Consider the following 138841-nt stretch of genomic DNA (forward strand, 5'->3'; position numbering starts at 1 on the left):
CCAGGGGGCCGGGAAATGCGGGAGAGTGCGGGAGCGTGGGGCTGGGAGCGACTGGGGTCTGAATATTTGGGAATGGGGCTGGCGGGCGACCTGAGAGCGCGTCTGGGCATTTGGCAAGAGCCCTGGTGGGTTTAGAGGGCGCCGAGGGCTGGAAATTTGGGACCTGGGGGTGCAGAGCCAGGAGACTGGGTGTTCGCAGTTGAGAGCTGGGGATCAGGACGGGTGTGTGGATATTTGGGGCTGGTTCAGTATGGGGGCTGGATTTGGGGTGCTGGGAGGTCTGTATTTGGAACTCGAGTTCAAGGCTGAGGGTCTTTAAATTGGGGTCTGGATAGTGGTGTGAGGTGTGAAAGGGGCTATGGGAAGGACATTTGGGCCAATTTTGGGGTCTGCACAACTTGGGGTACAGAGCGCAGGGCCAACCCTGACTTTCCAGGCGTGTCGTTCGGGGTCAGGCGGACACTGTGCCTGGCTGCCTGCTCCTCACTGTGTCTGTCCCTCCAGCGGCTGTGTCCACCCACCCGGCCCAGGATCTGTCCCTCTCGCTCTGTATCTCGCCTCGTGCAGCATCTCTATCTCTTTGGGCCCAACTCTTAGGCTGTCTCTCAGAATCGCCTTGCCTGTCTCCCTCTGCGCCTGTCTCAGCGTCTCTCTGTCTCTCCGTCTCTCTGTCTCTCACTATCTCTCGGTCTCTGTCTCCCCCAGCATCTCTGTCTCTGTCTCCCCCTCGCTGGTTTCCGCTCAGATTAAGCCGGGGACCTAATTCCAGGCCCAGGATCGAATTTTCTGGCAACAAAGGGAAATAGCGAATCGATCGGTCGCTCCGGAGATTAAGAGACAAGCGGCGCGCGGATCTATCACGGCTAAACGCCCCCTCCCCCGCCCGTCCCCCGCCCCGCCGGCCGCGGAGGCCCGACGCGCTCCGAATGGCCAAGCAGCCTCAGGAGCTCGGCCGCCGGGCCGCCGACAGCCGGGCCTGGCCGAGCCCAGAACTGCCCTAACTGTGTGCCCGGCTGAGGATGCGGCCGCCCGCGGGATGCGAGAGCGGGTGTGACCCGGGGGAGACCGGAGAGGGGAGTGGGTGAAACCCAGGCAGCAGACCACCCGAAGGCTCATGCTGAACACACCTGTGGCCTCAGGTAACACCTCTTACAGTGTCCACTCCTGTCACATCAGGGTTCCTCCTTCAGTCCCCACATCCGGACCTGCAGGTAACATTTCTCTCCTTACACCTGCCCCCTGCTGGTAGCACCTGTCCTCTGCACCTGTTCCCCTCATCGCCTCAGTGGATACCACCTATTTCCTCTCACCTGCCCCCTCCAGGTAACACTTGTGGCCTTTACACCTGCTCCAAAGACACCTATGATCTCTCAGACCTGAGCATGGGCTCCTCTTACCTGCCTGCCAGGTAATACCTATTCTCCCAAAGCTGCCCTTTCCACCTGAAGGCCGCGTCTGTATCATTTCATAGCACGTTGCCCCCTTCCTACCTGCGCCTACACCTCCCACCTGTCCCCCAAACTGTACGCACATACTTGTTTCTCACACATTCATGTTTCTTCACACCTGCCTCCCCTCAAGCAGGAGCTGTTTGCCATATATTCACACACTCACACACACACACACACCTTCCTTTGCACATAGTATTCACACGTGCATCCTCCCTCCGGCATGTTCTCCAGTAGCAGTTGTCCTCTCCCCGTTCCTGGCTCTCACCGGACCGCTCCCTGGCAATGCCAATGTGTCTGCCCTCTCACCTGTCCTTCCAGAAGCACTTCCCACACACGTGTCACCAAGAACACACCTGCTTCACACCACCCTCTCTGCCTGTGCCTCGCTCCCTCACACTCCCATTGTTTTACACAAACACACACACTTCCAGAGGATTCCTGGCCCTGTCTTTACCACTTGTCTTTTCAGGTGACTCATCCCAGGTAACACCTGCACCAATCCGGTGTCTCTCTCCTGCCGTGGTCTCTCACAGCCCTTGTCCTCTGAAAATCACCCCTGTCCACCTGCACACTGGCCGCTCGCCTTGTGTCTGACTCCTCACTGTTTCTGTCTCGCTGTCTTTCACAGCACAACACCACTTCCCACACACACAGTTTGGGGCAGGAAATCTGCCCTTGGGCACAGGTATCGGCCTCACCTGTATACCTGTTTCCCCATCTCTGCCCCTCAGGTGCTGCCTGCCTACTTCTTTCCCCACGTACCTCATAGCTCATGTTGCTCACTTCCTCTCTCCTGCTGCACAAGGTCACACCAGTGTCTCCACACACCTGCCTCTTCCTCACCTGTCTCCCTCAGGCACCATCACCTGCTCGGGTACCACGCTCACTCGTTTCCTCAGCAGATGGGTACTGAGCAGTCCACACTGCCCTCCATAACCTCTCCGCTTTGCATGTCTTCACCTGGTCTCTGCCCGAACCCTGGCCTCCCGTCCTGTCCCCACAGAGAACAGCTGCTCCTGGTCACACTTCTGCCCCACAGACAGGCACCTGACTCCCGACACCGGGTCCCCCTCTGTCCTCCTCCCCCACATCCGTGTAACCCTTGTCCCTTCATAGCTTTTTCAAACCTTGTGTACCCATAAGCACCTTGTCTCAGCTATGCTGACCTTCACTACCTGCTCGTGCAACCTGCCACTCCCACACCGTAGGAGACCAACCTCCGGATCCCTCACACCTGTCTCCAGCCTGCTCCCCTCTGCAAACTCGTGTCTCTTTTCACAGAGCGTGTCCCCAGCCATCTTCTCCTCAAGGAGCACCTTTTCAGGGAGCATAAGCGACACCTGCAGCATTTGTTCCACCTGCTACCCCTGTTCCCAGCCGCCCACACACCTGCCCGCTGCATCGTGCAGAATCCCCTGTGTCCGAGGTTCTCAGACCTCAGCGTGTCAGAAACACGGAGGGCTTGTTGCAGCACAGAGGCGGGCCTCCCCGGAGGTTCTGGTGCAGCTGGTGGGTGCAGCCCGAGACCCTGCATTCCTAACACCCTCCCTGCCGCCGCCGCCGCCGCCGCCGCCGCCGCGTGGCCCACTCCTAGAGGAGCACCTGCTCACGGCACCCTGCCAGCTGCCACTCTTCTCAGTTCTTCACATCCACTGTCTCATTTCCTCCTCACAGGACCCTTACGAGGTGGTGCTTACTCTTCTCCCCATTTTACAGAGAAGGAAACTGAGCCCAGAGCAATGGGGTCATTTCTTTGACGTCTCAGAAACTGGTAGATAGTGGAGATTTGAGTCAAACTGAGGCCATCTGACTTCAGTCATCCAGGTGTTCTTGCCTCCCACACCTGCCTAGCTGCTGACCCTCCTCTGAAGACTCTGTCCACCTAGTCACGGGGGCCACGCTTGCGTCTCCATCGCCTGCCAGCTCTCCAACACCTCAGCCTGACACTCTCCCTCCCTCCTGCCCTGGGACACGCCTCGCCTCCCTGCTGTCACACCTGCCGCTGTCCCACACTGACTCCAGGAAGCTTGTCATCCGAATTCTCACTCCCGCCTGCTCCCCGCCCCGGCCTCATGGGGCCAACACAGCCACCTGCCACCACGCACCTGTCTCCCAGACACACCCTGGTCTCCGGAACTAGCCACCTCTTTACCCGCTCGTGCTTCCCATGTGTCCATCTGCCTTTATCCCCTTCCTCTGTCTCCCTCTGCCCATCTCTGGATCTGAGTCTCGTTTTCTGTGTCTCTGGCTCTCTTCCTCCCTCCCAGTCTCCCTGTCTCGTCGCTGTCTGTCTCTTTTTCGCTGTCTCTGTATCTCTTCCTATCTCTTTATAGCCCTCTGACTCTCCTCCCGGCACTCTCTGTCTGTCTCCTTCCTCTTCTCTGTCCCTTGCTGTCTTCTCTGACGTTGCAAATATCGGGGGACTTGAAGCTGTACTGAGCCCTATTTGAGTCCAGGCGTCAACATTCACCCCTATGAAACTTTGGCCAAGTTACTTGCCCTGTCTGAGCCTCAGTTTCCACATCTGTGAAATGGGCATCATGACAGTTGCTACCTCCCAGGTCGTGGTGAGGATGAGGTGCTGAGGGCAGTGAGAGGACCCAGGCTAGATAGGGGTTGGTCTCCCTTCTGTGGGTCCCTCTCTGTTCCTGTCTCTTTCCAAGGGCTGTAGCCCCCACCCTGGCTGTCAGTGGGAGTGTGTGGTGGGGGGGGGAATGGAGAGAGAGGTGGGCAGAGGCATCCCGGCCGCCGAGGCCTGGGCATGGGACCAGTGTGGGGCTGGGGACAGGGATCGATCCACTCGGCGGCAGTGCGCGGGCCAGGATTGCATCTTGTCACAATAATTTATTGCTCTCATCCCGTCTGATCGATGGCGCTGAATTAGCACCGTGCGATGCCCCTGGAGCCCCAAGCCTCCCCAAGCCCCCTGGACCTGGCCCTTCTCTGGCCCCGTGGGATCCCCACAGCCAAGGCACCCAGTTCCAGCCGGCCCAGACCCACACCTGGGCCTGGTGGGTGCTCGGCCCTGCCCTCGGTCTGCTGTTTCCCTGTCCCCCTGTCTCTTCCCCTTCTCACTGCCCCACTTTTTACCCCTCATGTTTGCCTTCCTGGGCCCTTGACCCCATGGATCTGTTCCTCGTTTTCTCTCAGTCACCCACTCCTCCCTCATTTTCAAGCCCATGTCTTCATCCATTTAATTCCCTGTTCCTCGCTGCTTCTGTGTCCGTCTCCCATCTGCCTGTCCCCCTGGTTCTCTGCTCCATTCCTATCTGCCCGGCCCTGTCTCTCTGCTCCCTTGTCCCAAGTCTTGCTGCCCCACCTCCATTTCTGTCCCCTGTTCCCTGGCTTTCTGGCTCCTCTGACTCACCATCCCTCTCTTTCTGTTTCCCGGCCTTGCTCCATTTCGTCTGAATTCCATTTAAACAATTTTCCTGAGCACATACTTGGCACCAAGCCCCGTGAGCAGGACACACAGCGCCGTCCCTTGGCCATCCCAGCCCGTGCTCAGCCGCTGTCTCCGGTGGACGGCGGAAGGCGTGGGCTCAGAAGGTCCAGCCGGGGCAGCCTGGTGGGCCTGGGGCTGGGGATGAGGAGGGGAGAGAGGTGGGATTGAGGGAGAACTTGTGTTGGGAAGAGGTGAGGGTTCAGGATGAGGCAGGTTTGGGTGTGGGAATGGGACCATGTGGAGGTGAGGAGGGGGGAGGGGGCTTGGAGTTGGGGTGGTAGCCCTGAGCTGACAGCCCCCCAGGACTGCTGAAGGGCCCTGAACCCACCCTGAGATCAGCCCGCCTGCCCTCTCAGGCCTTCCCCACCCTCCCGCCTGCCCCCTGCAGCTGCGGCTCTGCCTCATCCACTCCTTTGCCTCGCCCTAATCCCTCAATTTTCCGCATCTCTGCCCCCTCCTCTTCTTCCCCCCTGACCCCGGGTCTCTCCAGCAGCTCTCTCCCCGTCACCTCCGGCGCTTTAATTCACTTTGTCAAGCCTCTCTGACTCAACGCCTCTTCCAGGGGCCCCTGACTTGGGTCTCCCGCCTCTGTCTCTGCCTCTATCTCTGTCTCTGCCCCTCTGTCCCTCTCCCTCCATCGCTCTCTCTCCCTCTCTGTGTCTCTCTCCCTCTCTGTGTCTCTCTCCCTCCCTGGGTGTCTCTCTCCCTCTCTGTGTCTCTCTCCCTCCCTGGGTGTCTCTCTCCCTCTCTGTGTCTCTCTCCCTCTCTGTGTCTCTCTCCCTCTCTGTGTCTCTCTCCCTCCCTGGGTGTCTCTCTCTCTCTCTCTGTGTCTCTGGCCCTCCCTGGGTGTCTCTCTCCCTCTCTGTGTCTCTGGCCCTCCCTGGGTGTCTCTCTCTCTGTGTGTCTCTGGCCCTCCCTGGGTGTCTCTCTCTCTCTGTGTCTCTGGCCCTCCCTGGGTGTCTCTCTCCCTCTCTGTGTCTCTGGCCCTCCCTGGGTGTCTCTCCCTCCCTGGGTGTCTCTCCCTCCCTGGGTGTCTCTCCCTCTCTGTGTCTCTGGCCCTCCCTGGGTGTCTCTCTCTCTCTCTGTGTCTCTGGCCCTCCCTGGGTGTCTCTCTCCCTCTGTGTCTCTGGCCCTCCCTGGGTGTCTCTCTCTCTCTCTGTGTCTCTGGCCCTCCCTGGGTGTCTCTCTCCCTCTCTGTGTCTCTGGCCCTCCCTGGGTGTCTCTCTCTCTCTGTGTCTCTGGCCCTCCCTGGGTGTCTCTCTCTCTCTGTGTCTCTGGCCCTCCCTGGGTGTCTCTCTCCCTCTCTGTGTCTCTGGCCCTCCCTGGGTGTCTCTCCCTCCCTGGGTGTCTCTCCCTCCCTGGGTGTCTCTCCCTCTCTGTGTCTCTGGCCCTCCCTGGGTGTCTCTCTCTCTCTGTGTCTCTGGCCCTCCCTGGGTGTCTCTCTCTCTCTCTGTGTCTCTGGCCCTCCCTGGGTGTCTCTCTCTCTCTGTGTCTCTGGCCCTCCCTGGGTGTCTCTCTCTCTCTGTGTCTCTGGCCCTCCCTGGGTGTCTCTCTCTCTCTGTGTCTCTGGCTCTCCCTGGGTGTCTCTCTCCCTCTCTGTGTCTCTGGCCCTCCCTGGGTGTCTCTCTCTCTCTGTGTCTCTGGCCCTCCCTGGGTGTCTCTCTCTCTCTGTGTCTCTGGCCCTCCCTGGGTGTCTCTCCCTCTCTGTGTCTCTGGCCCTCCCTGGGTGTCTCTCTCTCTCTGTGTCTCTGGCCCTCCCTGGGTGTCTCTCTCTCTCTGTGTCTCTGGCCCTCCCTGGGTGTCTCTCCTGTCTTCCCCTTGCTCCCGGCACGTCCTCCCTCTCTGGACCTCTGGAGGGCGGGGCAGGGCTCCCCATGCAGAGGTTGGAGGAGCAGCCTGGGTCCGCATAGCAGCTTCCTTCGCTCGCCCCCCTCTCGTCTCTCCCAGCCTCCTCTCCCAGCGCTGTTTGGTAGGCGGGGTGCGTGGCACTGCGGCTCCCACCTCCCTGGGGACGCTCTCTCACCACCCCCACTGACACCGCTCTGCGTGCTGGCCACAGCCCCAGGGACATCCGTGCAGAGCCTGGGACTCAGGGAGGAGACCCACCGCCCAGACAGATGCCTGCTAGAGGGAGAGGCTGGGAGTGGGTGGGCATGAGGTCCCCATATCTGCCCTGGTTTGGTGCCTCCTAACCACCCTAAACCCGTGCCACAGACTCGCCCTCTGGCTGGGAGCCTGTGCCTCGCCATCTGTCTCACTGTCCCTCAGTCTGTCCTGCACGACGCAGCCTTGGCAGAGGTTCCCGTGTACGTGCGTGTGTGTTGTGTGTGTAAGCTATGGCGACTGTCTCTGTGTGTGTCTGTGATGTGTGACGCTACATATGCGTGTGGGTGGGTCTCGGCTGTCTCTTCGTGTGACTGTGACTTGTGGAGACGTGTGTGTTCCTGGGTGATCTGGGTGACTGGCCTGTGTGCCTCGTAAAGCCATGCGTGTCGTGTTTGTGAGCGCGTGTGTGACAGTGTGAGTGTCTGGTGTGACGTTCCCCAGTCAGGTGGCCAGGCCGGGCAGCCCACGGCCTGAGGGCCAGGAGTCGGGCTTTGTCGGGGAGCCAAGGAAGGCCTGAGTGCTGCCGCCCCAATGGGACCCCAGGAGCCCGGCTGGGGTGGGTGTGAGGAACCCAGTGGGGAACTGCCCTGGGAAAAGGCCACAAAAATCCCCCCAAATCTGTGACCCGAGACTGGCGTGTGAGCTCGTGTGGCAGTGTGTTTGTGACAAGGCGTTGCTGTTGTGTCTCTGAGCCTGCGGGCATGTGTCTGAGTCTCGGATCAGACGTGCACGTGTGCGTGTGCGTGTGTGTAGTCATTTTGGGGAGCGGAATGTCACGGGCTGGGGAAGGAGGGCCAGCTCCTGAGACCCGAGTGAATGATGCTGTGTGACCAGCCAAAGACTGGAGGCCGTGCGTGTGGTTGTGTATGTGTGTGTGTGGCTGTTGGCGGGTGCACGTGTGTGCTCCGTGTGTGAGCTGATGCCTGTGATGTGTGGGGCTGAGTTTCTGTGCTAACGTGTGTGGTGCCTCTGTGTGTGTTCTGTGTGCCTGGGTGCGGATGAGCCAGCTATCAAATGAACCAGCCTGTTGTGGGGAGCGGGGGGAGACAGGGTGTGGCCTGGAGAGAAGTAGTGAGAGGTGTGTGTGTGTGTGTGTGTGTGTGTGTGTGTGCGTGTGTACGCGTGCGCCTATCCCAGGCACCCTCCCCCAGGGTTGGGCCAGAGCATTTGGTTGATGTGAGCAGGAGTAGGAGTGGGGGTGCCTTCAGGGGGTGTGGTTGTGTAAGTCCTGGCAGGAAAGCCCCCGTCACCTTCCTGACCCTGTCCTCCCCTGTGATGGTCTGCGTTTGTGTACCCACGGACATGGCCGTAATCTATACGGACTGGTGTGCGTGTGAGCGTGCACACGTACGGAGTGTGACAGCAGGCAGCCAGGCCGCACGTGGTGTGGGAAGTGTGCCCACTGGTGGGTGTCTGGAGAGAGTGTGTGCAGCGGGCTCCACTGTGTGTCTCTACTGTGTGCACGGCATGTCCTGCAGGGTGTCTGGCGTAGGGAGGGGTGTGCCCCCCAGGTGGGTACAGGCCGCGTGTCAGGCTGTATGTGTGTGTGTCCAGGCGTAATGTGTGTGCCTGTTGGTGTGTGTGTACGTGTGGGGGCGGCGGAGGGAGAAGGGTCTTGGGCCGCATCTCTCTCCTCTTTAGACAGAGCCCTGGAGAAGATATGAAATTTAAAAAAAAAATCAATTTTCATTCCACTTGTGCAGATTGTGTTAAGGGGAGCTGGGGGCTGGGTGAGGGATGAAGGGGCTGGGGAGGGGGTGAGGCCCGAGGCGGCTCCCGAGGCGGCCGGAGCAGCTTAGAGAAATCAAAACAACTGGTTAAACCCCAGCCCGGGGCCCCAGTGATGGGAGGCGTAGAGAGACACGGAGAGACAGAGAAGGACAGAGAGAGACGGAGACGCCCAGAGACAGAGACAAGGAACAGAGACACTGGGAACAGGCATCCATCTGGAGAAGCGGCAGCCAGAGCGATGGAGCCGCAGGACCATCGGTGAGAGACGCCGATACCTTGTGGGGTCTGAGGGGCCAAGAGACCTGTCTCTGGAGAGACAGCACCAGAAGCAGGCCTGAGACAGGGCACAGCTCACATGCGTGGGCACACATGCGGAGATGTGCACACCTCACACACACACGCACACAGAGACTACACACCTTACATGCCTGCGTGTGCACGCAGAGGCTGCACACCTTACATGCCTGTGTGTGCACGCAGAGGCTGCACACCTTACATGCCTGTGTGTGCATGCAGAGACTGCACACCTTACATGCCTGTGCACGCACAGAGACCACAAACCTTACATGCCTGTGCGTGTGCACAGAGCCTGCACAGCTTACATGTATGTGTGCACATGCAGAGACTGCACACATGTGTGCACACACAGAGACATGCTGGAGAATGGTGGGATAGATGGATGGACAGGCAGACAGCTGGGCAAATGGCAGCAGGAGCAACGGGATCCCAGGTGGGGTTCCTTCTGAGTGTCCACCCCATCCCAATGCAGCCCCTCACCCAGACAGCCAGTGGGGGTGAGTGCCACTGTGCAGACAGTCCGTGTGTGTGGTGTGTGCATGTGCATCTCGTCTTCATGTGATGCAGCACATGCGCATGCAGGGTCTCTAGTGCTTGCCTGTGTGACTGTGTGCTTGCCTGTCACTGTGTGACTGGCTGTGCTGGTGCGTGCCCGGGGCCTGGGTATGTCTGTTTCCGTGTGGCGTTGTGTCACTTAGGTCTGTGTGTTTGCATTGCTTGTGGACCTTGGTGTGCAGTTATGTCTGTCAGTGTGTGTCTGTCTGTGACTTGGGATTGTGTGTCTTTGTTTCTGTGTGAATGTCTGTGATCATGATGTGTGACTATTTTGACAATCATGTCTGTGAGTTGTGTTTGACATAAGGCACGTGTGCCTGAGTTGCTGTGTGGGTCTAAGTGATGCGTGTTGGTTGTAACAGTCTTTGTGCATATGATTTTGTTGACTCGTGCATCACACATCTGAGTGGTGTGTTGTGTGACATTGTGGTGTGTGCTGCTTTGCTGACCTGTGTCTGAGTGGTGTGTTGTGTGACGTTGTGGTGTGTGCTGCTTTACTGACCTGTGTCTGTGTGTTGTGTTGTGTTGTGTTGTGTGACGTTGTGTGACATTGTGGTGTGTGCTGCTTTACTGACCTGTGTCTGTGTGTTGTGTTGTGTGACATTGTGGTGTGTGCTGCTTTGCTGACCCGTGTCTGTGTGTTGTGTTGTGTTGTGTGACATTGTGGTGTGTGCTGCTTTGCTGACCCGTGTCTGTGTTGTGCTGTGTGACGTTGTGGTGTGTGTGCCTGGGTTGGTGTGTGGGTCTGTGATCTGCTTGGCAGGGAGAGGAGGAAGGCAGCTGTAGCCTGCCCAGCCCCTCTCTAACTGCTGTGTGCACATGCACACGCACACGCACACGCACACGCACACACACATTCGGTGCCGTGGCTGCGGGCGGTGGAGATGGGGGTGGGGGGTGGAGGAAGCAAAATAAAATTAAAAATTAAAGCTTGCCCGGAGTCCCCATCCGCACAGCGGCCATGGGGAGCTGCAGGGGGAGCAGCTCCCCCTCCACAGCCACCCTGGCTGGGGCTGTCTGTCTGTCTGTCCGTGTAGCTGTCCTACTGGACCCCTGCCCGGCCCCACAGCCCTGGCCCAAAGGCCCCACTCTCTCCATCGGTCGGTCGATCAGTGATCAATGGGGCCAGGAGGGCGCCAGGGGCAGGGCGAGATCAAAGGGGCCCCAAGAGATGGACACGGGGACGGAAACAGAGACACGGAGACAGACAGAGCCGTGGAGACAGACAGAGACAGGAGATGGGATGGGGATGGAGAGATGTGGAGACCAGAGACATGAAGGCAAAGCGACGTGGAGACACAGCTGGGGGGGAGGCATGATCCAGGGACCGAGGCACGGGGATCCGGAGACTCAGGACTGCAAACCCGGACAGTTCGGCAAAAACGAAGGGAAGGGGGCAGGATGGGAGGAGGCAGGGACCGGTCCGGTGGGCGACAGGGCAGAGGCGGGAGACAGAGACCAGAGAAGTGGCAGGCAGAGACCACGAGATGGCAGAGACATGTGAGAGAGACAGCGGCGGGGGGTGGGGGGGAGCGTGGGAGCAGGGCCTGGAGCGCCGATCCCACGGCTCCTCGTTATAACGTGTCCGGAGGAGGCGGCGGGGAGTTGAAAGCATCGGGAAGAGAAATCAAAACCAACACGGAAATGAGAGGGGCCAATGGGGGGGGGGGATAGGGCGGGGGAAGGAGGGAGGGGACCCGGAGAGGCAGAGAGAGCTGGGGATGTGGGAGAGGTGGACAGGGAGAGGTGCGGAGTCGGGGTGATGGAGAGAGATGGGGAGACAAATGGGAGGGAAATGAAGAGAGAAACAGACAGGGACAGGGTGGGGGCAGAGACAGCGAGATCGGAGAGTTAGAGGTAGAGAGAAGGAGGAAAAGAGGTGGTGTAGAGAGAGGGAGCGAGAGAGACGGAGAGATGGAAGAACTGGGGAGATAGGGAGAGAGACGGAGGGGTTGGGGACGGGCGTGGAAGACAGAAATAGGGCAAAGGATTGAGTGGAGGCAGAGAGACCAAGAGAGATGGGGAGAAACAGTGACAGGGAGAGAGACACCACAGGTTGAGGAGAGACGAGGAAAGAGAGAAGAGAGAGAGAATTGGGAGGAGACAGAAGGAAAGAGACCGAGTGAGGAGAGAGATAAAGAGGGAGACGAAAGAGGAAGTTGGGCAGAGGGAGACCCTGAGGGGCAGATGAGGTGGGGTGGGGGCTGGCCCAGAGGGGCCTGAGCAGGAGGGGATGTGTGGGAGGGGCCTCAGTAGACTGGCCATGGGTTGGGGTGAGGGTGTGAGAGTGACTGGACAAGTCTGGGGGGAGTGAGCTATCTGACAAGTCCTGTCTGATGTCCACGGGGGAGGTGGGCTTAGGGGGGGCAGGGTGCCTGTGGGTTTCTGAGGGACATGTAAGATCTTTGGGGAGCAGTGGGGTGTTTTAAGAGGATTGGTGTATTTAAGGGTATGCGGGCTGTCTAAGGGGGGTGCCTGGGTGGTGGGGTGTCTGAGGGGTGGGGCTGCCAGAAGGGGAAGGTCTGAGAGAGGGGCAAGGAGGGGTGGGGTGCCTTAGGGAGAGGAGGTATCTGAGGAGGGGTGTCTGCGGGAGGGGTCTGAGCGGGAGGACCCGTCTGAGTGGAGGCAGAGCTAACGGGAAGGAGTGCCTGAGGGGGAGGCAGATCTAAGGAGGAAGAGGCGCCTGGGAAGCAGGTCCAGGTGGGGGTGAGCCGCAGGTTGCAGGAGGGTGTCTGGGGGGCACATGCAGGCGCTGGGTTGCTCTGTGTGGGTGGGCGGGGGGCAGGGCTGGCCTGTCCGCTCCCAGCCCGTGGGGCAGCACCCGCCCTGGCCAGCTCCGGGCAGACTGAGGAGAGGGGTGGGGGTCAGCGGGGGGCGGGGTGGGGGTGAGGTTCAAAGAGAGAGAGACCTGGGGCAGCCACAGAGAGACAGAGGGAGAGGCCAGGCGCGATTCGGGACGCAGGGACGGCGGCAGAGACTGTGCGGGGCGGCGGGCGGGCTGGTGCGAGCGGCGCGTGTGAGCAAGTGAATGGTGAGGAGCCAGGAGGGAGGCTGGGAGCACCCCGTGCTGAGTGCTCCGGGCAGAGAAGGGAGGCGGCCGGGAGGGAAGGATCTCGGCACAGGGTCAGGGAAAGGGACCGGACGAGGGGCAGAGAGGTGCCAGGTGGGGGGGAAAGGCGGCTGGCAGGTCTCTCGCTGACCCGTCTGTCTCTCCGCCCGCCCTGTGCTGTCCCGCGTGTCTGTCCCGGCCTCTCTGCAGGGCTGGCTCCACCATGGACTGTAGCTGCGTCTCCGACCTGCTCTTCGCCCCGCCTGCCCTGCCGGCTCTCTGGACCCCTGGTAACTGGCCTGGCCCCTCCCCCCGCCCCAGCCCTCAGGCCTTCCCAGCGGCCCCTCCCGGTATCGCCCTCTGCTCCCGCTCCCTCCCGGGTCTCTGTCAGTCTCCTGAATCCAATTCCTTAATGACAAACTTGGCTAAAAACTTCACAGCCAGATGTCCCTGCCACCTGCCTGTGGGGTGTGAGGGTCTTTGGGAGGGTGGGTGAGGTGTTGAGGTCCGAGAGGCACAGGGATTGAGGGTCCTGAGGTCCCAGGGTTTGCTGAGCACAGCTCAGCCTTCTGTCACCAGGGACCTGCGGGCAGGGAGAAGCGGGGGACTGCCTCAGGGTGAACCCCTCCGCCTGGCCCTTACCGGCCTGTGGCATGGCCTGTGGCATTCCTAATGGGGTCCCCGTGTGAGGGTGGGAGGCCCTGGGCCTCGGTGTTGGGTCCCTTTCTTGCACAGACACTGATGGAGTGAGGGGGGGCGGGACCAGAGGCCCATAGGCCAGGGGCTGTGGACAAGGGACAGACAGGATCATCCAGACAGGGGCTTGGAGACCGGCCCAGCCGCCGGAGCCCTGGGAGGACGGCTGCTCAGAAGGCTGCTCAGGATGGGGACGTGGACAGTAAGACCGACTTGGGTGTGATTTGAGTCCAAGTCACACGCCCCACAGATGAGCAGTGTGCGCGCGCACGCGTGTGTGTGTGTGTGTGTGTGTGTGTGTGTGTTTGTGCAGACCGAGACCTGTGCCTGGTTATTTGGGGCTGTGGAGTGTCACACTTGAGTGTTTCTGGAAGAAGGGCCACTGGGATTGTGTGTGTGTGTGTATGTGTGTGTGTGTGTGTGAGAGAGAGAGAGCTGGTGTGCCTCCTTGTGCTGCACAGCTGAGGCTGCCTGGGTGGCTCCGGGCGGGGCGTGTCGCATTTCTGTGGCACGTCTAGTGTGTCTACATTTTAGGATTGGGGTGGGTGTCTGCCAGCTTGCCGAGTGCACCTGCCTCAGTGAGTGAAGCCCCTTCGCCTGGTCCTTACCGGCCAGTGGCATGGCCTTGGCATTCCTAATGGGGGTCCCGGTGCTGAGGGTGGGCGGCCCCAGGCCTCGCCTCAGTGCTGGGGCTGTGTGTGTGTGTGTTGGTGGGGGGTGGTTCTTGCATCTGTGCCACTGAGTGTGACTGAGTGTTGGAGGCTGTCTGTCAGTCTGTGTCCTGTGCTGAAGTGCTGGGTCCTCTCTCTGGGTGTGTGTGTGTGTGTGTGTGTGTGTGTGTGTCCTGTGCTGAAGTGCTGGGTCCTCTGTGTGTGTGTGTGTGCGTGTGTGCGTGTGTGTGTCCTGTGCTGAAGTGCTGGGTCCTCTCTCTGGGTGTGTGTGTGTGTGCGTGTGTGTGTCCTGTTCTGAAGTGCTGGGTCCTCTGTGTGTGTGTGTGTGTGTGTGCGTGTGTGTGTCCTGTGCTGAAGTGCTGGGTCCTCTCTCTGGGTGTGTGTGTGTGTGTGTGTGTGTGTGTGTGTGTCCTGTGCTGAAGTGCTGGGTCCTCTCTCTGGGTGTGTGTGTGTGCACGCGCGTGCCTGTGTGTCAGCAGGCACCACACATTTGAGGACATGCATTTGAGGACAGGTGTGTTTCTGGGTTGTGTTGTGTGTGGCCAGTTGCGTTGTCACCTTTGGGTTGTGCGTGTGTCTGTGATAGTCGCGTCCCCACTAGGATACGTTCTGGGTGTGGAATGGGCCAGACGCCCTGTGTTGATGGAGCCCTTGGTCTGAGGTGGGAAAAACCCCACATGGAGTTGAGAGAAAACTCTCCCTTTGGGGAGGAAACTGCCTGGGCTTCCGGTCCCGGCCTCAGGGAGGGCCGTGGTGCCCGGTGCACACACCAGGCCGCCTGGACCGGCCTTGCTCCTCCTCGCCTCCCGCCCCTGAGACCCTAATGAGCCAGAGAGGGAAGGACGGCCCCGGGACCACACAGCAGTGGACACAGGCTGGTTTCCCAGCTCGGCGTCGCCTCCCTCACCCCATTCCTTCTTGCACGGCTCTCAGCTCTCTATAGGCCAATTCTGCCTGTCTTTTGTGTGTTTTTTCCTGCCTTGTTTTAATGCCAGGGCCTGGGGTCTCTGAGGAAGGGAAAGTGGATAGAGAATGTGGCCCAGGAATGAGTATAGCATCTGGGGCTTCCTGGATGGTGAGGCTGAGGGGTGAGCAAGCACATTCCATTTTCCCCCAGCGTCTGGGCTATTTGGACAACGGGGTGCAGGATGCCATTGGAGTGTGGAAAGCAGAGTGAGCTGTGGGTGCTGAGTGTGGGTGCCTGGGGGGGGGGGCTGTTGTCATGGTGTCACCCTGTGTGTGCCTGTCAGGTTGACACGTCTGTCTTGATGCTGCCTCACTGTCTCCCCCACCCTCTGTTGTGTTTGGATCTTTGGGGTCCTGTGTTTGTCGCCTGGTTGTGTTGCAGTTCTGAGGAGACGTGTAATTGTGTGTTGGGATGAGTGTGCAGTGCTGGGTGTCTGGTGTGGCACACTGTGCTGGTGTGCTGTGCCCAGGAGTGTGCCAGGCGGGTGCATCTGTGTCCCACGGTGCAGCTGGTGCCCTCGAGGGGGAGTGGACGTTTGTGTGACAGGGGCACAGTGTGGGTATCTGCAGACACACTGCTCTCCGACCGGCAGCATGGATGCAGGGAGGGAACCCAGTGGCGAGAAAGGCATAAATACATGACATAGAGATGTGTGCGCAGGCCCAGCCTGGATGTGCCAGGGTGGGGTGGGCCGCGAGGGGAGCTTTGGGGAGAGATGGAACAGGGACTGCACAGGGAGGCGGGAGCCGGCAGGCAAGGGGCTGAGAAAGCAGACCAGAGACCTTGGGAGCAGGCCAGGGGGAGAGGGTTAATGCCTTCCCTGCAGGCTGGCCCTGCCCACAGCCAAGGACAGGAAACTGGGCCTCCTACCCTCCACCCCAGGACGCTGAACCTGGGAGAGTTGTGCCAAGACAGAGACCTGATGCTGAGTTCTCGCCCATTATTGGGAGTTTGGGGACTCGAGAGCCAGTGGGGCATGGAGAGTAGGAATTCAGTCCCTAAAGATGCCTGAGGCTGGGCAGCTGCTCATCTGGGGAGGGTGGGGTGCCTCCTGGGGTCTAAGCAGGGCCACTCCTCCTGCTGTCCCCAGGGTTTGCCTTCCCGGATTGGGCCTACAAGCCGGAGTCGTCGCCTGGCTCAAGGCAGATCCAGCTGTGGCACTTCATCCTGGAGCTGCTGCAGAAGGAGGAGTACCAGGGTGTCATCGCCTGGCAGGGGGACTACGGGGAATTTGTCATCAAGGACCCCGACGAGGTGGCCCGGCTCTGGGGCATCCGCAAGTGCAAGCCCCACATGAACTACGACAAGCTGAGCCGGGCTCTGCGGTGAGGGCTGCGGCCTCTCCCCTCCTCCCCTCGTGGTCCCTCTGGGCCCTCCTGGGAGCTTCTCCTGGACTCCCAGGCAGAACCCCTGATCGCGGCCAGGGCTCTCCTCGGGTCTAGTGCGTCCCCGAGTGGAAGGCAGGCGAGGAGGAAGGGCCCACACTCTGGGCTCTGAGCCACACAGGCAGGACCCCGGCCCTGCCTCAGCCCGCCTTGCTCTGGGACCGTGGTCAGGGGGCTTGTTTCCCCAGCTGTGCTCTGTGGCTGGCAGAGCATGGGCCCGGGACCCTCCCTCCACCCCTTCTCCCTCTCCCCACAGCTACTACTACAACAAGCGGATTCTCCACAAGACCAAAGGCAAGAGGTTCACCTACAAGTTCAACTTCAGCAAAGTTGTGCTGGTCAATTACCCGCTGCTGGACGTGGCGGCAGCCACCACAGGCTCCCCGCTCTTGCTGAGCCCTGGTCCCTTTGCGGGGGGCCCGGGGCCAGATGCTCCTCCCCTCACCCCCGAGGTGAGTTGGGATGCGGGGGTCTCAGAACTGGAGCATTTGGTGTCCCCCAAGCCATGGAGCCCCTGGGGAGGCCTGGCCAGTCTGAGCAGCACCGCCTCCCTCACCGCCCCCTCCAGACCCTGCAGACCCTGTTCTCTGCCCCACGCCTGGGAGAGCCGGGGGCCCGGGCTCCCCTGTTCACCCCCGAGACGGACAAACTGCGTCTGGACAGCCCTTTCCCATTCCTGGGCTCTGGTAAGGGCCTGGGTCCCAGGGGTGCTGGGAGGGGGATGCTGCAGCTTTAGGGAAGAGGATGGGCAAAGAGAGGGAGGAGACAGGATGCAGGAAGGAGGCGGGGCGGCAAGGCTGGTGTGTGTGTGTGTGTGTGTGTGTGTGTGTGTGTGTGTGTTTAAAAGCTGGAGAGGGATTTGCGGGGAGGGAAACTGGAAAGGGGGCTGGGCTGGGAGAAGGGCTCTCAGGGGCATTGAAGGACTGGGAAGCCTCATGAGGGTGGGGGGACAGGTGTGGGGGGGACAGTGCAGGGGCCACAGTAGGTGGGTGGCACCCTTTGCTCAAGCCCAGGCAGGCAGCCCTGACTGGAGTAATGGCCCGGCCCGATGCACCCCGTGTCCCCAGGTGCCACCGGCTATTCCAAGCCCCCTGGTCTGCTGGGCCCTTACAGCCGAGCCTTCCCGGAGTACCCCTGGAACTTCAACCCGTACCTCGCCGGCCCCTTCCCCAAGCTGCCCGCTTCTCTCTACCCGCCCCACTTCTACCCCAGCCCCCTGGCCAGCTCACTGGGCCATCTGCCCTCGGCAGGGGCAGGGGGAGGCCCCACAGCTGGACCCCTCCTGGCTGCCGCAGGGGAGGGCCTGGGCCCCGAGCGCCCCTCCGGCCTGGCAGCGGCCCCCCGCCTGGCACTGCCGGGGGCCGGGGGTCCAGAGACCACGCTGGGAGGGAAGGAGGACAGCGACTCGGAGCTGGAGATCACGGACGTCAGCGGCTGCAGCTCTGACAGTGAGGGTGACGAAGGCCTCCCCGTGCCCCCCAAGCCCAAGGCGGGCAAAGGAGGGCTTGGCAGCTGAGCCAGCGTGGGGGATGGGTTCTGCTGGGGAAGGGACCAGGGCCACTGCCTGTGCAGCCTCTCCGTGTCTGGTTTGCCCTCGATGTCCTGCCAGAGGCCAGGGACCAGCCCCCAGCCCCGTCCAGGGCAGGACACGTGGCTGCCCAGTCTTCCTCCCCAGCCCCAGGTTGGGGTCTCACCTCCCCCTCCAGAGAGGCGAGGGAACATGACGACCTCCAGCCTTCTTCCCAGGCTCCCGTTCGAGGGGGTCCCTACCTGGCCCCACTCCCAAAGTGCAATACGGCGCCCAGCCTCCCCGCCTGCCCCTCCCCCCGTGCTGTGACCTGTGTGTTTGTGTGGCTGTGTGTCCCCTGTGCCAGCCCATCCTGACACCCTCTCTACACAGGCCCCCTGGGGACAGGGTGCTCAGAGCAATAATCCCGCCCCCAGCCCCCGCCCAGGAGGGCTTCCCTCCCCACCAGCTCCCCATGACCCCAACAGCCACCTCCAGAGTTTACTACAAAAATAAAAGAACAGAAAGGAGTGTGGATGTGGGTGCCCAGCACTGTGGGTGACCATGGGGGTTGGGGGTGGGAGCTGCGGGGGGAGGGGGAGGTGCCTGGGGGAAAACTGGTAACACACAGAATGAATGAACAAGGGGAGAAAGGCAACGCGGTGGGTCTGACCCAGGCAGGGGATGCCAGTCAGGGAGAGCTCCAGACACCACGCCAGGGCCCACCTCACCACACAGAGCTCTCCTTAGATAATATATATTAAAAATAAACCTCCAATTCAGGATATAAAAACAGAGCAAAGGCACTTAGGGATGGGAGATGGGGGGGTGGCCCCCCAGGCAATACTGGGATGGCCCGGGGAATGGTGATCACTGTGGTGCCCGGGGAATGAAGCCCTGAGTCCCCCAAGCAGAAGGCCCAGGCCAGCGGGAGGGTGGAGGCGGCAGTGGTCCCAGCTGGACCCCCTCAGACTTGGCCCGAAAGCCTGCGCCCTGTCCGTGGGCCCTCGGGGTGCATATGCTGCGGCAGCTGTGCAGTAGTGGGTGGTGGTCCTCCCATCTCTCCATCTTGCAGAAGGCCTGGGGGACGTAGGAGAAGAGCAGGAAGGAGAGAGGAGGGGAGAGGAGGAGAGACAGAGAGAGACAGGTGGGCTGGGGAGATTCAGAAAGAGGAAGACAGGGAGAGGAGCGGATGTGGAGGGGCCCCTGGTACCCCTTCTCTGGGCACTCAGCCCCCTAGCTTCCCACTCACCTGCCTGGGGCAGGGAGCCTCAGGTGCAGCCAGACGGAGGGACAGTGTTCTCTCCCAGCTGAGACAAGGTGAGTCGCAGGCGACAAAACTCCTCCTCCACCTCCTGGTTGGGGAGTCATCCATGAGAGGGGCCCTCACCGAGTCAGCCCCACCCCGCACCCCCTCCCACCTGCCCGCCACCACCTCCAGCTGTTTAATGGTCTCCTCCAGGCCAAGTAGCTCCTCTCGGATGTCCTGGGTCTGTGTGGGGCTCAGGGGGCCGCCCCCTGGGACCCCACCCCCTTCAGGGGGAGGCCCTGCCCCGCTGTCTTCCTCTGAGGGGAGCAGGAGCTGCTTCAGGGACAGCACTGGCCAGGGACAAGGGGTCAGAGTCAGAGGCTGGGCTGGGGTTGAGATGGGGGATTTGGAGGGGAGCAGGGAAGAGGCAAAGGAGGGGAGCAAACCAGGGGCCTGCGGGTGGGAGGGAGGGTGGGCGCCAGCCAGGCTGAGCTTGGGGTTAGCTGAGCCTGCAGATGGAGCTGAGATGCAAGAGGGAGTGCATAGGCGAGGCCGAGGCAAGGGCTGGGACCGGGTGGGAGGGCACCCAGGATGGAGGTGGGTCCAGGGAGACTGCACTGAAGGGACAGAAGCTGCAGAGGGGCCTGGGGCGTGCATGTGGCTGGCTGGCGCAGCTTGTGGCGGCTGAGCACGGGGCAGGTTGGGGAGCACCAGTTGGGCCGGCGCAGCCCTGCGAGGAGAGGGCACTACCTTTCTGCAGGGCTTTGGCAGCGAGCTGGCCCTCGGGGCCAGGCCTGCAGAAGGGCTGGAGCGCGCTGAGGGTTCTCTCGATCCGGCCTGGGTCGGGAGCACGATGGGTGGTCAGATTCTGCCTGGCTTCCTGTGGACACCCCCACCCGCACTGGAGGCCCCTCCAGGCTCACCATCCGTAGGAGGCATCTCTTGGCTGCCACCATTGCCGTTCTCAGAGCTGCTGAGCAGGGGTTCACGGGTGCTGGGGGAGGAAGTGCTGGGTGACCCCACACCCTTGACCTCAGGGAGGCAGGGGTAGGGAGGGAGACCGAGACAGAGGTCAAGGCTGGGAGGCCTGGGTGGGAGAAGGTGGGCCATGGTGGGCAGCACACACACACACACACATGCACACAGGCATGCACATGGACCAAGGCTAGCGTTCAAGTTCTGGGGACACACAAGAAGCCAGGCCAGCCCCCCAGCCCTCCAGTTCCCCCCTGCCCTGCTCACCTGCTTGGACTGGGCCGGGGTTTGGGGCGGGAGGCAGGGGCAGGGACCTTCAGGGATCCGGCGGTCTCAGTGATAAGGGCACACCAGCTGGGGAGACAGGCCAGCACCTGGGCAGTCAGAGCCCCCAGACCTTCTGCCAGGGCCTCCCACCCTCACCCTGTTCCCCAGGGACTCAGAGACCGGGCCCCTCCTCTTCCACCTGTTTGTGGAACTCAACCCCCCTTACTTCTTCCGCTCTGACACGGTCTGCGCCACCAGCTCATAGATCTGGGCCTCTTGGTCCCAGGTGAAAATGACGTAGAAGGCTTTGTGATCTGTGAGGGGAAAGAGGCGGCTCAGGGCCAGGCAGCCCTCACAGAGGACCCCCGGTGCCCTCCTCCCAGCCTTCCCGCTCATGATCCCACATCGACCCAGGCAGCCCCTCTCCACCACCCTGGCCCCGGGGCAGCATCTTGGCAACATGTTGGCAAATCCCTTGTCACCGGGCTCCCACTCTTGCACCCCTACAGCCCCCAAGCGCCATCAGGTGTCTTCAAAATGGCAGGCAGAGCTGGCCAGCCCTGTGCAAACCTGGGGCAGTGTCCCAGCTCACGTGGTAAAACCCACAACATGGCAGGGCCCTGCCCAGTTCTGGGCCTCCCTCCCACAGCTGGTCTTGAGCCTGCCACGCCTCCCACTGCTCAACCTCTGCTGTGGCCTCTCCTTCGCCAGAATGCGAGATCCCCGGCTCTGTGGAGGGTTCCCTGCCCACTCCCTAGGCAGCCATGCCTTGCGCCTGGGCCAGGCCTCACCGGTGGCCACCTCCCGGGTCATGGCGGAGGTGAGCCGCAGCACCGGCCGCAGCATGGTCTTGCCGTCGGGTGTGGGGGTCAGCGTCCGGCTGTGTGACTTGAGCAGCAGCCGCTCGTCCTGGCGCTGGAGCAGCAGCAGCAGGTCGTCCAGCAGCAGCACGTGGACCTCTGCAGGGGCACGGCCCTGCTTAGCACCCCGGCCTGAGCGCGCCCCCCCCCAGGCCCGGCTCGCCGCCCGGGGGCTCACCCACAGCCTTGTCCTTTGTCACCCGCCATGTCAGTGGGCCCTCGTGCACCAGCTTCTTCTTGGTGATGTCCAGGTTCTGGAGGCGGGAAGGAGTGATGGTCAGTGCAGGACAGGGCGAGGCAGGGTGGGTGGAGATGACCATGGGGCTGGGTATCAGTCAGGGGTCAGGACGGTGCTGGGGGGAGGGGGAGGGGTCAGCGTGGACGGGCCTCTCTGGGTCCCTGGGACCATTGGAGAAGGCCTGGGCAGCAGTGCCAGGGCCGAGGGAGAGGGGGCGAGGGCAGGCAGGGTCACCTTGAACTCGCTCAGCATGGGGTCGCTGCTCTGCCGCAGGTGGGACAAGTCCAGGCGCCTCTGATAGTCCTTGAGCCGCTGGAGCAGGAGCAGTGTCATAAGTACAAGCCAAGGGCTGGGGCCATCCCACCGTGTCCCCAGGGAGACAAGCCCAGGGTGAGGCCTGACCTCCAGGAACCCTAAAAGGGAGGAGCTGAGGGTGACTCAGCAGAAGTGGCCCCGCGATGGACAGAGCCAGGCTCACCAGCAGGTCCTCCATGTCCCGCACGGCCTGGTTGACGTGGTGCAGAATCTCTCGGCAGCACTCGGCCGCCAGCTCCACCTTCTCCCGTTCCGCAGGCTCCTCTGTGGGCGAGGGAGGGACCAGCCCTGGTGAGCTCCAAGCCTGGACACCTCTGGTCCCTGGCCAGGGTGGGCGACGGGACAGCGGGCCCAGCCGGTGGGCGGGGCCGTACCTGTGTTCTGCGCGATGCTTTGCAGGAGCAGCGGGTACTTGGTCAGCCGCTGCATCTCCGTGGGGATCATGTCCTTCAGCTGCAGGCGACGGCACCGCGGGCGGCTCTCGGCCTCCTAAGGGGACAGCAGCGCTGAGGTGGCCCACGCTTGGGCCTAGCCTCTGGGTCAGCGCACCAGCCCCTCCTCCCTGGACCATGACCCCCCCCCACCCCCCCGCCCCCGTCTCCGCCCGCACAGCCTGCCTCACCTGCACGAAGGCACAGAAACGAGGCTCCTTGCGCTGCTTGGCTTTAAGCTGCTCTAAGGCAAACGACTGGCGGCTGCAGAAGCGGGAGGAGATTTTCTGGAACCAGGAGCCCTCGGCACCATCGAACTATAGCGAGATTCAGGCCAGGGGGTGTCTCAGGTGGGACATGGAAGCCCAGACAGAAGGACAGAATTGGGGGCCCAGGCCCTTGGCTTCCAGGCCCCTGGCTGCGGGGGGGTGGGGGGCAGGCGGAGCTGGGCTGGGCGCTCTCACCCGGGCCAGCAGCACATCTCCAATCTCCTCAATGAGGTAGCCGCTCTCCTGCCTCCGCTTCATCAGGTGATCGAGGAACAGAGCTGTGGGGGGACGGTCAGGATAGGGGGTGCTGTCAGGACCCCCCAAGATTATATATAGAGCTGGCAGGGGTGGGGCTGCAGGTGTGTCTGCCTGACCCCTGGAGCCAGTGGGCTGTCCCCCTGGAATTTGAGCTCCGGGGGTTGGGGCGGGGTTGATCCCAGTGCTAGACTTGGGGGTCCAGGAGAGTGGGCTAGATGCCCAAGTCTAGGCGCCAAGGCCTCAGAGGAGGAGCCGGTGGTGGGGTGGGCAGAAGGGCGGTGGCCCTGCACTCACAATGCACCTCGATGAGCTCGTCCAGGCTGGGGAAGATGTTCTGTAGCTCCTCCAGGGGGAAGAAGCCCCCGTCGGCCATGGGCTGGTAGAAGAGGTCGTGCAGCACCCGCAGCATACGCACGTGGGCCGCCTCCGTCACCAGCAGCTCTGTGGGCACAGGAAGGAAGTGTGGTTGGGAGGGTGCCAGCTATGGGGGCAGTCGCAGAGGCAGGCTGGGGGGATGAGGAGAACGGGACGGGATGGGGACAACCCTCTCTGGGTTGAAGTCATCTGCCCCTGAGATCGCCACTGAGGATGCGCCGGCCGCTGCCTCTCCTTTCTGGCAGTGGCAGCCAGCCAGGGCGACCGACATGCCCCAGTCTGCCTGGCACCACAGGCTTCCCAGGACACGGGGTGTTGCTGCCCAAACGGGGAAAGTCCCGGGCAAACCAGGACGGCTCGGTCGCCCCATGGCCAGCACGCTGGCAGCTGTGCTCCGTGCCCAACCGTCCAGCAAGGGAATCAGCCTCGGTCTCAGGGACCACGACTCCCTCTGCACTCAGGGTGCAGCTCAGATGCAGGGCCCACGGTGCGTGCTGAGCGCCAGGCCCCAAAACCCCTCGCTGTGTGTCTGTGCCTCTTTTTCTGGTGAGAACCTGCTATGCTTCGGATGTGGCAGCCACTAGCCCCATACCGTATTAAATAAAACGAAATGAAACACAAACTTCAGTCCTCAGGTGTACTCGCCAGAGTTCAAGTGCTCAACAGCCATTGCGTGGCTGCTGGTGACCCTGGTGAGGGTGCTGCACAGGCACCGATCGGCATTTCCATCATTCCAGAAAGTTCTGAGAGCACTGCTTATGTTTCGAGCATGTACTTAGGAGGATCTGTGACCTAAAAAGCATTCACCTACGGCTTTAAAAATCCCGAATGAGGACCTTCTCCAAGTAAACTTCCAAACAAGCTTCCAAAAGCATCTCTTTTTGCCAAATGCCCTTTATACACACAATTCAAAACCACAGAAAAGAACAAGACAAAAATGAGACTCCCTCACTCTGCCCAGAATCAGCACGACCGATACCTTCCCAGCCTCCCCATGGACCTCCAGGGGCCGAGACCGCGTACCCGCGGCAGCTGCACTCGCCGCTCTCCCTCTGCCCCACGTGTGCTAGACACTCCACGTGAATGTCTCATCCCGACAGCCCTTGAGACAGGAGCTATCAGTGCCCACGTCTCACCAACAAGGAAGCAAAGGCTACGCCACAAATGCAACTGTACACACATCTCCTGCTCCCAGCACAGCACGGTCTGCACTCCTACCGTCTTCGGAAACGTCTCCCTGCCGGCAGCACCCCTGCGCGGAGCGGCCCTTCTACAGTTTACGTGGGAAACGGCCCGGCCCGGCCTCCCACGCTGCCTGCCGAGACCACGGCAGACAGACAGCTCCCTGCCCCGTCTCCTCTGCAGAGCGGGACCGTCCGCGGGCACACGGCTGGAGGAGGGCACTCACCGCTAATGACCTCCTGCCGCTTCACCTGGCCCTTGGGCAGGCTGTGCAGGGTGCCGGGGGGTACGAGCTCCCGCCAGCCGGGGGGTTCTTCTGGTTCCAGCTCCAGTCCTGACCGTCCCGGCTCCCCCTCATCTCCGGGCTCAGGGCTGTGGGACAGAGGCCTGGTCAAGGCTCGGCTTAGGGCGGCCCAGAGAGGAGACGTGACTCCTAGTGTCCACCCCCCCCCCCGCCTCCCCCCACTTGTCTTCAGCATCTGTGCCCCCAGGTGGCCCATGCTGCAGAGCAGCCCAGATTTCTAGAAAGAACCGTCCTACCCTCTCCTGGAACCACTGCAGGCCTTCAGTGACCTCAGCATCGACATCCAGTTCTCTGTGACTGTCACTGACCCCCCCCCTGCCCCCCATCCTCCCCGACTCTCCAGGCTGACTCAGTGGTAGGGGCGGGGTGTTGGAGTGACGTACGTGGCTCGTCGGGCAGGGCCAAGCACAGCCGTGGCAGAGCTGGGGTCCATGTCCACGTCGCTCCGGGAGCGGCCCCCACCCCGGCCCTTAGCCCCGAGGCTGCCCCGGGAAGGCCGGCGGCGGTCACTCACCCGCAGGCTCTCCGAGCGCCCCAGACGCCCCGATAGCCTGGACCCCGAGGCCAAGGATAGAGTCAGGCAGAGGCCAGGACAAGGACAGAGACGAAGACAGACCAGGACAGGGACAGGGAGAGACCAGGACAGGGACAGACGGGGAGAGACCAGGACAGGGACAGACGGGGAGAGACCAGGACAGGGACAGGGAGAGACCAGGACAGGGACAGACGGGGAGACCAGGACGGGGACGGGGAGAGACCAGGACGGGGACGGGGAGAGACCAGGACAGGGACAGACGGGGAGAGACCAGGACAGGGACAGGGAGAGACCAGGATGGGGACAGACAGGGAGAGACCAGGACAGGGACAGGGAGAGACCAGGACAGGGACAGGGAGAGACCAGGACAGGGACAGGGAGAGACCAGGACAGGGACAGACGGGGAGAGACCAGGACAGGGACAGACAGGGAGAGACCAGGACAGGGACAGGGAGAGACCAGGACAGGGACAGACGGGGAGAGACCAGGACAGGGACAGACGGGGAGAGACCAGGACAGGGACAGGGAGAGACCAGGATGGGGACAGGGAGAGACCAGGACGGGGACAGGGAGAGACCAGGACGGGGACAGGGAGAGACCAGGACGGGGACGGGGAGAGACCAGGACAGGGACAGGGAGAGACCAGGACAGGGACGGGGAGAGACCAGGACGGGGACGGGGAGAGACCAGGACAGGGACAGGGAGAGACCAGGACAGGGACAGACGGGGAGAGAACAGGACAGGGACAGGGAGAGACCAGGACGGGGACAGGGAGAGACCAGGACGGGGACAGGGAGAGACCAGGACGGGGACAGGGAGAGACCAGGACGGGGACAGGGAGAGACCAGGACGGGGACAGACGGGGAGAGACCAGGACAGGGACAGGGAGAGACCAGGACAGGGACAGACGGGGAGAGAACAGGACAGGGACAGACAGGGAGAGACCAGGATGGGGACAGGGAGAGACCAGGACAGGGACAGGGAGAGACCAGGACAGGGACAGACGGTGAGAGAACAGGACAGGGACAGGGAGAGACCAGGATGGGGACAGGGAGAGACCAGGATGGGGACAGGGAGAGACCAGGACGGGGACAGGGAGAGACCAGGACGGGGACAGACGGGGAGAGACCAGGACAGGGACAGGGAGAGACCAGGACAGGGACAGGGAGAGACCAGGACAGGGACAGGGAGAGACCAGGATGGGGACCAGGACAGAGATCAAACATGCAACAGAAGAGAGGAGTCAGAAGGAGTAGTGGCATGTAGGGGTGCTCAGTGGGGGGTGGTCAGGAAGGATACGGAAACTTGGTGGGGAAGGGAGGGGAACCCAGTGTGGAACTCAGGACTGACCCCTCCCTTCCCTGAGGTGGGGGTGGGGGCAGAGCCAGGAGTTGGGGGTGGGAGAAGGGGGATTTTAATACTTAGCTCTTTGGCTGGGAGGGTGATGTCCCCACCCACCCCTCTTAGGGGTGAAGGGGAGTGGGTCGCCCATGGGGAGAGGGGAGGGGCTGGGGGATATGGGGGAGGGGCTAGCCCTGCCCCATGACCCAAGCACCCACCTCTTCCACTTTCTGGGGAGAGAGGGGCACAGGGTCAGGGGTGGACCCGGATGGAACCCAACTCACCTCCCCCATCCACCAAAGGGTCCCCAAAGCGGCTGCACAAGGACAGGCAGGGGGCAGAGCCTGCCCCCCCAACTGTGAGGGGGACAGGGCCCCCAGGCATGGAGCACAGAGGACTGGGGGGCTGAGGGAAGGGGCACCAGAAAGCAGGAGCAAGGCTGCAGGGCTGAGGCTTAAACGAGCAGAGGGAGGGATGAAAGTGAAGGGGTGAGGGGAGAGGGGCCAGTTGAGGGGTGAAGGGCATGGGAAGAAGGAGGAAAAGAGTGGGAGGAGCAGAGGCAAATGAAAGGAAAGAGGAAGGAGGAAGGAGGAATAATTATAAAAAAGAAGAAGAGGGAAAAAAGGAAAAAGGAATGAAAGATGACGAAAGGGGGAAGAAGGAAAGAGGGAAGACAGAAGGGAGAGCAGGGCAGAGTGGAGGTGGCTTGGGGACAGCAGGTGCAAATGGCAGCAAGACCCCCACCCCACCCTCCCAGGCCCGATTCCTGCGCGCAGCACCCTGCCTGGGTACCTCTCTGTATCAGGACCCTCCTCGGTGCTCTCCAGGGGCGCTGGGGGCTCCAGGCTGGCGGGGCCCTGCGGGGGCGGGTCCCCCAGCTCCGGGGAGGCCTCACCTGCCGGGGGAGAGCAGGGCTGGCTGGGAGGCCCTTTGACAGCGACTCCACTCTGGGGGTCTGTTTCTTCCGCCGTGGAATGAGGGGTGGAGACCACCCCCTACTGCCCCATCTAGTGCCTGGCAGACACCAAGTGGCTGCTCTGTACACTCATGGGGGACGGACAGACGGAAAGGCCTCTGAGAACACAGCTGGGCCCACAGAACTGGTGGGGAGACTGGATGCTCTGCTCGAAGCCTCCACATCCACCTGTTCTCCTGACCCCCAGCACGGACTTTCGGGAAGAGGACACATACACCCCATTTAGAGACGAGGAGCTGAGGCTCAGAGAGGGGGTGACTGCCAAGGTACAGCAAAGGTAAGCCTCAGAGCTGGGCTTTGAACCGGGGCCCGGCCAGGGGCTGAGCGCCACACAAGGACTGTGAGAAATGAAATTCACGGGGCTGGCGGCTCACCGTCTAAGGGGGCTGACTGGCAATGTACTCAGAGAGGGTTCTGGGAAATGAACCCACGGGGGTGATGGGAAATGCAGTCCAAGGATGTAGGAAACATCACCAGGACAGAGGCCAGGGCCTGGGAGGAAAGCCGAGGAAGGAGGGTGGCTGCGCGAACAGCACTGGTGACTGGGAGCAGGACGGGACATGCGGGGAGAACTGAGGGGGGTTTGCCATGGGGACCAGGAGACTCACCTGGTTCCCGGTCAGGACTGTCCCCGGACACAGGCTGCAGTGAAACTCCAGGGGAGTCCTGCCCAGGGACCCCAACATTCCGGTCCCGGGAGGGCACCCCCAGGCCTCCCTTCCGTTCTGTGAGGCCTGGCTTCTCAGCTGGGGAGACATTAGGGGAGAAGGGGGGAGATGAGATCCAGTAACTAATCCACAGCGGCCGGGGCATCGAGATGCTGTGCTCCAGCCGTTCCGCTCCACCCGGAGGCCCTCCTCCTCCTGCAGACCCAGGAGCCCAGCCCCCGGCCCCCTCCACCCTGAGACCCATCTTCCCCTCTTAGGTTCCCAAAATGGATGCTCTGGCTTCAGGAACATTACCATCAGCCTCCGTTTTGAGGTGTCGAAAATCTGGGGCTGAAAAGAGAGATGGGACCAATGGGACCTTAAGATAGGGGGAGGCGGTGTGCTGGGTGTGGTGGGGGAGGCAGTGTGTTGGGGGGAGGCAGTGTGTTGGGGGGAGGCAGTGTGTTGGGGGGAGGCAGTGTGTTGGGGGGAGGCGGTGTGCTGGGTGTGGTGGGGGAGGCAGTGTGTTGGGGGGAGGCGGTGTGGTGGGTGTGGTGGGGGAGGCAGTGTGTTGGGGGGAGGCGGTGTGGTGGGTGTGGTGGGGGAGGCAGTGTGTTGGAGGGAGGCGGTGTACTGGGTGTGGTGGGGGAGGCAGTGTATTGGGGGGAGGCGGTGTACTGGGTGTGGTGGGGGAGGCAGTGTGTTGGGTGTGGTGGGGGAGGCAGTGTGTTGAGGGGAGGCAGTGTGTTGGGTGTGGTGGGGGAGGCAGTGTGTTGGGGGGAGATGGTGTGGTGGGGGAGGCAGTGTGTTGGGGGGAGATGGTGTGGTGGGGGAGGCAGTGTGTTGGGGGGAGATGGTGTGGTGGGGGAGGCAGTGTGTTGGGGGGAGATGGTGTGGTGGGGGAGGCAGTGTGTTGGGGGGAGATGGTGTGGTGGGGGAGGCAGTGTGTTGGGGGGAGATGGTGTGGTGGGGGAGGCAGTGTGTTGGGGGGAGATGGTGTGGTGGGGGAGGCAGTGTGTTAGGGGGAGATGGTGTGGTGGGGGAGGCAGTGTGTTGGGGGGAGATGGTGTGGTGGGGGAGGCAGTGTGTTGGGGGGAGATGGTGTGGTGGGGGAGGCAGTGTGTTGGGGGGAGATGGTGTGGTGGGGGAGGCAGTGTGTTGGGGGGAGATGGTGTGGTGGGGGAGGCAGTGTGTTGGGGGGAGATGGTGTGGTGGGTGTGGTGGGGGAGGCAGTGTGTTGGGGGGAGATGGTGTGGTGGGTGTGGTGGGGGAGGCAGTGTGTTGGGGGAGGCAGTGTGTTGGGGGGAGATGGTGTGGTGGGTGTGGTGGGGGAGGCAGTGTGTTGGGGGAGGCAGTGTGTTGGGGGGAGGCAGTGTGTTGGGGGGAGATGGTGTGGTGGGTGTGGTGGGGGAGGCAGTGTGTTGGGGGGAGATGGTGTGGTGGGGGAGGCAGTGTGTTGGGAGAGGCGGTGTGGGGAAGTCAGGGCGGGCAGGCCGGGCACCTCACCCTGGGGCTCTCCCCGGTTCCATCGGGCAGCGTCTAGGAAGCTGCTCAGTCCTTTCTTGGTCTTGGTGGGCTCATCTGAGCGCCGGTTTTCCTTCACCTGGGAGAGGTGGGGGAGGGCAGGGGGCTGGTATCTCTGAGCCACTCACATAGAGGAGCTGGGCAGGGGCAGAGTCATGAGGCTCCCACGGGCTCTCTGGGGAGGAGAGGTCCAGGTTTGAGCGCTCAGGGAAGCACCTTTTTCCGGAAGAAATTCCTCCCCGTCTTCTTGTCTCCGCTCTTGGTCCGCACCCCGAGGTGGCGCATGTACAGGCTGATGGCGTTGACCACAGCGGCACTGTGGGGAGGGGACAGTAAGGACCCACATGCTGACCTGCACACTGCGCCCCCACAGCCTGACCCTCCGAGTTCGCTTCCCACCCCAACCCCACACCACTTCCTGCTGCACATCTCAGGAAGGAGCGAGGGCTCCAGGGACAGGACCAGAGATGTGGCCGAACCCGGACCCCACGCCCCAGCCTCCTCCCTGGGGCCCAGGAGACTAAAACGCCTGTCTTGCTGTCCTCTGCCTCCATCACCTCTTTTCTTCATCGGTAGAGATGGTATGTCTGTGAGGAAAGAAAAGAGAGACGAGTTTGCTAAGCCTGGGGTCCCTGTCCACCCAGCACAAATGTCCAGTGGCTGTCCCTCTGAAGCTGGGACAGGACAGTGGAGCGGCAGAGAGGGCGCTGCCGAAGCAACGGGGAAGGAGAGAGATGATCTCATCTGGGTGCAGCCAAGGACAGGAGTGACAAGGACGAGACCCAAGTGCCAGGCCTGAGTAGAGGCCTTGGACAGGCCTGGAAACTGGGAGACCCCACCGCTAGGAAGAGAAGATGGAAAACCAGATGAACTAAAATGCCAGGGCCGTGGGACCCAGAAGTCAAGGGAAGATGCTAGGAAATGACTGTGGGGCTGCAGAGGGAGCCCTGAAATGGATGGGGCAGCTGGCGAGGGGCTGGCCCACTCACTGCATCTCCTCCAAGTGGGCCAGCAGCCGCTCCGCCACCAGCCGCTCCCGGGCCTCGAAGCTGGCGCGATCCCGCCCCACCCAGGCCTCCAGCTGGGTCAGCTCCTGCTCCCAGGGCGTCATGCCCATGAGCCGCTTGGATCGGAAGTCCTCCAGCTGCCGGCTGATGGCTGCCTGCTGGCTCTGCACCACCTCCTGCACGAACTGCCGCTGGCTGTCCTCGGAGATGAGGTCAGGCCGCGTGCGGTCTGCAGGGATAGGGGTGAGGCTGGGGGCCGTTTCCCGGGCCCTGGTTCCCCACCCACCCTCGGACTCCAGCAGGCATGCTTCCTTGGGCTGCTGCTTCAGGAGGAAGAACGGAACCTCCACTGACCGAGAGCACGGTGTGTGGCCTCCCGCCCTGGGCCTCCCGCGAGGCCTGGCCCTGCTAGACCACCTCCCCCCGACCCCCATCCCAAAGTCCCCTCTCCTCTCCTTACCAAGTTCGAAGGCGACAGCGGAAGGGACAGACACCCGCAGAACCTGCTCAGGGGAGAGGATGGAGTGAAGGGGAGGGCTGGGCAGCGATGGGATGGCAGCCTAGGTGCCCCGAGGAATGGTGGTCTGAGGAGGAGCGGCGGGAGGAGGGCCAGGCTGGCACAAGGGCTCCCTGCCCAGGCTGTCCTTCCCGCCGCCCTCAGCAGGACAGGGGTGGGCGGCAGAGGGGACGGGCCCCTGGAGGTGTCTCACCGCGGTCTTCTCCAGGAAGCTGTGGTAGAAGTCCAGGAAGGCCTTCTTGGCCTCCTTAGGTCCCAGAGAGCCCAGCAGGTCCGCGTGCAGGCAGCAGAGCTGGGGAGACAGAGGTGACCTGTCCTCCCTCCTGGCCACCCGAACCGCAGCTCCGCTTGGAAAACCGCGGGGCTCACGTCCTCTCAAAGTGTGCTCCCTGATCTCCACAGCCCCACCCAGGCCAGGCCTGCTTCTCTCAAAGGCCTCCCTGAGCACCTGGTAATTTCTCTCCTGTGGAATGGCTCTCTGTGGCTCTGCCTGCCTGCTGCTGCCACGACCACCCGACTCCTTCTAAACCCTTTGTAAACACAAACCTGTTGGCTCATAGGGACGTCGTTATCCCATCTCACAGATGAGAGAGCTGAGCTCAAGTTTACTGACGCTCACACAGCCAGCAAGTGGCAAAGCTGGGGCTGGAACCCAGGCAGCCCGCCTCCCTAGACTCCATTGCCTAGAGATGCTGTGAGCGACTTGAGGGTTAGTGTGGCGGGGGCGGGGGTGTAGGTGCTGATTCATCTGGGTCTCAGGCAGGCCCCGCTGAGGGGGGCTCACTTATTCATTCACAAAGCACCTCCTGGGACCGCCCTGGGCTGGGAGACGCTGGCAATGCAGTGGGGACTCCAACCTGTCCTGACTCCTGGGGGGCTCTCGTCTCAGTGTGCTACGGACTCAGCCCACTCGGGGTGGGACTCCATAAACACTTTCAACAAATATATCACCCCCACCCCAACCCAAGGCAAAAACTCCATGAAAGGCCACTGGGAAGCAGGCCGGGACCACAACGATCCCTCCGCTGCTCCTCCAGCCGGCAAAGTGAGGGAACGGCATGAGGTCAAGACTCAAAATGCCGAGGCCTCTGGGTCACCTCAGCCAAGCCCTGGCCCTCAGGCCGCGGGTTCTACTCTGTGGAAGGACATGGCTGAGTCCCCGGCGCTCAGTTCTAGACACCCCAGGCTCAGGAGGCCGGAACCTCCACGCACCCGGCGAGGTCTGCACTTTTCTGGAGAGAAGGCAACTTCCTAATCTCCTCTCCTGGAGGGACCTGCTGGGCATTTCCAGTCCAGCCCAGTGCCCTGGGCTAACCCTGCTCTCGGCCCGTGCGGGGCTGCACTGGGTCCTCCTGGGAGGGGCCGCTGTCCACAGAGCTTCTTCCTTCCTACATCACCCGCGGGGCCCTCTGGACTCCCAGGTGCCTTGCACAGCATGGCCCAGAACCTGCATCTTGCTGGTGTTTCTGACACAGGTTTCTGGATCGCCAGAAACTCCATGAAAGGCCACTGGGAAGCAGCCCGGGACCACAACGATCCCTTCTGCCTCGAGGGCTGCTTGTGGTGGTTGCTTGTTTCTGAATCAAGGCTGGTGCACCACCTGAATCTGAGGAGGCTGATGGATGCGCCAGCCCGCAATGACTTGACTGGTGGCACCTCCACGGCCACGGAGAGAAGGGTTCAATTTCTGGAGTCCATGGGGAAGTCCGCAGGGATGGGTGACACGGCCACAGGCACAGGAGGGGATGGCACGGCTTCTCCCCGGCTCCGGGATTCTGTTGCTCTCTCATGGCCCTGCTGTGTGTGCTCTCCCAGCCTGCACTCCAAGCTCACTGAGATTCCTACGGGAACCTGCAATCTTGTCCGGACCACACGGGGGTCCCTCGGGCTCCCTAGTTCTAGATCTGCTTTCTGGATCTATTTTCTAGACCCTCCTGGCGCATCTTCACCGGCCTAACCCACTGACCACTCTGGCCTGGCCCGGCCCCACCCTGCCTGTGCCCACCCAGCCCCATCCTCACCAGGGGTCCTGGCTCGAACTGCAGGGCCACGTGCTGCAGGAGGGCCATCAGGTGGGCTGGACGCCGCTTCACCTGCTCCAGGCTCTGGAACTGGCTGTTTTGCTCCTCTGGGTTCTGAGGGTGGGAATGGGGGTGAGACTGTGGGGAGAAGGGGGGCCTTGGGCTTGACCCTGCCCCTTCCCTGGCACTTCCTGATGGATCCAAGCTGGGAGGAGGTGTCTATGCTGCAGAGGTGGCAGCAAGGCAGGTGAGAGATGAAGACATAAATTACAAGAGATGGGAAGGGGATCTCTGCTGTAATTGGGGAGCAGCGATAAAAATCGGGGTTAAAGTAAAAAAGGTGGGATCAAGAATGGGATGGGGAGACGAGGAAGGAGGCACCACGAAGACCAGAGAGAAGGGCTTTGAGAGGCTGCAGCGGGACAGCATCTGAGGACAGAGAACTGGACCTGGGGTGGGAGGGGACACTGAGGATGGGACTTGAGGGGCGGGGGCCCCAGGGACAGAGCTTTCCCGCTCCAACTCCTCACCGCCTCCAGTTCGTTCTCAAAATCCTCGTCCTCGGCCCCAATGATGCTGACGGGCACCAGGCCAGGCCGGGGGGGCCCTGGGGCCTGTGGAAGAGAAGGGTTGGCTTCAGCCCACAGTGCTCCCCACTCACAGCCCCCCAACCTCCTCACCCCTTGGCTCTCTCCACTCACCGCCCCTCGGACCACGACGCTGTCTGCCTCCATGGGCTCTGCAGGGCTGGGGGAAGAGGAGGAGCCGTGGTTAGGCGATGGGAGGAGGTGGCACAGGAGGTTACTCACAGATTCCTGGCCCAGGTGTGAAGGTGAGTAAACAGCCTTTCCCCATCTGGGCCTCCACAGCTCAATGGGGCCTCTGTGTGGCGACAAAGAGCCCTTCAGAGGCCAGCCAGGGCGGGGAGCCCAAGGACAGGGAGACTTGTTGGGGGAGCAGTTGGAGTCCCAGGAACCTGGGTCCATGAGAGCTGTGGCCGTGAGAGCCTGCTAATTTGGGGTCCCTGATGCAGGAGGGGGCTGGAGCTCAGACTCTGGGATCTGAGGGAGGAGGAGCTGGGGGCCTGGACTCCTGGGTCTGAGGAGGAGGAGCTGGGGGCTGGGCCCCGGGGAGGCAGGGCGTGCAGACCAGCAGGGTTGGGAAGGTTAAAGGGAGGTAGGAGGTATATAAATGGGGTGTGTGGGGGCTCTCTTCTGATCTGTGACAGGCTTGGGGCAGGATGTTGCCTCTGAACCCACCAGCCCCACTTCCTGTGACAGGAAGTCACAAGGGCAAATCCCCCAACCCCCAACTCTCTCCGCATAAGAAAACAAACTCTGAACCCTTCTCCCTCAAGGACCAAGAGTCCCCCAACCCAGGAGTTCTTTCCCTCGAGGATCTGACATATTTCTGGCTTTCAGTCCCAGAAAAACAAGGAACAGTCCTCAGACAGCTCATCCCCAAGGTGTGTCTGTCTCCCTTGCCTGTGTCCGTCTGTCTTGCTGGCTCTCCTTTCTCCAGACAGCACTCCCTGGCTATATCTCCCTTGAATCTACCTCATCTGTGCCTCTCTTCCTCATTTTCTCTCTCCCTTCCTTCAGACCTGTCTCATCTTCCCCACTGTCTCTGCCTTCTCTTCCTCCTCCCGACCCCATCCTGCATCTGTTGCTCCCTGCTTTTCCCTTCATCTGTCCCTGCCTCTGTCTTCCCACATTGGGTTCTGTAGCCCCTGTCCCTGCACTTCTGAGTCAATGTCTCATATCTCATATCCCATGCCACCTCCCTTAGCGTCTCCACTTCTCCCTGTGTCTTCCCACCGATATCCTCTGTGTCCTTAATTAATCTGACTAATGTCACAAGAGCCCATGTCAGGCGGGAAGAGCTGTGGAAACAAGAATGGGGTGGACCAGTTGGGGGGGGGGGCGACTTCTCCCCACAGTCCAGAGCTATTTATAACCCTAGTTGCCTGAGATCCACCCTTCCCCCTCTTCCATAGGCCTCCCTAACCCTCAGTCAATGGCAGCTGTGATTTTGATTATGATCATTAAACAATGATGCTTCCCGGAGTGTCCAAACGCCATCCCATGGGGTTCCCCCGAGCAGCATCATTTTTATTCTTTTCCATAAAGGGTATGTGTCCAACGTCCAAATTTGAGTAATTTAAGATTTGAGCATTGTTAAATGTTCACATAAATAAAATTGCAAACCAAGGCAGAAAAATAATAGTAATTATTTATCATGAGAGCTAAACTTACACAGCACTTACAGGGTGCCGGGCACTGCTCCGAGGGCTTCTCACACAGAGCTCAACCCTCATGGCCACAAGCAGCCCATGCTATCGTGACTCGCACCAGAGAGGGAAAACCCTCCCTGGGCTGCCAGCTCAGACTTCTGGGCTGGAAAACATGACCATGCACATGGAGAGTCCATGCTCGTCCCGCTTAGGAGTGGACAGGTTCAACAGAAGCAGGGAGATTCCAGAAGAGCACAGGTTATCTGAGCGAATGCCAGGCAGGCCCCCAAGTCATGCACTTGGCGTGGATTATCTCCTTGAAATAATGACTAAGGCTTAATGTGCACGAAGTGCCATTAAGTGGCAGCACTACTGCTTTATAGGTATTAACCGACTTAATCCTCTCGGCGACCCCATGAGATCATTATCATCACCCCCATTTCACAGAGGAGGAAACTTAGACACAGCTCGTAAGGCGCAGAACAGGACTCAGGCCCAGGCAGTCCGGCTTCAGAGTTTATAAGTTAACTACCAGAATGTGCTGCTTCAGAGCACGGGGAACCCCAACCTTAGGAAACTAAAATCTGAACCGAAGCCGAGACACACCAGGTCTCTCTCTCTATGGTCTGGGAAAGTCAGGGATATGTGGGCACTGTGGCCTGGCCGGAATGCAGGCTGGACTCCGCTGTGCCACAGAGGGTTGGGGCTGAGGGAGGATGGGGGAGCGGGGTTGGCTGCTTAGGGGGCAGGGGGGATGAGGGGCTGCCACAAAGGCTGAAGCTGAAAAATGGACCTGTAGGCAACTGACAAGGCCTGAGGTCCAGCAGAGGGGGTGCTTTGTGCATGGGGCTGGCGAGGGTCGGGGCAGGTCTAGGGGTGGAGATCCCAGAGCAAAGCTGGCACACGCGGGGGCCAGCATGGGCACCTGGGTTCTCTGCAGGGCTCAGTCTATAAGATACTGAATGGATGGTCCTGGTCTCTAAGAACCTCTGGGAGACTTGTAGAACCTAAAATAGAGTAGTGATTCCCTAAGGGGCCCTGATTCCATCGGACACATGGTGGGTCACACGATCATGAAACCATGGAGAAAGCAGCCAGTCTATGGGATCGCTGGAGACTTTAAAGGGGACCAGAATTCTAGGGGCCTGTGGTGGATCTACAGGGCCCTGGAATCTAGGGGATGCTACTGACCCCCTAGTTGGGGACTCCACGTCTGTAAGGAGCCGGGTCTCCACGGGGGGCTAGCAGAAACCTGGGGTGTCTGTAGAACCTTGTATCTACATGGAACGTGGCGGATCTACACGAGCCCCAAAAGCTATATGGGACGTGGCGGGTCTACATGGGCCCCAAATCCTACAGGGAACGTGGCGGGGTGCACTTCCAGGGATGCTGGGGCGGACTGCGGAGTCACGGTCTGACGCCCGCGGGGGCCGCGTCCCTCACCTGCTCCGGGTCGGAGAAGCCACCGCTGCTGCCAGGACCGAAGCCTCCGCGCGCCGGCTCCCGGTTCCCCCCCACCCCCCTTTCAAGCCGCTCTAGCCGCCTCCGAGGCCACCTTTGATTCTAACTCCACTCCTCCCGCCAGCCGCTCTAGCCCGGCTCCTGACAGGTGACTCTATTCCTCCTGCTGGACGCTCTAGCTCCGCACTGCGCCACGCTGGCCAGATGGGGCCGCTCTGGCCTGCCTCGGAGGGCTGGCGTTTCCGCATCTCGACTGCTCCCGTCACTCCCCTGGGCCCCGCCTCCTCTCCGGCGGGAGGTGAGGAGGGCTCCAGCCCGACAGCCAGGGCTCAAGCTGAGATCTCAGAGTCACCTCGCCCGTGGGTTCCCAGACGGGGCTCCCCATCCTGTCTTGCCTCCCTAACTCGGAGATCAGTTGAATTCCCGACGCTTGTACATGCAGTCTCCCCGCACCCCGACCCCCACCCGGCACACTTTCCGCTGGTCTGGAAAGCAAAAACCCTGGGTTCGAGCGTACCTTATCCCCCCCCACCCCCCCCGACACGCAGAGTAACCTGGAATAAGCAATCGCTTCTTTCCGAGCCTCAGTCTTCCCATCTATACAATGGGCGGAGTCCGCCAGCTCTGTCCCCCCACAACCCAGCTCCCAGGGTGTACTTAGTGGCCCAGAAGAAGAGATTTCCAAAAACGCTTTCAAACAGCTCTCGGCAACTTTCAGCTTCGCAGCGGCCTACGACGTGGGGTTAACCGTCGTGTTTTTTCTCCCGGGTCCGAAAGCAAGCGGGTTAGCAGGCGGCGCTCGGCGGAAAGCACCTGCGAGTTCAAAGCCCAGCGCCACCGCTTCACGTGTGTGCCCGGGGCGAGGCGGCTCTGCTCCCGGGCCTCAGTTTCCCCACCCGCACCGTGGGCGTGACCTCCATCCTCCGCTGGGCAGTTGGAGGCCTTGGCCCCGCCTCGCACGCCTCGCCCTCACCTATTGCACCTGACAGGTGTTCGTCCTCCTCTTTTTGTCCCTTTGACAGGTGGGGAAACTGAGGCCCGGGGAAGGCGGCCGCCGGCTCAGCGGCGCCGAGGCGGCCCCTCCCCTGCCGGCCGCGCCCCGGCCCCTCCCTCCTCCTCCCACTTCCCCAGCCGCCGGGAGGGGCGGGCGGGGCCGCGTGCCGGGTACCTGCTGTCCGCGCGGGGAGGTGACCGGCGGGCGCCCGGGGTCGGGCTCGGCGATCCCGGCCCTGCGTCCCGGCTCCCGCTTCCTGGCTGTGGCGGGGCAGGAAGTTGGGGCGTTTTTCCGGAGGCCCCCGCCCCGCCACCCCTCCCCGCTTCCTGCCCGCGCCCCGCTCCCGCCCGGCACCTCCGCTTCCTTCCCCTTCTCGCCGCCCGCCCGGCCCCGAGGGCCCCGCCCGCCCCGCCTCGTCCTGCGGGTCCGGCCGTGGGTCTGCGGGGTGCGGCCTCCACCTCTGCCGGTGTCCGCCGTCCCCTCCCGGCGGGCCGCGTCCGCCTCCGGCTGGCAGCTCCCCTTTCCGTCCGCCTCTCCGTGTTTCTGTCCGTGTCCCTCCCTGTCTGTCCGTGTCCCTGTCTGTCTGTCTGTCTCTGTCCCCTGTTCTCCGTCCCCTCCGTCTCTGTCTCTTTCTCCCTCGGCGCCTCTTTCCCGTCGGGGTCTCTGCAGAGCCATCCGACTCCCGCCCCCACCTGTTGCTTTCCTCTCTATGCCCGATTGTCCGCGGACCTTCCCTCCATCGCTTTCTGCGGCCTCTGACCCTCTCCCCTCTGATCCCCTGTGCTTTGTCTGTCCTTCACTTGCCCGTCCCTGTCACTCCGTGTCTGGGTCTCTCTCCCTCTGTCTCAGAAACTGCATATCTGTGCCTCTGTCATTGCCCCTCCGTCGCTCCCCTTCCCCGAGTTAGGGCCACAGACTCTCCATGCCCTGCCCCAGCCCCCTCCCAGGTAACAGGCATGGCCATAGGAGAATTCCTTGCCAGCCCCCTGTGATTCTGAGACTTAAATACGCATAAACACACGTGGTCACCTCCATTCCCTCCTGTCCCCCCCACCTGCTCAGGGAAGACATGGCGGGGTGGAGCCCTCTGCAAGACACTTCTGTTTCTTTCCGGGGGCAGCCAGGATTGGCCTCTGCTCTCAGGTAGCAGAGGCGGGTGAGGGAGTGTAACGGGGTGTGAGGGGGGAGGGTGGGGCAGAATCCTGGGTCTGAGGGAGGAGGGGACTGGAGACCTGGGTGGCGGGTCCCAGGGGACAAGGGTGGGCGGTCCCCACGAGATCCATGACTCCTGCCAAGGTCTGCAGTTGGGAAGCATTTATTATAACTAAGTGGCCATGACAGAGCAGGGAGGGGGGAGGTGACGCCGAGGCTGCCACAATCAGTCCCCGAGAGGCAGTGATTAAGGGCTCATTACCAGCGGGGTCAGTGAGTGGGTGGGAGCTTGGAAAAGGCAGCAGGGAGAGGAAGGAGGAAGCGCGGACACTCCCAAGGGGGAGGTTGAGGCAGGACCCTCCCGGGAATGATTGTGAAAAGGGCTGGTTCCAGGGAGCAGGGGAGACACTGCAGCTGGGAGCATAGCAGACGGGGACTGGTCACGGCTTCTCCAGCTGGACGTCTCCGATGTGGAGGCTGCCCACGTCCTGGTAGGTGCCCTGGAGGCCCCGGGAGATGTCCTCGTACATGGAGCAGTCATCAAGGTTCAGGCCCTGGGGTGCACACGTGGTGGTGGGCCTCAGTGTCCTGATGCCTGGGCCCCTACCCCAGAGGACCCCCAGGAGGCCCCCAACGCACCTGCTCCGAACCTGTCCCCACCCTCCACTCACCTCATAAAGGTTTTCATCTTCGTAGTCATCCCGGGTGTCCACCCCGAACTTCATGTTCTGCCATCGTTTCTGTGGGGGGGTGGGCGTCTCAGTGGGTAGGGGGTATGTTTCCAGGCCCTTCTAGATGTCAGAAGGGCTTTCCCAGAGCCAGTAAGGGACCTTGCTCAAAGCCACACACAGTATTGGTAAGTGGCACGGCTCTCTGGGCCCAAGCCAGTGTTCTTTTGGCTGTCTCCACTGCCCAATTGTTCTCCATGAATCACAACATCAGTAGTAAATAGCTATGGTTGTCCTGTGGCCTAAAGAAACTGCAGGTCACAGCGGCTGGGAGGATCCCCAGCCCCCATCTTCCCTGGCCTTGGCTACATCTGGATGGCTACAGCACTCCTGTGTTGGGGAGAGTAAAGCACCCTGAAGGGGTGAGGGGTGGGGGTGGGGGTGGAGTGAGAATATCCCTAGAGAAGGGCAATGATGACAGCCGTGGGGAGACTGAGCAAGGGCAGCGCCCCAGCACCGTGTAAAATCCTGTCATTGTATTCATTTGTTTACCACCCATGCGCCCCTGTGTGTGTTTGTGGGGGGGCTGTCATTCTCCCAAGTTTTGGGCGGGGACCCTCAGACTCCAAGGGCCTGGTCCCAGGCGGCTCACCCTGAACAGCAGCAGTGTCCCGGGCACCACAGCGCAGAATAGCAGGATGATCCCCTCCGCTGTGATGATGTTGTTCTTGGTGCCCTCCCCCATGTCCAGGAAGGGTCTGGGGGCCGGCTCTGTGTGGAAGGGGGTGCTGCTCAGAGCCCTGGCTCCTGGCCCTGTTCCCGGCCCTGCCCCTAGCAAGGCCCCACTGAAGCCCCCACTCTGCAGGTGAGAAATGGGTACGTGTGTGGGAGCCGGGAGCAAGGATGCCCGTGATGCAGGCACTGGCTCCCTCCCCCCTTCCCAGACAGGAGGCCTAGAGTCCCTGGCACTCACCACGCACACGGAGGTAGGTGCCACAGGAGCGCCATTCCGTCTTGTTTTCCAGAGCATGGCACCTGTATAGGCCTCCGTGGCTCTTGTTCACCGATGAGATGATCAGCTCACCATTGCTCTGGCCCCAGTCATGGAACTGAGGGGGCCACGTGAAGTTGCTTTGGAGGATTCGCCACCAGGTGACGTTAGGGCGGCTGCCATTATGCAGGCACGGGAGGCGGGCCTCCTCCCCCAGGATCACCGTCACCGATGGCGGGCCCCTATCTACCCACAGGGTCTGGCCCCCTGGGCCTGCAAAGAGGCAGGTGGCTCAGGGACTGTGGATGGGATCACAGGCCCCAGCCCCAGCCTCTGCAGCTGCAGCACTCCTGGGTGTGTGTGGGGGGAGTATGAGGACCCTCCTGGGGGAGGAGAGGGAGGTGTGGGGCACAGAGGACACACGGTGTTGGGCAGGGAGTGAGGGGGCACCTAGGGAAGGAGAGAAAGGTACCCCTGAGAAGAGAGAGGACATACCTTGGGCGGGGGTGGGGTGGGGGGGGTGGTTTGAGGACGTCCTGGGGGAGGAGAGTAAGACACCTGGATGGTGACACAGCCCCGGGTGCCCGCTCTCCAGTGCCACCTCTTGCATTTGGATACTTAGTTCCCTGGTAGCAGAGGGCCCCTGCCCAGGCAGCGACTTCCAGAATCAGTTTGGGCATCACCTCCTCCTGAAGGCTTTCCTGGTCTACATTCCCGGCCCCAGCCCAGCCCCACACTTGACACTATCTTTCATTTTCAAAAAACCCTTAGAAGAAGGTTCTCTCCTTATGCCATTTTTCAGGTGGGACAGCAGAGCCCAGGGCAGCAGGAGTGGGGAGGAGGGGCGCTAGGGGAGGGCCAACACCAGGCCTCCTGGGCCTCTTCCTGCCGGTGTTGGGTCTGCCTTGTCTGGTGTCTCTGAGCCCGCCCCTTATTCTCTGTAACGTGCACGTGTCAACCTGGGGGTCAGAGGCTGAGTTTAGTCCTTGGGCGGGGGGTTAGGGGAGCATCTCGGCAGTGTGGGTGGTTAGAGGGAGCTGGTGGCCCAAACGCGCTTGTGTCCCCCCAGCCCCAGCTATCAGAGCCAGTTCATGTGGCTGCTCCGCCTCCTCTGGGGAGGGAAGGAGGGAGTTGAGGAAGAGACAAGAAGGAAGAAGTGGGGCAGAGGCAGCAACTTCAAGGTCAGGGGTTCCATTCCTGGCTCCCAGTGTAACCTCGCGTGACCAGCTGCCTCTCTGAGCTCCTGGGTCAAACAGGTGGTCAGAGCCCTGACAGCTGGCGTCGCTGAGGGAGGATGGTATCATGAGGCACCCCACCCCCAGCACGGAGAAGGGGCTCCCTGTGCAGGGGGTGACTGGGATTCCAGGCAGAGAAAGGGAAAGCTTTTTCTTCACTCTGAAGCTGAGTGCACCCCAAGGTCCCCTCCTGCCCCCAGCTCTGAAGCTCAGTCAAGGGCAACCCTAGTTCCTCATTTTGACCTGAGGACAGGGTAGGGAAGGCACTGTGGCTCCTGCCTCCCTCCATGAGGCGGCAGATGCCCCTTTAACATCACTGAGCCCCCTCCAGCCTCCCCGAGGCCTGTTTGGAACAGTCAAGCCCACAGACAGATGCAGTTTCTACAGAGGCCTTTCCAGTTCCCCTCCTGCTGTCTCCTCGCTGCCTGTGCCCTCTCTCCAGCCTCCGCAGTCCCTCCTCCTCTCCCAAGTACCCGCCTGTTAGCCACATACCCAGGCCAGCAGCAGAGATCAAGAGGAAGAAGATGATGCCAGGCGGCGGGACTTGCAGGACTCCGGGACCCCCAGGCATCTTCTCCCAGTGGGTTGGTCCGTCTGGCTTGCAGCAGTCCTGGGGTACCAGATCCCACCTCCGCAGGCCCCAAACCCCACCCCACTTCCTGCCCAGCCCTCCCGGAGATGGGCTTCACTGGCCCCACTGCTGGGCAGCTCCTGCCAGTGTGCTTCAGCTGTGAGCTGAGAGGAACTGCTCCCTGCACCTGTGGTGGCCACAAGTCCCCTGAGGGGCGGTTGCTTGGGTGGGGGAAAGAGGCTAGTTCCAGGTTTGGCTCCTCATTGGGTGCCTGCTGTGTGCAGGCAGTCAGGGCAGCGACTCTGAGACTCTGAGCTTTCTTAGTCGCAGTCCCTACTGGCCTTGGGCAAAACCTGTGCCCAGCCTGAAACTCTGTGTGCTCCCTTCCTCGGGCTGGAAATGAGGATTTAAAGGCAAGGCGTTGTGCATGCACAGCACTGAACACAGCACCTGTCACACAGTAGGTGCTCAGTAGTGTTGGTTGCTGTTAATGTTCATGAGGAATAAATGACGCAAGCCAGCGGCTCTATGAAGGGAAGTGGTGACTCCCCTTTCCAAACCTTTTGTGGTTGTTGTTACTCCTCACCCGAGGGTATTTTTTTCATTGATTTTTAGAGGGTGGAAGAGAGGGAAAGACAGAGAAATATCGATGTGAGAGAAACACACTGATTGGTTGCCTCCTGCACACGCCCAACCCAGGGAGGAACCTGCCACCAAGGTACGTGCCCTTGACCAGAATTGAATCCAGTACCCTTTGGTTTGCAGGTCTACACTCTATCCACTTAGCCAACCCAGCTAGGGCTCCATTGATTTCTTTAGAGAGAATGAAAGAGAGGGATGGAGAGAAAGAGGCATGTGAGAGACACATTGATTAGTTGCTTCCCAAACTTGCCCGGACTGGGGCAGGGGATCAAACCAACAACCCAGTTACGTGACTGGGAATTGAACCTGTGACCCTTTGATGTAAGGGCCAATGCTTTAACCACTGAGCCACACCAGCCAGGGTAAGCCTTGGCATTTTTAATCCAAGAGACTAGGATAACTCTCTGTTGTGACATGAGATGTCCCTGGTACCCAAGGAATTAATAGCAATGATGGGCTCTTTCTTGGCATTCTTGCACTCAGCCTCCCAAGCATCAAGCCCCTCCTTTTACAGAGCAGGAGACTGAGGCCCTGAGAGGGAATGCTGTCACTGTCACTTGTCTGGTGTTGTACAGTCTGGTGGTGGAGCGGGTTCTTTTAAGCATCATTTTAGGCCACATGGGAGGAAAATGAGGTCTGAGGGGGAGCGGGTGGGGAATGATATGAAATTGTTGAGATGTTTCTGAGCAGTTAGGGGACCATCACACACACACACACACACACACACACACACGGGGGCACAGGAAAAACTTTTATTGCAGGGAGATTTTTGGTAGCAAAAACTGGGAAACAAACCAAATGATAAGCCCATGCGTGGAGAATGGATGCATACATTGTGGTGCCGTCAGCCGATAGAGTAGTGCACCGCAGGAGAAAGGCAGGACCTCACGTCCTCACGTGTCAACAGGGCTGCATCGGAGAAAAAAAATGAAAATGAGAAGTTATAGTAGCATGATATGGTTGACTTGTTTCCAAAAGGCAAAACAATGCTGTGTGCTGTTAGGGACATGTGCGTCTGTAGTCAAGGTGCAGACAGACAGGTGCAGGGGAGTGACACCAAGTTCCTGAGAAGGTATCTCTGGCGGAAGCCAGGGGGTCGTGACTGGGAAGGTTACACAGAGGGCTTTGTCTGTCTAGATTTTATGTCTTTTTTTGTTTTATTTCTTAAATTAGGTGGTGGGCCTATGAGTCTTTGTTACACTATCATATACACTGTTTTGCTTGCTTGAAGTATTTCTTTTTTTTTTTTAATATATTTTATTGATTTTTTACAGAGAGGAAGGGAGAGAGATAGTTAGAAACATTGATGAGAGAGAAACATCGATCAGCTGCCTCCTGCACACCCCCTACTGGGGATGTGCCCGCAACCCAGGCACATGCCCTTGACCGGAATCGAACCGGGGACCCTTCAGTCCGCAGGCCGATGCTCTATCCACTGAGCCAAACCGGTTTCGGCTTGCTTGAAGTATTTCATAAATATTTTTAAAAAGCAACTGTTATGCTCACAGAAGAGCATGGCCTTCAGGAGCCACCATGCCTACGTTTGAATCTCCGCTCTGCCAGCTGGCTGGTTGCCTGAGCCTCAGTTTCGTCAGTAATCTGGGCACAATCCCCCCAGCTTGTGAGGCTGTGAAAATATCGGTGTGTTTAGCACAGTTCCTAGGACAAGTTCCTCTTCTCTGGCCGGGAGGCTCTCTCCCCTTTCCTCCAGCGACCCAGGTGTTCTGTCGGGACACTGGTGTATATAGCAGGTCATTAGCCCCTCTTGCTTTAGTTCCTTCTCATGATCCCCCTCCTAAGGAAGAAGCCTGGAATCAGAGGCTGCAGCCCTAGAAATTCACCTCCTGCCTCATCCATCAGTGGCTGAGCCGGTTTCCAGGCCCTCGTCTGCCCCCTAGCGGCGGAGAGGCGCAGCTGCGGGATTGCTGGCCCTCTTAGGCCTGTCTGGGCATCTGCGCCTTCCATCACCCAGCACCTGTGCATGGGAACCAGATCCTTGGCATTTCGTTCTCATGACAACTCTGGGAAATGTCTTCAATATCAGTCGACAAAAGACGTGATTGGGGCCAGAATGAGGAGTGACGTCGGGCCTCATGTCCCTCACTTCCGAGGGACAGTGCGCTTAGTAGATAGAGCCTGGGGCTGGAGCCTTTACCTGGGTTCAGATACTGGCTTTGCCACTCCCCAACTATGGAGTATCAGACAAATCACCCCACCTGTGACTTACTTTCCCCTTTTTCAAACTGCAGGTGCTTTTTGGCATTTACTTCACAGGGTTGCAGCGTTAATGATACACATTTGCAAAGTGCCTTCTGAATAAAGGCTGTTTATTCAGAAGTTTCCAGCACTGACAACTGAGCTGGGATTGACAATGTAGGATTCTGATTTGGTATTCTTTGAATATCTTGGTCTTAAACAGGGTAACACCGGGTTGATATTCTGCCTGCCAGATGTGCTGCTCTGAGCCACAGCACCATCTACATGTGGTACCTCTGGAATCCCTCAGGAGCAAGCAGTGCTACAGGTGAGGACTGGAAGGTTCAGAGCCGGAGTTGCACAGAATTAGGGGCAGAGTTGCCATCCGATCCCAAGTTGTTTGAAATTCAGGCTTGGCACTGGAAAGAAGTGGGTGTGATCCTAAGTTACTTGGACTGGGGCCTTGTGCAAGCCAGCTCAGCTTTAGTTCTCCCCAACCAGGCAGGGCTGGTCACATGGGGATGGTAATGGGCCCTTTTCCAGGCTTGCCCATCCCTATGGCTCCATGTGTGCCCACTGGGCACCCTTTGATTCTACCACCCACACTAGGGGCCCAATCACAGGCAGAGCTCCTTGGCACCAAGAGCCCATCACCATGCAGGACCACTGAAGCTATGCCAGGTGACAGCACTCTGCCTCTGTGCAGGCACCAGCTGGCCTCAGCATCCATTACAAGTCTAGGGCAGGCACATCTAAGTCAGTTTCAGAGTAGGGCTATAGCCACAATGCAAAAGTGAAGGCTCAGGCAGGACTACCCTGCCCATGCAGGCCAGGAAAGCAAGTGCATACCAGGCACACAGCTCAACCAGAGCTGTAAGAGCCACAGGGCGTCAGGGTTCTGTTCCTGTCCACTTCCTTCCAAGGAAACATCTCAGTACAACCCCCCTGCCCCTCCCATGTTCCAGCAGGAGAGTGCCACTTCAGCAACCCAGACTCCAGCTGGGGCCACTGCTCGAACAGCATCTTCTTTCAGTTTCTCATTTTCTGAGAATTGCAAAGGCAGGATATGAGGGAGGTCCAAGGGTTTCTAGGTCCTGCCCCGCCCAACCCAGGCATCTTGCCCCTCGGGGACAGAACTGGGAAGGCTGAGCTTTAGGCTTTGGCAGCCACAGCCACCCAGGGACTCCTGGCTCCTTCTTCCTCATGCCCCCAAATGGAAGAGCAAACAATCAAGAGATCAAGACCAAGCTTATAAATGAGGCAATTTATTAACCCAGCACTTGTTCTAATGCTTCTTGTTGGCAGCTGCCACCTGTGGGAAAGATGGAAGAGTAAGTTAAGATCAGTCACGGGGTCCACGTTCCGGCACTTTGTAAGTTACCCACAGCCCAGACACCATGCATCCTGTTTTGTGGTCTCACATGTATTCTTGTCTAATCATCACAACCCCAGGTACCTCCCCATTTTACAGAAGCGTCAACAGGCACTCAAGAGTGCTGGAGTGGGATTCCAATACTGCAAATGCCATCATACACACTGATGCCTGTGCCAGGCCCTGTGTTCACCTCTCCTCAGGCCACCCAACTCTCAGAGGGTAACACCTTCCATTCCTTTCTGACACTTGACGTTAAGTGACTAAACACTCCAAGGCTCCTAGTAGGCCTGAGTCAATGATACAGAAAGGAAACCAATATGGGTTTATGCCAGGCCCTGGGGGGCTCCCACTGCTTGTAGATCACGGAATCCTAACCACCCCAAGGTAGGCAGGAGCAGACTGCTCCACAGATAGGGAGACTGGCTGCAGCCGAGGAACTGCAGGGTGTCCAGCCAGTCATCAGGATGGAGACCCGAATTCTGAGCCAGCCCGCCGCCCTCTCAGCAACCACCCCATCTCGAGCCCAGTCAGCATGAAGAGTAAGGAGACGTTGATGCCAGAATCTGTGCAAGGCTGATGCCCTGCAGGAAAAGCAGCCCAACTGCACCATGGGGTTGGGTTCCCTTTACCTCAGCGCCAGCAAGCCGTCATTCAGAAATGCCCACCCCCAGAGAAGGCCTCCTCTGAACCCCCACCAGCCTGGACTGTGCCCTTCAGGGAAATTCTGATTTGACAACCCCCAGGCCTGGGGGAACGCCCAGGCAGTGACAGAGGGACCCAACCCTAGCCCTCACCCAGGCCTCACCTGCCCTGCGATCCTGTCCAGATCTCTCTGTCCCTGAGGTGTCAATTTGCGGCCCCTGGGGAGAGAAGGGTCATGAATCCCTCCCAGGGTAGTGCAGGCTCTCAACCCCCCCTTTCGGATGTGAGTCAGGCTTCCCCAAAAGGCACCTGGCTATATGACCATATGCTGCCAGCCAACTCCCACCGAGGACCCCAGTGGGCTGCATTCTAAAGAGCTTGGGGCAGGAGTGGGAGCCCCCCTGGGAGCTGACAGGGTGTCGTTTGTGCAAGCATTAGATCAAAAGCCCCGAAAAATCAATTGGGCAAAGTTAACGAGCAGGCTAATGAAAGCGGACAGTCGCTAAATTACCTTCCTGGAGCCCAGGGTAGTCAGTTAGAGAGGTGGGAGTGAGGCCCTTAGCCATTTGCTTTTCTACAGAATCCCCTGCCCACCAGAGGGTCAGGTACAGACAGTGCAGAGACCTAGCTCCTCTCTGCGTGTGGGCAGTGGGGAGCTAACTTTATTATAGGTGGCTTGACCCCAAGGCTCCTCATCACCCCCCTTTCCCACCCATCCTGATCCTTTGCTTACCCATCCTGATCCTTTTCCACCATTTTCAGCCCCTCCAGGGCTTGGAGGACTCTGCGGGCCACGCTCTTAGAGCCTCTGCTAAAGTGGCTGGGCATGACACCATTTCTTTGTCGTCCTCCATAGATCTTGGTCATGGAGCCAACCCCAGCGCCTCCCCGCAGGTACAGGTGCCGCGCTGTGGAAGCTGGGTGGAGTGAGAGGGAAACTTAAGGGCTCTTCTCAGGCAGAGAATACTCTTCCCCACAGCTGAGGGAAAGGCCTTGCCACACAGTCTGTGTGTGGCAGCCAACTCACCATTTTACAGCCAGGGCAACTGTGCACACACTAAACCCGGTGCCCCCCTCTCCCACCATGGCCAAGCCATGCTGCACTCTGGGCCCAGCCTAGGAGACAGGGACAGCCAGGCAGTGGAGGGACTGCCAAAGCCACACTGCCAAGGCTAGACCTGAAGACTGTAGATAGAGCCTTGCAAATGTTTAAGCCACAACTGTCCACTTCCATATGCCTGAGGGGCAGGAGAGTGAAGAAGGGACCTACTGCCACTTGAGTGCAGCTCTCTGAGCCCTCAGCCCGAGAGCTTGGGGTGGGGGAAAGGGGGTCAGCACTCAGATCCATGCAGTGGATGTTCCCAAACTGGCACGTATAGCACCCTCTCCGTGGACTCGGGGATTCTCTCCCTAGATGGTCTTGGTTAAGTCCCTGGCCAGCCTCCTTGGAAACGCTCACTCCTATTCATGCGGAGCACTCAGTCGTCTGCCAGCCCTGTGCACCTGCTTTCACGTTCTCCTCCCATGAGATACTAAGATGCCTAAGGAGCTGGCCTAATGTTGTGGCCCTAGCATGTCACCTACCCTCATCCAAAAACCAGGAGTAACCATCCCTCAGACGAGGGTTACTGCGAGGACTCCATGCAAATGTGTCCAGTGCTGTCGTTGTCTGCAGAGAGCAAACAGGCTCCAAAGGGTACTCACTGGCTCCATGCCACAGCTCTGGAGGGACAGCTGCTCCAGACGGTTTTGGTTTCCTACCTCAGGGGGCCATTGAGGTTGAAGGGCATTGCAGCTGAGGTGCACAACATGCCCAGACTTCAGTCATCAGATGGCCCTGCCTGGCTGGGAGCTGAAGGGCAGTGACGCCAGGCCACCCTAGACCCTGGAGACGTACTGCTAAGAAGCAGGTGCCGGGCCAGGTCCATGACCCTCCAGTGTTATGAACTAGGGGTGGGTGAGACGGATCTGTGGGGTGGGTTCCGCCTCCCCCTCCAGCTGCCGCTCCCAGAGCACTCTTCCACACAACTTGTTCCCAGCCCTCCACTTGCCTCAAACAGCCATGGGCTTCTGGGGGTCAAGAGCACAGCCTCTCTGTGGTCTGTCTCTGGCCTCTGCTCACTTAAGAACCACTCTCTCCTTGGTCCTTCCTACCCCAACCTTCCCCTCACCCTACCCCTCCACTACTGCCCTGACTCTTCCAGGCATTAAGCCACCCGGCCCCTGTGGATTAAGAGACTCACTTGGTATACATCAATACAATCTTTCTACTGTGAGTGACATCACTGGAAAACTCCACCCTTATTGCCAGTGCAAATGCCTAACAACCACCACCATCCGTCCGGCGCCTGTCCCTGGGCAGAGACCTGCTTTCTCACCCAGGCTGGGGAGAGGACGTCTCAGGAAGGGGGCAAGGTGAACATTCCTAAGACGCCCAGAGGCAGCACACCTGAAAGGAGATGCCCAAACTTGGCCTTGCCTAGCCAGGACTGGCGCTGACTAGTCCCAGCCTGGGGTCCATATGGAGAGGGTGGCCCAGCTGAGCTGTCCAGTAGACAGTGTTTGAATTTCAACACTGCTCATCAGTCTGCCTACTTTCCAGGTTTGTGCGGTGGTACTGAAGGAGATGGCTTACTTCAATCTTGAGTAGTGACTGGCAGAGAATAAGCCCCCATAAAGCCTATTAGTTTCTTTATGGAGGGTGGTGGTTTACATTTCCTTAACACTGTGTAAAATTATCTGGCCTGCTGTCAGATGTTACAAGGCCCTCACCATCACCCCAGTTTGCAATAATTCTCATGACTTAATAGGAAGATTAACTTCACAAATTGGAAGCTTTAACAGTTGAAATACTGAGTTCTACAAAATATGGATTTTTTTTCACTCTTGAGCCCTTGTGGCCTCAACCCCAACCACACAAACCCAGGTGTTGTCACAAATGGCTTCTCCTTTAGTCCCCTCCAATGGTCTTCCACTCCTCTCCTGATCCTTGGGAAACCTTGTCACTACTGCCAGCTGTGAAGGAGGGACCAGGCAGGGCCCCCTACACACGGAGCCCAGTCAAAGTAGAGCAGGTAAGTGTCCTGCTAGGCCACTAGGTAGGACACACGCTGCACTGAGCACATGGCAGATCAAAGGAAGCCTTCCCAGATGCATTTTGTCCTTGACCCTTCTTTGCTAAATTTCTAAAGGGGGCGGGGAATGACTTCCCTGACCTTGATCCACCCCTTGAATTTTTCCTGCAATGTCTCCAAGGCCCCGTTCTGGGATAGGACAGACCAACCTCCAACTTATAATACAAAATGCACTCAGGCCTTAACTGGTTTGGCTCAGTGGATAGAGTGTCGGCCTGCAGACTGAAGGGTCCCAGGTTCGACTCCGGTCAAGGGCAAGTACCTTGGTTGCTGGGACATCCTCAGTAGGGGGTATGTAGGAGGCAGCTCATTGATGTTTCTCTCTCATTGATGCTTCTCTCTATCCCTCTCCCTTCCTCTCTCTCTCTATATAAAAAAAAAAAAATCAACAAAATATATTTTTTTAAAAAAATGCACTCAGGTGTCCCACCTTAGCAGCTGCTCACTGCCAGATGTCTTGTTCAGGGCCACACTGCACCACCCTCTTCACGGGTGGTCTTTCCTCGACACCATTCCTCCTCTTACAGCAGGTCTCCACTCTCCTGACGCAGGCTCTTTCTAGCCCTAACTCACCCTCACCCCCCACCACTGCCTGGGGACTCCTTCCTCTTATAGCTCTGCCCTTCTTCTAGACCACCCTCAGGAGGGCCCTGCCCACTCCACACTGGCTCCTACACACCTCCAGAACTTATACCCCCCCCCCCCACCCCCGCCACAAGACTGAGAGGCAAAATAGGCCAAGCCCCCATGATCCAGAAGAGAATAGCACAGACCCTGCTGTGCCCCCTGGTAAACGAGCATCTCCAGTGACTTCCAATAAGTGGTGGTCAGAGAATAAGCTGACCACCAAACAAGGCGGGAGCACTCTAGACCAGTGATGGTGAACCTATGAACTCATTTTTTTGGTTAATTTTTCTTTGTTAAATGGCGTTTAAATATATAAAATAAATATCAAAAATATAAATCTTTGTTTTACTACGGTTGCAAATATCAAAAAATTTCTATATGTGACACAGCACCAGAGTTAAGTTAGGGTTTTTCAAAATGCTGACACGCCGAGCTCAAAAGGTTTGCCATCAATGCTCTAAACTCTAGAAGAGAGGTTGGCAGACTTTGTAAAGGGTCAAACAGCAAGTATCTTAGGCTCGTAGGCTGTCACAACTGCAACTCTGCCTCTGCTGTGGATGAACAGATGGGCTTGGTTTATATCCCCAAGAAATATGGACGCAACAACCCTTCGTCTAGAGCAGGGGTGGGCAAACTTTTTGACTCGAGGGCCACAATGGGTTCTTAAACTGGACCGGAGGGCCGGAACAAAAGCATGGATGGAGTGTTTGTGTGAACTAATATAAATTCAAAGTAAACATCATTACATAAAAGGGTACCGTCTTTTTTTTCAATAGTTTTATTCATTTCAAACGGGCCGTATCCAGCGGGCCGTTGCCCACGGCTGGTCTAGAACCATCACCCTATGCCAATAGGGCAGCTGGGAAAGGAAGGTAAAAGAGAGCTTGGGAAATCCTAAGGAAGGGGGACCAGGAGGGAAGGCAGAGGACACACCCCAGTGGGTGGAAGGGGCATGTTGGGCAGAAACTGGCCACAGCAAAATGAAAATTACACAAGGCCTTGACCCAATTTTCCATTAGTCTCTTCCACCTAAAAAATAAAGTATGAAATCCTGCCAAGGAAAAGATGAAGCTCCCCTGCCCCATGACAGGGTGGGGAAAACTGGCATCACAAGCTGGCAGACCCTCAACATGTTACTTAACCTCCCCGACGTTAAACTGAAAGCACCAGTCCTGCTTGGGAAATTTTTGATAGGTGCAGATTAAAATGGGAAAGCTATGATTCTTTGTCCTAATCTTAGATCCAAAGCTGTCCTGACTCTTGGGGCACTGGCAAAGAACATTCAGGACCAGGTAGCTTTACTTCCCAAGATGGACGTGCTTTTGTCCAGGCCCTATCACTGTTGTTTGCCCAACAAAGTCAAGTCAGCTTCTCTTCACCAACACTTCCCACCTCACAAAGTTGACCTTTTAGCCCTCAGGGGTCAAAGGTTATGGCCGAGTCATACTGGCACGTGTGTCCAGGCTCGGGCCTGAAATACAGTGACATCTGATGCATGAGCAATCCACAAAATACATGCAAGGCTATTCTGAAGTTTTATTAATTTCAAAACTCTGCTTTCCACCAATTTCCCATATGGAGGCAAGCTTTGGCCTGGATGGAGCTCCCACTTCAGAGGAGGAAGGTTGGGGTGATAGTTTGGAGAAACTTGGAATGTCAAGAACAGGTGAGAACTAGCACTGTGAAGTCAGGGGTTACACTTGCAATCCGTCCAAGTTGCAAGTGACTGTAAGATTAATGAGAGGGGGCTGGCAAATGATCACGGGGTGACCATAAGGTTTTCTTCTGAGCATTTGGGACTCAAGATTTAGGGCAAAGAGCGACCTGGCTAGATAGCCAACCACTTAGGAATAACTTGCTAGAGACAGGGAGGCACTAGTGTGATGACCTGAGCATTAAAAAGAAAACAGCTGACTTTTCTTCAACAATTACTCTCCAAGAGGCAAGCATATTTTAAAGCAGTTTGTTATTAGGCTAATTTGATCCAACAATAATTGGCACTGACACATTATTAACCCCATTTTAGAGATAGAAAACCAAAACACACTGGCAGATGGAGGTCACAAATTAAATGTAGAGGAGGATTTTAACTCGGGGAGTCTGGACCCCATGGACATAAGGATAATAATGCCTGCCTCTCAAACAAACCACCTCTAAGCAAAATATGAGCATCCATTTGTCCCTGGGTTTCCCTGGAGGATCAGAGGAAGATAAAAGGTCCTCACACACACCCCTTACAAAGGAAGAAACAGAGCCAGGGTAGGAAGTTATTGAACACACAAAGCATGCAATGACAGAGTCAGTCTCTTGCAATCTGGAGGGAGAGGGAGGCAAATAAGAGCTCACAGAGGGGACAGAAGGATCTGTGCCAGGGGTCACCCGTCTCCCCACTACCCAGCTAGATGCCCCAGTTCCTACCAGCTCGTGTGTAGAACCAATTCTCATCGTAGGGAGCAAGCTCTTTATGCTTGGCCAGCTTGACAGTGTCCACCCATTCAGGGACTTTCAGCTTCCCGGACCTGGGATCAAGACAGCAAGAAAGGTACAATCCACCGGTCTCCACACCCCCTCATCCCCCCTCCTCCACAGGACTGTGCGTTAACGGGAGCTGGACGTGTCCGAGCATAAGCAAGCTGAAACTCAAACACAACCCAGGCCTCAGGTGGAAAGGGGGACTCCACGCTGAGGCCCTCCAACAACTCTGCCCCCTACCAGAAGAGGGCGCTGCGGACCGAGGGGCCAGCAAAGACCACGGCCGCCAGCCACCGCGAACCCGTCCCCACACTCACTTTTTGAGGAAGGCTGCCAGAGCTCTGACGAACTCCTGCTGGTTCACGTCTTTTACAGTAACTCCGGGCATCTGCGGGAAGGACCAGGCATGTGAACACGAGCTGGTGGGGACCAGCCACAGGGCTGGGGCCGAACCTGCACCGCCGCCCTCCCCGGATTTCCCAAGGCCCTACTTCAAGTCCGGGCGCTAACGGCCCCGGCGGCTGGCGGTCCTAGAGTTCACCGGCGCCCACGACCACAGCCCGACCGCATTTGTGCAGACGCTGTATGACCCTAGTCCCTGGCTCTGGGGTCCCGCACTCCCGGCTGCCCCCGGGCCCAGTCTCGCTTCCCGGACCACGCCGAGCCAGCATGTCCGGGCCTGCCGCTCGCACGTGGCTGCGGCTTCGGGGGGCGGGGCGGCGCCGCGCGGTCACCCCGGGCTCCGAGACACACGCTTGGGGCTGGGGAATCGGGTCCCGACGCTCCGTGCCCAGCCCGAGTCAGAGAGCCCGCCTTACCGTGCGGCCTCCGCGCTGCCAGCCAGGGGAAAGGGAGCAACGGGGTTTCCCGGACGCACAAATCGGGCGTCAGGTCTCGCGAGGGTTCCGAGAGCTCGCGAGAACGGGGTTAGACAAGGCAGCTCCGCCTATCTCAGGGCGATGGGGCTTCGCTTCCGCCGAGGTGGGCGGGTGTGTAGTGAAGAGGCGGGAAGGCAAAAGAGAAGGCTATGGGGACGGATGGGGAGGCTTGTTTCTCCCCCATTCCTCCTCCCGGAGTGTAAGAGAGAGAGGAGAGCGTTTCCGTCTGGAACATTGATCAAAACATAAGCGGAGGACACTGATGGCGGAAGTTATGAAGTTCGGTGGGCAGGAAAAGACCTAGCCACTTCTTGCGTTTCCGAAGGGACGACCCCCTCCCCCTTCAAAGTGGAAGTGGCTTTACTGGTCGGAAGTCGGGGTAGTAAGGGCGGATGTGATGGGGAACCCAGAGGAAGTGCTAAGCAGAAATCTGTCCACCAGCCCTCCTGGAGGCGGAAGCCCCACCCTTCTTAGGGCGGAAGTTGCTTCACCAGAGCCCGGGCGGAGCGAGTGGGAGTGAGGCAGTGGCGGCAGGGAAGAGATGAGGGCAGGGACGAGGAGGCGGAGGCGGGACCTTGGGAGAAATTACTTCAGCTCTGCCTCCTAGCGTCTGAATCGGCTCGCTCAGCCATTGGCCTTACTTGCCTATTTATATTTACCTACTGACCTGTGCAACTGTAGGCTGTCCATTGGCTCGGACTTCAGTCTCTCCTTTAAAAAAAAAAGGGCGGGGGGGGGGGAATTTACATGGAAATACCGAGATCCCGATTATTTGCCTCTTTTAAGTGACTGCTTCTGTACATGGTGCATCTCTTATGAATGCTAGCAACATTTTGTGTGTATGTGTGTGCCTCCCCTGTGCCAGGCACAGGTAAACATTATGTAGTATTAGTACATGTACACTTGTTCAGAAGTGCAAAATCAAAGGTGCCAGCGGGTTTTGGGTCTGGTGAGGGTCCGCTTTCTGGTTTATAGACAATCTTTTTGTGCATTCTTATAGCAGAAAGTGGGAAAGGAAGCTCTCTGGGCCTTTCTTATGAGGGGACTAACCCTATTTGAGGACTCCACCCTCATGACCTAATCACCTCCTAAAGGTACCACCTCCAAATACCATTACATTGCGGATTAGGTTCCAACATATTAATTTTTGGGGGGCACACAAACATTCAGTTTATTTATAAACTTTATAACAGTTTATAATATGTATTTAAATCAGGGGCTTTATATTCATGTAGCATGTTGTCAAATCCTATTTTGCATTGTTTCTAAAATTTGAGAATAGTTTTAGTATCTTAGATTCTCCCCACTCCTGAATCAACACTTGTGTTTCCATGTGTAACTGTAAATGTATTCATGTAATGGGTAATTTTTGTTTTTCTTCATTTTTTTACATGCTGACTTTATTTTTAATTTAAATCTTTATTGTCAAGAGTATTACAGATGTCCCTCCTCTTTCCCCCCATTGTTCCCCTCTACTGGTTCCTGCCCCACTCCAGGCTTTCACCACCCTATTGTCTGTATCCATAGTTAATGCATATCCTTCCTATATAATAAAACCCTAATATGCAAATTGACTGAAGGGTGGAATGACTGGTTGCTATGATGTGCACTGACCACCAGGGGACAGATACTCAGTGCAGAAGCTGCCCCCTGGTGGTCAGTGTGCTCCCCCTGTGGGAGGACAGCTCAGCCAGAAGCCAGGCTCATGGCTGGCAAGTGCAGCAGTGGTGGTGGGAGCCGCTCCTGCCTTCGCTGCAGTTGGGTGGTAAGGAGTGAGAGGTCCCGGACTGCAAGAACCCTGGACTGCAAGAGAGATGTCTGATTGCTGGCTTAGGCCCGATCCCCAAGGGATTGTCAGTCTGTTCCATGTTTCCATGCCTTCAATTCTACTTTTTATTTTTTATTATTATTTTTATTTATTTTTAAAAAATATATTTTATTGATTTTTTACAGAGAGGAAGGGAGAGAGATAGAAAGTTAGAAACATCGATGAGAGAGAAGCATCGATCAGCTGCCTCCTGCACACCCCCCACTGGGGATGTGCCCACAACCAAGGCACATGCCCTTGACCGGAACTGAACCCGGAACCTTCTAGTCCGCAGGCCAACGCTCCATCCAGAGAGCCAAACCAGCTAGGGCTTCAATTCTACTTTTTAGATTCAATTGTTGTTTGCTATATATTTATTGCTATTTTGTTCATATTTTTACCTTTCTTGTTCTTCTTCCTCTTCTTAAAGAATACCCTTCAACATTTCATGTAATACTGGTGGTGATGAACTCCTTTAGCTTACTCTTGTCTGTGAAGCTCATCTGACCTTCAATTCTAAATGATAGCTTTGTTGGGTAGAGTAATCTTGGTTGTAGGTCCTTACTATTTGTCACTTTGAAGATTTCTTGCCACTCCCTTCTGGCCTGCAAAGTTTCTGTTGAGAAATTAGCTGACAGTTGTATGGGCACTCCCTTGTAGGTAACTGCTTTTCTCTGCAGCTTTTCTTTTGCTGCTTTTAAGATACTCTCATTGTCTTTCACCTTTGGCATTTAAATTATGATGTGTCTTGGTGTGGGCCTCTTTGGTTCCTTTGTATGGGACTCTTTGTATTTCCTGGACTTGTAAGGTAAGTCTATTTCTTTCACCAGGTAGGGGAAGTTTTCTGTTATTATTTTTTTTCAAAACCACCTGGCAGGAGGTTTTAAATATCTTGCTCTGTCTCTTTTCCTTCTGGCATTCCCATAATGTGAATGTTGGTACGTTTGAAGTTGTCCAGAGGCTCCTTACACTGTCTTCATATTTTTGGACTATTTTTTATTTTTGCTCTTCTGATTGAGTTCTTTTTGCTTCCTCATATTTCATTTCATTGATTTGATTCTCAGAATTCTCTACTCTACTGTTGAATCCCTAGAAATTATTCTTCATTTCAGTTAGTGTACTGGTATGCTTAATTTCTGAATGGTCCTTTTTTATGTCTTTGAAATTCTCACTAAGATTCTTGTCTTGCTAAGTCCCTTGAAGCTCTCATTAAGGACCTTGAGCAACTTATTAAGCATTGTTTTGAACTCTGTATCCATTTTGCTTCCATTTTTTTCCATTTGTAACATGTTTCATTGTCTCCTCATTTTGATTGCTTCCCTGTGCTTGTTTCTGTGTATTAGGTAGATCTGTTATGTCTGCTGGACTTAGTAGAGTGGCCTTGTGTAGTAGGTGTTCTGTAGGGCCCAGTAGCTCAGCCTCCCCAGTCACTCTAGGAGCACCTTTGTGTGGGCTGTGTGCACAGTCTTGTATTTTTGTTGTAATTTTTTGTGTGGTACTGTGTGCTGTTTGTGCTTTTTGGTCTCATAGTTTTGTCTTCTTTTTCTCTAAAAGGCACTGCAAATTGTATAAATGTCAGACCTCACAAAACTACTCACACTGCTCCACTAGGCATTTCTCACAATGCATTGCATTTGCTTACATATACTCTTCCTCTAGAGGCATGTCTCGTTCTCCTTGCATCCCTAAAACTTAACAGGGCCTGGTAAGCCCCCAGTAAGTGTGCACTGAATTGACTCAAATAAGAATAGGAATAAAGTCTTGTTACTGGTATTTTTCTGATTCTCTATAACCCGTAGCTTATTGACTAAAATATTTAACTTCTGTCTTTCCCAAGCTTGACACTCAATGAAAACCCCCCTTTCTCTCCAAAAGCCTGAAAGAGTGGTGTGTACAGATTTCTTTCTGAATCAGCAGGAAGAGGAAAAGGAGAAGATGAATCGCATGCAGTTTGCAGTGGGGTCTCATGGTGAGGAGTCCAAATGACCACCATGACTCAGCTGTACACTTGGGGTCAGCCATGGTTCCCTCCTCCCCTTTCTCTCTCCTATCCATCCAATCCACTGTAAGTCCCACACAAAAAGTTCTAAACTTTTGGTGCTCTGAATTCTTTGGTGTCTCACAAAACCTACTGCTCCTTCTGAGAATTAGAAAAATGCATAAGGTAAAATATATAGGATTTCAAATGAAATCAATTATATTGAAATACATTCATCAAAAGTATTTGAATTGTGCTAATAGTAGTCTATGGGATTCTTTAGCACATTATTATTTAAGATCAAGCAAAGGCCTCATGACGACTGTCATCTCAAAGCCATCGTGAGTAAAAACAGTATTTTAAGAGATCTGCAACAACTGTACAGAATATGGAAACAGCTGTGCATTCCATTGGTGACAAGGCCCAAGTACTGTTGTGCCATTGTGGTTTGTTGCCTACATTCAAGATAGGAGGAAATACTAGGTTTTTGGTCAGAGGATAGCAAATATCGAGACATAATTCCAAGTTCATGGACCCCCTCCCCCCGAATTCTATACCCAGACCCCTTGAAGGGTGGTGTGTGGAATCCAGGTTCCTGTTCTAAAATATTAATTGAACCAGAAAACCTCCTTTGGGTTTCATCACATTTGTAATGGAATCTAACTCCTTGTTGTGGCCCTGCATGAGCCAGCCCCCTGCTTGCCTCTCCTTCCTCACCTCCCTTGACTTCCTCTCTCCTTAACTCTAATCCAGCCACACCAGTCTCCTTCCTGTTGCTGAACCCAGAAAGAAGTCCCCGTCTCAGGGCCTTTGCACATGCTGCTGTTTTGTACCTTCCTTTCCTTCTTGATCTGCACATGACTGGCCCCTCCTCGTCACTCAAGTCTTTATCAAATGCCTCCTCCTCAGGGAGGTCTCCCCTGGCCACCAATCTGGTAAGGAGTCTTCCTTTCCTTTGATCTCATTGATAATCCATTCATTGTTTAATAACATGCTATTTAGCCTCCATGTGTTTGAATGTTTTGGGGTGTTTTTACTGTAGTTGCTTTCTAATTTCATTCCACTGTGATCTGAGAGGATGCTTGATACGATTTCAATCTTCTTGAACTTGTAGAGACTTATTTTGCATCCTAATATGTGGTCTATCATTGTGAATGATCCATGTGCATTTGAGAAGAATGTATATTCTGCAGCTTTTGAGTGAAATATTCTATAAATATCAATTAAATCCATCTGATCCAGTGTGTCCTTTAGAGTCACTGTTTCCTTGTTAATTTTTTGTCTTGAAGATCTAACCAGTGATGTCAGCGGGGTGTTAAAGTCCCCTACTATGACTGTGTTGTTGTCGATCTCTCAAAGTCCTCTAGAAGTTTTTAAAAAAAATATTTTTATTGATATCAGAGAAGAAGGGAGAGGGAGAGAATCATTGATTGGCTGACTCCTGCATGCTCCTCCTGGAATTGAACCTGGGACCCTTGAGTCCACAGGCCGATGCTCTTTTTTTTTTTTTTTTAATATATATTTAGGTGCTCCTATATTGGGTACATATATATTTATCGGGGTTATATCCTTTTGTTGGATCGATCCCTTTAGTATTATGTAGTGACCTTTGTTGTCTCTTGTGATGACCTTCATTTTGAAGTCTATTTTGTCAGATATGAATATTGCTACTCCAGCTTTTTTTTCTTTTCCATTTGCATGGAAATTTTTTTTCCCATTCCTTCATTCTCATTCTGTGTGAGTCTTTTGTTCTGAGGTGGGTCTCTTGTAGACAGCATATAGTTGGGTCATGGTTTTGTATCCATTCAGCTACCCTATGCCTTTTGATTAGAGCATTTAATTTATTTACATTTGTTATTATTGATAGGTACTTAATTATTGTCATTTTAATTCTGTATGGCTAGGTTTCCCTTTCTATTTCTTCTTCTCATTACAGCAGTCCCTTTAGTATTTCTTGTAATGCTGGCTTGGTGGTGATATACTTCTTTAGTGTTTTGTTTGTTTGTTTGTTTGTTTGTTTTTGTTTTTGGTCTAGGAAGCTCTTTATTTGACTGTCTATTTTGAATGATATCATTGCCGGATATAGTAATCTTGGTTTCATATCCTTGCTTTTCATAACTTTGAGTACTTCATGCCATTCCCTTTTGACTTGTAGAATTTCTGATGAGAAATCAGGTGTCAGCCTTATGGGAGCTCCTTTGTAGGTAACAGTTTTCTCTTGCTGCCTTTAAGATTCTCTCTTTGTCTTTAATTTTTGGCATTTTAAGTATGATGTGTCTGGGTGTGGGCCAGTTTGGGTTCTTGCTTGGGACTCTCTGTGCCTCCTGAACTTTTTTCTTTACCAGGTTAGGGAATTTTTCTGCTTTTATTTCTGAAAACATGTTTTCTATTCCTTTCTCCCTTTCTGCTTCTTCTGGCACACCTACTATTCGAATTTTGTTACATTTCATGTTGTCCCACAGGCTCCCTTAAGCCGTCCACCTGTTTTTTAATTGTTTTTTTTTTTTTTGGTTTTATGGTTTCTTGATTTTTTTTCAACCCTGTCTTCTAATTCACTGAGTCAATCCTCAGCTTCCCCTTATCTGCTGTGTATTCTTTCCAATGTGTTCTTTATTTGTGCTGTCATTCTTTATTTCTGTTTTCATAGTTATATCTTTACTCATGCTGCTGAGCATCTTTACCATAATTATTCTGAACTCTATATCAGATAAATTTCTTATCTCCATTTCATTTATCTCTTCTTCTGGAGAATTCTCTTGTTCTTTCATTTGGGGTTGTTTGTCTTCTCATTTTGACTGCCTGTTTGGGTTTGTGACTATGTATTAGGTAGATCTGCTACACCTCTCAATCTCTAGTGCAGGACAGTGTCAAATGCTATTTCTGACTAATTAGATCAGGCAAAGACTCAAAGCCTCCAGAGACTAGCTCTGCCTACAGACTGATAGGATTCCATCTTGAATAGGCCTCAAACAATCACTCACAGGTATGGTGAGAGTTTTTTCAACCAGGTGGGGCAATTGCTTCTAACTGGAGGTCATTATTCTCAGTCTCTTAATGGGCCTCAGAAACTCCACACCTTGAGGCAAGGTGTTTTCCAATAGGGTGGGCCAACTGTCTTTCCCCCTAGGCCAGTGGTTGGCAAACTGCGGCTCGGCAAACCACGGCTCGCGAGCTGCAGGCGGCTCTTTGGCCCCTTGAGTGTGGCTCTTCCACAAAATACCGACTTCTGTGCATGAGCCATGAGGTTTCAATCGCACTGTACATGTGTGCCCGCATGTGGTATTTTGTGGAAGAGCCAAACTCAAGGGGCCAAAGAGCCGCATGTGGCTTACAAGCCGCGGTTTGCTGACCACATCCCTAGGCAAAGCTGCCTGTATAGCAAATGTCTGCATGAGAAAGGTGACCCCCATAGCGTGAGGGAATGACTCAGCACAGGAAACCAGGGTCTCTGCCTTCTGAGTTCTAACCCCAGAGCCACCAATCCTGGCTTCTGCTCACACAGCTTCAGTCCACTGTGCCCTCCCTCTGCCAGAGCACAAGGTGAGTAGCTCCACAGGGAATTTTGTGCATTAGCCCTTTAAGATATGCCTGTATTACCAGTTGTCTCTCCCTGGCAGACAGCAACCCTGCTGCTTTTCATAGCTAGATGTTATGTGGGTACCCTTCTCAGTTCTGGTTCCCTTCTGAGAGGCACAGCTTGGGGATTAGACCCCAGAGTTCTCAGTGCCAATCCTCCACAGCTAAGATATCTCTCTGGAACTTCAGTTTTTGTCTGTGGGAGCCTGGCCAACCCTTTTGTGTCTCCGTTCCTCCTACCAGTCTCTATGTGGTCTCCACTTTCTGTCCTTGGTTATTAGAGTTCTCTCCAGCTAGTCTTCTGTTGATTATTCAGGAAGTTTTTCTGTATTTTAGTTGTAATTCCAGTTTTGTCCTAGGAGCGTATCTGTGCAGCATCCACTTACTCTGCCACCATTTTTTTTTAAAATCTTCCTTTCCCTCAGTCACTCTCTAGTCCATTACATTCTTTTATTTCCTTCATAGCAACTGTCAGCCTCCTGTCTGTCTCCCCAACTAGAGAGGGTGCCAGCTCCATGAGAGCACAGACTTGTCTGCCTTGTTCCTCATTGTATTCCCAGGTAGAAAGGTGCCTGGACATGGAGGATGTTCATAAAGTTTGTTGACTAAAGGAATTAAAGAAGGAGAAAGAGATGATTCCGAGTGAATAGTGAGCTGATTCAGGACTGGGTTGGCCAGCAGGTGGCCCCATTTCTCTACAATTTAGAGAGAGTGTGAGCTCTGAAGGCACTTGGGGGCACAATGTAGGTTTATCAGTTAGAACAAATGTACCCCTCTGGTGTGGATTGTTGTTAACTAAGGAGGCTGTGCATGTGTGGGGCATGGGAATATGGGAAATCTCTGTATCTTATTTTTGCTGTGAAACTAAAACTGCTTTAAAAAAACTATTGCACAGCCCTAGCTGGTTTGGCTCAGTGGATAGAGCGCCGGCCTATAGACTGAAGGGTCCTGGGTTTGATTCTGGTCAAGGGTACATGCCTGGGTAGTGGGCTTGATCCCCAGTGGGGGGAGTGCAGGAGGCAGCCAATTAATGATTCTCTGTTATCATTGATGTTTCTATCTTTTTCTTCCTCTCCCTTCCTCTCTGAAATCAATAAAAAATATCAAAAAACATCCCAAACTATTGCACAGCTGTGTGGTTCAGTGGTTGAGCATTGACCTATGAACCAGGAAGTCATGGTTCTATTCCTGGAGAGGGCACATGCCCTGGCTATGGGCTTGATTCCCAGTAGGGGACATGCAGGAGGCAGCCCATCAATGATTCTCTCTCATCATTGATGTGTCTGTCTCTCTCTCCCTCTTCCTTCTTCTCTGAAATCAATAAAAATATATTTTCAAAAAAGAAATAAACTGTTTAAAAAATCATTTGTGGGCAGGAAGCTGTTCATGCTATGATAAGGGGGAGAGGTGGCATCAGAGTGCATTAACTTTGTAGGAAAAAACCCAATTCCTAGGAATCAGAATGTGTTTATTTAAGTAATTTATTCTGATCCCCTGGAGAGAAACTGAACGCAGGTCCTGTCCAATGCGAGCACCTATTCTTGGGTAAGAAGACATAGTTGGACAAAGATAGGCACAGTTCAAGGTGATCAGGCCTGTGAAGAAGGGACAAAGTGCTCCTAAGGAATGTGGAGAACTCTGTCTAAGGGGCATATCAGAGACATTATTTTAAGTTAGAAGGAAAGGATGAATAAGCTTTTGGGAAGAGCTCAGGATCTCATGGGGGTCTATGCAGGGCATGTGTGTATGCAGCAAACATATGCTGGAGACTGCAGACCCAGTTACACATGGACCAGGCAACCGGCAGCTCAGTAGAAACTGGATGGAGATGGGTGGTATGATGTCAGTTCTGCACTGGACAAGGAGTGTGGTCAGGACTGGATCAGGTTCATGTAGGGCTGAAGTCAGAGAAGCATGGATTTCCACAGGGCAGAATATGAAATGAGCTTCTGAAGTAAAACTTGGGTAGTTATGGGGGAGAAGTCTTGTTTGGAGAGAGAGGAGCAGGGATGGTGCTACTTTGGGATCTCATTGGTTATTTCTGCAGAATGTCAGGATGGTACATGAAGGAAGCTTAGAAGAGATATGCCCTATTGGACCGAAACACCTTTCCTTGCCCTGCAATGGGAAATGGAAAAGGGGTGGCATGTGAAACAGTCAGTGCTCACAGTCCATTGGCTGTAGTATCTGAGGGCTAGTCAGAGGCCAGAGGCCCACTGGGTCTCTACAACTGCAGGTGAAAGTTTCTGCACCCAAAGAGGCAGGGACATATAGGAACATGAGCAATTCTTAAATATGCCCCCTTTCCCAAAGCTGACTTCTGCAGAACCTACTCACCCTCCCTCAGCACCAATGGGAAGCCCTAACGATTTGATAGACACATAGGCCTAGCCAGTGGTGTGAAAAGCCCTGCCAGGCCTGGCAGTAAGGGGAGGTGAGCTGCAGAGAAGGCCCTGCCCCTTGCTCCTCCCCTCATTCCCCAGTCTCCATCACTTTCTCTTTTTGCTCCTTTCTGTTATCCTTTAACCCCAAATTATACTTTCTTTTACTTTTCTCAGCTGTAGGACCTTGGTGTATTGGGGACCTTAGGTCCCCTGAGTAGCAGGGTCTTATCCATGTTGCATGTTGTAATGCTTCCCTCCTCTGTGATGATGTGGGCTTGGTCACTGGGAAAGCATGGCACAGCAAGGCTTAGGCAGGTCTATTAAGGGGCAATCATAGACCTAAGTTATAGCAAGAGGAGGGAAGTAAGATGTGAAGCTAACTTTCATACTTTGATTATCTCGCACTGAGAAATGTTGCAGATTTGTTACTCTGTAATCTGTTGAATAGTCCACCTTCTCAAAGCCCCTCCACCTTCCCAAAGCCCCAAACAAGAAAGAACAAATTGTAATTGGATGCCATTGACATCAATAATTTTGAATAAAAAGAGTGGGGTAGGTAACATCAGAAAAATGAATCAGTGATCAGGCACATCCACTGCCCTTTCTACAGGTGGGCATGGGGATGGAGGTCTCTAGGTCTTCATATATTTGGAACAGTTCAAGGAGGACTCGACAGCAGAGGACTAAGAAAAAAATGCAAGGAAGATCTTAATATTACTTAAAGATATATTGAGTAGAAAAATAAAATACTTTTTGAAAAACCCTTGAGACTCATGTCTGTCTCCTGGAGTCCTGAATCTTTCATTCTATGTTTAATAAAAATTATCTACTAATTGATTTGGGCCTGACAAGGAGAAGGAAACTTCCCCCAATATTTGCCTAGACATTTTCCCTAAAAAACTTGGGTAAGAGACTTTTATCTAAGCTTGTTCCTTTATTTGTAAAATGAATGTAATCATGCATAGTTTACCAAGTTGCTGTGAAGATATATGGGAATCACATATAGTGGGTACTCAGTAAATGGTAATAATTGTCTCTACCCTTTTAGGGGTCCTTCGAAACTTAGACACATGAACTTTCCTAGTTCAGGCAACACCCTTGATTATGACTAATTTGATTCTTCCTGTGCTGCTTGGCCTGTTTCCCCATTTGAAAAATGTTAGAATAGCGTTAAATTGGCATTCTACTGGGCAAAGCTGGCCTGAATATATGTTTTGTTTGGCCTACAGAGGATTTAGGGAAGAAAACTGAACCAACATTTGAAAATTAGGACGTTTTACATAGAAATCTAGTTTTCCAGATTCTCTTGAAAAAAATCAGATGATATGGCAAAACTGAGCCTACATTTCCTCTTGCCTGGCAATAATCTATTAGGGCCAAAAGGAGGCTTCCCTGTAAGGTAGGGCACATTTTCTAGGGCTCACCTGGCCTTCTTTACTCATTTATATGACCTGCTTGGCCCTATAGTTCACTTCAGTTTGTGACCCTCTGCACAGCTGAACACTGTCTATGCCTGGCACAGAGAAGGCACTTAATTATTGAACAGTGAATCTCCCACTGTCCCCATTTAGCACTCCTCCTTATCTGGCCATAAGAAATACATGTTTGCATTTATCTGTGTAGTTCCTGAATAATCGATTTTCACTTTGAGAATTAAAATGAACAAGTCCTTTCTGTCAGTCAGGATAGACTAGGTTTGGCTTTGGTAACAAACAATACTCAAATCTCAGTGGCTTAAAACAACAAAGCTTTATTTCTTCCTTACTCACACAAACCTAGACACAAAATGAAAATACTCTTCTGTTTTTGCATGCATGGAGACAGACATAAATGCACAGGTATGTACAGAATCACATGTCAAATAAATATCCTGGAACATGAATTCATGCAAAAACCTATTCTGAAGCTTAAATTGCACAGTTTTATCTTTGTTGGGATATTAAAAAAGTCCCAAGACCCAAGGGGGTAAGAGCATATCCACCATTGGCTAAGGAAATGCCCATGCTGAAAAAGGAACCAAAAGATAACAAAGCACCTGAAGGCTTAGAAAAAAGCTGAAGCTCCTACTGCACAAATACCTCAATAAAATACCAAATATGCAGCATTTGCAGGCTGTTGCACCTGCCCCAGAGAGGCTCCCACTTCTGGGCTTCTAGCTTAGGAGGGAGATGGAACCCAGATGCCCAATATGCAGAGCCACGGAGGGGGCTGGACTGGTTCGAAGAGAAGGGCCAACAGGCTGGAATCCTCTTCCTCCAGCAGGAGCTATAGGCAGGAAGAAAGGGGGCAGGACCAGGTTACATCCATTCCCCTCCCCTTCCCAACCCCTTCTTAATTTTTTTTTAAATTAATTTTAGAGAGGCAGGGAGAGGCAGAGAGAGATAGAAACATCAATGATGACAGAGAATCATTAATTGGCTGCCTCCTGAACACCCCACACTGGGGATCGAGCCTGCAACCTGGGCATGTGTCCTGACTGGGAATTGAACCCTGACCTCTTGGTTCATAGTTGATGCTCAACCACTGAGCCATGCTGGCTGGGCAGCAACCCCTTCTTTTTACCCCATCCAACCCAGGGCTCATCTTTATTCACCTGGATTATAGCAAACACTTTCTCCTCAATGATTTTCCCACCTCCAGTCTTCTGTCTTCTAATTCCTCCATCACATTCACTATAATTGTTTTTCTAAAGCTCAGGTTCTCTGATATGTCCCTGTCTAGCCCAGAAACATTTCTGGCTCCCCTTCATGCACAGCTGCTGGGCTAGACTCCTAAGACTGGCATGCCAGTCCTCCATGATCAGAAAAGCCTGTCCAGCCTCATCTCCTCTTGTTTTATCAGTTCTTCCAGGACGGTTTCCTCATCAGCACACCGTGCCCAACCCACTATTTTGGACAGGAGGATTCTCAGTCTTCCCTCTGTCCCTATAGGTTTCTCATTCCTCAAGATTCCTGTGGTTCTCTCCAGGTTTGTCACTGAGCTTTGTGAAGTATCCAGTTTTCCCAAGTAGAATGGAAACTTCTCAAATGCAGTCATCAGATCCCCTTCCAGGCCAGACCCTTGTTACCTCTTCAGCCCCTCTCCAACCGTCAACAGGTAACTTGTGTAGAGAGAGCCTTGGCTTAGAGCCAGGAGACCGGACTCTGCCACCGTCTTGCTTTATGACCATAAGCAAGTCCTTGCCTCCCCCAGGGCCTCACTTTCCTTGTCATCAGGGCACTGGACATTTGCTTTTGAGCACAAAACTGATAAAAGTGATCCACTCAGTAACTCTCAACTGCAATCCCTGGGGGCTAGGTTGAGAAGCTTGGGGCCTGGCCTGAGGACATTCAAACTGCTGACCTCCTGATGTCCTTGGTTAGTTCCTGCTTACTCCAGTACCCCCACCTCACAACCATCCCTACCCCATCCTCTGCTTTCAGGAAACAGGTTACCTGGTTGGAGCAGGGAGATCCAGGCAGAGTTAGTGGGGACAGAAGGGGTCAGGCAGGGAGCCTGGGATGAATCTTTCAGCCCCACAAGAGCTTCAGCTGCCTCCCTCTGCAGCTGCCGCTCTGCGGAGGCAGAGGTCCAGGCCAGGCGAGAGGCTCTGGGGGCCTGCAAGGGAAAGGGAGAGAAACAGAGTGGGAACCCCCACTTCTGCCTACCCTTCAAGTGCTCCCTCAGCCCCCAATTATTTAACTACCCCCTCCCCTTCCCTTTCCCAGGTCAACTTCCTCCCAGGGTCCTGGATCCCATTTCTTTCCCAGGACCTGTGGTTGAAGCAGAAGAGGGTCTGGGGTACCACGGGGCTGAAGTATCAAAGTTGAGCATCTAGAAATAAGGAGAGAAGATGCCAGGAATATTAAACACATGGATAGACATGTACACATGGGAAGAGGGGCAGGATTTTTCTATACAGCCATGAACCACATAACAATGTTTAAGTGAATGATAAACCACATATACATTGTTGGTCCCATAAGATTATAATGGAGCAGAAAAATTCCTATTGCCTCTTGCTATGTAGCCATTGCAACATCATAGTGCAGTGCATTACTCACATGTTTGTGGTGGTGCTGGTGTAAACAAACCTACTATGCTGCCAGTCATGCAAAAGTCTACAATTATGTACAGTACATAATACTTGATGATAATAAACCACTGTGCTAATGCTTTATGTATTCACTATACTATACTTAAAAAAAATTTAATCCTCACCCAAGGAGTAAGAACATTTTTTCCCTTGATTTATTTATTTATTTTTAGAGAGAGTGGAAGGGAGAGTGTAGGTGAAGGAGAGAAAGAGAAACATCAGTGTGAGAGAGACACATCGATTGGTTGCCTCTTGCACATGCTGACTGGGGGCATGAATCTGCAACCCAGTATGTGCCTTTGACTGGGAATCAAACCTGTGACCCTCCAGTGCCAGGCCAAACTCTAACCACTGAGAAATGCTGGACAGACTATACTATACTTTTAAAAAATATGTTTTTATTGATTTTTAGAGAGAAAGGAAGGGAGAGGGATACAGAGATAGAAACACTGATGAGAAACATCATCGATCAGCTGCTTCCTGCATACCCCATACTGGGGATGGAGCCTGTAACCCCAGCATGTGCCCTGACTTGGAATTGAACCAGCAACCTCTTGGTACCAGGGTCAATGCTCAACCACTGAGCCACACTGGCTGGGCTATACTATACTTTTTAGTGTTATCTTTCTATTCATAAACCAAAGCTTGTTGTAAAAACAGTTACAATAGCAACCTCATACATCTCGTGTTTATCCCATCATTTTCTCTTGGTTTTGATTTAATCTCATTTTGTTTAATAAATGTAGTGCAGTTTAAGTGTGAAATGTTTATAAAATCTACAGTAGCCGAAACCGGTTTGGCTCAGTGGATAGAGCGTCGGCCTGCGGACTGAAAGGTCCCAGGTTCGATTCTGGTCAAGGGCATGTACCTGGGTTGCGGGCACATCCCCGGTGGGGGATGTGCAGGAGGCGGCTGGTCGATGTTTCTCTCTCATCGATGTTTCTGACTCTCTATCTCTCTCTCTTCCTCTCTGTAAAAAATCAATAAAATATATTTAAAAAAAAAAAATCTACAGTAAATACAGTCATGTCCTAGGCCAGTGATGGCGAACCTATGACACACGTGTCAGAGGTGACATGCAAACTCATTTTTTTGGTTGATTTTTCTTTGTTAAATGGCATTTAAATATATAAAATATCAAAAATATAAATCTTTGTTTTACCATGGTTGCAAATATCAAACAATTTCTTTATGTGACATGGCACCAGAGTTAAGTTAGGGTTTTTCAAAATGCTGACACGCTAAGCTCAAAAGGTTCGCCATCACTGTCCTAGGCCTTCACATTCACTCACCACTCACTGACTGACTCACCCAGAGCAACGTCCAGTCCTGTAAGCTCTACTCATGGTAAGTGTCCTATACAGTTTTTATCAGTAAATTAGAGACACTATTACTTCTCAGGTTGCCATGAGAATTAGCAATAATAATATCTAATACTATAGATTTTATAAACACTTCACACTTAGGCTGCACTATACTTACTAAACAAAATGAGATTACATGGTAAGTGTCCTATACACTTTTTTAGCCTTTATAACATATTTTTACTTTTCTATGTTTACATATATAAATATTTACCATCGTGTTACAATTGCCTACACCAAGCATGTCAAACTCGAGGTTGGCGGGCCACGAGTTTCACATGCTTGGCCTACACGAGTCAGGACATACAGGTTTGTAGCCTAGGATCAATGGTCTATAACACATAGCTTAGGTGTGTACCATCAGGTTTGTGTAAGTGTGCTCTATGATGTTCACACAACAAGGAAATGGCTCAGAATGTATCCCTGTTGTTAAGTGGCTTGTGACTGTATTCAAATCTGGGAATCTGAGTGACTGCTGGGTCATTAGGCTTTGTGGCCTTGGACAAGTCCCTTCCCCTGTGATAGCGTGCTTTGTTTTCTGTAAAATGACAATCCCTGCCAGCTACTTTCTCCAGGGCTACTGTGAGGATTATAGGAAATTATCGGTGTCAATTTTGTAAACACTGATAAAATGGGATAACGGTTCCTGCCCTACCAGAGTCTGATTTTCCTCCTGTCTCCCTCATCCCCATGGAACTCGAGAAGCGGCCTGGCCCACCTTTAGGAAGCTTTCTCTAAAGGCCCCTGGCCTCTCTCCTGGCCTCTGAGGCTCTCATCATCATCCTCTTGCCCCCATTTCAGCAGGTAATTTGACATCATTTTATCTGTTTAAGCCGATTTAATAGCTACTATTTGTTCAAGGCCAGGGCCTGTGCTAGGTGTATTAGATATTATTATTACTAATTCTCATGACAACCTGAGAAGTAATAGTGTTTCTAATTTGCTGATAAAAAATAGGCTCAAAATAGGTAAGAACACTTGTACCAAGGTTCACAGGCACGCAATAAACACATTATCTTCTCTCCCTACTCACGTGTGGGGCAGGGCAGAGGGCCCTTGGGGTTCTCCAGGAAGAGGAGCAGTCAGTATTGGGTGAGATCCTGGGCAGTTTGGGTGGGGCCCGTGAGTGGGCAGCCGGAAGGAGGTGTCAGGGTCAAAGCCTAATGAGGGGAAGAGAATGCAGAGTGTATAGGGGTCAGAGGTCATGACTTCTGCCCTCCCTCTTCCTAGTCTGCATCCTCTTCCTCTTCTCTTTCTGATACAGTGGCACACTGGCATTCAAACATGTATTAAATTCATCTTACCAGGGAAGGGATGCAGAGGGACAACAGGCTTTTGGCACAGCAAGCGGCACACGACTGGGGGTGGCATGGAAAGGCCCGGAGGCAGCCAATGTCCAGGGGTCCAAGCACTCGGAGTCCAGGGAAAAGGCAAGGGTTCTGGGGGATGGCTAAGCAGCAGAGGCCCCTGGGAATTCTCCTGCAAGGGCAGAATACACAGGGAGTCAGGCGCAAGGCTGGGAAAGAAATGGGTATATTCTAGGATGAGGGTAGGATCCCAAAACTTCAGAGCTTGGAGGGCCGTGAAATCCCACCCCCTCATTTTACCCATGGAGAGAAGAGATTTGCCCAGGATGATATAGCAAGTCAGGGTTGACCTAGAACCCAGGTGACAAGGACAGAGAGAAAGGGGTCTGGGCAGGGCTCGGCTCTCCTTACCTTCCCAGGGGCGGTCAGTGCCAGTGGGACTGTCCCATGGAGGGTCTGAGGCTGGGGCGCTATGTTCTCCTTTCCGGCTGTGGGGGGCCAGGGAGAGCTTTGGTGAATCCTTTCTCCCGACCCCATCCCACTCCAGCTGAAAACTGACGAAAACCGAGTTCTCCTCTTTGCATGGGCCCCTTTCTACCCACGGATCTCAACGCAGCCTCCCAACACGTGATCACATTGTAAAGGCGGGGAGGCTAAGGCCCAGAGAAGAGAAACACCTTGTCCGAGGTCACACAACAATTCAGTGGAGCCTGGGACTCCTTTCCCTACTCATGCTTTCTCCACCCAAATCCCGGTCCCATCTTGAGCCAGAGACTCACGGGGGAGCCCTGGTCGCATGGCCGCCTTCTTGACGTGGCCGTGAGCTTTAGGAGAAGCCGCCCCTCTCATCAGCTCCTGAGCCAGGTGCCTCTTCAGCTGTGCCTCCTGCTGCCTACGCAAGGCCACCTGGGCAGCCATGACCCTTCGGCGCTCCCTAAAAGGAGGCTTGTGAGTGAAAGATCGGCCACCCTTGAGATGGAACGCATCCTCCTCCCTTCCCTGGACCCGCTACTCACAAGATGAGGACACATTTGTGACACTCGCAAGCCTGGAAGAGGCAGAGGCGCTTGTGGCCCTTGAGGTGAGCAGTGACACCGTGGTTGCGGCAGCGGGCACAGGTTGGAGAGCGACTGACCGCTCTCTTAGGCACGAGCTCGGTGCCCTGGGGGACTCCGGTCTCATCCCCTGTGGCAGAGTCGGAGCGGTGGGCAGCGAGCATCTCATTAGGTTCCATGGACCTGGAGGCCGGAGTGGAGGGAGGGTCAGGCGGGCCCTGTGAGCCGCCTCCTGACCGGCTCTCCTGCTCCTGGGAGGCCGCATGGGGGAGGGGATTCTCCCTCCTGCCCTCTGGGCTCAGCTTTCACCCTCCCTTCTCCCTTCTTCACCCCACGCCCCTCCTCAGGCAGCCACCTTCCTCCCAAGAACGCCTCCCCTCTTTCCCTACTTACGTATTCCTTCTTTTCTTTTTACATGTGTTTTTATTGATTTTTTTTTTACAGAGAGAGGAGTGGAGAGGGATATAGAAATAGAAACACTGATGAGAGAGGAACAACATCCATAGGCTGCCCCCTGCGCGCCCCCTACCGGGGATGGGGGGGGAGCCATCCATGGGCTGCCTCCTGCGCGGCCCCTACCGGGGATGAGCGGGGGGTGGGGGTGGGGGGGGGGGGGGAGCCATCCATGGGCTGCCTCCTGCGCACCCCCTACCGGGGATGGGGGGGTGAGCCATCCATGGGCTGCCTCCTGCGCGCCCCCTACCGGGGATGAGGGGGGGGTGAGCCATCCATGGGCTGCCTCCTGCGCGCCCCCTACCGGGGATGGGGGGGGAGCCATCCATGGGCTGCCTCCTGCGCGCCCCCTACCGGGGATGAGCGGGGGGGGGGGGGGGGGGGGGGAGCCATCCATGGGCTGCCTCCTGCGCACCCCCTACCGGGGACGAAGCCTGCAGCCCGGGGAACCTGCCCCCACCGGGAATCGAGCTGGTGACCTCTTGGTCCCTGGGCCCATGCTCAGCCGCTGAGCCACAAAGGCCGGGCTCTTATGTATGCTTCCAACCCAAGCATTATTCTCTGCGGCTCACCCGTACCTTCCCACGCACGAATCCCGGTTTTAGGCGTGCTCACGCACTCTCCTGCCCCCTGCAAGGAATCCTCCCTTCCCTTTCCACCACCACCCTGTTCCAACAGGTTTTCTGGCTTTCTCTTGAACAATGATCCCCCCTCCCTCCTGCATTTACCCAATTCTTACAAATAGTTTATGCTCCCCTTTCCGCTCATGCATGCCCTGCAATTCACCTTCCCCTTTGCCACCCTTTTGGTTAGTTCACTCTCTTGCACTCACAGGAATTCCATTATTCTCAGGGAGTTCTTGCCCCACTTGCAATAATTATTTTCATTCTCTCAGGAATGCACTTTGAGCCCCTTCCACGTGCCGGGCGGAATACCACTGTTGCCCCCAACACAGTCTCCGAACTCTGATGCAAATCTGCGCATCGCCATGCCCCACACTTTCCGTGCCATTACTCACACTCAGCAATCGGGGGGGCCCATCCCAACTCCCGCAGTGCACCCCCTCATGCCGCTGTTACTCAAAACCCCCCTTTCAGCGACTGTCCCTCCAAAAGCTGTACTGTGGCCGGTCCCAGGGTCCCGGGGAGGGGGCGGGGCGGCGGAGGCCCCCAGGGTGGGGGAGGGGAGGCGAGGTGAGGAGCGCGAGGGGGAAGCCAGGGGTGGGCGAGGGGATGCGGGGGGCGGGGAGAGGGGGTGTCCAGCACAAGAAAGAGGGAGGTGGAACAGGGAGGGGCGGGGTCGTGTTCGCGTCCTCAGCCCACAGTTACCACAGTCTCGAGCTGGGTCAGACTCGGGAGGCGGCGAAGGGACGAGGTGAGGGAGTGACCTAAGGAACGGCTGCGCTCGCGCCTGTTTCCCCGCCCCTCCTCAGAAGGACCAATGAGCTTCAAGTTCCGCTTCTTGCCGAGGCAAGTGACCAATGAGCTTCAAGATCCTTCACGCATGGCCTCTCCTTCACCTGCCCCTGCACTTCCCGTGGCCTCGCAGGCCAGCCAATAGCGCTTCGAGTTGAGACTCGCGCCCGTTCCCTTCTCCCTGTGTCTTGCCTTTCCAGATGGTTCTTATGCTGTGGGGGGCGGTGGCCCGTGGGGCGTAGAATTCGACTTCCAGGACACGGCTGGCCCTCGCCCCCCCGCCCCGCCCCCCCCCCCCCCCCCCAGCCAGCGCGGAACCGCCCCGCGGGCAAGCGTTGACAGGTCCGTTTGCGCAGGCGCGGCCTTGTCATCGGCCTGTTACTGCGTCGCCGCCCGCGCTCGTGGCCTCAACGCTCCGGGTGGCTCCCCTTCGCTGCGTGGACGCGCGTGTTTCCTCTCGCTTTTCTCCAGGCGCCCCCACTCCCGATCTGATCTACCCTGCGATTTGTTTCCTTCCCCAGCCTCCTCTCGACGGCGCCCCTTTCCTGCGCCTCTTCTTGTCCGTGTTGGTGCTGACTTTCCGGACCCCGTTTTCCGTTCTCGGGAGCCTCTCTGCGGGCCCATAACTCGTTTTCGGGTCTTCTCATGCCTCCTTCCCTGACAGCTCGGCCCCCTGCCGCACTCGCTTCACTCCCCTAGCCGCCGCCTCTGCCGAACTGCTGCCTTTTGGCCCTGTCCCTGCTTTGGATGCATCTGCCCCCCGGATTTCCCTCGCTGCTCCTCCCCGGCCTCGTTGCCTTCTCTGTGGGTCCCTATTAGACCCATCTCACGCTTCCCCTTCCAACCCTTTGCGTGCTGTCCACTCTCCTCTGCGGCTCTGTCTGGGCCCCCGGGCTCTGTCCAGACCCTAGTCCCTGTGCCCACTCCCCTTCCCTGCGGCTCTGGCTGTGCCCTCTGCTGGTCCTCCGGCTCCCTGCAAGGTGATCGGCCCTCAATCTCCCTCTCGTAGGGGAAGCATTTCCTCCAGCCACCACTGAAACCCCTTTTCCTTGAGGATTTCATTCCGTCCCCCCGCCCCCCCCCCCCGCCCCCCCCCCGGTTTTGCCAGCGCTTTTGCTCAGGTGGTTGGCTCCGGACCTTCTGCACCCGAGGCTGGTGTGTGCGGTCTCCTCTGATCGCTTCAGCCTCTTTGTGTGATCCCTGGTCAGCCTTGAGTTCTCATCCCCGTGTCCCTGTTCTGTTGGTCATAGTCCTCTTATTCGCCAAGATTTCTGGGATCAGAGCCTGTGCGTCAGACATTCTGGACAGAAGAGTGCTGCAGTCGGTGACCTCTAGCTGGACTGCTGTGCAGGGGAGCGAGACTGGACAAAGCGGGAAAGGTGGTCTGGGGCCAACCCAGGGGCCGTGGGGTGGGGGTGGGTGAATGGGAGACTTGAAAGCCAGCGGAAGAGGTTGACCTTGATTCTCTTTTAAAAAAAATATATTTGTTTCAGAGAGAAAGGAAGAGGGAGAGAGAGATAGAAACATCAGTGATGTGAGAGAATCATTGATCGGCTGCCTCCTGCACGCCCCCCACTGGGGATCCAGCCCGCAACCTGGGCATGTGCCCTTGGCTGCAATCGAACCTGGGACCCTTCAGTCCGCAGGCCAACGCTCTACCCACAGCCAAATCAGCTAGGGCATGACCTTGGTTCTTTAGGTAAAAGAGGGCGGCGGGGGGCGGGGGGTGGGCGGGGAGAGGAACCACTTATGGAGAGCTTAGCACTTGCCTGGCACTTTATGTTAATAAGATGCATTATAATCCACTTTATAAACGTGTTAAAAAAAATTGCACACTTGAGATACATTATAATGCACTTTGTAAATGTGTTCAACAAGTTGCACAGCTAAACGGAGGGTAAAGATTCCAACCTTGGTCTCTGGACTATGTACAACCTACACTGTTTTAGTTATTTTCTGTAATCCCCGTTCCCTAGCCCTTCCTTCAGCACTCATTTCCGCTGGCTGATGCATGTCTTGTGGTTTGTGTGTGTGCTTGCAAGAGGTGTAGCATTTTGCTTGCACGAGGTTTTGATATATGCAAGGGATGATTGTATTCGTTACTATTTAAAATAATTTGTACTGTGTTTTTATGAGCCGTCCATGTACACGTTATGTGCACATCTAATTTGTTTCTTCTAACTGGGTGACAGTCCATGGTGTGCATCCTCTGTGCTGAGTGTTCATGAGGTCTCTGGGAAGGATGCCCACCTTGCCTTCAACTTCCTGCCACCACAATAATGCTGCAGCCTCAGACTTGTTCCCTTGTAGGTGAAGGCGGACATCTCTCTTATGTGTTCCTAGGATACCACCAGAAACGGGTATTTGTAAACCTGATTTAACTAATTATTGCCAGAGTCCTCCCCGCAATGGTGCTTTGGGCCTTCTCGGTTCCTCAGGGTCCAGAAGAGTTCAAGTTGAGCTCAGGTGTCTCTTCACATGTTTGCTAGTCTTTTGCTTTGCTCCCTTGAGAATTGCCTCTTTATGTGCTTGGGCCATTTTTTGACTGGGGTTGCTCTATTTTTCTTGTCAATTTGCTGGAGTTCCTTAGTCATTCTCATTGGTTTAAGACATTGCATTAACTCCTCTATGCCAATTCTGGCATTCCATATTATTTTAGAAATTTATCTACTTCGTCTGGGTTTTTTCCACTTATAAATGTAGAGTTATTAAAATTTTATTATTTTAAAAACATCGGATGCCTGCCACTTCCTATTTTTCATTTTATTTGCATCTTCTCTTTTTCTCTTAATTGGATTTGCTAGTGAATTATCTTACTTTGTCAAGGAATGAATGTTAGGTTTTTTGTATTGATTTGTTGTTGATTTCTATTTTGTTGATTTCTACTATCTTCATTTCTATCCTTTGTGGGGGATGCTTTGTTGCTTTTTATATAACTTCTTGAGTTAAATCATGAACTTAGAAAACCTCATCCGAGGATATGTTTTTATTGATTTTTGAGAGGCAGGGAGAGAGAGAGAGAGAGAGAGAGAGAGAGAGAGAGAGAGAGGAAAGAAAAACACTGATCAGTTGCTCCCCAACCGGGAATTGAATCACAACCTTTTGGTGTACGGGATGATGCTCCAACCAACGGAACCTGGCCAGGGCCATAAGCATATTTTTAATGCTTCTTGTTTCTTGATAAATGTATTTAAAGTATAAATTTACTTCTAAATGTTGCTTTAGATTTGTCCCAAATTTTGATGAGTAGTTAAAAAAAACCCAAAAACGTTTGATTTTGAAATTATTGTTAGCTCACAGGAACTTGCAAAAATAGTATATAGAGTTCCTTAAACCCTTTCTCCCTCTTCCCCATAGGGATATCTTATATAACTGTAGTTTATAGGAAGGAAATTGACAATGGTACAATACTCTTAACTAGACTATGGGCCTTAATTCAGTTTTCACCAGATTTTACATGCACTCGTGTATGTGTGTAGTATGTTCAATATTATTCATTTCTAAATACTTTTATTTATTTTTATTTTTAAAAATATATTTTATTGATTTTTTACAGAGAGGAAGGGAGAGGGATAGAGAGTTAGAAACATCAATGAGAGAGAAACATCGATCAGCTGCCTCCTGCACACCCCCCACTGGGCATGTGCCCACAACCAAGGTACATGCCCTTGACCAGAATCAAACCTGCAGGCCGAAGCCCTATCCACTGAGTCAAACCAGTCAGGGCATTTCTAAATAATTTTAAATTTCTTTTGGGAACCAAGGATTATTTAGCAACATGTCAATTAATTTCCACACATGCATTTGTTGTTGTGACCTCATTGTCCCTGAAGAATAGTGATATTTGAATAAGCCAGTATCTTCTTCTCAACACCCTGTGTAATGGGGAGGACCTAACCAGGGGAATGAGAAGCTAATGTGGTAGGTCCAGGTTAAGTTGGAGGGGAGACGATGGAAATGAGAAGACCTGTGTCCCTGAAGGTTTCAGGGAGCCTCTGTCATACAAAATAATAATCAATTTTCTGCCCTAGAAACAGTGACTCAGAGGCAGGTGGACAGAGAATCCAGGGTCTGATAAGAAGGAAGCTTGAGACCTAGATTGAAATTGGTTCCAGACTGACCACTGGCGTCCAGGACCTTGACATAGGACCATGGGACTTCAGCATTTGAGACCCGTGCAGCTGCTCTGCCTCGTAGGGGCCATCTCCACTCTGCCTTGTATGTCCTCTAGTACTGGATGCTTTGGGACCCCCAGAGGGAGGGGACTGGATATCTGTGTTCCCCAGGGGACAGGATCTGTGTAGGCTGAGCTCTCGGTTGGCAGTTCAGGGGCGGTGTAGGTGTTGTGAGGGACAGATAACTGGAAGATCATTCTCTGTTTAGGGGTTGGGGCTCTTTTGTGCTATGAAGCAAAGTCCTCACTCTTCAGAGCTGTTAGTTTCCAGAACTGGAAATGGTTACTGATGAGGAGCATGGTGTGTAAGCTGAGTGAGGGCTGCGAGGAGACGCTGGTGCTCATCAAGACAGGTGAAAGAAGAAGCTTTTATTTTTTTGGTGGTTCTTCTGGCTTCTAGCTTTATTCCCAGCACCCAGGGACTCTAGACTGAAGTTCCAGATATTTACCACATTATATCTTTGGGAATAACCTCAAGACCCTGGCAGGAGAGGGCAGGACCCAGCTGGTTATGGTGTGGGCTGGATAAGAGGTGGGCAGATCCCAGGAGGAGCGGGGCAATCTGGGAACAAAGAAAAGGATGAGACACAAGGAGAGAGGATCAGAGGGACTTCTGTGGGGAGGGAAGTGAAAAGAAACAGATGGTGACCCCAACATCTGAGTCCTGTGAAGCTGCTGTGAGTGGACACTGAAGGAGAGGCAAAGTTGTTCATGGGGCAGAGCGAGTGGGAAGAACAGTGTGGAGGGGAGGGTGGGAGGGTTGGACTCTGGGTGTGGCCAACAACACTAATCAGAGCTCTCTGATCTCTGCTCCTCAGGGAACAGAAGGGGAGTTGTGGGTTTTAAAGGCTGCAGCCCATCCTCATCTTACCCCCAGCAAGTCTCCTACCTCGTTTCACCGCCTGGATTGTCCATTGCCTCCTATAGCCGCGTTTGCCGGACATATCTCTGCAATAATCTCACTAACTTGGATCCTTTTGTGAAACTCAAGGACACTCCTAGGCCTACAACATTTTCTTCCCTTAGTTGCCCAACCTGTGTCGGGGAGCACTCTAAGGATTGCCTCCCAAATTTTGTTACCACCGCTTCTTGCCCTCACAATGCACCTGTGTGTTACAGTTCCACCATAAAATTTCAGGCAGGTGAGAAGAGAGAAACTTTATCAAATGCCTGCTCTATACCACGTGCTGTCTGGTACCTTCCTATCTAAGGTCTGGAAATGGGGTTAGGGTTACGGGCACCAGGCACGTGAAATCCAAGGAGGAAGGTGTCTGGTGCCCAAGTTTGGTGGGAGAGCAGGAGGGGCAGGGCACCTGAGTCTTGTAAGTGTCCCTGACTCTTCCCTCTCTTCCTTGCAGGACTTCTCAATACCACCTTCCTCCTCATGGGCTGTGCTCGTGAATATCGCAAACTTTTAGCGGATTTTCGCTATATTGGGACCATCAGAGTGACTGAGGCCCTCAACGTCTTACAGAAGGCCCAGGTTGCTGGTGCAGAGCCTTCCAGTCGGGGTCCTGCTTGGGGCATCCTCTCAGGCCTCCTGCTCGCCTTTAGGGACTGACTATTTAGCTGGACCAGACAAACACCCAGACCCTTTCACAAAACCAATAAAGTCATAGAGTTGCCTTTTTACTTTGTCCTGTGGTCCAGGAGGGTTACGGAGGTGTGGAAGGTGTGAGGAGGGCCAAACATGACCAGGGAGGTGGAGAGGGGGGCAGGCAGTGGGCAGTGCTCATGGTGAAGTGAGCAGGAGCAGGGGGTGGAGGGCGGAGGATCAGTGGCAAAGTGACAGTGTCATGCTCAGCAACTGGGAGGAACCCAAATACTCTTTTTTTCCTCCCACTTCCTGCGGGGACTTGAGTGCTAGCCTGGGTTCAGCTACTGACTGAGAAACCCTGGCCAAACCTCTCTGCTTTCCTGGGCCTCAGTTTCCTCCCCTTTAAAGTAAAGCACCTTATGAATTAGAGCTGAGTCTCATCAGGGTGTTTTAAGAACATAATCCCTTATTGTCTACTTGGTATGTGTCCCTTTCAGTGCTAGTATTAGGATCTCATTTAAATCCTCACAAGACCCTAGGGCAGTGATGGCGAACCTATGACACGCGTGTCAGAGGTGACAAGCGAACTAATTTTTTTGGTTGATTTTTCTTTGTTAAATGGCATTTAAATATATAAAATAAATATAAAAAATATGTCTTTGTTTTACTATGGTTGCAAATATCAAAAAAATTCTATATGTGACACGGCACCACAGTTAAGTTAGGGTTTTGCAAAATGCTGACACGCCGAGCTCAAAAGGTTCGCCATCACTGCCCTAGGGAGATAGCTTTTATCCCTATTTTGCAAGGAAGAAACATTCTTGGAGGTTACATTATTTGACCAGAATTGAATCCCTCTTGCCTCCTCTACAGATCTCTTTTCCTGCTGAGCTGCTTTCGTCTGCACAGTAGTAGTTTTTTTGTTTGTTTTTTTTTACATGAGTCTAGAAATTTTATTCTTTCTTTATTTTTTTATTTTTTATTTTTATTTATTTATTTATTTATTTATTGCTTAAAGTATTACAAAGGGTATTACATATGTGTCCATTTTATCCCCCCGCCCTAGACAGTCCCCTAGGCTCCCCTACCCCCCAGTGTCTTATGTCCATTGGTTATGCTTATATGCATGCATACAAGTCCTTTAGTTGATCTCTTACCCCCCTACCTCCTGTCCCCCAACCCTCCCCGGCCTTCCCGCTGCAGTTTGACAATCTGTTTGAGGCAGCTCTGCCTCTGTATCTATTATTGTTCAAAAGTTTATAATGGTCTCTATTATCCATGAATGAGTGAGATCATGTGGTATTTTTCCTTCATTGACTGGCTTATTTCACTTAGCATAATGCTCTCCAGTTCCATCCATGACGTTGCAAATGGTAAGAGTTCCTTCCTTTTTAGAGCAGCATAGTATTCCATCGTGTAGATGTACCACAGTTTCCTAATCCATTCATCTACTAATGGGCACTTAGGCTGTTTCCAGATCTTAGCTATGGTGAACTGTGCTGCTATGAACATAGGGGTGCATATATCCTTTCTGATTGGTGTTTCTGGTTTCTTGGGATATATTCCTAGGAGTGGGATCACAGGGTCAAATGGGAGTTCCATTTTCAGTTTTTTAAGGAAACTCCATACTGTCTTCCATAGTGGCTGCACCAGTCTGCATTCCCACCAGCAGTGCACAAGTGTTCCTTTTTCTCCACATCCTCTCCAGCACTTGTCGTTTGTTGATTTGTTGATGATAGCCATTCTGACAGGTGTGAGATGGTACCTCATTGTTGTTTTGATTTGCATCTCTCGAATGATTAGTGACTTTGAGCATGTTTTCATATGTCTCTTGGCTTTCTGAATGTCCTCTTTTGAAAGGTGTCTATTTAGGTCCTTTGCCCATTTTTTGATTGGATTGTTTATCTTCCTTTTGTTAAGTTGTATGAGTTCCCTATAAATTTTGGAGATTAGGCCCTTATTCGATATGACATTGGCAAATATGTTTTCCCACATAGTGGGTTTTCTCATTGTTTTGTTGATGGTTTCTTTTGCTGTGCAGAAGCTTTTTATTTTGATGTAGTCCCATTTGTTCATTTTTTCTTTAGTTTCAAGTGCCCTAGGAGCTGTATCAGTGAAGAAATTGCTTCGGCATATGTCTGAGATTTTGTTGCCTTTGGATTCTTCTAGAATTTTTATGGTTTCCTGTCGTACATTTAAGTCCTTTATCCATTTTGAGTTTATTTTTGTGTATGGTGTAAGTTGGTGGTCTAGTTTCATTTTCTTGCATATATCTGTCCAATTTTCCCAACACCATTTATTGAAGAGACTATCTTGGCTCCATTGTATGTTCTTGCCTCCTTTGTCAAATATTAATTGAGCATATTGGTTCGGGCCGATTTCTGGGCTCTCTATTCTATTCCATTGATCTATATGCCTATTTTTGTGCCAGTACCAGGCAGTTTTGAGAACAGTGGCTTTGTAATACAACTTGATATCTGGTATTGAGATCCCACCTACTTTGTTCTTTTTCAGGATTGCTGCAGCTATTCGGGGTCTTTTTTTATTCCAGATGAATTTTTGGAGAGTTCGTTCTAGATCTCTGAAGTATGCCGTTGGTATTTTAATGGGAAGTGCGTTCAATTTATAGATTGCTTTGGGTAGTATGGACATTTTAATGATGTTGATTCTACCAATCCATGAACACGGTATGTTCTTCCATCTGTTTATGTCTTCCTCTATATCTTTTTTCAACGTCCTGTAGTTTTCTGAGTAGAGGTCTTTTACCTCTTTAGTTAAGTTTATTCCTAGGTAGCTTAATTTTTTTGGTGCAATGGTAAACGGGATTGTTTTTATAATCTCTCTTTCTGAAAGTTCACTATTGGTGTATAGAAATTCCTCAGATTTCTTGGGGTTAATTTTGTATCCTGCTACATTGCCAAATTCATGTATTAAGTCTAGTAGCTTTTTGATGGAGTCTCTAGGTTTTTGTATGTATAATATCATGTCGTCTGCAAATAAGGACAGTTTTACTTCCTCTTTTCCAATTTGGATGCCTTTTATTTCTTCTTCTTGCTGAATTGCAATGGCTAACACTTCCAGTACTATGTTGAACAGGAGTGGTGAGAGGGGGCATCCCTGTCTTGTTCCTGTTCTTAGGGGAAATGGTGTTAGTTTTTGTCCATTGAGTATGATGTTGGCTGTGGGCCTGTCATATATGGCTTTTATTATGTTGAGGTATGATCCTTCTACTCCCACCTTGCTGAGAGCTTTTATCAAAAATGGGTGTTGAATTTTGTCAAATGCTTTTTCTGCATCAATTGATATGACCATGTGGTTTTTTTCTTTCAATTTGTTTATGTGATGTATCACGTTTATTGATTTGCGGATATTGTACCATCCTTGCATCCCTGGGATAAATCCTACTTGGTCATGGTGTATGATCTTTCTGATGTACTGCTGGATCCGATTTGCTAAGATTTTGTTGAGGATTTTGGCATCTATGTTCATGAGGGATATTGGCCTGTAATTCTCTTTCATTGTGTTGTCTTTACCTGGTTTTGGTATTAGGGTGATGCTGGCTTCATAGAATGAGCTTGGAAGTGTTCCTTCCTCTTGAATTTTTGTAGTAGTCTGAGGAGGATAGGTTTTAGTTCTTCCTTGAATGTTTGGTAAAACTCCCCTGTGAAGCCATCTGGTCCTGGGCTTTTGTTTGCTGGAAGCTTTTTGATGACTGCTTCAATTTCTTCCATAGTTATTGGCCTGTTGAGATTTTTAGATTCTTCCTGATTGAGTTTTGGAATGTTGTATTTTTCTAGGAATTTGTCCATTTCCTCCAGGTTGCCTAGTTTGTTGGAGTAGAGCTGTCCATAGTATTTTTTAACAATCATTTGTATTTCTGTGGGGTCTGTTGTTATTTCGCCTCTATCGTTTCTGATTTTGTTTATTTGGGTCCTCTCTCTTTGCTTCTTGGTGAGTCTGGCTAGAGGTTTGTCAATCTTGTTTATCATTTCAAAGAACCAGCTCTTGGTTTCATTGATTTTCTGTATTGTTTTTTTGGTCTCTATGTCATTTATTTCTGCTCTAATCTTTATTATCTGTTCCTTCTGCTCACTCTGGGGTTTTCTTGTTGCTCTCTTTCTAATTCTTTGAGTTGTAGAGTTAGATGATTTACTACCATTTTTTCTTATTTTTTGAGATAGGCCTGTAGAGCTATAAACTTCCCTCTCAGGACTGCTTTCATTGTGTCCCGTAGGTTTTGGATTTGTTGTGTTTTCATTGTCATTAGTTTCCAGGATGTTTTGAATTTCTTCTTTGATTTCATTGGTAACCCAATCAATATTTAATAGCATGCTATTCAGCTTCCAGGTGTTTGAGTATTTTGGGTTGTTTTTATTGTAGTTTATTTCTAATATTATGCCATCATGGTCTGCAAAGATGCTTTTTATGATTTCAATCTTCTTGAATTTGGGGATACTTTGCTTGTGACCCAATATATGGTCTATTTTTGAATATGTCTTATGAGCATTTGAGTAGAATGTATATTCCCTGGCTTTGGGGTGGAGTGTTCTGAAGATGTCTATTAAGTCCATCTGATCTAGTGAGTCATTTAGGATTGCTGTATCTTTGCTGATTGTTTGTCTAGAGGGCTTATCCAGTGCTGTCAGTGGTGTATTAAAGTCCCCTACTATGATTGTATTGTTGTCGATCTCTCCTTTGATATCTTCCAGGAGTTTTTTTTATGAATTTGGGTGCTCCTGCATTGGGTGCATATATGTTTACCAGAGTTATATCTTCTTGTTGTATTGATCCCTTTAGTATTATGAAGTGGCCTTCCTTATCTCTTGTTATGGCCTTCACTTTGAGGTCTATTTTGTCCGATATAAGTATTGCTACCCCAGCTTTCTTTTCCTTTCCATTTGCCTGAAAGATATTTTTCCATCCCTTCACTTTCAGTCTGTGTGAGTCCCTTCTAATGAGGTGGGTCTCTTGTAGACAGCAAATATATGGGTCATGTTTTTTTATCCATTCAGCCACTCGATGTCTTTTGCTTGGAGCATTTAGTCCGTTTACGTTTAAAGTTATTATTGAAAGGTACTTGTTTGTAGCCATTTCTTTTTTTGTGTGGCTGTTTTCTTTCTGAGCTTTTTATTTCTTATTTTTATACCAGTCCCTTTAGCATTCCTTGCATTGCTGGCTTGGTGGTGATAAACTCCCTTAGCCTTTTTTTGTCTGTGAAGCTTCTTATTTCCCCTTCAAGTTTGAGTGATAGCCTTGCTGGATAGAGTATTCTTGGATTCAGTCCTTTTTTTTTGCATCACTTTGTAAATTTCTGTCCATTCTTTTCTGGCCTGATGTGTTTCTGTTGAGAAATCATTTGACAATCTAATGGGAGATCCCTTGTATGTAACTTTCCGTCTCTCTCTTGCAGCCTGTAAGATTCTCTCTTTGTCCTGTACATTTGCCATGGTAATTATGATGTGTCTTGGTGTGGGTATTTTCGGGTTCACCTTGTTTGGGACTCTCTGGGCTTGTGTGACTTTTTTCTTCCCCACCTCAGGGAAGTTTTCTGATATTATTTCTTCTAATAGGTTTTCTAATCCCTGTTCATCCTTCTGTTGTTCTGGTACCCCTATTATTCGTATGTTGTTTCATTTCATGTTGTCCCAAAGCTCCCTTAGGCTCTCCTCCTGTCTTTTAATTTTTTTCTCCAATTGCAGTACATTTTGGGTGTGCTTTGCTTCCTTGTCTTCTAATTCACTAATTCGGTCCTCCGCTTCTCCTAGTCTACTGTTGATACTTTCAATGGAGTTTTTCATTGCAGCTATATCACTCTTCATTTCTTCTTGGGTCTTACTTAAGTTGTTGATTTTTTCATCTGTTTCTTCTAGCTTCTTCCATATGTTATCGATTTTTTCATCTGTTTCTTCTTGCTTCTTGCAGAGGTTGTCAATTTTTTCCTCCATCCGGTTTATGCTGCTCTTCAGTTGGCAGCAGCTCCTCTGGTAGGTGCTGTTCACAGCTGTGGTGGCTCTTCTGGCTGGTGGGGCGAGGTTTCACGTACAGCTGCTGTTCCTCAGCAGAGGGTGTGGTGCTCAGGAGGTTGCTGTTGCTTGGATCTGCTGTGTTGATTTAAAGGCACAAAATACAACACAACAAGGCACCACGTACCAGGCACTATACACAAATATATTCACGATATTAATAACCCCAAATAAAGGTGACCACCCGAATTAAGAGAATTAGGGGATAAGGAAGAAGGAAGGGAAAAAGATAAAAGAGAGAAAAGAAAAGAAATGTAGGGACCAAAAAAAGGAGTGCAAAAATGATATTGGGAAAAAGGAGGGGGGAAAATAAAAGCGAGAAAAGAAAAGAAAAGAAAAAAAATAGAGCGAAAATAGAGAATGAAGTGGAAGAGGGGAAGAGACTTTTTATATGAGGAGAATACTCCTATAGAACAGCCCCTAATCCCAACAAATTCCAGCAACAGCTCCCTGGAGATGAATGCAAACTAGAAACAACCAATAATATAATGATGAAAATAGAATGGAGAACACTAATCCCAAAATAAAATAAAGAGAAAATAAAATGGCACTTTAAAAAATGGTAAAATGGTAGCAGTAATAATACTGGTTAAAAATAAGAAGGTAGTAATTAAAAGGGTAAAATCAGGTGATGGAAAAAGAAGAAAAAAAAGGAAAAAAAAGAAGAAAAAGGAAAAGAAAAAAAATGGTTTCTTAGTTAAAAGGTGAAAAAAGAAAAAAAAATTGCAGTAGTGAAGGTCCTTCGGTTCTTCTATTCTTCAGTGTGGCTCGCCTTAGAGCTGCCAGGTATTTAGGAGAGTGTTGAGTTTCCCTGCGATATACTGTTCCTCTGTGTTGTAAACCACAGTCCTTATTTTAAAGCAGGCCGCATTTGTTTCCCAGACTGCCTTATTTTGTGTTTAGCAAAGAGTCAGTTTGTGGGTCAGCCTCTGGGTGGCAGTGTTCTGGGGTTGGCCTCTGAGGCTATAGGACCTCTCTGTCCAGTGGAAGTTCACTGCCCAGAGCTGGCTGCGTAATAGTTAGTTACGGGTGCTGTGTTGTTGCTGGGATTGAAAATCCCTCTATAGGCCAGACCCTGTTAACTCCCAGGGACTGATCAGGTTATTTTAATCCTTGATCTCATACAGGGTGGAATCTGGGTGTGGCTGTGCTCCTTGCCTGGGGGCTGGGGGGAGGAGTCTCACTCTCTGGAGAGAATGGCTGCCCCAGTCCTGGGCTCAGGGGTGTCTCAGCACTCAATTCGCTGCCACCTCTCCCGGCCCCCCTTCTCTCCTCAGTCTCTCCCCAGATTCCACTCCTCCGCACACTCTCCCTCTCTTCAGCACAGGTGAGTGGCTGTATCCGTAATGTCCCATGAACAGGATTCAGTTAAAACAAACAAACAAACGCTGGCCGCGGAAACGGGGAAGGCTTGGTTTCTGTAAGCTTCTTCTCTTACCGGGACTGCATGGTCTGGTCAGCTCTTCAGGCTGCCCCCTTTAGGCTCAGTCCTCTGTGGTCACAGAACCCAGCTCTCGATTCCCCCCTCGGCGCCAGGAATTCCGCAGTTCTCCTTTCCCCCGTCAGGGGCTGTGCCTGTCCCAAGGGACACGGTTGTCTGCCACGCGGTCTCCCTCCGACTCTCTGGGCTCAGAGGTCTGGTAAACTTTCCTGCCCAAATCCCTGGTTTTTTTACCTTTCCAGGGGAGTTCTGCTCTTCCCGGCTGCAAACCGTCTCACCAGCTGAGCAATTTCGCCAATTCGGTGTGGGTGTTATTAGTTTCAGCTGCTCACTCCATTTGCTCTGGGACACGACCTGGGACGCGTCTGCCTATATTGCCGCCATCTTCCAAGAACCGGATTTTTATATACTTTGATGACATATATAGAATATGCTTGAATAACAAACGTTGTTTAGATTTGCTTGCTTTTGATCCATGTAAAAATGACATAATAGATGTAGTGTTCTGGAACTTGCTGTTAAAAAACTCATCATCATATTTCTAATATTCACCCATCTTTCAGTGCATGGTTTTGTTCTTCCATTTTCCCTGATGTAGAACCTCCGGTGGCGTTGAATCACAACACAAGTCTTGTCCATTGTGCACGTGTTCTCCCCCCTCCCCCAGTTTTTCTGATACTTATGGCCATTGCTGCTATGACTATTCTTGTACATGTACCCCTGTGGTTGTGTGAGAGTTTCTCCTGGGTACACACGCAGGAGTGGAATTGCTGGGCTGGAAGGTTTGTTCACCTCTGTGAGACAATGCTTGTGGGTAACCTGGACTTGGTCCTGTGGACTATGTGATCAGTGCCTGTAGTGATGCCCACAACACCCTCATCCCCCAAGTGAAGGTGACAGAGGCCATTCTACACTCCCCACGGCCCTCTCCACCTCCCCCTTATCAGTAACGCTCACTGTTCACGATGAAAAGGAAGCAGACGCAACTCATAGCTCCAAGATCAGAGCTCACAAGCCCTAGCTGGTTGTCCTCAGCACCACAGACAGTGTCTGGGGGATGCTCCTCCGTCTGCCACAGCAGGGCTGACACAATGAGAAGGGACTGCTGGAAAGGCCACTCGTTTCCCTTCTACGTGAGAAAGACACAGCCAGGCAGATGTTGTTATAGGGATGACCCGATTCTGCTCTAATTCATAAATCGTGAACCCATTGCTTGTGTCTGGAGGTTAGTTATGGTTATCAAACCGGCCACGTGGGCGCAAGAAGGAGGCAGGAGAGGCAGAGCTGGAGAAGGAGATGGGATGATGGGAGCAGAGCAGGGAGACCAAGAAGCTGAGCTGTAGGCCTTGAAGATGGAGGAGGGGCCACAGCCATGGGATGCAGGTGCCTCTAACAGCTGGAAAAGGCAAGGACACCAGAAAGAACCCACAGAAGGAACTGCCATGTTCAAGCCTGGATTTGTGTTGTCTGACTCTGCTAAGTTTGTGGTAATTGGCCGCAGCAGCCGTAGGAGACCAACGAGAGGCGTCACCTTGTCTAATCCAACCTTGTGTGATTGGGATAAGGAGTGACCTGGGCTAAATCATGATGTGAAAGTTTGTTACTATCTCTCATCTCATGAGAGACAACGTGGAACATCCTCCTGAACTGTGGCTCTGGGCCTCAGTGTTGGACCAGCTTTGTTTGTGTGACCGATTGAATGTACATGGAAATGGCGCCCAGCCCGGGCCCTCAGGGAAGCACTGAGAACTGCTGGCCCAGGTGGGGAGAGGGGGCTGCCCGTGAGGCATGCGTGGGGGAGATCCGTGGGCCAGGTGGACGAGGAGACACTTTGTCTGGTTGCCATGGAAGCGTGGGTGAAAGACCTGGACGCTCATTGTGGGAAAGAGGCCTGTTTCAATGAGATCCGTGTCAATAGGAAAGTGGAAACAGATGGGAAGTGGGGGCTGCAGGTCAAGGATGGCGCCAAGGAGGGCCTTGCTCAGGGCAGCAATCTGGGGTCCTCCCCACCTCGGTTACCCTGACAGCCTTTCTCTGTGTCCTCAGGATGTAAAGATGTCCTGAGGGCCAGCCTTTGGGTCAAAGCATGCTGGAAGCTGGTCCATCCTTGCTGCTTGACACAGTCGCTGCAGGGAGGAAACATCTGCACAGCATGTTTCAAGGCACCTGGCGTGTTGTGCCCAGATTTCATGATTCCCAAGAACCCACAGGGAGCCAGCGAGTCCGATGCAAAAGCAAAGAGTCATTCATTTCAAACCCAGGTTTGGCTCCCCTGCCACACTCACCGATGCAACGGTAAGCTCCAGTGGCCGAGAGAGAGAGAACTCTGTGCGGAGAGAGGTTTTATAGGGGGTTGGGGTAAGGGGAGGAGAAAGGACTGTGGGCCCTGCCAATTGGCCAGGCACGAGTTACACAGGATGTGGTCATAGGGATGGAGTGCACTTCCCTTGACTATCTTCCAGGAAGAAGCTTGCTGAGCACATGGCCAAGTTAAGATGAAGGGCATAGCCCTTACCCTGGGGCAAGGTGGAGGGCATAGCTCTTACCCTGGGGTAAGGTGGAGGGCGTAGCCCTTACCCTGGGGCAAGGTGGAGGGCGTAGTCCTCGCCCTTTCAGCGTATATGGCATACTGTTCTTAACATGTTTGCTCCCCTTCTTAGCACTATGTGTTCTAACCAGGGCCACCTCCCCGAGAAAGGTTGTTTCCCCAGGTGGAGATGTTTCCCTGGAGTTAGGGATTAATGGGACTACGGAAGGGAATAAATCAGTAAAAGCTCCTAGTGTTACAGAAATACCGTGTACTACTTAAGAAGAACTTAGACTAAGACTGTTGGCAATAAATTTGGGACTTGCTAGGCCCACAACCCCAGGGGTCTACCCACCAGAGAAAGTACCAAAGCCTATGAAAACCTGCCGATGCAGGGCAGTCCCAAGGAAGACCACCAGCAAGGCTAAAAGGACATAACCTTTACTTGGGCCACAGAATAGAATAATCTCCTTCAGTTACTTCCTTGTAGCTTAACAGTAGAGCAGTAGAGTAGTGACCTTGGAATGGAGATAACAAACTAGCCCCAATCTTTGGAATAGAATGGATAGGATTAAAATCAACAGAGCTAGATAGAGATAAGATTTTTATCAAAGGTCAGATAAGAAACTATAAACATAAAACAAGGAACTATAGAAGGTCAAGAGAGGACCCAAAACATACCTTGATATAGAGGCATGCTTATAGAATCGAGTAGTATAAAACACAGCTGTAACAGGACAATAAAGAGAACCTGGCTATGCTGATCATCTGAAGGCTGTCTCCGTGTCCTTCATTCTTCGTCAACTCTGTCCTCACCTTTGGGAACCCCTGGACTGCTGGGGCTGGACTCCCGGACAGAGCCCAGCACCCGGGATCCTGGATTTGGGGACAGGCAAATTAATTTGTGGAGGACACCAGGGCCTGGGTGAGGAAGGACAGGCACAGGACACTAGAGACTCAAGGGGCCCCACCCAGGATATGTGCCCTACCCTTGGGTGCAGGCAATGACCCCAAAGAACAATCCTTGTTCATCTTTGTGAGGACACAGGATGGCCCCAATTCTGTGCTCCTGAGACACAGGGCCCATGTGCAGAGGAGCAAACGCTGGGAGGTGTCCATGGCCTGTCCCTGGGCCGTGTGAGGACAGCCGAGTGCTTTCCTGGCCGGGCTGCAGCCCCTCTCATCTCTGACTTTCCTTTAACCTGTCCCCCCATCTCCCACCCACACCCCTCGTTCTCCCAGGAAACAGAGACAGGCGCTGGGGTAGCTTAGATAGAAGTTTTCCTTGTGTGACCCCAGAGAGAAAGGACCCAGAGGTTCAGGTGAATTTCTGCTAAAAGAAGTTCCCATGGGTAGGAAAAGAGCAAAGGAGGGGAAGGTCCTCTATATTCAGATCACTCAGGTGGTTCAGGGTGGCGCACAGGCCCGGTCACTTTCTGGAAGATGGGAGCCTTTGTCCTGGTCCAACAGGACTCAGGGTGGCCTGTCAGGGTCTCCAGTGATCAGGAGGATCCCTGACCTCAGGCCCAGGTCCCAAATATCCTCAAGGCTCAGAGCTGGTTCTCTAAAATATTTTTTCCTCTGGTTCTATTTTACTCATCAGTTTATGTTGTTCATTATATTCCACAAAAGAGTGAGATCATGTGATATTTATCTTTCTCCAACTGGCTTATTTCACTTAGCCTGATGCTCTGAGCTGGTTCTCTGGCACAGGCCTCATCCGTTCCTGACCCCCACAGGGTCTGGTGTTTCAGGTCTTGGAGGAACTAAGAAGCTACTTCTGCTCTGGGGATGATCCGGCAGTATACCTCTGTGTTTGGCTTTAGTAATTCCTGTGAAAAAAAGATCAGATCTCTGAGCCATGCAGCCTCCTCCGAACAAGTGCTGTGTTTCTCAGGCGCCATCGGGGCTGACTGTGTTGGGGTGTCTGTCCCCGGGCACCTTCCTCCTCCCACCCTCTGTTGTCACTTTTCACTTCCTTTCCTGAGGCTGGAAGCACAGCCAGGGCTGGGATGGGGGCAGCTCCTGGGGCCCCTGGGACCTGCAGGACAGAATGTTCATAACCCAAACTCACCTCGTAGATGGGGCCTGTTGTCTTGGGGTCGGGTAGGGGGCCCTGTGCAGGGGGGAGACAGGGCATCAGAGGACAGGGAGGGAGGGTTTTCTCTGCAGGACTGACAGCTCTGCCTCTTGAGCAGCTGTCTTCACTCCTATAGACCAGCAACCAATTTCAGCCCAAATTGTACCCCCTCACCCTTGTTAGCCTGGGACCCTAACTGGTGTTCCTGGTGCCCATTCTACTCCATGCTGGACTCCAGGATTCTCTTCAGGACCAGCGAGGAACCCAGGGAAGACTCAGGATGGGGAAGGGCTGGTCCACCCCTGATTGGGCCCCCTCTAGGCCACTCAGGGCTCCCCTTGTGCTGGATGTTCTGGGGAAGGGGTCTGTGCTGTGTTGCGAGGTTGGATGGTGCCCCTGCCCTGAGCCTGGGCCGCTGAGGCCCTGGGTGAGGGAACAGGGAGGGGATGGACTTACCGGGAAGGCAGAGGTTCCAGAGGGACCCTGGCCTGGGAGCAGAGACAGGAGGAGTTAGCACCCAATGGGGAGGAAGCTTTGGTCTGTCCACCCTGGAGGAGGTGGTTCTTTAGCTCCCAAGAGCCAGGGGTGAAAGGTCATCACCCAGGGCAAGATCCTCTGGCCATTTCAGGGTCCAGTGAGAGAGAGGTGGTGACACATGACACTGTCTACAGGTCAGGTTGACTGGCGATTAGGGGTCCCCTGTGCAGAGTGGTGATGAGAATCCCCCTTGAAGCCCAGGGAAGGGTCAGAGGCTGAGGGACAAGGGCAGGAGTGGACACTGTGGGGCAGGCCCGGGGGCTCCAGGCTGAACAGACACTCACCAGGGGTGGCTGCTGGAGGTGGGTGCTCTCGGAGGCCATGCGGGTCACTGGCCCTGGGAAAGGTCAGACTTACTTGTGAGGGTGCAGGGGAGCCTTGGTGTCACAACAGGGGGCCAGGAGGGTCTCCTTTCCCAGCAGAGGGTGGAGGCCGCTTTCCACTCTTTAGGGGGGACGGGCCCAGGAGATGGGAACTGAGGCAAGGCCTTAAGGATTCACGGCTGACCTGGGCCCAAGGGAAGGACCCATAGGCAGATGGGGGTCTGGGAGGAGTTACCAGGGAAGGGACTGAGGACCCAGGACAGGAATCCACCACGAGGGTCTGACTTAGTGGAAAGTTCAAGGCTGCAGGACTTATAGCCAGCCTCATGTAGCATCAGGATGAGTGTGGTGCCTGCTGTGGCCAGAACCGCCCCTCAGGCCTACAGAGCTACACTGTGACAGTGGCCTTTCCTGTCTCCATCCACCTGAACTAGAGGCAAAAACCACACCACAGGCTCTGCTCTCCTCCAGTCTCACAGATCAGGATTGTAGTTACCAAATTGACCTTGTGGGGGTATTTGACCCAACCCTGTCTGTCCAGGCTCTTCCACCCTCAGCTGTGTGGCCTTGGCCAGGATGACTTTCAGACCCTGAGGCAGCCCATCCCCTCATCTGGGAGGGTGGACTTAGATAAAAAACAGGAGGTGCCTTACTGAGCACTTACTACCTACTGGCACCACTGCAGGTTTGTGGAGAAAACCAGGACAATCCTGAGAGAACAGTTGCTTAATTGTGCCTCATTTATAGGCGAGAAAGCTGTTGAGGAAACCACCCTGGTCAGCAGCTGGTGAGGGAGGAGCTGGATGGAGGGAGTTAGGGGCCTCCATGGGGCAGCTGGAGGCCACAGGGAGCCGGCCCAGAACCCTCTGAGCAAGGGGTCTTTGTCTTCCTGGCCTGGGCTCCACTGGGTGTTAGCCTGGGTCAGGGGACAGGATTAGGGTGAGGGTGAAGGAAATGCCATGGTACCTCCTAGTCCTCCTGAGGTACAGGAAATAGCCCAGGGAGGCCCCCAGAGCCACCACGACGAGGACCCCAATCACGCTGCCAACGATGGTGCCCACAGAGTAGCCCGTGTAGTTTTGTTCTGCTGAAAGGAGAAGGGAAAGGGGGAGGGGTGAAGGCCCAAGTCCACTCAGGGGAAACCAGGAGGGGCCTTGCAGGGGGAGGCCTGGTGAGGGAGGAAGGAACTGCCACCTGGTCTGTGAGGTTTGGGAGTGTCAGTCCTCCTGACAACCCACTTCTGGTGGTTGCATCATTCTCTTTTTGGCACATTTGAAACCTTCCATTTGCTCTAATTTTGCACGTACTGTCACACCCACCATTCCCATGTCCTGGTAATTCTTCTCTTAACTCCTCTTTCCCTCACATATTCTGTCTCTTACCCCTGTTTCTTCTTTTCCATCACTAATGACAGTCTTAGCAGGCACCTTACCTGCCAACTCAGTGTTGATGAGTAATAAGAATGTGCTGAGTGTTTTAAATGGTCCAGCAGGGTGGGAAACCCTCTATCTTCCTGTCATCTGATTCTTCCACCCCCATGAGGGACAGGGGTGTCACCCCCATTGAGCACACACAGAATCAGGGATGGGAGGTGCTTAATAAATGGCTAGAGGTCACAGAACTGGTGAGTGATAAACAACATTTTCAACACGTTCTGCTGGACTTTACAGCTACTGACATCAGCGTTTATAAAAATAACAATAATAATAGGTACATTGACTGAGTCCTGACTGATCATGACCCTGTCTGAGGGTTTTATTCTCATTAACCTCACAAGAAATGTCCTAACAATGGTGTTTAGGTTCAGCTGTTTTTTTTTTTTAATTTTATTTCTTTTTTTTTTTTAAAATTAAATCTTTATTGTTCAGATTATTACATTTGTTCCTCTTTTTTCCCCCCATAACTCCCCTCCTCCCAGTTCCCGCCCCACCCTCCGCCCTCACTCCCCACCCACTGTCCTCATCCATAGGTGCACGATTTTTGTCCAGTCTCTTCCCGAATCTCCCACACCCATTTCCCCCCCAAGAATAGTCAGTCCATTCCCTTTCTATGTCCCTGATTCTATTATAATCACCAGTTCATCGGATTATTTATTCACTTGATTCTTAGATTCACTTGTTGATAGATGCATATTTGTTGTTCATAATTTGTATCTTTACCTTTTTCTTCCTCTTCCTCTTCTTAAAGGATACCTTTCAGCATTTCATATAATCCTGGTTTGGTGGTGATGAACTCCTTTAGCTTTTCCTTATCTGTGAAGCTCTTTATCTGACCTTCAATTCTGAATGATAGCTTTGCTGGATAAAGTAATCTTGGTTGTAGGTTCTTGGTATTCATCACTTTGAATATTTCTTGCCACTCCCTTCTGGCCTGCAAAGTTTCTGTTGAGAAATCAGCTGACAGTCGTATGGGTATACCCTTGTAGGTAACTGAGTTTCTTTCTCTTCCTGTTTTTAAGATTCTCTCTTTGTCTTTTGCTCTTGGCATTTTAATTATGATGTGTCTTGGTGTGGTCCTCTTTGGATTCCTTTTGTTTGGGGTTCTCCGCGCTTCTTGGACCTGTAAGTCCATTTCTTTCACCAGGTGAGGGAAGTTTTCTGTCATTATTTCTTCAAATAGGTTTTCAATATCTTGCTCTCTCTCATCTTCTGGCACCCCTATAATTCTGATGTTGGTACGCCTGAAGCTGTCCCAGAGGCTCCTTACACTATCCTCGCATTTTTGGATTCTTTTTTCATTTTGCTTTTCCGGTTGGGTGTTTTTTGCTTCCTCGCATTTCAAACCATTGACTTGATTCTTGCGCTCCTCTGTTCTGCTGTCGGGAGTCTGTATAATATTCTTTATTTCAGTCAGTGTATGCTTAATTTCTAGTTGGTTCCCCAATATAACATCGAGGGTCTCATTAGTTTTCTTGTAGATCTCATTAAGTTTATCGGCGGCTTCTAAACAGTTCTTGAGAGACCTTAAAAGTGTGGTTCTGAACTCTAGATCTTCCATTGACAATTTTGTCCTGTTTCTTTGTCTCCGCATTTTGTTATGCTTCCTTGGTGCACCCCCTAGTGGTCTTTGTTCGTGGTCTTATAGTTAAATCTTGATTGTTGTAGCTAATTCCAGGGAGGGTTTGACCTCCAGGCCAAGTGGCTATGAGAATCAGCTGTGTCAGCAGTGAGAGAACTTCTGTCCTCTAGGGAGGTGCTAATCTGGCGTTTGCCTGAGGCTATCCGGCAAATGCCTCTGTGCAGGGCTTGGGTGGGGCGGGTCGCACAGGATCAACAGGGTGGGCCGGAGAGAGCAGTTATGGCGGCTCTCAGTCCTGTCCCCAGGGGCTCTGCCTCTCTGAGTCCCAGCACCCGCTGCAAAGCTCAGAGAGAAAGCTGCACTCGCTCTGACCGAAGCCAGGCAGTCCCGCTTCTCCCGTTTGAGTCTGGGTCCCTAAAGACTTGCCTGTATCTGGAGCTCAGAGTCTGCGACTCCCTCCCGTTTGAAAACGCCAACCGCGCGCTCTGCACCTCAGAATTTGACTTCAGCACTGCGCCTCCTCTGAGTGTCCGTATGCATTTCTCTTTCCTCCTAGTTGTAGGACTTCCACTCAGCCAGCGTTCCAGTGGTTCTGGGTGATGTCCCTTCCGTCTTTTAGTTTCACTTTTGAAGTGGTTGTTCAAAGCAGCAAACTCCGGCGTTAACCTATGCCGCCATCTTGGTTCCTCCTTTTCGGTTCAGCTGTTTTATTCCAGTTTAGAGATGAGGAAACTGAGGCTCAGGTAGGTGAGAGCCTTCCCCGTGGTCAGACAGCTTAGACTCATAGAACCGAGACAATGCTGATTAGTCTAATTCTGGGGTTCGTACCCATGTGCTCTATAGGCTCTGAAGGAGGCTCCCACCTCCTCAAGGCTCCATCTCATCCCCCTGCCTGTGAAATATACAAAGGCAAGTGGGAGAGGTTGAACGTCACTTATGTTGCACATCCAGCCTGAGGGACTCACTTATGCTGGATCTGATGAGTTTGAAGACCTCACACTGATAACCCCCAGCGTCCTCCCTCCTGACCGGGTCTATGGTGAGGATGCTGTTGTCCCAGGACAGCTTCATCCTGTCCTTGTGAGGTAGAATCTGGTTCTTGAAGAGCCACCGGATGGAGATCTCCATGTCATTGGTGAGGCAGGTCAGGACCACGGCGTCCTTATGCTCTGTGACTGTGGCATTGCTGGCTCGGATGGAGGGCTTTCCCACTGGCTCAGTGGAGAAACAAAGGAGGTGACTGACTGAGAGTGGGCTCCTTCCCCAGAGATGTCAGCCACTCACAGTCCACAGTGATCCCTATAAAGGTCACCAGAGGAGGACTCTGACCTCTGCAGGGTGAGGACCTTTGTTCAGGTGACAGTCTGTAAGGAGAGGGTTATATCTCCCCTCATACCTCCAGATCACCTCAGGGTGACCCCTGACCTGTCTCCCTGGAAATCTGAGGTATTAGCACTGGGAGCTGTAGACAGTGTGTCCAGCATCTTCATCACCAGGTGGCATTTTCCACCCATTGACTTTTGTGTGACTCTTTCCATAGTTGCCTGTGACTTTCTAAATAATCACAACCCCTCTCTGGTATGGTGGCTATACATAGATATGGGAAGGCACTTCCCTTTTGTTAAATAATTTATTAGAGAATATAGCCAAGCCAGTCTTCATGACTTTAGGACCTGGAGAAGTTTCAATCTAAAGGATTTCTCAGTGTGAATAGGACTTTCACTTCCTGGCCTGTGGATTGAATATCAGGGAGAAGGAAATCCCTAGAGAGAAGTAGTCAGGTTGAACAACAGCTGGTACTCTTAGCTTTCTCTGTAAACTACACACTTTGTGGCACTGCTCCTATTGTCCCATGAATCTACCTACTTGTGAAGTAAGCACCACCGTTTACTGCTCTCTGTACGAATGTCACATATGCTTGTGTCACACAGTGTTGTTCAGCTGGTGACTTCGGAGTCAGGACACAGCTCAGAGGGGTCTCCCCTGTGGCTCACTCTTTCCCCATTTCCATGCAACCTGGTCTGAGGGAGGCCATGGTGTCGATGGGTGACATGATTTCGCGAGTCGGAGGACAGGCCACCCATTCACTTTCACCACGGACCCCTGTCCCACCACAGGGGGCACAGAGCAGGTAGTCACCAGGTGAGCCTGGAGCAGTGCAGGGAGCAGGGGGTCTGTCCTGCTCTCCCCTCTTCAGAGGTGGTTTCCTCCTTTAGTTTGGGGAAAAGAGGTGCGCTTGTTCAAAGCCTTGTATGTTCCTTGTAGCACATGGAGCAGGTAATAAACAAGAGGTGACAGAAGGAAAGTGTTAGTGACAGAAGAAGCAACTTTGCCTTGAGGGCCTTTGTTTTCCACTCAGGGAAGCTCCCTCCCTCCACCACTTGACTCATTCTGGGGCTGAGAGAACCCCCTCCTCACGTTCCTAGGCTGGACCACAGCTCTGCCATGAGAAGTCAGAAAAGCAAGGGGAGGAGAGTCTATAGAGATGTAGTAGGAGGGCTCAGGGGAAGACTGTGATTTGCTTGTGTCCATGGCCACAGGATGGGAGACAACACCCTCTAGTCTCTGTTCTGAAAACCAGACAGACCTGCACCCCACAGCCTGGTGCTGATGGTCCAGGAGGCACTTACCAGAGACTGTGATAGTCTTGACCTTGGTCCTATTGAGGCCAGTGACAGAGTTATGGGTGAGGCAGGTATAGGATCCAGTGTCATGTGCAGTGATGTTGGGGATAAAGAGCTTCTGAGTGGGTTGCTGGGGCTGCCCATTGACAACCCAAGAATACTGTGCAGGTGGGTTAGAAGTTGAGAGACAGAAGAGACTGAGGTTTGCCCCTGGCAGATAATAGGAGTCCGAGGGTGAAATGAGGGGGGCATCCGGACTATCTGGAGCAGAGAGAACAAAGCCACACATGATGTAATCAGAGGGAAGGGGAAGGTCCTGGTCTGTGTAAGGGCCACACTCTCCCTCTGAAATGGGTCACAGCCTGGTTTTAAAAAGTCCCACCCACAGCCCCCTGTGTTCACTGATCCTGAGTCTGAAACATTAACCTGTTTGTTCCATGGAAGCTTGTTAACCCTGAGCCTTTCCAAACAGGACTATCCCATCCCCTCCCAGTCTTGGCTTAAGGCCGAGCCTGCCCAGATGTGCCTGGGACAGGAAGTCATGGCCATCCTGGATGTTCAGTGTGGGGGTCTGTGTACGTGGACCTGAGAAGGACGGATGTAGCCTGGCCTCTGGCAGTGTGGATTCGGGTGGGGATCCTGGCCCGGTAGGAACAAAAGTTACTCACAGAAAACATTCAGGGTGAATGGGTCACTGCGGCCAGCGCTCACGGGGTTCCAGATTTCACACTCATAGGGTCCCATGTCATTCCTTGTGACAGGGAGTAAAGTGAGAGTCCTGTTGTCCTTGGACAGCTGCAGCCTGGCACTGGCCTGGAGCTTCTGACTGCTGACCAACCACATGTAGGTGATGCCCTGAATCTGAGGTTCACACGTTAACATGACAGGGTCCTTGTGCTCCTCGGGGTTGGAGATGTTGCTTGTGACGCTGGGTTTGGGTAACTCCACTGTGCAGAAAACATAGAGAACTTTGCCCATTGAGTCCTCCAAAGTCTTCTTCAATCAGAATTGGTGCCTCTCAGCTAACTTGAGTTCTTAAAGAAACAAGGCAGGTCTGTGCATCATAAGACAAACAAATGCATGAGGAACTGAGCGCTCAGAGATTGATTGCAAGGTGCCTGCTCTATGTCTGGGAGAAAAAGCACAGACTTTATCAGGTGTCAGACAACTATCTGGGTTTGGTCACAGAGAGACGCAGGACTGGGAGTCAGAGACCACCCGGTACCTGCCTTGGTTCCTCACTGACCAGCTGACTGCCTGCCTGATGTTGGTGTCTCACTTGGAACGTGCAGGAGCTGAGTCCCTTCCAGCAACACAGACCTACATTGCTGGGTCGAGATGTGTTTCCACTGAAGTCTCACATTTCAGGGTTAACCTAGAGATGAGTTATGATGGGCCACCCCACAGTCCTTAAACCCTGAGAGGACTGGGTAGTGTGGTCCTGAACTGGATGTCTGAGCAGAAACAGTACACGGGAGACCAGAAGCAAGTCTGGTGGTGAGTTTAGTACCCAGGCTGCAGGGCCACGAGATGTGGCCGTCTGCCCAGGAGTTCACTGGTGACTGACATGAGACAGTGACCCCAGAAAGGGCAGAGCAGAGTCCAGGAATGATTTAGAAAAGAGTGAGGGTGTGGGAGCTGGCTGGTGGTGGCAGCAGAGCCAGGCTCTCTGCTCTTGGTGTGTAATGTCCTTTCTGCCACTGCAGAGGGCAGGGATCCTTCCTCAACATGCAGACAATAGCAGGTACAGAAGGGGGGCTTGTGGAGGTGGGGGAGCATGAACTTGCTGAAAATACGACCCTTATGGACCATTTGTGTTTGGCAGTTATGAGAAAGATTTTGAGCTAAACTGTGAAAGAATATGTGAAAATCACTCATGCCCCAAAGATCTAATGCAGTGATGGCGAACCTATGACACGCGGGTGACACGCGAGCTCATCTTTTTGGTTGATTTTTCTTTGTTATATGGCATTTAAATATATAAAATAAATATCAAAAATATAAATCTTTGTTTTACTATGGTTTCAAATATAAAAAAATCTCTATATGTGACACGGCACCAGAGTTAAGTTAGGGTTTTTCAAAATGCTGACACGCCGAGCTCAAAAGGTTCACCATCACTGATGCCAGTTTTTGGAGGAATTTCTGTCTAGAGAGCACGAAGGTCATAGACCAAGTTTTGCCATCTGATCAGGTCACACTGTGACCAAAGGGAGATGTCATAGTGGGTTTGAAATGAGGGACTCCCTGGGATAGAGAGAAGGTGAGTTCTGCTAAGAGAACAGAAGTGACCAGGGAGCGAGTCCAGGTGTCTCTGCTGTATACAGGGAGGGATGACACCAGTTTGGGAGAGAAGACATGTGCCATGTTAGTAAAGTTAGGAAGAAGGTCTCTCCCTGTTTCTATGGACAGTCAGGCAGGTGGGGAGGAGCCCCCACACGGGCCTGTGGCATGTGCGCTTCCTTTTCCTTCTAACTCAGGAAACAACTAGAGTTTAGTCAAATTCATTCATATTGGGCAGCTTCTGAGAGAAAGGAGAGTGGCTGGTGGATCTCACAGTCTGAGAGGATCCCACCCTGTGGTCAAGTTGTCTTCATAAGGACACACGTGTGTGAAACAGGCAGTGAACCAGTCAGATGGTGCAGGGTCACCAGGTCCACCTTGGAAAGGTCTCGGGAGCCACTGGGAGGAATGGGAGCCTCACACCAGGACAAGGGTGTGAGTCACGAGTCAGGGGTGAAGTGAGCCCCTGAGCTTTGGGGACTGAGACCTGTCCTTCTGCCTTTGACTCCTTGGTTGAGTCATCTAGAGAGAGGTCAATGGTTTACATGTCCCTGTCATGTGGCCTATTCCTCTTGTTGGCCTCTGGGGGGTAAGGAGCCCTGGATTGGGGCCCAGCAGATGCTCTTTCTCCTGGTGACCTGGGAAACTGGCTCAGGATGAAGCCGGGGCTGCTGCTCCCACTGATTTCTGTGTCCTCTCCTATTGCCTGAGAGGGTGGGCCTGGACAGAGATGTTAGCAGGACAATCTGCACAGTGAGGGAAGCAGAGCAGAGCAGAGCAGGGCAGTGTGTCTGGAGTGATGAAGGAGGCAGATAGGGCACAGAAGGAGCAGAGAGGGGCAGAATGTCCTTGGTGAGCAGCTGAGGTTATGAGTGACTTCAAAGACCCCAGGGACCAACAGCCCACAGCTGCCCCAGGGCAGGAGCAGTGCAGCCTGGAAAACCTTCCCACAGTGGAACAGCGCTACAGCCACCAAGGGACTTGGCTCCTGAGGGGGCTTCAGGGACAGATGGTCAGAGGGATGGACATAGTTCTCAGCACCTGTAGGGACAGAGAACAGGTGTGGCTAAAACCTTTTAGGACTCTGCATCCAGGTTCCAGTCTCTCTAGTGATTATGCATCATTCATTCATTCATTCATTCATTCATTCATCATTCACCATCATTCCTTCCCTCCTTCATGAAAGAGCAAGCGAGTGCTGGTCCCTGAGCTGGTAGCAGGTGTAGGGAGTAGAGTGAGAAGGCAAAGTCCTTTCCTTCACAGTTAGTGGGAGTGACACCAACACATCAGGAAAAAAATAAGTGGTTTCAAGTCCAGTGCAGGGAGGTGTGGATCCGTAACCTGCGGGGAAGGCCTGGGCATTCCCTGCAGTGACTCTGAATGTTATTGTAGGTAATTTGATTCTAGAGTAAAATTAATTCTCCATTTGCTTAATCACCAGACCAGAAAATCTACCTTGAGCTGGGGACTGCTAAGAACAAGCACTGAACCAATGGCTGGTCTCAGGGTCCACAGACACCTAAGACCCTCGTGGTGGAGGAGAGGATGGGGCTGTGGCTGTGCAAGGACCTTGCTGTGTCTGTGGAGCCTGATTCAGTGGCTGTATCACACTGTGCCTCCGTTTCCCCTGAATAAAAACAGAACAAATGGTAAATGCACTCTGGATTACCATGTTGTCTGTGAATTGACATTAAAACATCCCTGAGAACCAAGATGGCAGCATAGGTTAACGCCGGAGTTTGCTGCTTTGAACAACTACTTCAAAAGTGAAACTAAAAGACGGAACGGACATCACCCAGAACCACTGGAACGCTGGCTGAGTGGAAGTCCTACAACTAGGAGGAAAGAGAAATGCATACGGACACTCAGAGGAGGCGCAGTGCTGAAGTCAAATTCTGAGGTGCGGAGCGCGCGCGGAGCGGGCTGGCGGCGGAGGGCACGGTTGGCGTTTTCAATCGGGAGGGAGTCGCAGACTCTGAGCTCCAGATACAGGCGAGTCTTTAGGGACCCAGACTCAAACGGGAGAAGCGGGACTGCCTGGCTTCGGTCAGAGCGAGTGCAGCTTTCTCTCCGAGCTTTGCAGCGGGTGCTGGGACTCAGAGAGGCAGAGCCCCTGGGGACAGGACTGAGAGCCGCCATAACTGCTCTCTCCGGCCCACCCTGTTGATCCTGTGCGACCCGCCCCACCCAAGCCCTGCACAGAGGCATTTGCCGGATAGCCTCAGGCAAAGGCTAGATTAGCACCTCCCTAGAGGACAGAAGTTCTCTCACTGCTGACACAGCTGATTCTCATAGCCACTTGGCCTGGAGGTCAAACCCTCCCTGGAATTAGCTACAACAATCAAGATTTAACTATAAGACCACGAACAAAGACCACTAGGGGGTGCACCAAGGAAGCATAACAAAATGCGGAGACAAAGAAACAGGACAAAATTGTCAATGGAAGATCTAGAGTTCAGAACCACACTTTTAAGGTCTCTCAAGAACTGTTTAGAAGCCGCCGATAAACTTAATGAGATCTACAAGAAAACTAATGAGACCCTCGATGTTATATTGGGGAACCAACTAGAAATTAAGCATACACTGACTGAAATAAAGAATATTATACAGACTCCTGACAGCAGAACAGAGGAGCCCAAGAATCAAGTCAATGATTTGAAATGCGAGGAAGCAAAAAACACCCAACCGGAAAAGCAAAATGAAAAGAGAACCCAAAAATGCGAGGATAGTGTAAGGAGCCTCTGGGACAGCTTCAAGCGTACCAACATCAGAATTATAGGGGTGCCAGAAGATGAGAGAGAGCAAGATATTGAAAACCTATTTGAAGAAATAATGACAGAAAACTTCCCTCACCTGGTGAAAGAAATGGACTTACAGGTCCAAGAAGCGCGGAGAACCCCAAACAAAAGGAATCCAAAGAGGACCACACCAAGACACATCATAATTAAAATGCCAAGAGCAAAAGATAAAGAGAGAATCTTAAAAACAGCAAGAGAAAGAAACTCAGTTACCTACAAGGGAATACCCATCCGACTGTCAGCTGATTTCTCAACAGAAACTTTGCAGGCCAGAAGGGAGTGGCAAGAAATATTCAAAGTGATGAATACCAAGAACCTACAACCAAGATTACTTTATCCAGCAAAGCTATCGTTCAGAATTGAAGGTCAGATAAAGAGCTTCGAGAAGGGGAAGATGGCGGCGATATAGGCAGACGCGTCCCAGGTCGTGTCCCGGAGCAAATGGAGTCAGCAGCTGAAACTAGTAACACCCACACCGAATTGGCGAACTTGCTCAGCTGGTGAGACGGTTTGCAGCCGTGAAGAGCAGAACTCCCCAGGAAAGGTAAAAAAACCAGGGATTTGGGCAGGAAAGTTTGCCAGACCTCTGAGCCCAGAGAGTCGGAGGGAGACCGCGCGGCAGCCGCGTCCCTTGGGACAGGCACAGCCCCTGACGGGGGAACGGAGAACCGCGGGATTCCTGGCGCCGCCGGGGGAATTGAGAGCTCAGTGCTGTGATCACAGAGGACTGAGCCTAAAGGGGGCAGCCTGAAGAGCTGACCAGACCATGCAGTCCCGGTAAGAGAAGAAGCTTACAGAAACCGAGCCTTCCCCGTTTCCACGGCCGGCATTTGTTTGATTGTTTTCACTGAATCCTGTTCATGGGACATTTCGGATACAGACACTCACCTGTGCTGAAGAGAGGGAGAGTGTGCGGAGGAGTGGAATCTGGGGAGAGACTGAAGAGAGAGGGGGGGCCGGGAGAGGTGGCAGCGAATTGAGTGCTGAGACACCCCCGAGCCCAGGTCTGGGGCAGACATTCTCTCCGGAGAGTGAGACTCCTCCCCCCAGCCCCCAGGCAAGGAGCACAGCCACACCCAGATTCCACCCTGTAGGAGATCAAGGATTAAAATAATCTGATCAATCCCTGGGAGTTAACAGGGTCTGGCCTATAGAGGGATTTTCAATCGCAGCAACAACACAGCGCCGGTAACTAACTATTACGCAGCCAGCTCTGGGCAGTGAACTTCCACTGGACAGAGAGGCCCTATAGCCTCAGAGGCCAACCCCAGAACACTGCCACCCAGAGGCTGACCCACAAACTGACTCTTTGCTAAACACAAAATAAGGCAGTCTGGGAAAGAAATGCGGCCTGCTTTAAAATAAGGACTGTGGTTTACAACACAGAGGAACAGTGTATCGCAGGGAAACTCAACACTCTCCTGAATACCTGGCAGGTCTAAGGCGAGCCACACTGAAGAATAGAAGAACCGAGGGACCTTCACTACTGCAAGTCTTTTTTTTTTTTTTTTTTTTTTTTTTTTTTTTTCTTTTCTTTTTTCACCTTTTAACTAAGAAACCAATTTTTTTCTTCTTCTTTTTTCTTTTCTTTCTTTTTTTTTCTTCTTTTCCATCACCTCATTTTACCCTTTTAACTACTACCTTCTTATTTTTAACCAGTATTATTACTGCTACCATTTTACCATTTTTTAAAGTGTCATTTTATTTTCTCTTTATTTTATTTTGGGATTAGTGTTCTCCATTCTATTTTCATCGTTATATTATTGGTTGTTTCTAGTTTGCATTCATCTCCAGGGAGCTGTTGCTGGAATCTGTTGGGATTAATGGCGGTTCTATAGGAGTATTCTCCTCATATTATAAGTCTCTTCCCCTCTTCCACTTCATTCTCTCTTTTCGCTCTTTTATTTTCTTTTTTTTCTTTTTTCTCCTTTTTTTATCTTTCTTTTTTCTTGTCTTTTCTTTTCTTGCTTTTTTCCCCCCTCCTTTTTCCCAATTTCATTTTTGCACTCTTTTTTTTTTTTGGTCCCTACTTTTCTTTTCTTTTTTCTCTTTTATCTTTTTCCCTTCCATCCTCCTTATCCCCTAATCCTCTTAATTCGGGTGGTCACCTTTATTTGGGGTTATTAATATCGTGAATATATTTGTGTATACTGCCGGGTACGTGGTGCCTTGTTGTGTTGTATTTTGTGCCTTTAAATCAACGCAGCAGATCGAAGCTACAGCAACCTCCAGAGCACCACACCCTCTGCTGAGGAACAGCAGCTGTATGTGAAGCCTCGCCCCACCAGCCAGAAGAGCCACCTCAGCTGTGAACAGCACACACCAGAGGAGCTGCTGCCAACTGAAGAGCAGCTGCTACCGCAACCGCCCGAAGAGCAACCACAGACCAAGGAGTCACTGCCACCAAGGGAGCAACCACTGAACGACTCAACGTCTAGATATGTCAGTGAGATCAAACATGGGTAGACAAAGAAACCCCCAAAGGAAAGAGAAGGAGGGCTCTCCAGAAAAGCAGCTAAGTAATACAGAGGCATGCAACATGACAGACAAAGAATTCAGAATAAGGGTCCTAGAGTGCATAAACCGGATGGAGGAAAAAATCGACATCCTCTGCAAGAAGCAAGAAGAAACAGATGAAAAAATTGATAACATATGGAAGAAGCTAGAAGAAACAGATGAAAAAATCAACAACTTAAGTAAGACCCAAGAAGAAATGAAGAGTGATATAGCTGCAATGAAAAACTCCATTGAAAGTATCAACAGTAGACTAGGAGAAGCGGAGGACCGAATTAGTGAATTAGAAGACAAGGAAGCAAAACACACCCAAAATGTACTGCAATTGGAGAAAAAAATTAAAAGACAGGAGGAGAGCCTAAGGGAGCTTTGGGACAACATGAAACGAAACAACATACGAATAATAGGGGTACCAGAACAACAGAAGGATGAACAAGGATTAGAAAACCTATTCGAAGAAATAATATCAGAAAACTTCCCTGAGGTGGGGAAGAAAAAAGTCACACAAGCCCAGAGAGTCCCAAACAAGGTGAACCCGAAAAGACCCACACCAAGACACATCATAATTACCATGGCAAATGTTCAGGACAAAGAGAGAATCTTACAGGCTGCAAGAGAGAGACGGAAAGTTACATACAAGGGATCTCCCATTAGATTGTCAAATGATTTCTCAACAGAAACACATCAGGCCAGAAAAGAATGGACAGAAATTTACAAAGTGATGCAAAGCAAAGGACTGAATCCAAGAATACTCTATCCAGCAAGGCTATCATTCAAACTTGAAGGGGAAATAAGAAGCTTCACAGACAAAAAAAGGCTAAGGGAGTTTATCACCACCAAGCCAGCAATGCAAGGAATGCTAAAGGGACTGGTATAAAAATAATAAAAAGCTCAGAAAGAAAACAGCCACACACACAAAAACAGAAATGGCTACAAACAAGTACCTTTCAATAATAACTTTAAACGTAAACGGACTAAATGCTCCAAACAAAAGACATCGAGTGGCTGAATGGATAAAAAAACATGACCCATACATCTGCTGTCTACAAGAAACCCACCTCATTAGAAGGGACTCACACAGACTGAAAGTGAAAGGATGGAAAAATATCTTTCAGGCAAATGGAAAGGAAAAGAAAGCTGGGGTAGCAATACTTATATCGGACAAAATAGACCTCAAAGTGAAGGCCATAACAAGAGATAAGGAAGGCCATTTCATAATACTAAAGGGATCAATACAACAAGAAGATATAACTCTGGTAAACATATATGCACCCAATGCAGGAGCACCCAAATTCATAAAAAAACTCCTGGAAGATATCAAAGGAGAGATCGACAACAATACAATCATAGTAGGGGACTTTAATACACCACTGACAGCACTGGATAAGCCCTCTAGACAAACAATCAGCAAAGATACAGCAATCCTAAATGACTCACTAGATCAGATGGACTTAATAGACATCTTCAGAACACTCCACCCCAAAGCCAGGGAATATACATTCTACTCAAATGCTCATAAGACATATTCAAAAATAGACCATATATTGGGTCACAAGCAAAGTATCCCCAAATTCAAGAAGATTGAAATCATAAAAAGCATCTTCACAGACCACGATGGCATAATATTAGAAATAAACTATAATAAAAACAACCAAAAATACTCAAACACCTGGAAGCTGAATAGCATGCTACTAAATATTGATTGGGTTACCAATGAGATCAAAGAAGAAATTAAAAACATCCTGGAAACTAATGACAATGAAAACACAACAATCCAAAACCTATGGGACACAATGAAAGCAGTCTTGAGAGGGAAGTTTATAGCTCTACAGGCCTATCTCAAAAAACAAGAAAACATGGTAGTAAATCATCTAACTCTACAACTCAAAGAATTAGAAAGAGAGCAACAAGAAAACCCCAGAGTGAGCAGAAGGAAGGAAATAATAAAGATTAGAGCAGAAATAAATGACATAGAGACCAAAAAAACAATACAGAAAATCAATGAAACCAAGAGCTGGTTCTTTGAAAGGATAAACAAGATTGACAAACCTCTAGCCAGACTCACCAAGAAGCAAAGAGAGAGGACCCAAATAAACAAAATCAGAAACGATAGAGGCGAAATAACAACAGACCCCACAGAAATACAAATGATCATTAAAAACTACTATGGACAGCTCTACTCCAACAAACTAGACAACCTGGAGGAAATGGACAAATTCCTAGAAAAATACAACATTCCAAAACTCAATCAGGAAGAATCTAAAAATCTCAACAGGCCAATAACTATGGAAGAAATTGAAGCAGTCATCAAAAAGCTTCCATCAAACAAAAGCCCAGGACCAGACGGCTTCACAGGGGAGTTTTACCAAACATTCAAGGAAGAACTAAAACCTATCCTCCTCAGACTACTACAAAAAATTCAAGAGGAAGGAACACTTCCAAGCTCATTCTATGAAGCCAGCATCACCCTAATACCAAAACCAGGTAAAGACAACACAATGAAAGAGAACTACAGGCCAATATCCCTCATGAACATAGATGCCAAAATCCTCAACAAAATCTTAGCAAATCGGATCCAGCAGTACATCAGAAAGATCATACACCATGACCAAGTAGGATTTATCCCAGGGATGCAAGGATGGTACAATATCCGCAAATCAATAAACGTGATACATCACATAAACAAACTGAAAGAAAAAAACCACATGGTCATATCAATTGATGCAGAAAAAGCATTTGACAAAATTCAACACCCATTTTTGATAAAAACTCTCAGCAAGGTGGGAGTAGAAGGATCATACCTCAACATAATAAAAGCCATATATGACAGGCCCACAGCCAACATCATACTCAATGGGCAAAAACTAACACCATTTCCCCTAAGAACAGGAACAAGACAGGGATGCCCCCTCTCACCACTCCTGTTCAACATAGTACTGGAAGTGTTAGCCATTGCAATTCGGCAAGAAGAAGAAATAAAAGGCATCCAATTTGGAAAAGAGGAAGTAAAACTGTCCTTATTTGCAGACGACATGATATTATACATACAAAACCCCAGAGACTCCATCCAAAAGCTACTAGACTTAATACATGAATTTGGCAATGTAGCAGGATACAAAATTAACCCCAAGAAATCTGAGGCATTTCTATACACCAGTAGTGAACTTTCAGAAAGAGAGATTATAAAAGCAATCCCGTTTACCATTGCACCAAAAAAATTAAGCTACCTAGGAATCAACTTAACTAAAGAGGTAAAAGACCTCTACTCAGAAAACTACAGGACGTTGAAAAAAGATATAGAGGAAGACATAAACAGATGGAAGAACATACCGTGTTCCTGGATTGGTAGAATCAACATCATTAAAATGTCCATACTACCCAAAGCAATCTATAAATTCAACGCACTTCCCATTAAAATACCAACGGCATACTTCAGAGATCTAGAACGAACTCTCCAAAAATTCATCTGGAATAAAAAAAGACCCCGAATAGCTGCAGCAATCCTGAAAAAGAACAAAGTAGGTGGGATCTCAATACCAGATATCAAGTTGTATTACAAAGCCACTGTTCTCAAAACTGCCTGGTACTGGCACAAGAATAGGCATATAGATCAATGGAATAGAATAGAGAGCCCAGAAATCGGCCCGAACCAATATGCTCAATTAATATTTGACAAAGGAGGCAAGAACATACAATGGAGCCAAGATAGTCTCTTCAATAAATGGTGTTGGGAAAATTGGACAGATATATGCAAGAAAATGAAACTAGACCACCAACTTACACCATACACAAAGATAAACTCAAAATGGATAAAGGACTTAAATGTACGACAGGAAACCATAAAAATTCTAGAAGAATCCAAAGGCAACAAAATCTCAGACATATGCCGAAGCAATTTCTTCACTGACACAGCTCCTAGGGCACTTGAAACTAAAGAGAAAATAAACAAATGGGACTTCATCAAAATAAAAAGCTTCTGCACAGCAAAAGAAACCATCAACAAAACAACGAGAGAACCCACTGTGTGGGAAAACATATTTGCCAATGTCATATCTGATAAGGGCCTAATCTCCAAAATTTATAGGGAACTCATACAACTCAACAAAAGGAAGATAAACAATCCAATCAAAAAGTGGGCAAAGGACCTAAATAGACACCTTTCAAAAGAGGACATTCAGAAAGCCAAGAGACATATGAAAACATGCTCAAAGTCACTAATCATCCGAGAGATGCAAATCAAAACAACAATGAGGTATCATCTCACACCTGTCAGACTGGCTATCATCAACAAATCAACAAACGACAAGTGCTGGAGAGGATGTGGAGAAAAAGGTTCACTTGTGCACTGCTGGTGGGAATGCAGACTGGTGCAGCCACTATGGAAGACAGTATGGAGTTTCCTTAAAAAACTGAAAATGGAACTCCCATTTGACCCTGTGATCCCACTTCTAGGATTATATCCCAAGAAACCAGAAACACGAATCAGAAAGGATATATGCACCCCTATGTTCATAGCAGCACAATTCACCATAGCTAAGATCTGGAAACAGCCTAAGTGCCCATCAGTAGATGAATGGATTAGAAAACTGTGGTACATCTACACGATGGAATACTATGCTGCTGTAAAAAGAAAGGAACTCTTACCATTTGCAACGTCATGGATGGAACTGGAGAGCATTATGCTAAGTGAAATAAGCCAGTCAATGAAGGAAAAATACCACATGATCTCACTCATTCATGGATAATAGAGACCATTATAAACTTTTGAACAATAATAGATACAGAGGCAGAGCTGCCTCAAACAGATTGTCAAACTGCAGCGGGAAGGCCGGGGAGGGTTGGGGGGCAGGAGGTAGGGGGGTAAGAGATCAACTAAAGGACTTGTATGCATGCATATAAGCATAACCAATGGACATAAGACACTGGGGGATAGGGGAGGCTAGGGGACTGTCTAGGGCGGGGTGATAAAATGGACACATATGTAATACCCTTTGTAATACTTAAAGCAATTAAAAAAAAAAAAAAAAAAAAAAAAAAAAAAGATAAAGAGCTTCACAGATAAGGAAAAGCTAAAGGAGTTCATCACCACCAAACCAGGATTATATGAAATGCTGAAAGGTATCCTTTAAGAAGAGGAAGAGGAAGAAAAAGGTAAAGATACAAATTATGAACAACAAATATGCATCTATCAACAAGTGAATCTAAGAATCAAGTGAATAAATAATCCGATGAACAGAATGAACTGGTGATTATAATAGAATCAGGGACATAGAAAGGGAATGGACTGACTATTCTTGGGGGAGAATGGGGTGTGGGAGATGCGGGAAGAGACTGGACAAAAATCGTGCACCTATGGATGAGGACAGTGGGTGGGGAGTGAGGGCGGAGGGTGGGGCGGGAACTGGGAGAAGGGGAGTTATGGGGGGAAAAAAGAGGAACAAATGTAATAATCTGAACAATAAAGATTTAATTAAAAAAAAATCCCTGAATACTTGACCTCAAGCCCAGTATAGAGGACACACTTGCCGGGAGCCGGTCCATCCTTGCTGTTTCAAGGGACCTGGCATATATGGCATACTGTTCTTAATATGTTTGCTCACCTTCTTGGCACTATGTGTTTTAACCAAGGTCACCTCTCTGAGAAAGGTTGTTTCCCAGGTAGGGATTTTCCCCTGAAGTTAGGGAGGGAATAAAACCCCTTAACTAAGTGCCAGGCGGGTAATTAATCACTTTATCTACGAACAATCATGCTTAAGCTACATAATCTTTACTCCCTGGAATGGAGATAAGAAATGCCCTAACCTTTGGAATAGAGATTGATAGGATTGGAATCAATTGGTATAAATACAGATGTAACAAGACAACAGGACACAGAACCTAGACACAGAACCTAGACACAGAACCTAGACACAGAACCTACACAGAACCTAGAGACAGAAGAACTTTGATGGAGAGAACATGGCAAAAGATCCTGGACAGAAACTGGCCACAGAACCTAGAGACAGAACCTAGCGAGAGAACATGGCAAAAGATCCTGGACAGAAACTGGCCACAAAACCTGAAGACAGAACCTAGCGAGAGAATCTGGCTGAAGAACCTAGAGACAGAACCTGGCTACAGAACCTGGATAGAACATGGCAAGAGAACCTGACTAGAACCTAGTGACTGAACCTGGCTGGAGAACCTGGACAGAACCTGGCTGGAGAACCTAGCGAGGGAACATGGCTACAGAACCTGGCTGGAGAACCTGGAGAACCTGGTTGGAGAACCTAGCAAGAGAACATGGACACAGAACCTGGCTGGAGATAATAACCAGAACTTCGCTGGAGATCCTGACCAGAACTTGGCTAGAGATCCTGGCTAGGCTGCTGATCAAGTGAACGCTGTCTCCGTGTCATTCCTTCTTCGCCGACTCCGTCCACACCTTTGGGGACCCCTGGACCTGCTGGGGTTGGACCCCAGCACACTCTGACTTAAATGACCACTACCATTATTTGCCTCCATGAGAGAGAATTCCTGGGCTGACCCCTGGTGGATGAGGAGCTGTCAGGAGCATCTTCTCTCCTCTGTTCCTTCCTGGAGACCTGACCTCCCTCCAGAGTCTCCTAAGTCCCTCAGAAGAGTCAGCTAATGATACAAGGTATTATTGTGTCTATCTGTGCTCTCCTGACATGGCCTTAGGTGAAGGACTAGGCTCTGCCCCTGTCCTGATGTGGCTCTTGGGGCTGAGCCCTGGCTGGTGAGCAGTAGTAGAGCCACTGCTCCCACCCAGCCCTTCCAGAAGGTCAAACCCAACCTGACACAGGCTCCCCAGGTTCCCCGGACTCAGGAGCCCTGGGACAGGGGTTTTGGGACGGGTTCCCAGGCTGAGCCTCTCAGTGAGGATTCCAGGGTCCCCTCAGGCCAGGGTGTGACCAAGCTCTGCAGGGTTTTCTCAGTGTCATGGTCATGGGGATGGGGCCCGAGGCTGGACTGAGACTCTGCTGAGTCTCCTTCTGCTGAGTCACTCCCACCAGCCTTCTTTCAGTGGAGAATGTCTGCAGGGCTGGAATCTGGGAAGGGAACTCTAATCTTATGGCGTTTGTTTCCACTGTGTGTGTCCTGCACTAAATGTCCAAACCCAACCTGGAACATGACGCAGAGGGGAATGGAGGCAGAGTGAGTCCAGGACTGTCAGTCCTGTGTGTGAAGTAGAGTTCAGAGTTCAGAGAGCAATCACTCACGGTATACACCGAGCCGTCCAGTTAATTGCATGCTCTGAAAATCTTTGTCTGTGGTGTGCAGGGTGTAGTATCCTGTGTCCTTCAGGGTGATGTTCTGGAACAGGAGGGATTCATTGGGGTATATTGTCTCTCTATCACTGTATGCAGGCCCGAGGAAAATATTTTGAGTGTCTATTTTATATGAAACAATTTGACGGCTGTTGTCCATTATTTCCCCTTTGTACCAGGTATAGCGTCTAATATTTCCAGGCAGGTTGTGGACACAGAGAAGCACATCCTTCCCTTCGGCAGCATTGGGCGGCACTGATTCAATAGTGAGCTGGGCAGTGGTGGGCAGGCTCCAGAAGGTGTAGAGTGTGGCTAGGAGGGAAGAGAGAAATTGATCAAGATTTGGAGCTATGTATTGGGAAGGAAAGGTGAGGTCCTGGGTCCAGAGCAGGCCTCTTTATCTCTCAGCCTTGGTCAGAGTGTGTGTGTGTGTGTGTGTGTGTGTGTGTGTGTGTGTGTGTGTCTCCTGTGGTCAAGGTCAGCAGCGTGGACACCAAAACTTTAGCACCTCTGCCCTTATTTCCTCTGTTGTGAATACTGTTACCCAGGTGTCTGCCCTCAGACCCCTGCTGACACTCAGGGGTGTCCTTGGGAGACCCCTTCCCTGATCACCTCCTCTAAAGGCCTGTGTCTTCACTTTCTGGCCTGTCCCTGGGCTGTTCCCTGCATGGCATTGTGGGGCCCTGACAGCACATCTACACCTTCCCTTGTCTGCTTCCTCCACTTAGAACATGATCTTCATGGGGTAGGGGCTTGTCTGATCTTGTTGCACCCCAGTGCCTGCAACAGGCTGTAAGTACCTGTGGGTGAATGAGTGAGTGCTGCAGGGTCCTGCACCTCCTGGGATGTATCTGCCCATTTCTGAGCTTGGTGGTAAGGACAATGTTTAGTGCCACTGGTTAAATTTCCTATCTCCTCACATAAATTGTTATTATCAAAAATTTTCAGCATTCAACTCTCAGTGATGAGTAAGTTGGGAAATGAGCAGCCATTGAGGTTTTCCTGCCCCTCATGGTTTCCACATTATTTTCCTGCTGCCCAGTCCCCTCCCCCTACTCTGCTCCCCTGTCTTCTCCCCTGAAGTCCACACAGAAGCCTGCCCCCTCCCCCTTGTTTTCTCTGAGAGCCTGTGCTCCCTAGGAGTCCTCATCTAGCCTGTGCCTCTCCTCCTCCCATCCATCACCAGGTAGTTGTCCCCTCTCACAAGCCAGCAGGAGCCCCTGCCTGGGGACAAGTCCTCTGTGGGCAGGGGCTGAGAGGAAATGCATGATGTCTGCTGCCTGCTCTTTCCCTCCCTCTGTGGGAAGAGCTTCGATTCCAGAAATGCTCCGAAGCAACACTATCTTGATGGGTGGGATGTGCTGTTCCTCCTCCCTGTGCACTGAGCCTCCTCCTGGGCCAAGATCACTTCCCTGGTCACATGGGCCAGGGGCGGGGTGTGTACCCAGGTTCCTTCCTGCCCTCCCCTTATTCCTGCCTCCCCTTTTCTTTCCTCTACGTTTGCATTCCCTGTTACTGCTGAGGATTCTGCCTTCATCCACAGTGACTCCTCTCCATGTAACACACACACACACACACACACACACACACACACACACACCTTGCTTGCGCAATAGGCAGTTAGGCCTGAGCAGAGTAGGACAATAGGCCAGTAGGGAAGGTCACCAGAATTGAAAGCCCCGGGTACCTAGCAATATGCAAAAGTGGACTGGGGCCTTGCCCCCTGGGTAACCTTTCCTCCCTAAGCATATCCTGGTTTTGCAGTTAGACCCTCTGACCTTTCATATCACTGTGGTTCAGACCCTCCCCCAACCTTTGCTCCCCTGGCATGTTCTTAGTCATGTGGGTTAGACACCCTTAGAGAGGGAAGAAACCAGAGGACCTAAGAATAGCCCTTCAGCATTAAGCGCCCAGGACAATGAGGTTCTGACTGGCATCAAATACATCTAGGCTTCAGTTGTATTTCAGCTCTAGGCCCTGAAAACCCGCAAAATCGGATGAGTCAGGACATAGCTGACATCAGGATCTACTGCACTGACTAATGACATTCGACCTGAAAGGACACACCTGGAAAGCTGATGAATATTTTATTGGGCTCCTCCTCTGAGACCTCCAGATAACTGCCCTCAAGAAGAAGTATCCAGTGTGGCTCTTTCTCTCTGGAATACATCGTGGCTGTCCCCACTTCTTCTTTCCTGAAAGCACTTATATTTGTTCTTTGTCCTAAGCTCCATGGGTCCTTCTTTTGCCACTGTAACTAGTTTCCTGAGCCCATTTCTTCCACGGCTCACTTCTTCTACCTCTGTGACTTTATAAATAAGCTCTCTCTTATAATTTGAGCTCTTGACTCTGAATTATTCTCTTAGCTGAACTCAAGTACCGAGGTTGCTGAAGTGAGATCCCATCTAACTCTGCAGGTTAACACCTCGTGCCTTTCCACTGCTCACTGTTGGACAAGCAGAAGCTTGGGGTGTATGTATCCAGGGCGTCTCCCACAGCTCTGTGTGGAGTGCACAGTAGCCTTCCCACCGCCTTCTCTCATCCCCATTTGGCTCTTATCTTCAAAGCAGAAGCCTGGGGTGACATCAGGAATTCTGGTCACAGGGATACCACCCCATTGTGTATGGTATCATCAATGGAACTTTCTAAAGATTTCAATGCCCAGGGGACATCTTAGAAATGCTGCTTCGCCAGCTGCTCAGGTAAGGTGGATGCCCAGCCAAATGAGACCCCATGATGTGGGGACTGACTCCCCTCCCCATTTCCTGTGCATAGTGAGGATCCCTAGGTTCTGCTAAAAATGCAGATTCTGATTCATGTGGATGAAAGGGGCCACATGTTAACCTGACAAGCTCATGGAAGGCCTGCATGTCGGTCTTGCAAACTCAGAGACCTACAGTAATCACAAAAGATGGTCTGAAATTAAACTTTAACTAAAAGCAGTTATGGTGGGTAGTTACATCCTAGGTTGGTATCTTCACTGACAAGGTCTACCATTACTTTAACTGGGCCTATGTGTTTTTTTGCATCTATGATGACATATCCTTGAAATGTCAGCGTAACTTGTAACTTCCCTTTTCCCTGACCTCTTGGGGCACAACCTAATGTGCCTTGGCACCAGGACAGATACCACAAATCCCTTCATTGCTATTGTTATCATGTTAGTTGTTGACTATTAACTACCCTGCACCATTTAAGTAGGTGTCTATCATTTTACTTTTTATCCCATTCCAGAGGTTTCCTCACTTTGCTTTCTCCCACTTCTCCAATCTCTCACCAATGGATTTCACGTAACCCACCTAGGTCCCCTCCTGTGATTGCAAGGTATAAAAGTAGATGAAAAAACCGCTATTCTCTGGACACTATCCCAATTCGTTGGTAGACATTTTGGCTTAAATAAACTCTCACAAATTCTTTACAGGTTCAAATGTTTTTAAGTTAACATTACTTGGCGTATTTGTGGCAGGATTGCAAAGGAACCCACCCAGGACCTTCCAGCAGACCCAGACCCAGTGCTAGGTTCCAGCAAAGGGCCCATTGAACCCGCTGGTTCCCCGCCCGCGAATTGTCTCTTGGATCCAGGACCTTCTTTTGCTTTTGGTAGAGGGTCCGATTTTATCTGAGCTGTGTCTTAAAATCCTTGAGGTGGAATTAAAGTTAAGGGTTGACAGAACTCAGGCTAAGGTGGGATTGGAGGGCAAAAATGGGTGGCTCCTGTTGATTTTGGCTTTCTAATTGGAATTGCTTTCTGAGAGTCTGAGCAAAAAACCTTGGCTGTATAAATAAGCTGAACTCATGAGCTCATAAGATATAGGGGCACATCCTCCCTGCAGTCCAATTCTTGGTTATTCAAAGGTGACTAAGAATGTTTGTGGAGGTGTCAGAAGTGCAGGAGCCTCACAGGGAAGGCCCAATTCAATTGTAATTAACTAACTGGCTTATCTAGGGGGCCACCCTAAGGCTTGGTCTTCCCGGCCGAACCCTTCCTATTGTTTTACACAACCCGGAGAGAAACTGAGGCCACACTTGACCCACTACATAACATATTATGGAAATATACACAGACTACAGATAAATAAAAAGAAAAAAAATTAACATGGGAAATTGTGCCTCCAAGGCCAGAAGCTCCCAAACCCCAGCCCTCATTTAACACTCCTGATAGGAAGCCTTTACTTGCAAGTGCTTTACAGAAACAGGAAGATTTAACTAGAAAATATCAACTTAGAAATGGGCAAAATGCAGTTGTTTTTGGGTACCTACATTAATATTTTGCATGCAGAAATTAGAAAAATGCGGGCTCTGAAATGAAACTGAATGACTATATGGGAAGCATATCTTGATTTGGAAATTAGAAGCTTCTAAGGAGAAGCACAGAAAAAATAATTCTTCCAATAGAAGGAAGGAAATTAATAAGAAATTTTAGAGACTGTCTCATAATGATTCTGAAACTAATAAATGCCTACACCCCATTTCCCCCCTTTCCTTTCTGACATTCCTTGTCCGGACTTGCCCTTTCCTCTCCCTTCTTCCTTTCCCTTCCATCTCCTCTATTACCACTGACTTGAAGGAAAATGAGAATAGGAATTCTAACAGCTCCCTTTGGCAAAAGCTGGTATCAGCTAGAGAGGAACCAGCAATTGTTCCCGACTTTATCTGGGACCCTGATGGATTCACAAAAATTTAACTGTTAGAACAATCCTGTCTATTCTGACCTAGTCCAACTAATACACCCACTGGTTTCTGAGAGCAAGGCAACAGAATTACTAAATAAGGTCTGCTGTGCAACCGGAGAGGAGTCTTTTGCAATAAAAAGCAAGGTCACCATGAGAAAGACTGTTTAACAAGGAAATCTGAAATGTGATTTACAAAGAGGAAACAGAAGCAAACATAGGGTGGCTCCAGCACTATGAGAGGGTATTTTCCCCTTCTTTTTACTAATATTTTAGGAGAAATTGAAATTATCATAAAAGGGGATGTTACTAAGGCCCTTGTAGATGCTGGGGCTACTTTATCTATTCTTACCCCTACCCATTTAAGTTTTCCTCTCCCCCAGAGTAAAGCTTCTGAACAAATGGTAGGGGTGTCTAAGCAACCAATGGCTGTTTTAAAATCAGAACCTGTCCCCTTTCAATTAGGGCATGTTAAGGGGCAACATATTTTACTGGTCAATTCAGTCCCAATTCACCTGATAGAGATTTTAAAATCAGTGATGGCCACATGTCCTCCCCCCCTCCCCATCCCCACCCCCACCCCCACCGGCCCAGAAAGCTAATATGTATTTCAAACTAAATAAAACAGATTCTGAAACAAAAAGGGAAAATGATTTTAAGGGAACCCCCAAGAGGAAACTAATCTTGAGACTGACCGAATCTTTGCTAACCATCTTTTCATTATTAACTTCCATGAGAGTCAGAGAATGCTTAACAGGAGACCCGCCCTACTCGGAATGGCCCAAACAGCCCAGAGACTTGCAGAGATGCCTAACCTCGGCTTGCTACACATGCCTCTGTAGATGGGGAACCAGGCCACAGTGCCTTGAGAGTCCCCTTTTCTTTTGGGGTACAGAAGCTTCAACTGGGAGAAATTTGACTCGGGATCCCTCAAGAAAAAAAAAAAAAGCTAATCTTTTGCAACATAGCCTGGCCCCACTATAAAGTGGACAATGAAGAGGTTTGGCCAGTTAATGGGATCATTAAGTTTCATGCTACCCTGCCTGCAGCTAGACCTGTTTTCACATTCCCAGGGAAGTGAATGGAGAATGAGGCCTACTTAGATCAATGTATCTTTTCCATTCCTGTAAGCAGTTATGAGTCAGCTATATGCTACCTATAAACTAGATCTCTCTGTAATTGCTACAGAACCTCAGGGAAAAATATACTCAAATAAAAAGAAACATTTCAAAATGGATGAATTAGTTCATCCTTTTGCCAAAATTTGCCAATCCTTGAGGGATTAAAGTGCTGTTCTTGTTTTACTATGCAGTGTTTTCAGGGTCAGAGGTGTGGCTCCAGAATATTAAAGCCCACTACATCATTTTACATTCCCCTATTCAGCCCAAAATGCTATAATTGGCTTTCCAAATCATAAGTCCCAGGACCTTTGAGATGCAATTATCAGGAACTCTAGTCTGGGCCATTTTAAAAATAGAAATCTCTACAAGCTAGAATTACAACTGAAATACAGAAAGGCTTCCTGAATAATCAATAGAAACTCATGGGAGAGAACCCTGATACCCGAGGACGGAAGATGGAGACCGCATAGAGACTGGTAGTAGGGATGGAGCCTCGAAAGGGCTGGCAGGGCAACCACAGATAGCAACTGAAATCCTGGAGAGATATCTCATCTGTGTGTGTATATATGGGGGGGTGCCATTATGAACTCTGGGATCTAATCCTGAAGCTGGGATCCCCAGTAGAGAGCACGAAATCTGAGGGTACCCACATAACATCTAACTGTGGGAAACAGAGGAGTGCTGTCTGCCAGGGAGTGGCAGTTGAAAGGTTGGGCACCTTCTTGAAGGGCCAATGCACAAAAATCCCTTGTGGAGCCACCCACTTTGTGCTCTGGCAGAGGGAGGGTGAATTGGACTGAAGTTGTGAGAGCAGAACCCAGGACTGGGGGCTTGGGGGGATAGAACTCAGAAGGCAGACTCCCCAAGTTTCCTGGGCTGAGTCATTCCATCACACAGTGGAGGACATCTTTCCCACATAGACATTTGTCTTGCCTGGGGGGGAAGACAGTCAACACACAATATTGGAAAACACCATCACCTGAGGCTATTTAAGAGATTAAAAGTAATAATTAGCCTCCAGGCAGAAGCAACTGCCCCACCCTGTTGAAAAAACTCTCCCTACACCTGAGGATGATTGCCTGGGGGCAATTCAAGTCAGACTCCTATTACTCTGTAGACCAGGGGTGGGCAAACTTTTTGACTTGAGGGCCACAATGGGTTCTTAAACTGGACCGGAGGGCCGGAACAAAAGCATGGATGGAGTGTTTGTGTGAACTAATATAAATTCAAAGTAAACATCATTACATAAAAGGGTACGGCCTTTTTTTTTAGTTTTATTCATTTCAAATGGGCCGGATCCGGCCCACGGGCTGTAGTTTGCCCATGGCTGCAGAGGTGGTCTCTTGAGGCTTTGAGTCTTTGCCTGATTCAATTAGTCAGAAACAGCCTTTAACACTGTCCTGCACTAGAGATTGAGAGGTGCAGAGGATCTAACTAATACAGAGTCACAAACTCAAACAGACAACCAAATTGAGGAGACCAAGAAACAACCCCCAAATGAAAGAACTAGTGAGTTCTCCAGAAGAAGAGATAAATGAAGCAGAGAGAAGAAATTTATCTGAAACAGAGTTTAGAGTAGTGATGGTAAAAATGCTCAACAGTATGAAAAAAAATATAGTAACTATGAATAAAGAATAGTCTGAGATAAAGTATGACACAACACAAATAAAGAACACATTGGAAGTAATACACAGCAGATAAGGGGAAGATAAGGATCAAATCAGTGAATTAGAAGACATGGCGGGTGACAATGTACAAGGCTCTGGGTGAGCCCCTTGGTGGCAAGCCGGGCCTTGAGGGAGAGTCTGCAGTGGTGCTGGAGGAAGGGCCAGGAGCTCGCCCTTCCTCACCCACTTCTATCCTCCTCTGTCCCAGAAATAAGAATGTCTAAGCCCCAGGAGGCCGAGAAGCAAGGTCTGGACTCCCCATCAGAGTACACAGGTGTGTGGGAAGCAGAGGGTGGGCAGTGTGGGTGGTGGGAGCTGGATGGTGGGAGCTTTGTGGCAGTTGGTGACCCCTCTCCCTCCCCGTCATTGCAGACACTGAAAGAAACGGACCCAACACTAATCACCAGGTCAGGGGGCGTGGATGAGCCGGGGGTGAGGAGGTGAGAAGGGAGCAGAAGGAGGCTCTGGGGTGGGGGGGGGACAGGTGTCAGAAGCTGCTTCATCTCACTGATCCCATCCCCACCCCAACATTCTCTTCACAGAACCCCCAGAATAAGACCTCCCCATTCTCCGTGTCCCCAACTGGCCCTGGCACCAAGGTAAGCACCTGTCAGAGCAGCCAGGGGAAGGGGAGAGGGGTGCTTGGTGATAGGTGGCAGTTGCTTTTGGAAGTGTTTCTCAGGCCTGTCATGGGCCCAGGGCCGAAGGGGGCACCTAGCCCTGGTACCTTGGTGACAAAGCTCCTCCCACCCCTTCTCACCCTCGAGCTCCTGCCCCAGGCCTGTGACTCACCTGGACTCCTTCCCCTTCCCTGTGGGGTGGGCATGGCCAGGGAAATCCCCCCTAAGCCCCCATGGGGATGAACAACAGGAAGCTAGGGGCCTGCCCCCATCCCAACTTCCCTGACTGAACTAGGGCCTGCCTCACTCCAACCTCTGCCCTCAACAAACACTCAGGGGGTGGGGTGTAGGAGGTGGAGGAGTCAGGGGGAGGCAGACCAAGTGAGGATGGCTGAGGGACCGATCAGATGATGTAGGAGAGGACGGTGGGGAGGCGGGAAATGGCCAAACAGAGCAAATCCCAAATCTAGATGGGGCCCTGCTGCTGGGCCCTGCTGGGCTTCCAGGGTATCTGGGGCCCAGGTCTCTATTGTCCAGCTGAGTGGGGCAGTCAGCAGGTTCAGAGGCCTGAAGGCAGCACAGCGGGGAGGGGCGTGGGCAGGACTCCAGTTGGCAGAAGGATGGTGAGGGGCTGGGGGCTGCTCTGTGACTGTGGGAAAGTCACTTCCCCTCTCTGGGCTTCTCAGTTTCCTCTTCTCTAATGGGGATGACGGGGTGGACAGTCAGATTAGCTGACGTCCCTCCACAGCTAGCGTGCCCTGAGGAGGCTCGATGGGCAGTGTCTTGTCCTGAGTGAGTTGGACAGGGTCCAGGGGAGAAGCTGTCCAGCTGGACCTAACATGGCAGTCAGACATCCCTCTGGCAACCTGGGAGCCCTTGGGGGATGTATGACTGACGGCTTAGGCCCGTTCTCCATGGGGAGCCACAGTCTGACAGCCTTAGTGCTGCCGACGAGTCGGGAGAGGCTCCAGCCACTGCTGCTGTGCTCATAGCTGTCAGTCTGACTTGTGGCTGAGCAGAGCTCCCTCTGTGGGAGTGCACTGACCACCAGGGGGCTGCTCCTGTATTGAGCATCTGCCCCCTGTGGTGCGTGTCATAGTGACCGGTCATTCTTGGTTTTTCCACTATTAGGGTCAATTTGCATGTTACCATTTTATTATATAGGATGCCCACAGATGCTTTCCTGCATCTAGGGGCCTAAGCCTGAGGCCTGCCCTCAGTTGACAGGGGAGTTGGCCAACTTTGGGAGGTGTTGGGGCCATCCTAGCACCTGATGGAGACTTTCTTAAGAGCCGGGAATAATGAAAGAACTCAAAGGAGGACTAGTGTTCTCGCCATGGCTACCAATGCTGTGTGGTTTTTAAAAACTTTTTAGTTGAAATATGACACACACATTATCCTCAGTGTATGTACAACTGGCTTTTCACCAAAGCAAGACGCAAACACGACCAGACTTCCAGGAACGCCCTCCTTCCCGCCAAGGATTCAGCCACGGCCCGGCTTTTCATACTCACTGTTGTTTCATGCTGCGCCCTGTACCGCTAAAACTTTCTGACATTTGTACTTGGGGGCACGCCGCTCACCCTGTATTATTTGGCGGCCTGGCTTTCCGTGAGGAGGGTCTCTGTCTGTCTGTCAGTCACAGTCTGCGTTCCAGATGCCATGCCTCTGCCAAGCTGCTTTGTCCCTTTCCTACGGACCTTTTTCTCCTAGACATTGGGCAGCAGTGTGTGATTCACCAAGCCATGCCTCCTCCCATCCCCATGTGTCCTTTACCAACAGACCCTCCTCCACCTCCCACCCCAGGTGAGCCCACCGTCGTCTGGGTGTTTGTGTAGGAGAGGAAGGAGGCCAGGACTGCTTTATGCTGGTCTACCCTAGGTGTTTTTTGTTATTGTTAATTCTCAGCTGTGGACACATTTTCCATTGATTTTTAGAGAGAGTGGAGAGGGGGGTAGAGAGAGAGAAACATAAATGTGAGAGAGACACATCAATTGATTGCCTCCCTCTGGCACCCCAACTAGGGCCGGGGATCGAACCTGCACCCCAGCTACCTGCCCTTGACAGGGAATCAAACCTGATACACTTAGGTGAGCAGGCCAATGCTCTAACCACTGAGTGACAGGCCAGGGCTGCCCTATGTTTTTGGTGCAAGATGCCTCCACATCCTACAAAGAAATGAAGAGGAGGTGAGGGGCCCTGGGAGTGCAGGCTGCCAGCTGGCAGGGCTTGGGCCACCTCGGGCTGCAGGTATATTTTCTTTGTCCAGCAGCGTTCTGGCTTTAGATTTTATTATTTAAAAAATATATATTTTAATTAATTTTAGAGAGGAAGAGAGAGGGAGAGAGAGATAGAAACATCAATGATGAGAGACAATCATTGATTGGCTGCGTCCTGCATGCCCCCTACTAGGTATCAAGCCTGCAACCTGGGCATGTGCCCTTTACCAGAATCAAAACTGGGACCCTTCAGTCCATAGTCTGACACTCTAACCACTGAGCCAAACTGGCTAGGGCTGTGCTTTAGATTTTAACATCTGCCGCTGGCAGGAGCAGAGTAGGAGGTGGGCAGACCTGCTCTGTGGGTGGACGGGCGGGCAGTCCCTCTAGCCAGCCCATCATCCACTGCCCACCTCACCCATTTGTGCTGTCTACATTGAATTTGTGACCCATGTTCTAAAGCCATGGGGTGTTTTTTTTTTTTTTTTACTACCCTTAGGCCCTTTGTTCCAATAAAATCTTACTCCACTGGGCAAATAAGAGATGTACCTGTATCTGAACAGATGAGGGCTGTGGGACCCAGACCCCCTTGTTTGAGATCCCAGGGCCCCTGGCATCATTTCTCATTTTACAAACAGGGAAACTGGCTCCCAACAGGGGACAAGTGCTCTTCAAAGGTGGCCCTCCTCTGTGGGGAGTGTGGGTGCAGGGGGTGTGGTAGCCCATCTGACTGATGAGGAAACAGGCCAGATGGGTGGTGGCCTGAGCACCCATCCTGTCAGTGCAGGGTCTGGCCTCCTTACCTCTGTCCATTTCTCCTGTGCTGGCTGGAGGCTGCTGTTGCCACACTCGTGCCCTCTCTTTGGTTCACAGGTGGGCATTCTCTCTGGCCTCTACTTAACATTCTGGGGTCCTAGACCCTGCCTCTCTCTCCCCCCCAGATCAAGGCTGAAGACCCCAGTGGTAACATAGCCCCAGCAGCACCCCTCCATCCCCTGCTGGCTCAGTGAATTAGGAGACAGAGTTGAAAATATCACTCAGTCAGAGAACCAAAAACAAAAAACAATTAAAAAACAGGAGGACAGCTTAAGGGAGCTCTGGGACAATGTGAAATATAACCATATTAGAATAGTAGGTGTGCCAGAAAAGGCAGAAAGGAAGAAAAAAATAGAGAAGGTGTTTGAAGAAATAATGGCAGAAAGCTTCTCTAATCTGATAAAGGAAAAAGTCACACAAGTTCAGGAGGCACAGAGAACCCCAAACAAGAAGAGCACAAACACTGTCATGCCCAGACACATCATAATTAAAATGCCAAAAATTAAAGATAAAGAGAGAATCTTAAAGGCAGCAAGAGAAAGGAAAATTGTTACCTACCAAAGAGTTCCCATAAGGCTGACACCAGATTTCTCATCAGAAACTCTACAGGCCAAAAGGGAATGCATGAAGTACTCAAGATAATGGAAAGCAAGGATCTGAGACCAAGATTACTATATCCAGCAAGGCTATCATTCAAAATACAAGGTCATATAAAGAGCTTCCCTGACCATAAATAAATAAATAAATAAATAAAATGCGAAAGAAGTTAATCAAAACAAGCCAGCAATACAAGAAACTCTAAAGGGATTGCTATAAGGGATTGCTGAGAAGAAGCAACAAAGAGAGAAACCTAGCCATACAGATTAAAATGGCTATAAATAAGTATCTCTCAATAATAACCTTAAATGTAAATGGATTAAATGCTCCAATCAAAAGGTGTAGGGTAGCTGAATGGATAAGAAAACATGATCCAACTATATGCTGTCTACAAGAGATGCATTTCAAAACAAAAGACACACACAGGATGAAAGTGAAGGGATGGACTCAACAGAAACACATCAGGCCAGAAAAGAATGGACAGAAATTTACAAAGTGATGCAAAGCAAAGGACTGAATCCAAGAATACTCTATCCAGCAAGGCTATCATTCAAACTTGAAGGGGGAATAAGAAGCTTCACAGACAAAAAAAGGCTAAGGGAGTTTATCACCACCAAGCCAGCAATGCAAGGAATGCTAAAGGGACTGGTATAAAAAGAAGAAATAAAAGGCTCAGAAAGAAAACAGCCACACAAAAAAAGAAATGGCTACAAACAAGTACCTTTCAATAATAACTTTAAACGTAAACGGACTAAATGCTCCAAACAAAAGACATCGAGTGGCTGAATGGATAAAAAAACATGACCCATACATCTGCTGTCTACAAGAAACCCACCTCATTAGAAGGGACTCACACAGACTGAAAGTGAAAGGATGAAAAAATATCTTTCAGGCAAATGGAAAGGAAAAGAAAGCTGGGGTAGCAATACTTATATCGGACAAAATAGACCTCAAAGTGAAGGCCATAACAAGAGATAAGGAAGGCCACTTCATAATACTAAAGGGATCAATACAACAAGAAGATATAACCCTGGTAAACATATATGCACCCAATGCAGGAGCACCCAAATTCATTAAAAAACTCCTGGAAGATATCAAAGGAGAGATCGACAACAATACAATCATAGTAGGGGACTTTAATACACCACTGACAGCACTGGATAAGCCCTCTAGACAAACAATCAGCAAAGATACAGCAATCCTAAATGACTCACTAGATCAGATGGACTTAATAGACATCTTCAGAACACTTCACCCAAAAGCCAGGGAATATACATTCTACTCATGTGCTCATAAGTCATATTCAAAAATAGACCATATATTGGGTCACAAGCAAAGTATCCCCAAATTCAAGAAGATTGAAATCATAAAAAGCGTCTTCGCAGACCACGATGGCATAATATTAGAAATAAACTACAATAAAAACAACCCAAAATACTCAAACACCTGGAAGTTGAATAGCATGCTATTAAATATTGATTGGGTTACCAATGAAATCAAAGAAGAAATTCAAAACATCCTGGAAACTAATGACTATGAAAACACAACAATCCAAAACCTATGGGACACAATGAAAGCAGTCTTGAGAGGGAAGTTTATAGCTCTACAGGCCTATCTCAAAAAACAAGAAAAAATGGTAGTAAATCATCTAACTCTACAACTCAAAGAATTAGAAAGAGAGCAACAAGAAAACCCCAGAGTGAGCAGAAGGAACAGATAATAAAGATTAGAGCAGAAATAAATGACATAGAGACCAAAAAAACAATACAGAAAATCAATGAAACCAAGAGCTGGTTCTTTGAAAGGATAAACAAGATTGACAAACCTCTAGCCAGACTCACCAAGAAGCAGAGAGAGAGGACCCAAATAAACAAAATCAGAAACGATAGAGGCGAAATAACAACAGACCCCACAGAAATACAAATGATTGTTAAAAAATACTATGGACAGCTCTACTCCAACAAACTAGACAACCTGGAGGAAATGGACAAATTCCTAGAAAAATACAACATTCCAAAACTCAATCAGGAAGAATCAAAAAATCTCAACAGGCCAATAACTATGGAAGAAATTGAAGCAGTCATCAAAAAGCTTCCATCAAACAAAAGCCCAGGACCAGACGGCTTCACAGGGGAGTTTTACCAAACATTCAAGGAAGAACTAAAACCTATCCTCCTCAGACTACTACAAAAAATTCAAGAGGAAGGAACACTTCCAAGATCATTCTATGAAGCCAGCATCACCCTAATACCAAAACCAGGTAAAGACAACACAATGAAAGAGAATTATAGGCCAATATCCCTCATGAACATAGATGCCAAAATCCTCAACAAAATCTTAGCAAATCGGATGCAGCAGTACATCAGAAAGATCATACACCATGACCAAGTAGGATTTATCCCAGGGATGCAAGGATGGTACAATATCCGCAAATCAATAAACGTGATACATCACATAAACAAATTGAAAGAAAAAAACCACATGGTCATATCAATTGATGCAGAAAAAGCATTTGACAAAATTCAACACCCATTTTTGATAAAAACTCTCAGCAAGGTGGGAGTAGAAGGATCATACCTCAACATAATAAAAGCCATAGATGACAGGCCCACAGCCAACATCATACTCAATGGACAAAAACTAACACCATTTCCCCTAAGAACAGGAACAAGACAGGGATGCCCCCTCTCACCACTCCTGTTCAACATAGTACTGGAAGTGTTAGCCATTGCAATTCGGCAAGAAGAAGAAATAAAAGGCATCCAAATTGGAAAAGAGGAAGTAAAACTGTCCTTATTTGCAGACGACATGATATTATACATACAAAACCCTAGAGACTCCATCAAAAAGCTACTAGACTTAATACATGAATTTGGCAATGTAGCAGGATACAAAATTAACCCCAAGAAATCTGAGGCATTTCTATACACCAATAGTGAACTTTCAGAAAGAGAGATTATAAAAACAACCCCGTTTACCTTCGCACCAAAAAAATTAAGCTACCTAGGAATAAACTTAACTAAAGAGGTAAAAGACCTCTACTCAGAAAACTACAGGACGTTGAAAAAAGATATAGAGGAAGACATAAACAGATGGAAGAACATACCGTGTTCATGGATTGGTAGAATCAACATCATTAAAATGTCCATACTACCCAAAGCAATCTATAAATTCAACGCACTGCCGATTAAAATACCAACGACATACTTCAGAGATCTAGAACGAACTCTCCAAAAATTCATCTGGAATAAAAAAAGACCCCGAATAGCTGCAGCAATCCTGAAAAAGAACAAAGTAGGTGGGATCTCAATACCAGATATCAAGTTGTATTACAAAGCCACTGTTCTCAAAACTGCCTGGTACTGGCACAAGAATAGGCATATAGATCAATGGAATAGAATAGAGAGCCCAGAAATCGGCCCGAACCAATATGCTCAATTAATATTTGACAAAGGAGGCAAAAACATACAATGGAGCCAAGATAGTCTCTTCAATAAATGGTGTTGGGAAAATTGGACAGATATATGCAAGAAAATGAAACTAGACCACCAACTTACACCATACACAAAAATAAACTCAAAATGGATAAAGGACTTAAATGTACGACAGGAAACCATAAAAATTCTAGAAGAATCCAAAGGCAACAAAATCTCAGACATATGCCGAAGCAATTTCTTCACTGATACAGCTCTTAGGGCACTTGAAACTAAAGAAAAAATGAACAAATGGGACTACATCAAAATAAAAAGCTTCTGCACAGCAAAAGAAACCATCAACAAAACAATGAGAAAACCCACTATGTGGGAAAACATATGTGCCAATGTCATATCTGATAAGGGCCTAATCTCCAAAATTTATAGGGAACTCATACAAAAAATGGGCAAAGGACCTAAATAGACACCTTTCAAAAGAGGACATTCAGAAAGCCAAGAGACATATGAAAACATGCTCAAAGTCACTAATCATCCGAGAGATGCAAATCAAAACCACAATGAGGTACCATCTCACACCTGTCAGAATGGCTATCATCAACAAATCAACAAACGACAAGTGCTTGAGAGGATGTGGAGAAAAAGGAACACTTGTGCACTGCTGGTGGGAATGCAGACTGGTGTAGCCACTATGGAAGACAGTATGGAGTTTCCTTAAAAAACTGAAAATGGAACTCCCATTTGACCCTGTGATCCCACTTCTAGGAATATATCCCAAGAAACCAGAAACACCAATCAGAAAGGATATATGCACCCCTATGTTCATAGCAGCACAATTCACCATAGCTAAGATCTGGAAACAGCCTAAGTGCCCATCAGTAGATGAATGGATTAGAAAACTGTGGTACATCTACACGATGGAATACTATGCTGCTCTAAAAAGGAAGAAACTCTTACCATTTGCAACGTCATGGATAGAACTGGAGAGCATTATGCTAAGTGAAATAAGCCAGTCAATGAAGGAAAAATACCACATGATCTCACTCATTCATGGATAATAGAGACCATTATAAACTTTTGAACAATAATAGATACAGAGGCAGAGCTGCCTCAAACAGATTGTCAAACTGCAGCGGGAAGGCCAGGGAGGGTTGGGGGGCAGGAGGTAGGTGGGTAAGAGATCAACTAAAGGACTTGTATGCCTGCATATAAGCATAACCAATGGACATAAGACACTGGGGGATAGGGGAGGCTAGGGGACTGTCTAGGGCGGGGGGATAAAATGGACACATATGTAATACCCTTTGTAATACTTTAAGCAATAAATAATAATATTAAAAAGAAAGTGAAAGGATGGAAAAAAATTTCCCATGCAAATAGAAAAGAAAAATAAAAACCTGGAGTAGCAATACTCATATCTGACAAAAGAGACTTTAAAATGAAGGCCATCGAAAGAGACAACAAAGTTGCCCTAGCTGGTTTGGCTCAGTGGATAGAGCATAAGGGTCTCAGGTTTGATTCTGGTGAAGGGCACATGCCCAGGTTGCGCTCCATCCGCAGTAGAGGTCATGCAGGAGGCAGTCTATCAATGATTCTCTCTCGTCATTGATGTGTCTATCTCTATTTCCCTCTCTGAAATCAACAAAAATGTATTTAAATAAAGAGAGAGACAACAAAGTTCACTACATAATACTAAAGAGATTGATCCAACAAGAGTATATAACTCTGATAAACATATATGAACCCAATATAGCTGCACCTAAATATATAACAAATCTTCTAGAGGACTTTAATGGAGAGATTGACAACAATACAGTCATGGTAGGGGACTTTAAACCCCTTTCACTTCACTGGACAGATCTTCCAGACGAAAACATAACAAGGAAATAGAGATGCTAAAGGTCACAGCGGATCAGATGGATTTAATAGATATTTATCGAATATTTCACCCAACGCAGCAGAATGTACATTCTCAAGTGCACATGGATCATTCACAAAGATAGACCACATGTTAGGACACAAAACAAGTCTCTACAAGTTTAAGAAGTCTGAAATCATATCAAGCATCTTCTCAGATCACAGTGGAATGAAATTAGAAATCAACTACAGTAGAAACACCCAAAACATTCATACACGTGAGACTAAATAGCATGTTATTAAACACTGAATGGGTTACCAACAAGATCAAGAAAGAAATAAAAAAAAAACTTCCTGGAAACAAATGAATATGAACACACAACAACCCCAAATCTCTGGGACACAGGAAAAGCAGTCCTGAGAGGGAAATTCATTGCACTACAGGCATACCTCAAAAAACAAGAAAAATCAGCAATGAACTAATTAACCCTACAACTTAAAGAACTAGAAAGAGAACTACAAGTAAAGCCCAGAGTAAGTAGAAAAAAGGAAATAATAAGAATTAGAGCAGAAATAAATAACATAGAGACTAAAAAACAATACAAAAAATCAATGAAAGCAAGAGCTGGTTCTTTGAAAGGGTAAACAAAATTGATAAACCACTAGCCAGATTCATCAAGAAACAAAGAGAGAGGAAATGAAAAAAGTAATATCAGAAATGAAAGTGAAGAAGTAACCACGGACACTACAGGAATACAAAGGATTGTAAGAAAATACTATGAACAGCCGTAAGCGGTTTGGCTCAGCGGATAGAGTGTAGGCCTGTGGACTGAAGGGTCCCAGGTTCGATTCCGGTCAAGGGCATGTGCCTTGGTTGCCGGCACATCCCCAGTAGGGGCCATGCAGTTGGCAGCTGATCGATATTTCTCTCTTATCGATGATTCTAACTCTCTATCTCTCTCCCTTCCTCTCTGTAAAAAATCAAAAAAATGTATTTAAAAAAATGGTTGTTGGATTTTGTCAAATCCTTTTTCTGCATCTATTGATATAATCATGTGATTTTTGTTTTTCAGTTTGTTTATGTGATGTATCATGTTTATTGATTTGTGAATATTGTACCAGCCTTGCATCCCTGGAATAAATCCCACTTGATCATGGTGCATGATCTCTTTAATATATTGCTGGATGCGATTTGCTAATATTTTGTTGAGGATTTTAGCATCTATGTTTATCAGGGATATTGGCCTGTAATTCTCTTTCTTTGTAGTGTCTTTATCTGGTTTTGGAATTAGGATAATGCTGGCCTTGTAAAGAGAGAAGGTTGAGAACCGCTGCCTTATAGCATTTTATTTTTTTTATCTCAAGAGAAACTATCTTAAATATAATAATATTACACGCAATAAAAACTAATATTTCAAGAAAAAATCATTTTAAGTATAATAATATTATCAAAACTGTATAATAGTATGATATCACAAACATTGTAGGAAATATTAAAAATCTTCCAATAACAGGATTATTACTATTATATTCTAAAATATTTTTTTCTTCAGTGTCTATTTTTGTTAATCAGTTTATGTTGTTCATTATATTCCACAAAAGAGTGAGATCATGTGATATTTATCTTTCTCCCACTGGCTTATATCACTTAGCATGATGCTCAGAGCTGGTTCTCTGGCACAGGCCACATCCACAGGGTCTGGGGTCTCAGGTCCTGGAGGAACTAAGAAGCCACGTCTGCTCTGGGGATGATGCGGCAGTACACCTCTGTGTTTGGGTTGAGTAATTCCTGTCAAAGAAAGAAGAGATCTCTGAGCCCTGCAGCCTCCTCAGAACACGTGCTGTGGGGCCCCATGGGGGCTGACTGTGCTGGGGCGTCTCTCCCCGGGCACCTTCCTCCCCCCACCCTCTGTTGTCACTTTTCGCTGCCCTTTCCTGAGCCTGGAAGCACAGCCAGGGCTGGGATGGGGGCAGGTCCTGGGACTTCTGGGACCTGCAGGACAGAATGTTCATAACCCGCACTCACCTCGTAGATGGGGCCTGTTGTCCTGGGGTCGGGTAGGGGGCCCTGTGCAGGGGTAGAGACGGCATTAGAGGATGGGGAGGGAGAAGCTGTCACTCTGCTTTCTGAGCAGCTGTCTTCACAACTGTAGCCCAGCACCTGAATTTCAGCCCACACTGCACCCCCTCACCCTTGTTAGCCTGGGACCTCTGGCTGGTGCTCCCAGTGCCCATTCTGCTCCATGCTGGACTCCAGGGTTCCCCTCAGACTCCGGCCCTGCCCCGTTCACCCCTGATGTGAGGGCCCCACTAGGCCAGGGTAGGGCTCCCCTTGTGCTGCCTGTTCTGGTGAAGGAGTCTTTGCTGTGTTTCGAGGTTGGAGGGTGCCCCTGCCCTGAGCGTGGGTCACTGAGACCCTGGGTGAGGTACAAGGGAGGGGATGGACTTACCGGGAAGGCAGAGGTTCCAGAGGGACCCTGGCCTGGGAGCAGAGACAGGAGGCGTTAGCACCCAGAGGGGAGGAAGCTTTGGCCTGTTCTCCCAGGAGGGGGTGGTTCTTTAGCTCCCAAGAGCCAGGGGTGAAAGTGCATTTCCCTAAGGTGAGACCCTCTGGCCATTTTAGGGTCCAGTGAGAGAGAGGTGGTGACACATGACACTGTCTACAGGTCAGGTTGACTGGCGAGTAGGGGTCCCCTGTGCAGAGTGGTGATGAGAATCCCCCTTGAAGCCCAGGGAAGGGTCAGAGGCTGAGGGACAAGGGCAGGAGTGGACACTGTGGAGCAGGCCAAGGGGCTCCAGGCTGAACAGACACTCACCAGGGGTGGCCGCTGGAGGTGGGTGCTCTCGGAGGCCATGCGGGTCACTGGCCCTGGGAAAGGTCCGACTGATTTGTGAGGGTGCAGGGGAGCTTTGGTGTCACAACAGGGGGCAAGGAGGGTCTCCTTCCCCAGCAGAAGGTGGAGGCCTCTCTCCACTGTTTAGGGGGTGTGGGCCCAAAGAGGGGAACTGACACAAGGTCTTAGGGACCCACGTTGACCTGGGCCCACAGGGAAAGGACCCTCAGGCAGATGGGGGTCTGGGAGGAGTTACCAGGGAAGGGGCTGAGGACCCAGGACAGGAATCCACCCCGAAGGTCTGACTTAGTGGAAAAGTCAAGGCCTCAGGGGTCAGCAGTGCCAGCCTCTCATGTAGCATCTGGATGAGTGTGGTGCCTGCTGTGGCCAGACCCGCCCTCAGGCCTATAGAGCTACACTGTGACCATGGCCTTTCCTGTCTCCATCCACCTGAAGCAGAGTCCAAAAGGACACCACAGGTTCCACTGTCCTCCCATCTCACACATCAGGATTGTAGTTAATAAACTGGCTTCATGGGGGCATTTGACACAACCCACTCTGTCCAGGCTCTTCCACCCTCAGCTGTGTGGCCTTGGCCAGATTGACTTTCAGACTCTGAGGCAGCCCATCCCCTCACCAGGGAGGCTGGACTTAGATAAGCAACAGGAGGTGCCTTACTGAGCACTTACTACCTGCCGGCACAGCTGCAGGTTTGTGGAGAAAACCAGGACAATCCTGAGGGAACAGTTCCTTAACGGTGCCTCATTTATAGGCGAGGAAGCTGTTGAGGAAACCACCCTGGTCAGCAGCTGGTGCGGGAGGCACTGGGTGTAGGGAGGTAGGGACATCCACGGGGAAGATGGAGGCTACAGGGAGCCGGCCCAGAACCCTCTGAGGAAGGTGCCTTTTTGCTCTTGGCCTGGGCAACACTGGGGGTCAGCCTGGGTCAGGGGGCAGGATTAGGGTGAGGGTGAAGGATATGCCATGGTACCTCCTAGTCCTCCTGAGGTACAGGAAATAGCCCAGGGAGGCCCCCAGAGCCACCACGACGAGGACCCCGATCACGCTGCCAATGATGGTCCCCACAGAGTAGCCGGTGTAGTTTTGTTCTGCTGAAAGGAGAAGGAAAGGGGGAGGGGTGAAGGCCCAAGTCCACTCAGAGGAAACCAGGAGGGACTTTTCAGGGGGAGGCCTGATGAGGGAGGAAGGAACTGCCACCTAGACTGTGCTGTTTGGGAGTGTCAGTCCTCCTGACACCCCACTTCTGGTGGTTGCATCATTCTCTGGTTTGCACATTCGAAACCTTCCATTGGCTCTACCTTTTCACGTACTCTCACACCCACCATTCCCATGTCCTGGTAATTTCCCGCTTAACTCTTGTTTCCCTCACATGTTCTGTCTCTTACTCCCGTTTCTTCTTTTCCATCACTATGGACAGTTTTAGCGGGCACCTTACCTGCCAACTCACAGCTGATGAGTAATAACAATGTGCTGAATGTTTTCAAAGGTCCAGTAGGGTGGGAAATACTCTACTTTCGTGTCATCTGATCCTTCCACCCCCACCAGGGACAGGGGTGTTACCCCCATGAGCATAAATAGAATCAGGATGGGAGGTGCTTAATAAATTTCTGGAGTCACAGAACCGGTGAGTGATAAATGACATTTTCAAGTTCTGCTTGACTTCACAGCTACTGACAACAGCATTTATAAAAATAACAGTAATAATTGGTACACTGACTGAGTCCTGACTGAGCCTGACCATGTCTGAGGGCTTTAACTCATTAACCTCACAAGAATTATCCTAACAACGGTGTTTAGGTCCAGCTGTTTTATTCCAGTTTAGAGATGAGGAAACTGAGGCTCAGATAGGTGAGAGCCTTCCCTGTGGTCAGACAGCTTAGACTCATAGATCCGAGACAATGACAAGATTAGCCTAATACTGGGGTCCGTACCCATGTGCTCTATAGGCTCTGAAGGAGGCTCCCACCTCCTCAAGGCTTTCATCCATTTCACCCCCTGCCCTTGAAATATACAAAGAGCAAGTCAGAGAGGTGGAGAGTCACTTACATTGCACATCCAACCTGAGGGGCTCACTTATGCCGGAACTGACGGGGTTGAAGACCTCACACTGATAACCCCCAGCATCCTCCCTCCTGACGGGGTCTATGGTGAGGGTGCTGTTGTCCTGGGACAGCTTCATCCTGTCCGTGAGCAGTAGATTCTGGTTCTCGAAGAGCCACCGGATGGAGATCCCCCTGTCATTTATGAGGCAGATCAGGACCACGGTGTCCTTATGTTCTGTGACTGTGACATTGCTGGCTCGGATGGAGGGCTTCCCCACTGGCTCTGTGGAGAAACAGAGGAGGTGACTGACTGAGAGTGGGCTCCTTCCCCAGAGATCTCAGCCAATCACAGGCCACAGTGATCCCTATAAAGGTCACCAGAGGAGGACTCTGACCTCTGCAGAGTGAGGATCTTTGTTCAGGTGACAGTCTGTAAGGAGAGGGTTATACCTCTCCTCTGGCCTACAGATCACCTCAGGGTGACCCCTGACCTGTCTCCCTGGTTATCTGAGGTATTAGCACCAGGTGCCTTATAGCGTGTGTTCAGCATCTTCATCACCAGGTGGCATTTTCCACCCACTGACTTTTGTGTGACTTTTCCCCTGACCTTTCTCTAACTTTCTAAATACACACACCCCCTTTCTAGTATAGTGGTTATTCGTAGAGATGGGAAGGCATTTCCCGTTTGTTAAATAATTTATTAGAGAATATAGCCCAGCCAATCTTCATGGCCTTAGGACCTGGAGAAGTTTCAATCTAAAGGATTTCTCAGTGTGAACTGGACTTTCACTTCCTGGCCTGTGGATTTAATATCAGGGAGAAGGAAGTCCCTAGAGAGAAGTAGTCAGGTTTAACATCAGGCTGGTACTCTTAGCGTCTTCAGTAAAATACACACCTTGTGTTACTGCTCCTACTGTCCCCTGAATCTACCTACTTGTCAAGTAAGCACCACCATTCACTGTGCTCCATAGGAATGTCACATAGGCTCATGTCACAGTGTTGTTCAGCTGGTGACTTCAGAGCCAGGACACAGCTCAGAGGAGTCTCCCCTGTGACTCACTTTCTCCCCATTTCCATGCAGCCTGGTCTGAGGGAGGCCGTGGTGTCGATGGGTGACATGATTTCACGAGTTGGAGGACAGGCCACCCATGCACCTTCACCACGGACCCCTGTCCCACCACAGAGGGCACAGAGCAGCCAGTCACCAGGTGAACCTGGAGCAGAGCAGGGAGCAGGGGTCTGTCCTGCTCACCCCTCCTCAGAGATGGTTTCCTCCTTTAGTTTGGGGAAAAGAGGTGAGCTTGTTCAAAGCCTTGTATGTTCCTTGTAGCACATGGAGTAGGTACAGACAGGAGGTGACAGAAGGAAAGTGTTAGTGACAGAAGAAGCAGCTTGACCTTGAGGACTTTTGTTTTCCGCTCTGGGAAGCCCCTCCGTCTACCACTTGACTCTTTCTGGGGCTGAGAGAACCCCCTCCTCACGTTCCTAGGCTGCAGCCCAGCTCTGCCATGAGAAGTCAGAATAGCAAGGGGAGGAGAGTCTACAGAGATGTAGTGAGAGGGCTCAGGGGAAGACTGTGATTTGCTTGTGTCCATGGCCACAGGATGGGAGACAACACCCGCCAGGCTCTTTTGTGAAAACCAGACAGACCTGCAACCCACAGCCTGGTGCCGATGGTCCAGGAGGCACTTACCATAGACTGTGATAGTCTTGATAATTGTCTTATGGAGACCAGAGACAGAGTTATAGGTGAGGCAGGTATAGGATCCACTATAATTTGCAGTGATGTTGGGGATAAAGAGCTCCTGTGCGGGGTGCTGGGAACTCCCATTGATAAGCCAAGAATACTGTGCAGGCGGGTGAGAGGCTGCCTGGCAGGAGAGTTTGAGGTTTGTCCCACGTAGGTAATGGGAGTCTGAGGGGGAAATGGTGGGGGTGTCCGGGCCATCTGGAGCAAAGAGAACAAAGCCACACATGATGTAATCAGAGGGAAGGGGAAGGTCTGGTCTGTGTAAGGGCCACACTCTCCCTCTGAAATGGGTCAGAGCCTTGTTTTAAAATGTCCCACCCATCGCTTCTTGGTCTTTTGGCTAAGATCAGCTGTAAAATGTCCCACCCATAGCCCCCTGTGCTCACTGAGCCTGAGTCTGAAACATTAACCTCTTTGTCCCATGAAAACTTGTTAACCCCCTGAGCCTTTCCAAACAGGAGTATCTCGTCCCCTCCTAGTCTTGGCTCAAGGCCGAGCCTTGCCAGTTGTGCCTGGGACAGGAACTCATGTTCCCCCTGGGTATTCAAAGTGGGGGTCTGTGTGCGTGGACCTGAGAAGGACGGATGTATCCTGGCCTCTGGCAGTGTGAATTCATGTGGGCAGCCTGGCCCAGGCAGGGAGAGAAGTTACTCACAGACAACATTCAGGGTGAATGGGTCACTGCGGCGAGCACTCACGAGGTTCCGGGTTTCACACTCATAGGGCCCTTTGTCTTTCCTTGTGACAAGGAGTAAAGTGAGAGTCCTGTTGTCCTTGGACAGCTGTAGCCTGGCACTGGATGGGAGACTCTGACTGTTGATCAACCACAGGTAGGTGGTGTCCTGAGTCTGAGGTTCACACGTTAACAGGACAGGGTCCTTGTGCTCCACGGGGAGGGAGTTGTTGCTTGTGATGCTGGGTTTGGGTAACTCTGCTGTGCAGATAACAGAGAGAACATTGCCCATTGAGTCCTCCAAAGGCTTCTTCAATCAGAATTGGTGCCTCTCAGCCAACTTGAGTTCTTAAAGAAATAAGGCAGGTCTGTGCATCACGAGACAAACAAATGCATGAGGAGTTGAGCGCTCAGAGATTGTAAGGCCGCCTGCTTTATGTCTGGGAGAAACAGCATAGACTTTTTCAGGTGTCAGACAACTATCAGGGTTTGGTCACAGAGAGACGCAGGGCTGGGAGTCAGAGACCACCCGGCACCTCTCCTGGCTCCTCACTGACGAGCTGACTGTCTAGCTGATGTTGGTGCCTCACCTGGATGTGCAGGAGTTGAGTCCCTTCCAGCTACACAGACCTACATTGCCGGGTTGAGATGTGTTTCCACTGAAGCCTCACATTCCAGGGTTAACCTAGAGATGAGTAATGATGGGCCACCCATGGTGGTTAAACCCTGAGAGGACTGGGTAGTGTGGTCCTGAACTGGGTGTCTGGACAGAAAAAATACATGGGAGACCAGAAGCAAGTCTGGCTGTGAGTTTAGTACCCAGGCTGCAGGGCCACGAGGTGTGGCCGTCTGCCCAGGAGTTCGCTGGTGACTGACATGAGACAGTGACCCCAGAAAGGGCAGAGCAGAGTCCAGGAATGACTTACAAAAGAGTGAGGGTCAGTGGGAGCTGGATGGCGGTGGCAGCGGAGCGATGCTCTCTGTCCTTGGTCTTTAATGTCCTTTCTGGGACTGCAGAGGGCAGGGATCCTTCCTCAACACGCAGACAATAGCATGTACCGAAGTGGGGCTTGTGGAGGTGGGGTAGCATGAACTTGCTGAAAATACGGCCCTCATGGTCCATTTGTGTTTGGCAGTTATGAGATAGATTTTGAGGTAAACTGTGAAAGAATATGTGAAAACCACTCATGCCCCAAAGTTCTAATGCTAGATTTTGGAGGAATCTCTGTCTAGAGAGCACGAAGGTCATAGACCAAGTTCTGCCGTCCAACCAGGTCACACTGTGACCAAAGGAAGATGCCACAGTGGGTTTGGAATCAGGGACTCCCTGGGATAGAGAGAAGGTGAGTCCTGCTAAGGGAACAGAAGTTACGGGGGGTTGGAGGGAGGGTGAGTCCAGGTGTCTCTGCTGAATAAAGGGGGGGATGACACCAAATTGGTCGAAAGGACATGTGCCATGTTAGTAAAGTTGGAGAGAAGGTCCCTCCCTGTTTCTATGGACAGTCAGGCAGGTGGGGAGGAGCCCCCACACGGGCCT

At 51.7% G+C, this 138841-nt stretch overlaps 8 protein-coding genes across 15 annotated transcripts in view; 2 read left to right on the top strand and 6 right to left on the bottom strand.

The window, feature by feature from the left end:
* Positions 1 to 12857: 12857 nt before the first annotated feature.
* Positions 12858 to 17963, top strand: ERFL (ETS repressor factor like; the record flags this gene model as incomplete). The annotated part of the gene is made up of 5 exons (XM_081108667.1): positions 12858 to 12924; positions 16059 to 16293; positions 16610 to 16805; positions 16922 to 17039; positions 17421 to 17963. The coding sequence occupies 5 exons, from the start codon at positions 12858 to 12860 to the stop codon at positions 17867 to 17869; spliced, it is 1065 nt and encodes a 354-aa protein (XP_080964793.1). The 3' UTR covers positions 17870 to 17963.
* Positions 17964 to 18603: 640 nt separating this feature from the next.
* ARHGEF1 (Rho guanine nucleotide exchange factor 1) lies at positions 18604 to 38100 on the bottom strand. Of its 5 annotated transcripts, none has more exons than XM_081108662.1 (30): positions 38014 to 38097; positions 33853 to 33898; positions 33682 to 33765; positions 33152 to 33265; positions 31324 to 31422; positions 31074 to 31116; positions 30596 to 30842; positions 30164 to 30193; positions 29823 to 29922; positions 29589 to 29685; positions 28398 to 28433; positions 28044 to 28181; positions 27252 to 27354; positions 24967 to 25134; positions 24506 to 24651; positions 23017 to 23163; positions 22660 to 22742; positions 22387 to 22512; positions 22139 to 22253; positions 21928 to 22028; positions 21684 to 21761; positions 21390 to 21465; positions 21143 to 21310; positions 20578 to 20665; positions 20352 to 20438; positions 20033 to 20103; positions 19860 to 19946; positions 19296 to 19459; positions 19113 to 19215; positions 18604 to 18940 (listed from the first exon to the last, which is right to left on the bottom strand). In XM_081108662.1, exons 2-29 carry the CDS (start codon positions 33883 to 33885, stop codon positions 19132 to 19134), a joined length of 2913 nt encoding a protein of 970 aa, XP_080964788.1. In that variant the 5' UTR covers positions 33886 to 33898; positions 38014 to 38097; the 3' UTR covers positions 18604 to 18940; positions 19113 to 19131. The 5 variants fall into 5 exon arrangements, with proteins under 5 accessions (XP_080964788.1, XP_080964789.1, XP_080964791.1 ...); XM_081108663.1 differs by lacking the exon at positions 38014 to 38097 and adding an exon at positions 36828 to 36892; XM_081108665.1 differs by lacking the exon at positions 24967 to 25134 and having other exon boundaries at positions 38014 to 38100.
* A 1039-nt stretch (positions 38101 to 39139) lies between these two features.
* Positions 39140 to 42611, bottom strand: CD79A (CD79a molecule). Its single transcript, XM_081107477.1, has 5 exons — positions 42378 to 42611; positions 40633 to 40923; positions 40312 to 40430; positions 39663 to 39731; positions 39140 to 39545 (listed from the first exon to the last, which is right to left on the bottom strand). Exons 1-5 carry the CDS (start codon positions 42454 to 42456, stop codon positions 39432 to 39434), a joined length of 672 nt encoding a protein of 223 aa, XP_080963603.1. The 5' UTR covers positions 42457 to 42611; the 3' UTR covers positions 39140 to 39431.
* A 3921-nt stretch (positions 42612 to 46532) lies between these two features.
* RPS19 (ribosomal protein S19) lies at positions 46533 to 54438 on the bottom strand. Of its 4 annotated transcripts, none has more exons than XM_081108046.1 (6): positions 54363 to 54438; positions 53862 to 53932; positions 53491 to 53591; positions 48045 to 48228; positions 47475 to 47529; positions 46533 to 46606 (listed from the first exon to the last, which is right to left on the bottom strand). In XM_081108046.1, the coding sequence occupies exons 2-6, from the start codon at positions 53930 to 53932 to the stop codon at positions 46580 to 46582; spliced, it is 438 nt and encodes a 145-aa protein (XP_080964172.1). In that variant the 5' UTR covers positions 54363 to 54438; the 3' UTR covers positions 46533 to 46579. The 4 variants fall into 4 exon arrangements, with proteins under 4 accessions (XP_080964172.1, XP_080964170.1, XP_080964171.1 ...); XM_081108044.1 differs by having other exon boundaries at positions 48045 to 48249; positions 54363 to 54383; XM_081108045.1 differs by having other exon boundaries at positions 54036 to 54365.
* An 11881-nt stretch (positions 54439 to 66319) lies between these two features.
* Positions 66320 to 72147, bottom strand: DMRTC2 (DMRT like family C2; the record flags this gene model as incomplete). Its single annotated transcript, XM_081108455.1, has 8 exons — positions 66320 to 66432; positions 67602 to 67764; positions 67920 to 67980; positions 70640 to 70766; positions 70911 to 71085; positions 71325 to 71401; positions 71693 to 71847; positions 71930 to 72147. 8 exons carry the CDS (start codon positions 72145 to 72147, stop codon positions 66320 to 66322), a joined length of 1089 nt encoding a protein of 362 aa, XP_080964581.1.
* Positions 72148 to 77987: 5840 nt separating this feature from the next.
* Positions 77988 to 79571, top strand: LYPD4 (LY6/PLAUR domain containing 4; the record flags this gene model as incomplete). The annotated part of the gene is made up of 4 exons (XM_081108492.1): positions 77988 to 78054; positions 78220 to 78363; positions 78829 to 79152; positions 79369 to 79571. The coding sequence occupies 4 exons, from the start codon at positions 77988 to 77990 to the stop codon at positions 79569 to 79571; spliced, it is 738 nt and encodes a 245-aa protein (XP_080964618.1).
* A 10757-nt stretch (positions 79572 to 90328) lies between these two features.
* Positions 90329 to 115156, bottom strand: LOC308530598 (cell adhesion molecule CEACAM8-like; the record flags this gene model as incomplete). Its single annotated transcript, XM_081107308.1, has 9 exons — positions 90329 to 90414; positions 91613 to 91654; positions 92075 to 92106; positions 93445 to 93565; positions 96462 to 96707; positions 98127 to 98381; positions 98789 to 99067; positions 112939 to 113298; positions 115054 to 115156. The coding sequence occupies 9 exons, from the start codon at positions 115154 to 115156 to the stop codon at positions 90329 to 90331; spliced, it is 1524 nt and encodes a 507-aa protein (XP_080963434.1).
* Positions 115157 to 131317: 16161 nt separating this feature from the next.
* Positions 131318 to 138841, bottom strand: part of LOC308531081 (cell adhesion molecule CEACAM6-like) — a gene marked incomplete at its 5' end in the record, with an annotated part of 11139 nt that continues 3615 nt past the window's right edge. The window contains 7 exons of the mRNA XM_081107932.1: positions 131318 to 131773; positions 132011 to 132052; positions 132435 to 132466; positions 133810 to 133930; positions 134886 to 135164; positions 136575 to 136829; positions 137287 to 137565. Coding sequence (XP_080964058.1) covers positions 131571 to 131773; positions 132011 to 132052; positions 132435 to 132466; positions 133810 to 133930; positions 134886 to 135164; positions 136575 to 136829; positions 137287 to 137565 — 1211 coding nt within the window. The 3' untranslated portion in view covers positions 131318 to 131570. The remainder of the gene's footprint in view (positions 131774 to 132010; positions 132053 to 132434; positions 132467 to 133809; positions 133931 to 134885; positions 135165 to 136574; positions 136830 to 137286; positions 137566 to 138841) is intronic.

Source organism: Myotis nattereri, assembly GCF_964212035.1.
Source record: "Myotis nattereri genome assembly, chromosome: 15".
NCBI lineage: Eukaryota > Metazoa > Chordata > Mammalia > Chiroptera > Vespertilionidae > Myotis > Myotis nattereri.

Bases quoted from the DNA above. Each gene is read 5' to 3' on its own strand.
- ARHGEF1 (XM_081108666.1), bottom strand. From the start codon at position 33,885: ATGGAGGCAGACAGCGTCGTGGTCCGAGGGGCG. The intron at 33,266-33,681 runs GTGAGGAGTTGG...TCCCACCCTCAG, and splicing joins TTGAGAACGAACTGGAGGCG to AACCCAGAGGAGCAAAACAG. The intron at 29,686-29,822 runs GTGCTTCCCTGA...CACCTCTCCCAG, and splicing joins GGAATTTCTTCCGGAAAAAG to GTGAAGGAAAACCGGCGCTC.
- CD79A (XM_081107477.1), bottom strand. From the start codon at position 42,456: ATGCCTGGGGGTCCCGGAGTCCTGCAAGTCCCGCCGCCTGGCATCATC. The intron at 40,431-40,632 runs GTGAGTGCCAGG...CCTTCCACACAG, and splicing joins CACCTACCTCCGTGTGCGTG to AGCCGGCCCCCAGACCCTTC. The intron at 39,732-40,311 runs GTGAGCCGCCTG...ACCCCCCCACAG, and splicing joins GGACACTGCTGCTGTTCAGG to AAACGATGGCAGAACATGAA.
- RPS19 (XM_081108044.1), bottom strand. From the start codon at position 53,932: ATGCCCGGAGTTACTGTAAAAGACGTGAACCAGCAGGAGTTCGTCAGA. The intron at 48,250-53,490 runs GTAGGAACTGGG...AGAGCCCTTAAG, and splicing joins TTGGTTCTACACACGAGCTG to TTTCCCTCTCACTCCACCCA. The intron at 46,607-47,474 runs GTGAGGCCTGGG...TCTTTCCCACAG, and splicing joins TGGACAGGATCGCAGGGCAG to GTGGCAGCTGCCAACAAGAA.